Genomic DNA, 144,179 nt, shown 5'->3' with positions numbered 1-144,179 from the left:
AACCGACTTTACATCAAACTGGAGAAGTGTGAGTTTGAACGAGCCCAGATCCAGTTCTTGGGATATATCGTTTCTTCAGAAGGAGTGAGCATGGATCCTGAAAAGATCAAGGCAGTGGTGGATTGGACTGCCCCTGGAAACGTTAAGGAAATACAACGATTTATTGGATTTGCAAACTTTTATAGGAAATTCATAAGAAACACTCTCTAAGGTAATAGCACCAATTACACAGCTGACAAAGAAAGGAGTGCCCTTTGCATGGTCAACTGAGGCACAAACTGCTTTTAGTAAGCTAAAGACTCTCTTCACATCTGCACCAATATTGGTACATCCTGATCCTGAGCTACCTTTTTATTGTGGAAGTGGATGCCTCAGACTCCGCCGTGGGAGCTATCATTTCTCAGCGACGAGGAGAAAAAATGCAGCTTCATCCCTGTGCTTATTTTTATCGTTTGATGTCATCTGCTGAAAGGAATTATGACATTGGGAATAAGGAGTTGCTGGCAATTAGGGAAGCCTTTTCCGAATGGAGGCATCTGTTGGAAGGGGCTAAGCATCCTGTGACTGTCTTCACGGATCATAAAAATCTAGAATTCATCCGTTCTGCCAAGAGATTGTCTTCTAGACAAGCACGTTGGTCACTGTTCTTTTCCAGGTTCAATTTTATTATCTCATATCGACCTGGGTCAAGAAACGGAAAGGCTGATGCCTTATCACGAATGTTGTCTGGGCCTCTCCAGGAGAACACTTCTGAATGCACAATCCTGCCTCAAAAGAACTTTCTAGGGGCCACAAGTCCTAAGGCATTCTTGAATCTTCTTAAAGAGGGGTATGAGAATGACCCACTTCTCAATCATCCACCTACGGACATTAACCTGACTTATAAGAAAGGCTTTTGGATTCAAGGACATCATCTTTATGTACCTGAATCTGTTCGGGTGGAAGCTCTCAAGTTGGTTCATGATTCCAAACTTGCTGGGCATTTTGGAGTCGCTAAGACCGAAGAACTATTATCACGTTCCTTTTGGTGGCCGGGGTACAAGAAAGATGTCAAACGCTATGTGACCTCATGCTTGACCTGTGCACGCAATAAGATTCCCCGAGCCTCCCCTTTGGGGTTGCTTCAGCCACTCCCTGTTCCATCAAGACCATGGGGGTCTATTTCTATGGATTTTGTGGTGGATTTACCTCCCTCAAAAGGAATGACCACCATTTTGGTAGTGGTTGACCGTCTCACTAAAATGGCCCATTTTGTTCCAGTTAAGGGGGTGCCCACTGCTGAACAGACTGCTGAACAGATGGTTCGAGAAATCTTTAAACTGCATGGAATCCCTGATGATGTGGTGTCTGACAGAGGTGTGCAGTTTACTTCGAAATTCTGGAGAAGTTTTTGCTCAGCCTTAGGTGTTACAATTAATCTGTCCTCTGCTTTTCATCCCCAGTCTAATGGTCAGACTGAGAGAACTAATCAAACAATGGAACAGTATCTTCGATGCTTTGTCACTTATCTTCAGGATGACTGGGTGGACTGTCTTCCCACTGCAGAGTTTGCATACAACAATTCTAAACATAGTTCCACCTCTCAAAGTCCTTTTTACTTAAATGCCGGTTACCATCCAGTTTTTATTCCTGATCTCCCTATCATAACTCCAATCCCTGCTGTTACCAATAGACTAACTACATTGCAGGAGATTCAAGAGAAATTGATTGAGACTTTGAGGGAAGCTCAGGAGTATTACAAAAAGTCTGCAGACAGACACCCGAGAACACTTCCTACTTTTCATGTGGGTGAAAAAGTTTGGTTATCAACAAAGAATTTGAAGGTCCAGGTGCCATCTGCTAAGTTGGGTCAAAATTTTGTGGGTCCTTTTCAGATTTCTGCCCAAATCAACCCAGTCACCTTTCGCTTACAGCTTCCGGATAGTATGAGGATTCACCCTGTTTTTCATATATCACTACTCAAACCGTTTCAGGAAAATCCTTTCCCTGGAAGAATTTTTCCACCTCCTCCACCTGTTGAGGTACAGGGTGAAGAAGAATTTGTGGTGGAGAAAATCCTTGATTCCAGGATCTTTAGGAATAAGTTACAGTATCTGGTTCAATGGGAAGGATATGGACCAGAAGAAAATTCTTGGGAGCCTGAGGAGAATGTTCATGCTCCTAGACTAACAAGAGAATTCCACCAGAGGTTTCCACACAAGCCTAGTCCTAAGACGTCCAGAGGACGTCCTGGGGGGAGGGGAGTACTGTCAGGGCCTGGACTTGAACCTGGGACTTCTACTGTGTCAGGCAGTAACTCTACTCACTGAGCTACCTAGGGTGCTGGACAACACTTTGCCTCATCTATTGGATAATCCTGCCTTGTGCCTTGTTTGCTCTTGAACCTTGAACTCCTTGCTCCTCCCATGAACTTCCTATATAAGCCATGTCCTTGGACTTCCTCCTTGCCAGATTATTGTGCCTTTCCAGCCAATATCCTGCTACTGTTCCTGCTGCTGTCTACACCTCCGCTACTGACCTTTGGCTTGTTCCTGACCACGATTGATCTGCTACCATTTGTGACCGACCCTTGGCTTGTGACCGACTCTGCTTTCGTCTGATCCCTAACCTGTTGATCCGCTATTGGTTCCCAGTCTGCTCATTCCCTGGTGGGGTGATCCTGAGATCTGCGACCTGGTATTAACACGCAGCCCAATCCATCTCCACCATTAGGAGCTCTGGTGAATACCGGTTAATACTTAGACCCCGCACCTCAGGTGAGCCTGCGTCATTCCCAGGGGGATCCGCTGGTGTACCTATCCTGCTGGTTCCAGGTAAGCCTTTTACTGCTATAGCAACTGGTCTCTGAACCTGACCTTACACCGTGACAATCACTCACCTATCCAGAGATCCAGCACTGTCCTCATCCAAGCCAGTTCTTCCCGGTCTTTGGGTCCACATGTCTAACAAGGGAATATGGCTGGGACTCTTTGCGGCTTCACAGCCTGCCTCCCACTGCACATGCACGAGGCCTGCTGCACTTTGCGAATGGTCTCGCAACCTCTTGGGACCTGTGATGTGTCCCAAGAGGTTGCAGGCTGGGATTGGAAGGGAGACAACTTCACCTAGACAATTCCAGCAGAAGCACCAAAACTGCCAAAACTAGATACTCACTCCAACCCCACAAAAATAAACCTTCGGTATTGTTAGAGGTGGAGGGGAGGATTTTTAAAAGTAGAACTTCCTCTTTAGGGTGACATTGCACTTTAATAAATGTTACAGTTAAAACTCAAAATAAGTACATACATAAAACACGCCACACGTCCTCTTTAAGTTACGTGAAATGTAGCTATCAGAAAAAATAGATTATGTGAATATAAAGCCTGATTGTTTGTTTTTAAATCTTATACCTATTACAATAGGTGACAAATGAGTTGATGTAGTGAATGACTTGAGGCCTGTCACAAAGTAATGATTTCATAATTCAAGATCAATGTGCCCATCATGTAAGCATTTAATCAATGTATGTACACAACATGATTGACAACCTCAAATAACCAGACAGGTCTGACATGGGTTATTATTGATATGTATATCTCCAAAGATTTGTGGTCAGATGACCACGTTGAAAATATATTGGGGACATTATCGTTTAATCACATATTCAGTAGGTAGGGGGGAGAGTGTAATGGGATGATTTAAAGACAAAGTACTTTATGTATAGCTCTGGATATACCGTTTTTGTTTATGGAATATACCATTAATATCTCTGCAATATACCAATCATTTCACTACTGATCCAAGCTTTTTCTTCAAATCCAGCCATATTCAATGGATGTCCCAGCAATATTGGACAGCTACAAGAATTAGCCATTATCCTTACAAATCAAATCTGTAAACAGGGTCTCAATGACATTCATTCAGCACATCTCACTAAGGATATGAGGCCTGCTATAAATAGATAGAATGAGGCTGACTAGTTGAAGTAGGCTTGCCAACATATAAGCATTCATGTATTTAATCAATGCACAAACTTGACATGACTGACAACCTAGAATAACCATACAAGTTGGACATGGGGTATTGGTTATATGTATATCTTCAAAGATTTGTGGTCAGGTGACCACATTTAAGATATATTGGAACATTATTGTATAATCACATATTCGATAGGTAGGTGGAGAGTTTCCTAAGATTAGCGGCAATGATTTAAAGGTAGACAGTTTAGAGCATTTCATGTTCAATTCTGGATATACTGTTGTACTTAGGGAATATATTAATGTTATCTCTGCAATATTCTAATTAATTCATTGCTGATCCAAGCACTTTCCTCAAATCTAGCCATATCCAACAATTTATCTAGCGATATTGGACAACTACAACTATCAAAAATGCTTACAAATCAAATATCCATACAAAGGGCGCCAATTACATTCATTTAGTATATCCCACTAGGGATATACTATAAGTAGATCAAATGTAGCTGACTAGTTTCCTAAAAGTAGCTTTGCCAACATTTGTACAGCAAAGTAAAGGACTAAACTGTGGTTTGGTGGGTCCCTGACTTTGTGGCTTGTATCATAACTTTAGCCAAAACATATTTACCCATATTTAGTGGAGCGAGGCAGGGTTTGATGGGTCTCTACGACTCCTCAAGAACTCAGTGAGAATATCTCCTTTCAGCAAAGGCAAGGCTTGGACAGCAACCACTTGACTTTCTTAGCTAGGCCCCTCTGACATCAAAAGATGAACTATAACTTATACATTCCTATAGCGATTTTTTTTTTTTTTTTTTTTTTTTTTTAACATTTAATTAGCACTGACAACTTACACAGCACTTTACATTTTGAACATTCACTTCAGTCCCTGCCCTCCCTTACAATCTAAGATCCCTATCCTGCATGCATACATACACATATTAGGGTCAGTTTTGACAGAGGCCAATTAACCTACCAGCAAATCTTTGGAGTGTGGGAGGAGACCAGAGTACCCAGAGGAAACCCACCCAAGCACAGGGAGAACATGCAAAATTCATACAGGTGGTGTCCTGGTTGGGATTTGAACTGGGGACCCTAGTGCTGCAAGTCATAAATGCTAATCAGTCTCTAAAAGGTGGACCACCTTTCTGAATTTCCGTGCCCTGCTGCTGCTAGTGGTTTTGTGGAGATAGAGCACATTTGGTGACAAATGAGGCTTGAAAGCAGAGGTCAGGCTGATGATGGGGTTGGCAAAGTGTCTTCCCTGCCAGGATTCTAGACTGTTTCAAAGGCTTGGTGGGGAATCAAAAGATATGCAGGGAATGATTAATTCTCCGGCGGACAATTTTCTGCTTTTCATCTGTGGAACAGCACCATCCATTGGTTTCCTTGAGATACCAAGGGCTCTTTGAACTATTATATGGCGTTCTGCTGGGTCTCAGTTATTGACTTGATGGAAGATCGGACCCTTTCCCACTGCAGCTGCACTGAATGTAATTGTTCTATTACTTGGATACTGCAGTCCTAGGAAAATGCACAATATAACTGTCATTTTACTGTACTGTTTAGAGATGAGCGAATCGAACATGACTAAGTGGAATTCGTTCCGAAGATTTGGAAAAATTCTATTCGCGACGAATCCGAAGATTAGCAAACTTCGGATGCACGAATCGAATTTTCCCAAAAATGGCGGCGACATGTGTGGCCACGGAGAAAATGGACAGAGAAGATGGGGCGGGGATCTCTGGGAAGGCGTGCAGACAAGGCGCGCTGACCCATAATGCATTCATGACGTGATCGCATTAGCCAATCAGCAGCCAGCCAGCACTATAAATCGCGGCCATCTTAGAATTCTCCATTAGCCTCCGGTCATTCAAGAGAGACAGACCTGTGTGTATTAAGGGACAGAGTTAGGGCCACAGAGACTTTAGGGCCACAGAATCGTTACTCAGGGACACAGAATCGTTACTCAGGGACACAGAATCGTTACTCAGGGACACAGAATCGTTACTCAGGGACACAGAATCGTTACTTAGGGCCACAGCTATCAAAGAATCGAAAATTTAAAGTGACATACACCCTTTTTTTTTTTTTTTTTTTTTTTTTTGTGGCTGTCGTGCACAGTTGGTGCTGCAGTTTGCTGATTGTGTACAATAAACTGACTTTCTGCTTCACAACCACTATTGTACGTTCAAAGAGTTAAATCCATATACACGCCGGGTGGCGGTAATATTTTTTGGGTGATTAGTGCATTCCAGTGACATAAACGTACAGTTTCCAGCCAACGGCAAGCTGCAATTGACCGATTGTGCTAAATAAACTGACTTTCTGCTTCACAACCACTATTGTACGTTCAAAGAGTTAAATCCGGTTTTATTTTTGGGGTGCTTATTGAATTAAAGAGTATGTCAGACAACACGCAGAGGAGTGGCAGAGGAGGCAATGTTTCAGGAGCGAGCAGACGTGGCAGCAGAGGAAGGGGTCGAGGCAGCACTAGTCGCAGCCAGAGGCCAGTGCTCCCGATGTCATCCAGCGGTCGTGTCTCCACCGACAACCCTGCCGTCATCGATTGGTTGACTCGGTCGTCTTCCTCTTCCCAGGTCACCTCTGACACCTACAGCCAACGGTCGGTGGGTACGTCAGACACAACCGTTAGTTGGCATGGCCCGGGAGCAAGCCCACTGAAATCACGTGTCCTCGACCTGCCCCTGTCCTTTGGTGTTCCCTCACCAAGCGAAGTATCGCATGCTGTGGGCTCAGCCCCACTGTACAGTGAGGAAGAGCTAACAGAGGGCGGTCAGGAATGGGGGGAGACATCTGCCTCTTCAGCAGCCAGGCGAAGAAGTACTGGCGAGGAGAGTGGCTCGGTAGCCGGTCTAGAGACAGGTCTGTCTCCTGACCCACACGCAGCCGAGGGGGCTAGTAGTGACGCGGAGACCCTAATTGATGATGAGGCTGATCGCACTTGGCAGCCTCGTCGCCATCAGGCTATTGCTGCCGCATCATCAGGAGAAGAGGGTGCCAGCTTGCCAGCGAGCAAAACAGTCGGTGGGTTGCCCAGGAGGCAGCAGGGTTGCAGCAGTGTCAGTGGAGCCAAACGGCCACGGAGTAGAGCACCAGCTCCACTGCAGCCTACCACCACGGCCAGTAGTGGTGCCGGTGTGCACGGAGGAAGTAGCAGTCAGCCAGTGAGGAGTAGCGGGGGCAAAGTTTCCTACTCGGCGGTGTGGCAATTTTTCGTCAAGCCGCCCGAGGAAGTAAACGTAGCCGTATGTCGACTATGTGGCCAGAAAGTCAAGCGTGGCCAGGGGGCCAATGTTGGGACTACAGCGTTGCGTCAGCATATGCAGCGTCGCCATTCAGTGGCCTGGGAAAACCGTGATAAAGATACGGCGGTTCTGCCTGCCCCAGCCCCCGCTCCATCACCCGCTCCGTTACTTGCTCCGTCACCCGACGTCAATCGCCCTCTATCAGCCAGTCAAGGCTCCAACACCTCTGCTGAGGGGAGTTGTCGCTCGTTGGCATCTTCCGCTCGTTCAGATGCTCCTTTTCCTGCTACTCCTCTTCACGGATTCCGTCAGCAGTCTTTCTTGGAATCCGTTTCCAAGAGACAACAGTTTGCGAGCACGCACCCGACGGTGCAGAAGCTGAACGTCCTCCTGTCCAAGTTGCTGGTGCTGCAGTCCCTCCCTTTCCAAGTGGTGGACTCAGCACCTTTCCGAGAAATGATGGCTTGTGCCGAGCCGCGGTGGAGAGTGCCAAGCCGGCATTTCTTCGCCAAAAAGGCAGTGCCAGCCCTGCATTCACATGTAGAAGAGATGGTGGGCCAGTCTTTGAGCATGTCAGTCTCTGCCAAAGTGCACGGCAGCGCTGACGTGTGGAGCTGTAACTACGGTCAGGGACAGTACATGTCATTTACGGCCCACTGGGTGAACGTGGTGCCGGCACAGCCGCACCAGCAACTTGGACAGGTCACGCCGCTTTTGCCTCCACGTTTGCACGTCCTTGGTCCAGCAAAGATGTCCGCCTCTACCACCTCTTCTTCCGCCGTGTCCTCAGCCGCCACTCCCGTGCCAAGTCCCATTACCCGACCGGCATATCACATGTGCAGGGCGCAACGGTGTCACGCTGTGCTGCACCTGGTATGCCTTGGCGAAAGTAGTCACACAGGGGAGGAACTTCTGAGTGTAATGAACAGAGAAATCGACAGATGGCTGTCTCCGCGCAAACTGAAAATCGGAACCATGTTGACCGACAACGGAAAGAACATGGTGTCTGCTCTGCGTCAAGGAAGGTTGTGCCTTGCGCCATGCATGGCTCACGTGTTCAATCTGGTTGTCAAGCGGTTCCTAAAATCCACCATCCCACTGCAAGACATCCTTAAAATGTCACGTAAACTTTGCATGCATTTTAGCCATTCCTACACCGCAAAGCACACCCTCCTTGAGCTGCAGCGGCAGCACGGAATTCCACAGCATCGCCTGATCTGCGACGTTGCAACAAGGTGGAATTCAACCCTACATATGTTAGACCGCCTTTACGAACAGCGAAAGGCCATCACCGATTTCCTGATGTTACAAGCGGATAAAGGTACTCCCCTGTGTAACTTAGATGTCAGCCATTGGCAGCTCATGCGTGACACCTGCCACTTGCTCAGGCCCTTTGAGGAGGCCACGCTATTCGTGAGTTGGCAGGACTATGGGATGAACGACGTCATTCCTCTGTTGCACGTCCTGGAACAAATGCTGTTAACAATGGCTGGTCAGGGTGCGGTAGACGTGGCGCACAGATCTCAACGCCACATGACCCCTGTGGGGGCAGGACAGGAAGAAGAGGAGGAGGTAGAGGAGGACATTGGTGCTCAGGAATTATTGAGTGAAATGGGTGGTTTTTTCACTCAGCGGACAGGAGTGGAGGAGCAGGAGCATCTGGTGGAGGAGGAGGAGACAGAGGACCCAGACGCACCGTGGCAGTATGCTGTGGAGATAGAGGCAGGGAGTCCCTCGCATTCCTTGGCACAAATGGCCCATAGCATGCTCGGTTGCTTGCGTAGCGACAGCCGAATAATAACCATCAGACAGAGGGATGACTTTTGGCTGTCCACCTTGTTGGACCCTCGCTACCGTTCAAAAATGGTGGCCTTTTTCACACCTGCTGAGAGGGAGGCCAAAATAAAGTACTATAAAAACCACCTATGTAGTCAGTTGGTCTCTGCCTTTCTGCGCCAACGTCCATCCTCAGACACTGTGGGCCCTGTGCGCTCGCGGGAATTGCTTTGTATATCTGTCGCCTTAGGGGCCGCTGTCTGGCGACATAATTTTTTGTCACTGTGTAGACATCTATTTATAGGCCGATGTTTGGCCACAAAAATATATTTAGTAATAACCTAGCCGTTCAGGCCGCTCCCTGAACACCTCGGGAATTGCTTTGTATATCTGTCACCTTAGAGGCCGCTGTCTGAACAGCTCATGAATTGCTTTCTATATGTGTCGCCTTTGAGGCCGCTGGCTGGACAGCTGATGAATTGATTTGTATATATGTACTTATTGTCCGCTGTCCGGACAGCTCATGAATTACTTTTTGTATATAGCCTTCCAAACCACTCTCAGAATAAGTCATGATATTCATGCTGTGTATAGCCTTATAGGCCAATGGTCAATCAAGTCATGATTGTTATAGTGTGTGTATAGCCTTATAGGCCGCTGTCTTTACAACTTTATAATTCCATGCAGTATATAGCCCTATCGGCCACTTTCTGGCATCCAGTTGCCGTAGCCCCCATCACCACACTGTGCCACGGGCCCCTGTACCGCCTTCTCATACTGCTGCCAGATCCATCCTCTGCCATGTGCGTCTTTGTCGTCTGCTCACGCTGCTGGGTTCCAGTTTTAAACCTAGGCCTGTGTATGTCTTCCGAATACTGCTGCCTCCACCGCCACCCTGCGCCATGTGCCACTTTCGGGTCTCCTCACACTGCTGCCAGGTCCATACTGATTCATGGCCCCCTGTACCGGCTCCTCATGAACGTGGTTCAGCGGGTTTGCATCACTTAACGGCAAATCGTTGACAAATGCTGGGACGTTCAGTGTTGTGCGCATTAAGCCAGACACCAAAGGGCAGCACAGACCTGTTATTACTCGCTCAAGCATGGCTGAACAAAACCAGTCTCTACCACAAATTGGACCCAGACCTGCCCAGGGTCTCGTAACTAGATTGCACGGAGGAGTAGAGTCCGTTATCAGAATTAAATAGACAAAACGCCACACCAAAAAGAGTGGCCATTTCCAACACTTATTCCAGAAAGAGGAACAACCCGTTTCATATACGGCCCGTAGACGTTTCACGTCTGCCATTTCAGTCGATTTAAGACGCAAGCTCCACTTCCTGTGGTCTCTGACCGTCGATATACCTTTAAGTGTCAGCTTTGAAGCTATATTCCCTCCGGAGCACTGACACTGGTGCCCTTCCGTCAACATGCCTTTAAGTTTCAGTTTTCAACCATATTCCCCACAGAAGCCAAACTCTTGGGTATCCCAGAAGCTGCTCAGCGGGTCAGGGCAATAAAGCTCCCGGTTCGCAGGTTGTTCCGTCTTATGGATGGAAGTACGACGGTATATGATCTTCTTTGCACCCACGGCATCACCTCATAGAATCTCTGCATTGCATCTGCAATCACAACGCTGACTTCCCGGATCGCCACTCAGCCATTGGACTCTTGATAGTCGTCTCCCCACACTGCTGCTGGGGGGACTTTTTAACCTAGGCCTGTGTATGGCCTTCAATTGAAGCTGCTTCCGCTCCGCCACTCTGCCATTGGACTCTTGATAGTCGTCTCCCCACGCTGCTGCTGGGGGGACTTTTTAACATAGGCCTCTGTATGGCCTTTAATTGAAGCTGCTTACGCTCCGCCACTCTGCCATGGGCCTCTTGGGTATCCCAGAAGCTGCTCAGCGGGTCAGGGCAATAAAGCTCCCGGTTCGCAGGTTGTTCCGTCTTATGGATGGAAGTACGACGGTATATGATCTTCTTCGCACCCACGGCATCACCTCCATAGAATCTCTCCATTGCATCTGCAATCACAACGCTGACTTCCCGGATCGCCACTCAGCCATTGGACTCTTGATAGTCGTCTCCCCACACTGCTGCTGGGGGGACTTTTTAACCTAGGCCTGTGTATGGCCTTCAATTGAAGCTGCTTCCGCTCCGCCACTCTGCCATTGGACTCTTGATAGTCGTCTCCCCACACTGCTGCTGGGGGGACTTTTTAACATAGGCCTCTGTATGGCCTTCAATTTAAGCTGCTTACTCTTTGCCACTCTGCCATGGGCCCCTGTACCGCCTCCTCTTGCTGCTGCCAGGTCCAGAGTGTGTCATGGGTCCCTGTACGGCCTCCCATTGCTGCTGTCTCCATCGCCACACTCTGCCATGTGCCACTTTCAGGTCTCCTCACACTGTTGGTGGGTTCCATTTTGTGATAGGGTGCTGTATGGCCTTCCATTGCTGCTGCCTCCACCGCCACCCTGCGCCATGTGCCTCTGTCGTCTGCTCACGCTGCTGACGGCTTCCGCTTTTTAACCGAGGCCTGTGTTTGGCTTCCGAATACTGCTGCATCCACCGCCACCCTGCGCCATGTGTCTCTGTCGTCTGCTCATGCTGCTGACGGCTTCCGCTTTTTAACCTAGGCCTGTGTATGGCTTCAGAATAATGCTGCCTACACCGCCACCCTGCGCCATGTGCCTCTGTCGTCTGCTCACGCTGCTGCCAGGTCCATACTGATTCATGGCCCCCTGTACAGGCTCCTCATGAACGTGGTTCAGCGGGTTTGCATCACTTAATGGCAAATCGTTGACAAACGCTGGGACGTTCAGTGTTGTGCGCATTAAGCCAGAAACCAAAGGGCAGCACAGACCTGTTATTACTCGCTCAAGCATGGCTGAACAAAACCAGTCTCTACCACAAATTGGACCCAGACCTGCCCAGGGTCTCGTAAGTAGATTGCACGGAGGAGTAGAGTTCGTTATTGGAATTAACTGTGAGGGACTTTTAAACCTAGGCCTGTGTATGGCCTTCAATTGAAGCTGCTTCTGCTCCGCCACTCTGCCATTGGACTCTTGATAGTCGTCTCCCCACGCTGCTGCTGGGGGGACTTTTTAACATAGGCCTCTGTATGGCCTTCAATTTTAGCTGCTTACGCTCCGCCACTCTGCCATGGGCCCCTGTACCGCCTCCTCATGCTGCTGCCAGGCCCGTAATCTGCCATGGGCCCCCGTACCGACTCCTCATGCTGCTGCCAGGCCCGTAATCTGTCATGGGCCCCTGTACCGCCTCCTCATGCTGCTGCCAGGTCCAGAGTGTGTCATGGGTCCCTGTACGGCCTCCCATTGCTGCTGTCTCCATCGCCACACTCTGCCATGTGCCACTTTCAGGTCTCCTCACACTGCTGGTGGGTTCCATTTTGTCATAGGGTGCTGTATGGCCTCCCATTGCTGCTGCCTCCACCGGCACACTGTGGCTCCACACTCTGGTTTTGGCCCCGTGACTGCCCAAATGAGTGAAGTGTGCGGTGATTCTAAGATCGACGGCACTCATCTGCATGTCATACTGACTGACAGTATTATTTCTCTTCCCCAGCAGACTCCAAGGGCATTTAAATTAAAGGTACAGTGTTCTGCACTAATATAAAGGCTCTCTGAAGCCTAGAAACACCCTTTTTATAAGTTAAATTTGCAGCGAATATATTCGGCTCGAAGCGAATTTATTCGGCGAATTCGGCGAATCAGCCGAACCGAATTTTTGAATAATTCGCTCATCTCTAGTACTGTTAATAAAAAGGGATGGTCCTGGTTGTGCTCTCTTATGCTGCCTTCTGACACTGAGTCATACTAGTAGACTATATATGCTCACTACAAATTTGTCAAAAAATCTGGAGATACGAATTCTAGTTAGCTAGTAAAGATATGGCACTGAAACTGGCATTTGAAAATAACTTAATAAAAAGCTAAAATAAAATGGCCCATTTAACTTTTTTAATTTAAAGCCAAACTCCAAGTTCATTAGGCAAAACATCTGTAGACAGGTGCAGCTAGTTTCTCCACTGTAGGTGGAGCTTTTCCAGAGCAGCAGTGCAGCTAGAGGGGGAACACAAGAGAAAGTGAGTTTCTCTATGATTCCATTGGTTCCCTAGAGCAGCGTTCCAGTTGGCTACACTGTATCCTGGTGACCCTGGCCACCATCTTGGGTCACACAGAGTCTTCTTAAGCCCCTGCCCCCTGGTGTTGGTATGCTTTTGTGAAGTGATTGGTGTAGGGAAAGCATACCTTTAAGGGATACCAAATGCAGGTATCCAGCAAGGATGACCAGATCAGTGGGCTGTACCATAAGAAAACAGGAACCAGGCTGAATAAGGTTAAATTAAGTTTGTTAATATAAATAGAAAAGGGATGGGGAGAGAGGCGCCAAGACGCCAACAGTGTAGTAAATTTTATTAAATAGAAAAGCATATAAAATACAATAATTATGCACTCACAGACATCGCTGGTAATGAGCATTGAATCAAGCTCCGAATGGAGACATCAGTCCAGAGTCCAATCCACATCAGTGCCATTGTCAGGAGCATTGTGAAGCCAAAGCAGGGATCCAAGCAAGCCTCCAGAGAGAGCAGGTCTGTCAGACAGCTGTCCAAGGAGCTGTCAAATGTCCAGGCTGCTGTGACCAATCAGAATGCATTTCAGAAGGCCAAATCACACCTCCATCAGCCAATGGGAGGCACATGGTGGGAGCACACATGAGCAAGGCAAGGTCAGGACTTTGACAGGAAATAAGGGTAGCAGGGAGCAGGGTACTGGGAGCTGGATGCAGGGAGCAAGTCACAGGAACAAGGCACAGGATAGGGCAGGGACACTGCTCACAGGAAGAATACTGAAGCACTGAAATTCAGTTAAAGATGGGATTAAATACCTCCTAGCAGCCTACATGAGGTGCAGCCTAGTTACTCAGATAGGGTGACTGCTGGGAGACGCTCGCTGGTGGCCACCGGAACTGCACATTTCGACTCCAGGAACAACAGTGCCACCAACAAGTGACCCAGGTACTGACAAAAGTCCTGACAATACTTTGACAGGGACAGGACTAGTGGCAGGGAGAGGTTCCCAAGGAGGAAAACTTGTCTGCAACATCAGAAGGCCCCCCTTTGGATTGGACTGGCCATTCCGCTTACCAACCTGCTTGACAGGTGCTGTCTCCAGCTCGGGCCTACTCGCCGCTGACTCTCCGCTACATTGCCTGTAAGTTCCCAGTCAGGTTGCCTTCCTGCCGGGATGTTACCAGTTCCTCATTATATTGGTTATTGCATTCCAGGCCTCCATGTGTTTACTGCTGGTGTGCCACTCTGCACCTTCCTAACACACCCCCTTCCCCACCTTAAGCAACCCCAAACATCTTTATTTTTACTGTATGTTCTCCTATGCATCCTCCTCCAAGTCCAAGGCAGCTTGTTGGTGTTGGGAAGGATGTTGGGAGGACAACTAGTGCATTTTGCTTTCAGACTCTTTTTTTTAAAATGAGGGGTAAATGTTAAAATAATAAAATCCTTGAAGCTGGACTTTAAAAGAGACTAGGAGAAACCCATTATTATTTTGTAATAGACATATACACATGTACAAGTAAATGTAGTGCCCACTGGGGGGGGGGGCTAGTGTAAGGTAAATTTATTTTTGGCTTATGGCACTGAGTGAGCCTGAATTTATGTGGGTTCAGTGTGAGGTCAGGCTGGATGACTTAGCAGGTTGGGACTCTATCGCCTTCACCTGGTTTTGGAGGTCTATGGAAGCTTCCAGAAGCCAGTAGGCAGAAGGGTGGAGACCTCAAGCTGCATATTCATGGGAGTCTGACCAATCCCAGGCTAAGAGGTCCTGGTAGTCTAGACTAGCCAATAAATATGACGGAGAGAGGGGAGTCGGGTGGAAGATGGATTGAGAGAAAGCTGAAGTGATGAGTCTGGGAGGAGGCCCTATGTGTGGAGCCAGCTATAGGCTGGATGGGAGGATCTCTACTCCCTTAACATCTTGGGAGGGCAACCTGTTAGCAGGGAAGGAGCCAGCCCAGCGAAAGGCCTGAAAGCAGCCACCAACCCACCATACTAGTAGACAAGATCAGTGTGAGTACTCCTTCACCCCCTGGGCTGGATAAGGGGAGAGGATGGTCAGGTGCAATACCCAACTAGTCTTCACCTGGTACTTCTTAACTGCAAGCTCTTGGGACCCCCTTGCTCAGGGATATCCAAAGCACAGCTGGGTGAAGAGAAGGATTCATACGGAGCCTGAGGAGGTACACCAAAAAGGGACATTGCTTATTTTTACCTGTCCACATTTTTTGTACATAGTTGCTAAGAAGTTTATCCTCAAGTTCTACAGCTCCTTGTGCATCCCATATACCCCTAGACCCCATCCAAGTTGTTAACCCCTTAATAAAACCAGCTAATAACCAGCTCAAGGATGGTTTTACTGACTCTAAAAGTACAAGTGTGAAAAGTATGTTGCCTGGTCGTGCAGAGCATAGGGGGACCCAAACTAAACTCAGCGGCCCTTATGAGGGTAGTACTACATATGCATTAACAAATATTTAAAGTTTTATCAGATGATGTCATGATGCTGAATCTCTAATTTCTGTCACCGTGACAGAATAAGATTCTTATGACTTTCTAATATAACAGGGCCATTAATTTCTTTGTTTCCTGTCCTCCGCTTTATGAGGGGCCCTCTAAATCTCCCCCACAGGAAACAATAACAGTTTTATTTTGAAGCTCAATGCCAAGTATGTATTAACTAACTGGTAACTTTGGCATTTACCAGAAGGGCTCTCTGATAAGATCCGCAAGTCTCATTTTACAGTCCAGAAATAATTCCATCAGCACAGGTTCTGTAGACATTCTATGTAATTTTCTTGAAACTGTCTAATCTTGTTCCACTATACAGATTGTCTACTGTGTTTTACAGCTCCACACTCTATCTAGAGAATAACCGGGTCACTTCTGGAAGGGACTGTGTAAAATGAGAGCCTAAATCAGGAGTGACATGCATTTCAGCCATAATAAATTGCTATCCAGCACCTTAAATCTAAATACAGTATCCAGCTGCACTGCTGAAATACTGGCTGCTAACCAACAATAAAATCATCAACAAACTGGACATGGCTATATTGGAACGCAGCTGGGCCAAGAGGCTGGTTCAATTCAACTTGACAAGGGAATGATTTTATATGCTATATCACTGAACAATTTGGCATACTTCTTTTGTAAATCAATGTTTTTGTTTTATTAATTGGTTTACAGTAGTTAACAATTTCAGAATAATCCATGTAAAAAGAATTAGCATCTTTAGTACTGAGGTTGTGGAGAACTACCTGTGGTGTATGCTTGCAACTGGGTGGTTGGTGGTCACCCGTGTATTGGCCTGTCATCTGGGATGCAGCTGACCAACAAGTGATCTGCAGGTTAGTCCTCACTGACTCATCCATCTGAGGGTTCTCTCTGTTTAATTTGCCCTGCTACAGGTGTGCTTCCTGGTCTCCCCATGGGGTCTCATTGATTTTTGCCTCCTTCACTGCAGTCCTCTTGCAATCCTTAGTCCCCTCCTTTGGCCATATGTGTACCAACATTCCCTATATGTCTTCAAGTGTAGTGTCCAGTTTTAATGACATGGCTGATTGTGCCCACATAACAGGAAGCTTTGGCGAGTTTTGAATGGCTGGGATTCCTTTTTATGGGCATTGGCAATCGGCTGCAATCTTAGGATGCACCTAGATTGTTAGCTTGGAAGTACAGTTCTTTGCTGTTTCTCAGTCTGACCTTAGTTGCTAACTTAGCTTGTCTTGACCTCACTTATAATTCTTGTCCTAGGCTTGCTTCCCTTGCAAAGTGAACATCCCAGAAACCTTTAGCAAATCATCCCCTATGTGTTTGCTATCTACTCTGTTTTGAAACTCATCTTTGTTTACCCCTGGCAGTGACTTCTGGTTATATTCCTGAATAGACTCCTGTCCAGGGGCGGTCTGACCATTTGGAAACTCGGGCACTGCCCGAGGGCTAGGGGTCAGTAGGGGGCCCCATGAGATGCCCCTGGTACCTTTTTCATAGGCTCTTTTGAGTTTGGGCAAGGACACAGGGGCCCCATGATCCCCTATTGCCCGGGGGCCCCATGAGTTGTCAGTCCGCCCCTGCTCCTGTCTCATTCTTTGGCACCAGCAGCATTTAGATTGGTGTAATCCATGCTAGTATATCAACCACTCTTTGTTAGACCTTTGGCTTTGTATTGCTGTCACCTCCAGTCACTGGGCTGCTGGTCCACCTACTGGTCATAGCTTGCCTCTGTAAAACTATGGCCCACAGAATGGTCAAGCCACTTACTCTCAAAATGAGAAGGACCCTCCCAATGTTATTTAAATGGATTTGTCATTACCTTAGCTGTCATTTCCCATTAAGGTTGACTGTTTGAACAGGTAAACATAGGTCCTGCTAAACCTTTGAACTCTTCATGTTCATAACTAGTAAAGCCTTTTGCAGTCAAGTATGTGTCTGTGAATAAATCATGAAGGGAATAACTCACAGTGGCCCTGTTTCTCAAAACAGCCCGGTATTTTGTTTTCCTGCTTGCTCATGCAGCCATTTGTTTCTGTTGTCCTAAAATATATTGATCATCATCATCTTTGCATTGACTTCTGGTTTTCTCATTTCAGTATAAGCTTCTCACTTGGCAGGCCAGCCAAGACTTCTCTTTATTAGTCACAGACTGAACCTTTTCCAAGATGGAGGGCACAAGGTAGCTATAATCGCTTTGGACCTACTGCCACACTGCAAACATAAAAAAAGCAGGGAGTGTTTTGGGGGAGGGAGGAATCTTGGCCACATATTGCATCAAGCCCTGGCCCCTGAGCTGTTTCCAACCTTCAGGCTAGGTTCAGGCTGCAATTCAAAATTCTCAGAGAAGCCTGCCATTAAGTGTGCATTTGTCCCATCCACTATGCAACCCATGCTGGTAGATTTTAGCAGTGCTGCCCTCCTCAGATTAGATCTTGTGCTGCACAAACAAAAAAGAACAGAAGGATGGAAACACCTAATGCATTATCCCAAGCTCTTTATTAAAAGATAAAAATACAAAAATATATACTCACAAACCAAACATGGAATTATAGCGTATCATGATACACAGTCCAGAAGTCCACCTGCTGACCTCATGGAATCACACAAATGGGAAAACCAGCTGATGCGTTTCAGGAGACTGGTCCTTCTTCCTCAGAACAATGACAGTCAATGGGTGGACTTCTGGACTGTGTATCATGATATGATATCATTGCATGTTTGGTTTGTGAGTATATATTTTGGACCTTTTATCTTTTGATAAAGTGCTTGAGATAATGCACTAGGCGTTTGCGTACTTCTGTTCTTTGTTGTTTCTTTGAAGTGGTTCTCAAAATCGTGCTGGAATCGCACCATTAAAAACAATGTGAATTCACAATTGTCATGTCTTGTGATTCTGCGCAACTGAAGTTGCATGTAAAATCGCTCTAGTGTGAACTGAGCCTCAAAGAAACATAGACTCTAATGTAAAGTCCTTGCATTCTCGAATAAATAGAAATACAGCGTTTAATACCCCACTGGGCCATAAATGTTGTCTTAGTTCCAGCTGTGGCAAACTGAAAAAACCTTTAGCCTTTTTTCCCCTTTATTTTCCTCTGGTAATCCTGCAAGTGATACACTTCTTGTCCTATGGTGACAGTGCTCATTCACTGTACTGTATCTATGAAGAGCACTGTTGTCACTCTTGGCTGCTCACTCCTAGTTTTGAACACCTTCACCAGCGCACCCCCATGATCCAGCGGTGGACTGTTCCTGCTGTCCTCACATCCAGAGGTGGTCCATGGGCGTGATGATGTCAGGAACAGTTCACGGCACAAAACTGCTAGACCGTGGGGGGTAGGAGCCACAGAGACCTGTCTTGTGCGGGGAGGATCAGGGGATTTGGTAAGTATATCTCTTTTTTCCAATCCACACAGCCCCACTGCATGGGAAAACTTTTATTGGCTTGGAGTTGGGCTTTAAGCTACTAATCTACCACTTTGTGTGTCCTTGGTAGAGGGGAAAACTTCACAGTGAGGTTCCTAGCCACAGCAAAGATCCAAACCCTGCCTTACCCCTCATACATAAAACTCACACATTAGCTTTAAGAAAGTTCTTCTTTAAGAAAAACTTGTTGATGATGTTTAACATTCCTTTTCTCTACTGCTGTCCTTTCTTTTTTTTTTTTTTTTTTTTTTTTTGCTTCCTGTAGATTTTAGGGCTCTGCAGATGAGCCTTCTCCAAAATGAGAACATTAAATCCCCGAGACCAAACACACTACTTCTACCAAGTGCTTTCTATTCTCCTGGCTTATAAAATGCCTCTAGCCAAATAATAATAACTTCCAAAAGCCCATCCAATACCACCGGGCAATAATTAGAGTAATAGAATCATCACTGAGAGTCTCATCTCACATTCTTGATGGGAACTCACAGCAGAAATGAAGATCACAGCTCTCCAAAAGTCACAGCGAACTCTAAGGCTTTATTAAGGAAAGGCAGATGTACGTATGCTAGTCAGGGCTGCATATTAATACATTTTACTCATTTGTAAAGGGCCAACATACTCTTCTGAAACTGTACCCAATTTCCAGGGAAAGTCAAGGATTTTGATGATTTGTTTCTTAAAGAAATGTGTCAGTGGAATTGTCCTTGATTTTTCTTGCTGACCACTTGCATTATAAATTTCCTGTTTTATGCATATTAGGGTTCATTCACACCTGTGCATTTACCTGTGATGTAACACATGTTTTTTTACTGACAGAAGATGCAGAGAATGTTCAAACAATATTGACTGCAAAGTCTGTTCAGATCTCCATGCTACATTGCAGAAAGGAGGAAAAACAGTTTTCCTGCAGTATTTTTATGGCTGTAAAGATTTAAACACTACTATTTAAGAAAACATGAGGTTAAGTACAATTTAAAAAAAAAAAAATTAAATATCATAATTGGTATGATTTTGTCATGTCATTCACATGACGTAGATGTTGGATGGGAGATGGTGGAAGGGAGAGAAGAGGGGTAAAAGGAGGAAACATGGACTAGGCAGTAGAGCTTGGTAGTTTAAAATCTCTCTTGGTGAAGATTAGGCAGACCATACATACTGTTCCTGTTTTAAAGGGAATGAATAGGGATGTTGCGATAATAGAATAGGGATTTAGGATATAGACCTTCTTAAATGTTTGTTATCATCTTTCCTTTTGTGCCGTGTATGAGAGTGAATGTTTTTTTCTTTTCTCTTTCATTTTGTCTTTTTGTATATAGTTTTATAATATGTATTTGTAAACTATTTAAAATGAATAAAAATATTTAAAGTAAAATAGAGCTTTGGTTTACTTTTGAAAATTTTTAAGAAGAGAGGGTTTTTTTTTATTGCAGAAGAGACACTCTACTGGGGGGATTTACTAAAACTGGAGCACACAGAATCTGGTGCAGCTGTGCATAGTAACCAGTAGGCTTCTATGTTTTATTGTCAAAGGTTATGTAGCACTACCCACTTAGGAGTCGCTGAGTTTTGGGTCCCCCTATAGTCATACACAGCCAGGCAACATGCATTTTCTTCCACACTTGCAAACTGGAGACAGTAACCAGTCCTTGAGCTTTTTTTTGTAGTATTATTAAGGGATATTGAACTTGGATGAAGTTGAGGGATGTATGGGATGCCCAAGGAACTGGAGAAACTTGGGGACAACTCCTTAGCAACTATGTACAAGTGCACAGACAAAGATTCTCTTCTTGGAGGTTTATCACCTCAGACCCCAGATGCATTCTCCTTTTCACCTAGCTACCTGAGGGAATCCCTGAGCCCAGAAACTGAAACTTTAGCCGAGCAACTCCAGATGAGAAGCTAGTTGGGTTGGCCACCTGATTTCCCTCTCCCCTCATCTGGCCCGGGGTGTGTGGGGTTACTCACTCAGTCCTTTCCTGCAAGCTTGTGGGTTGTTAGCTGCCTTCAGGCCTTACGCTGGGCTGGCTCCTTCCCTGCTTCCCAGGCTGCCCTCTCTAATAGGGGACAGTTCAGGCTAAGAGATCCTCCCTTCCAGCTCCTGCCTGCAGGTAGGCCTCTCCCTGGGCCCCCTACCAGGCTCCACATTCCAGCATTCACTCCATCTTCCACCCGGCACTGACCACTTTGTGATCAGGCTCTCTCATACGTAACCTCCCTGGCGGTATTCCCGAGTGTAGCTCAGGGTAAAGTTTCAGCACTACAAGCGGTAACCCCGAGCTATACTTGGGAATACCCTGCAGCATTGCTCTGGGATCTCTTCTTCACTTACCTTGTCCTGCGCTCCCGCGATGTCCCTCCTGCAGTGTCCCCGACAATGTCTTCCGGCTGATGCCGGCATCCGTCTTCTGGGTTCCGTTCCCTGCGACGCCAGGACGAACGGCAGGAAATTTAAAAATGTGAAAAAGTGACATTTACTAAATACACTAAAATCACATAGTAAAACATTACTGTATCAAACCATTTCATATACATTTTGTCCCGAGTGCTTTGTCCTGTGCCCTGCCTGCATTTTTACTGTTCTTTCTGCCTGGAAACTGAGAAACGTCCATGGCGTCCAAAAAGCGTCCCTTTAGGTCAAAAGCGGTTTTAGACCGGCTAAAGAACAGCGATAGTAAATTAGAACCACTTGCAGAATTGGGTGATAATGATCCGTGGGGAAATTCGGAATCAGTAACTGAAACGATTTTGCGACTTTGCGCAGTGATGTGCAGGGGCGGACTGACAACTCATGGGGCCCCTGGGCAATAGGGGATCATGGGGCCCCTGTGTCCTTGCCCAAACTCAAAAAAGCGTATGAAAAAGGTACCAGGGGCATCTCATGGGGCCCCCTACTGACCCCGGGCCCTCGGGCAGTGCCCGAGTTTCCAGATGGTCAGTCTGCCCCTGGTGATGTGCAAACTTGGTGCTATATTTCAAATTTCAGTGTTTTTGGTTTGATTATATTCTTGAATTAAATGTATTATTATTATATTATTATTTTTTATGATTATTTATTATATTATAATTTATGATTTCGTGTTTCAAATTTTATCATACCCAAGATGTTTACCAAACTCTTGTTCAGACAGATTTCAGTGAGTTATTCCTAAAAATGACAGGCCTACAATAAAAAAAATGACATATTTCCATGCAAAAAAATGTACCGCTTTGAGCACAGAAATATGGACATAATCAGACCGCTAGGGAGGCTACAGGCTGTTCTGATCCCATGCCAAGCCTCATGCTTGGGGATTGGTCAGAGTCCCTTGAGTATGCAGATCAGCCCCTCCTCATCTCCACCCACTACCATCTAGAAACTTCTCAAGCTACTAAAGCAGGGGGAGGTATCAGGGAACTGACATGTAGAGTCCTCAGCCCTGACCTCAAGTTAGCTGGCTGATTCACACCCAGGCTGACTCATCCCAGGCTGCTATCCAGCAAAAAAAAAACCTATCTAGCTCCCCCTGCTAACTAAAGGGGTGCTACACTTAATCAAACAATGTGAAGTTAGAAGCTGATTAAGTTACAATGCATAGCTGCACCAGAATTTGTGTGCTCCAGCTTAAGTAAATCCCTCCATATTGGGTTGATTTGGTAAAGGCAAATGGACTGTATATTTTGCAACTCTATTGATTTTCCCCAGAGCTTAGTAAACGAGGGGAAGCTCTGCTGATATCCACCATCCAATCATGTACAAGTACAAATGCTGTTTTTTAAAAACATTTTCCTTGCACCTGATTGTGTTTTCTTTACAAAGTGAAGCTTCACTAATTTCTGGGGAAAATGAGCACAACAGCCATTGCAAAAAGAACAGTCTATTTTCCTTTAGTACATCCAATCCCATGACTCTTCTGCAAAAAGGGATTCCTACCTTCCTCCTTGAAAAGGTCTATATACTAAAAAACTGTACACTGGGCTATGCATGCATGAGAGTTATGTCATTATGGCCAGGCCTATCAAGATGGCCAAGACTCTCGATCCTAGAGGAAGCCAGTGAGAGGATGTTGTTGAGGAGCTAGTGGTTATTGTATTACTAGAGTAGAGGTGAGGATAGTTCTGTTTTATGGTCCATTCACATCTCTGCTTTTGCCCAAGGGATATTATATCTTTTCTGTTGTACTGCAGGTAAGCTTAAGGATAGTCAAAATTAATTTGATATCATCCAAGTTTTATTTGTACAGGCTTCCTGTAAAGCTGCACTAAGTGGATAAAAAATACCTAAATTAATGAATCTCTGAAGTCATTACAGGTATTAGCCTCTTACAGTCCCTGTAAAGCAGAGCTAGAAAGGAAGAGGAAACACAGACAGCCAATTGGCTCATGTGCTGACCAAAAGCATGCTGATAGGAGGAGAAAGCAGAGTAACAGAGAGATGAGCTCACCACTGTGCTGCTTCTCCTTTCACTGTCTAGTCACAGGCTGGGGCAGGTCCAAGGCAACCTGTGCTAGGGGGAAGCAAGTTGAATGATGCTGAGGGCATCTAGGGGAAGAAAAAAGTTCTGAAGGCAAATCTCTACATTACAGGAGAATATTGCAGCAAAAGCTGTTTTTATATAGTGATCACCCATAAGAATATGGCCATCCACTATAACCTGTCGAGATATGTTCTCTACTAGACTTCTAAAGGTATTTTATGTTATCTGGCACCAAGCTATCAGTAGAAGATCCTTTAAGTCCTGTAAGTTGTGAGGAGGGGCCTTAATGGATTGGACTTGTTTTTTTCCAGCACATCCCACAGATGCTCGATTGGGTTGGGATCTACAGAATTTGAAAATCCAAACCTTGAACTTGTTGTTGTGTTCCTCAAACCATTCCTGAAATTGTCAGACCAGGCCACTTTCTTCCAGTGCTTCATGGTCCAGTTTTGATGCTCCTGTTCCCATTGTAGGCACTTTTGGCTGTGGACACTGGTCAGCATTGGCACCCTACAGCTACTCAGCCCCATACATAGCAAACTGTAATGCACTGTCTGTTCTGACACATTTGGATCAGAACCATCATTGACTTTTTCAGCAATTTGAGCTACAATAGCTCTTCTATTGGATCTTACTACACAGGCCTGCCTTCGCTCCCCACATGTATCAATGAGTCTTGGCCACCCATGACCCTGTCGCCAGTTCACCGGGTTTCCTTCCTTGAACCACTTTTGGTCAGTCCTGATCACTGCAGACATATCCTACAAGAGTTGCAGTTTTGGAGTTGCTCTGACCCAGTCATTTAGCCATTACAATTTCTTCCTTGCCAAAGTCACTCAAATCCTTACACTTGCCCATTTTCTTCTGCTTTCAACACATCACCATCAGGGACAACATATTCACTTGCTGCCCAATATATTTCTGATGCCATTGTAACAAGATAATTAATGATATTTACTTTACCTGGCATTGGCCATAATGTTATGGCTGATTGATGCATTTTGTCAATTAATGGGCTACTTATATTCTGGCTGCAATACTCACCTCCTTTTTGGCATTGTCTCCCCACGGTCATATTTTTCCACCACTCAAGCTGGAAGACTAAGGACATACTCAGGGGCGGACTGACAACTCATGGGGCTCCCGGGCAATAGGGGATTATGGGGCCCCTGTGTCCTTGTCCAAACTCAAAAAAGCTTATGAAAAAGGTACCAGGGGCATCTCATGGGGCCCCCTACTGACCCCGGGCCCTCGGGCAGTGCCCGAGTTTCCAAATGGTCAGTCCGTCCCTGGACATACTGTAAGTGCACAGCACAATGGGTTGTCCTACCTGCGACAAATGCAGGGAAAGAAATTCTGCCCCTTTTGTAAAATCGTGCCGCACTGAACCACATGGTGCTGGGGCAACATGCGATTCGGCACACGTGAGAACACATGCATTTACTGACGTGTGGGATTGCCATTAGCGATTGATGGCAAACCCCCCCCACACACACACACACACACAAACACATGACTGCTAAAGAGCAAATGTTTCAATTTGTGTCGGGAAAGCATGTGATTTTGCTCTCGAAGATGTGAACCAAGCCTTAAGAGAGGAGGTTGGTGGTTGGTAAAAACGGCTCAATCACCTGTTTTTACCACCCCACCCACCAGCTGTAAGTTTTAACGAGCCATTATATTAAGGGAACTGGCACATAACAAATCCTCTCTTATATATCTGGCGGATTTTCACATTAATTTGCTGGGACCACATATTTCACACATGCTGGATCTGTCGTCAACCCACGGCGGCGGCAAACCTGAACCTCATCCTTAGTTTTCATTTAATATAACCGAGCTTAGTAGAGTTTTGCTGTAAAAAAATGAAATCAACTTTTTCTGACATGGTGAGAGTCTTGTATTTTGCAAACAATAAAATAGCAGCTTGTTTGGTAATCTGCAATCTCCTGCAGCCTGTAGAAGGCTTCAGAATTCAGTATTCATAGAGAGGAAGTCTTGTCAGTTGCACCTGTGACAGGCAATTGCCAGGAGAGCCCTCTTCTCTCCCTGAAACTATGAAACTGTGAACGGATCACACTGCATTTTACAAGTGACATGACGAGCTGCTGAACTGAGCTTTCCAGCCACATTACTTCCTTTACCCAATCTGCACCCGCTCTGTGTCTGAATTCAACAAATTCTACTTTTTATTTATTTTATGTGTGCCTGTCACCCATGCAGCCGGCTGAGAGTTTGTGATTTTAAGGGCAACTCCAGACAAATGGCTACGAAGACAGGTGAAAGACTTACATGGGAATTGTATTACCTTTTAAAATGGTTTGTAAAGGAATTAGAAAATTGTGTCTTCTGTAAAACTATTCTGATAGTAAGAATATAATTTGCCTATGACTATACTGTTATTATTAGAAGTATGCATCGCATAATGTACAGCACAGTGTACAGAGCGGGGTGGCAATATGGACTATATAATGTACAGTACAATGTACAGACTGCGGGCAGTGTAAAATGTGTGCCATATAATGTATTGTGGAGTATCATGTATAGTACAGTGTACAGAGTGCTGCTGTTTACAGTATATAATGTACAGCACAGTGTACAGAGCGAGACAGTATGGAGCATATCATGTACAAAACTGTACAGCTGTACAATGTACAGACTGCAGGCAGTGTAAAATATATACCATATAATGTACTGTGGAGTATATCATGTATAGTATAGTGTACAGAGTGCTGCTGTTTACAGTATATAATGTACAGCACAGTGTACAGAGCGGGGCAGTATGGTGTATATAATGTACAGTACAATGTACAGACTGCGGGCAGTGTAAAATATATACCATATAATGTATTGTGGAGTATATCATGTATAGTACAGTGTACAGAGTGCTGCTGTTTACAGTATATAATGTACAGCACAGTGTACAGAGCAGGGCAGTATGGAGCATATAATGTACAGTACAATGTACAAACTGCGGGAAGTGTAAAATATATACCATATAATGTATTGTGGAGTATATAATGTATAGTACAGTGTACAGAGTGCTGTTGTTCACAGTATATAATGTACAGCACAGTGTACAGAGCGGGGCAGTATGGTGCATATAATGTACAGTACAATGTACACACTGCGGGCAGTGTAAAATATATACCATATAATGTATTGTGCAGTATATCATGTATAGTACAGTGTACAGGGTGCTGCTAGTCACAGTATATAATGTTCAGCACGGTGTACAGAGTGGGGCAGTATGGATTATATAATGTACGGCACAGTGTACAGACTGAGGTCATTGTAAAACATATAACATACTGTATAAGGTACAGAGGGGAGCATTGTGGAGTATATCATGTAAAGTACAGTGTAAGAGTGCTGCTGTTTACAGTATATAACATACTGGAAAGTGTACAGAGTGGGGCAGTGTAAAGCATATAATGTACACTATAATGTACAGTAAAATGTAAAGAGGGACGCATTGTGAAGTACACCATGTAAAATACAGAGTTTTGCTCTTTACAGTATATAATGTACAGCACAGTGTACAGAGTGGGGCAGTATAGAGTATATAATGTACAGTACAATGTACAGTGTGAGGTCAGTGTAAAACATATATTATGCCATATAATGTAAAGAAGGGAGCATTGTTGAGTATATCATGTATAGTACAGTGTACAGAGTGCTGCTGTTTACAGTATATATATAACACACAGCACAGTGTAGAGTCGGACAGTGTAAAGCATATAATGTGCACTATGATGTACAGACTGGGGGGCAAAGTAAAGCATATAATATACAATTAAATGTAAAGAGGGATGCATTGTGGAGTACACCATGCATAGTACAGAGTTCTGCTATTTACAGTATATAGTGTACAGAGTGGGGCAGTGTGGAGTATATAATGTACAGACCAGGAGCAGTGTAAAACAACTAGGTTGCAGTATAATGTAAAGAGGGGAGGATTGTGGAGTATTGTGTATAGTACAATGTACACAGTGGTGCTGTTTACAGTACATATTGTACAGTATAATGTGCAACCTGGGGGAAGTGTAAAGCATATAATATACTGTACAGTACAAAGTAAAGAGGGACACATTGTGGAGTACATAATTTATAGTATAGAGTTCTGCTATTTACAGTATATAATGTACAGCACAGTGTAGACAGTGGGCCAATGTGGAGTACAGTATATATGGTACAGTACAATGTACAGACTGGGAGCAGTGTAAAACATATAGGTTGCAGAATGATGTAAAGAGGGGAGCATTGTGGAGCATATCATGTATAGTACAGTGTACATAGTGCTGCTGTTTACAGTATATAATGTACAGCACAGTGCACAGAGTGGGACAGTGTGAAGTATATAATATGCAGTACAGTGTACAGATTGGGGGCAGAGTAAATAATATAATATACAGTATATTAGAAATAGTGGAGCATTGTGGAGAGTTTAGAATATACAGTGAGGTGTATAGGGTAGGGCAGTATAGAGTATGTAACATACAAAATTGAGCAGTTCAGTGTATATAATGTACAGCACAGTGTACAGGCTGGAGCATTTCAGTGTATATAATGTACAGCAAAGTGCGCAGAATGAAGCAGGGTATAATTTATAGGTATATGCACAGCACAATTTACAGAATGGAGCAATGTTGAGTATATAACATACAACATATTATACAGAGTGGGGCAGTGTAGAGCATATTATGTACAGTGCTGAGCAGCATGGAGCATTGTGGAATATATCATTTACAGCACAGAGTACATAATAAACAACACAGTGTATGGAACAGAGAAGTGTAGTGTATATAATGTACAGCACAGTCTGCAGAAATGTATAACTCAATTTACAAAGTGAAGCAATGTTGCTTTTATAACATACACCTTAGCACACAGAGTAGAACAGTGTATAGTGGGCCAGTGTTGAGTATGTAATGTCAAGCACAGTGCACAAAGTGGCTCAGTGTTGAATATATCATGTAAAACACAGTGTATAAATGTGGGTAATATGAGGGCTGTACTTTCATTGCAGGTTAAAAGAGAGGTAGGGCCATAGCATTTGTTTGCCCTGCTCCTCTTGGGAATCATAGGAGGGCACTTTGTTCTGCACTCCTGTGACCCATTTTCAGCCGATAGTGGGCTAAAGCCTGTCACTCAGCTGTTTCAGAGTCTGAAGAGATCACAACATTCAAAGTCAGGATCCACCCAGATGCCTGGACCAGCAGCTGGCTCAGCCTCAGCATGCCACTGAGAACCTGAGCCAGCCGCTCCTGCCGCCTCCACAGCCTGGCACTCCAGTGAGCATTAGTCATTCACCGACTCACTGCAGATTGAAGACTGAGAACTGAATGATCAACGGTATTTGCTCAGTTCTCATTCTTAGAAGCAGTGGGGGTCAGATGTAGCATTGGACTGATGCTGCATCCACCTAGGTGAGTATAAATGTTTTTTCTTTTTAAAATCCCAAACGTCTCTTTTAATATGGGATTCCAAGCCGAAGCAATGTGCTGCCATTGAGCCCTTATGATGGAGAGGTGCAGGCTGTCCACCGTCCACAGAAGGCTACAGAATGTTAATGGAGATGACACCAATGATAAAAGCATTGTCTTGTCATAGATGACTCCTATATATGGTGTCATCTCCATAAACATTTTGCAGCCTTCTGTGGATGTTGGACAGTCTGCACCTCTCCTTCATCAAGAACTCAATAACAGCATGTTGCTTCTGCTTGGTATCCATTACTTACCTGTAGAAATGTGAATGACAATTTCTGTTTTCTTTTCGTATTCATTCATTAAAGTGTTATTAAACCCCGGACCCTGCATTCACTATATCTGATCTCCCACAGTACACACAACATGGAAATGCAGTTATTTTAGTAAATACAAACTGCTAAATATCTTTTCTTATCAGCAGTTAGTCTTGTGACTTCTATCAGTGTTCAGCAGAGCACTGGATAAAGCTTATAGGAGTTTTCATTTTGCTGTAGGAGGATGCAGAACTCCTGACCTCTGTCTGAACAGTGCTGATTGGCCCTGTGCTGGTCACATGCACTCTCCCAAGGAAAAAAAACCTTTCTAGCAATACACACCAAACTCAGCATGTGCAGAGTGACTCCACCTGATATGTCTTCTCAGGAGATAAGAGGGGAACACTGGAAGAGGGGGAGGATCAGAGAAGTCAGGATCAAACAGCCTTTTTACACAATACAGAGGATTAACTCCTTAGATTCCACAGTGAGTATAACAAGCATGCTTTACTGCATATACAGACTGATTTTACTGTTCTGCGTTTTTAGTAACACTTTAAGTCAATCATTTTGTTTTGTCATAGTCATTATGTTGGAATGACTCTTTTTTTCGGAATTTGCCTCATATATTCGTTGTTCTGAATCAATTCATATTCTCAGAAGTTATTTTGAAAGATTTGGATTAATTTGTTATATTTCCAGTATGACTTTTCATTATGACTTGGTTGTTACTTTGTTGCGACTTGGATGCCTTGCAACTTGCTTGTGATTTTGATTAGACTTGCTTGCAACTTTGATGTTTTGGCCAATCAGAACAATACAAAGTGTGACACATTATTGATTATTGAACTTACAAAACTCTCCAAAGTTGCAAACAAATGAAACTATTGAATAGGAATGAATTTGTTGTTTGCATTATAATTTATTTTGGATTCATTGAAATTCGTTACTAAAATTAAAATTTAGTCAGAATTTCGATTCATAACGAAATGAATTGCACATGTCTACTTACCTGTAATGAAAGAGAAGAAGAAGAGCTTCTATAGAGGAAGAGTTACTCTACCAATGTGAAATCTGAACAACCTATGTGAAGCCAGCCATACACAGGTCGAATTCCGAAATAATTTTCTTTTGAATATCTTTTCTAAGAATTTTAGTTTGAATTTTGCACCATTAGTGGGTCACAGAAATGGCCGATTTTCGTGTGACCATTGAATTTGAGTGATAGGGCATGTTGGAAATTTTTCGAAAAACTAAGGAATTTCAAATCAATGATGGGAGAATCGTGCAAGAAATATAAAGCTAAGAACTGGAAAGAAAAGAAAATTCTTGGCCACGAAAATTATTTTCTGTAGCAAAATGAGGAGAAATTGAAGGCTTGGTTGGTTGAATTTCAAAATCAATGGTGGCACCATTGCGTTACAAAACGCACAAAATTTCAGATTTTCTAAAGAAAATTTGTTTGGAATTTGACCCATGTATGGCCTGCATAAGTCAATAAAAAAAACGTATGCCCACTTTTGCATTATTTTTGGTACAGTCCTCCTATATAGTATAGAACATATAGTCCAGGGTACAGACTGGGGCACTGTAGGGGAGATAACATTTAGTAAGTACAGCACTTAAAGCAGGGTGTCCAAACTATGGCCCTCCAGCTGTTGAAGTACTTCAAGTCCCATCATGCCTCTGCTTCTGAGTGTCTTGCCTGTAGATGCCAGAGTCTTGCAAAGCCTCATGGGACTTGCAGTTCCTCAACACCTCGAGGGCCATAGTGTGGACAGCCCTGGCTTAGAGTGATGAAGTCTAGAATAGAAAATTGGACTTATCCTCTAAGTGAGGTTAGCAATATTTGATGTTATTTTCTTCCTACCGGGTTTCATGAAAATTGTTGATATCATTATGACATTATGCCATTTGGTAGCACACCATGTTCACAACAATTGCTCAGCAAACAAGATGGCGGCCTGTTTGTAAGAGGTACACCGCAGCAATTCTTTTTCCCTTCAGCCTTGTCGCCTCTATGTCTGCATAAACTAAATGGATTTGCCCGGTATCAGTACTCAGTATTGATTCCTTGGTAGGTTCTCTTCCAGAAAGGAATCATGACATGTATTTTGCAAATGTGGGAATGTGGGAGGTTATTAGGTATAATGATCTGTAATTGCTTGTGCAAATGGAGTGAAACAGCAGCTCGAGAGATTGTTTTGCTATAGATTGTATCTTCTGCTCTGCAGACAACAATCTGAAACAACAAGAACAGAGCATCCCAACACTCCTGGGCCCTCTAATCAGCATCTCCTAATTAGAAAAGACAAAAGCACACACCGTTAAAAAGCAAAATTGTCCCTGGTGACGTACATTCGGTTGCTGGGAGAAGGCACTGGATATATAAAGAATTGCAGCTTACAATGCACCCCTGCCTTATACTTAATACTCCATTGTTACCATCAATGTATCTCTGATACAATTTTCATTGACCGGCTGTCATCGCAAAGGCTTCATCAAACATTTTCTCTGTCTCTTATGTCATTGATTCTTTAGAATCTCAGATGTAAAATGATACTTGGCTCAGATCTGAACAATAGCATTAGATCAAGGGGACTGTTTGCGCTGATATCTGGGATATGCACACACATACAGTACCTATGCACACACAAAAAAACCCACTCTGACATTGCTGAACCATCTTTTAGAGATGGAAGTTGTCTGACTTCAATATTTTTGAATCACAGATCTGGAACAAGCATGCTGTGAATGAATTATCTCTATGTTTGTTCTGTCAGAAAATTTTCAAAGCCCAGGCATCAGCAATGGCAGCCCAATACATTTATTATCACAGAGCTACTTTATACAAAAAAATAACTCCAATCCCATTTTAGAAATAAAAAAGCACACATCGCTTTCTGAGAAAAAACACTTCCAAATTTTCTGGGTTCCCATGACTCTGATATGCATAAAGCTTAGGCAGCCTAGAACATATTTCTGGCTAAAAGGTAAACCATGGCAATGCTCGATGTGTATGAAGGAGCATCTGGTTCAAAAGTTCATCTTACGTGAAGGACTATGATGATTAAGAGCATCAAATACAGCCAATGTGTTTCAGGGAAAAAACTTCCATCTTCTTCAGGGCTTAAGCAATCAATGTTAATAAAATCGTGGTAAAATGCACTAAGGGGACCATATTAAGGCTTGGATATAACCAACATCTATTGATGGCACTGATGGCAAATTAGCTGAAATTTTGTACCAGGTGTTCCTCTATACATATCCAAGAATTTACCATCTGTTCCCATTGTTGCTGTTAGAGAGATAGTAAACTAAGACCAGAACAGGAACCACCCATACTAAATTTCAATCATGGATCTGCTTCTTTGAAGAAAAGATCACTTTATCATAAATCAGTTGGAACCAGTTTTCACTTCTATTCATCTAGCGCTGTCACACACATATTGCACCCTCCTAGTTGGCTAGGGGGAGCTAGCTAATTATTTATTTAGTTAGAAGGCTGAGTAGCAGTTTGGGTGATAGTCAAATTTGGTTCAGGGCTTAGAGGCTCTGCAGATCAGCTTACTGATACCTCCCCCTGATCTAGATACTTGGAGAAGTCTCTAGAACTCAGTAGGTAAAAGTGAGATGCAGCTGGTCTGCACACTTGAGGAATCCTGGTGAATCTTCAGGCAGGAGGCTTGGGATGGGGTCAGGACAGTCCTTAAGAGTGACTGATCCTGCTCAGAGGCAGGAGAGTTTGGATGGAAGATGTAAAGCAGGCTGAGATGCAGGAGCCTGGGAGGGGGCCCAGTGGGAAGGGGACTACCTCCAGGGAGAGTTGCACACAGGAGAAGAAGAGTGAGTAATCCTACAACCCCTGGGCCAGTTAAGGTGAAAGGGCATTCTGGTGGGAAACCTGACTAGCTCCTTACCCGGGACTGCTTAATTTAAAGAGGCAGGCACTGCACTCCCTTGTCCACGGATTTCGTCCAGATAGCTGGATGAGGGTCTGGATTGGTACACTAGGAGATGCTGAAAAGGTCTCCAAGAAATAACTTTTTGCTGTAAAAAGACTTGTATATAATTGCCAGGAAGTTGTCCTCAGTTTACTGTTCCTTGGGCATCCCAGACACTCCTTACCCCATCCAAGTTCATATACCCCTAATAAAACGAAAAACACAAGCTCAAGGACTGTTTACTGTCTCCTGTATGCAAGCTGTATTCAAGTCTGAAGAAAATGTGTGTTGCCTGGCTCTGCAGGACTATAGAGGGATCCAAATCTTCAGGAACTCCTAAAGGGGGTAGTTCCAGGGGCATATTTACCACAAGGTAAACAAGGCATTTGCCTAGGGTGGCATTTTTTAGGGGGGCAGCACCTCCCCCCTGGAAGAAGGGATGGAAGAAGGGAAATGCGATGCGCACCATGGGAACCAAGTGGAATCTGAGAGAGGCTGTGGGCTGCTTGATGGTGAATGCAGAGCCTGCCTCTCGTTCCTGGGGTTGTCTGGAGCTGTGCTGTGAAGATCAGTGTCTTTCTCTCTATCACCGAGGGGGGTGGGGGTGGGTGGTGGGGGTAGTAGAAGGCTCTCTCAGGTGGGGGGCAGGGGTGTTGTTGGTCAATGTGAGGCTCTGTTTGTGGGAGGGGAAAGGGGTGGTGGTGTTGGCCCGTGTCCGTGGGGGCAGACAATTTGCCTATGGCAACACAAATCCTAAATACACCACTGGGTAGTGCTACACACATATCAAGCAAAGTGGCATTAGGCTACCTATGACCCCATTTACACAAGCATACTAATTTATACACCCATGCAAAGAGCCATCTTCTCCCACATGGGAAGCACTGGTGTTCCAAGCATCTCCGTACAGGTAGCCCAAATCAATGACAGGAGGATGAATGCAGGAACTTGCACAGATCATCAAGTGCATCATGGAGTCTACATCCATACAAGTTTGATGCATGTATAAAAACAAACCCCAACGCACAGGATCACACCTTAAGAAACAATAATAAACCAAGGTTATGAATTGCTGCTGCACACAGGTCAAACAAACCAAAACAGAAAAAAACAATAATCAGCGCAGATCACCACCTCAATAAAATTATACATACAAATAAAATATTAAATCAATATGTGAATATTCCAAAACAATTAAATAATTAATGTGTTGCCCATAATAAAGTGCTCAAAAATATGTAAAGTCCAAATGAAAAAATATAAAATCTTTTCTCCCCAGTGCCAGAAATGGTGTAAGTTTGATGCATGGATCAGAACGCAGACAGGCTGTCTGCTTCATGGAACACCGGTGCATCCTGAGAAGGTGAAGATGGCCCTTCACACAGGTGTAAGGATCTGTACTTTGGGTGTATGAAGCCTAACTGAGAGACCTGATAGGAAGCCCAGTGGTCAATGGAAGAAGTACATATGGTGGGTTGACAACACAGCTGCTAATTGCATGGCAGTGGCTTAGCGCTGTCAGCTTGTAACAAAAAGTGCTGTTACTGACAGGATCTCCAAATAAGAACCATTAGGGTTAGAAACATTGGGATTAGGTTTTATATACTGACATTTTTGACATGTGTATGTGTGAAATGCTGCAAGGAGCATGTAGTGGGTGTGTCTTGGAGTGACTCTTCTACATCACAAGCAGATCAACAGATTTCCAACAAAAGAATATGGTAGGCTAATGCAATACAGTGAGGTTTACACACAATCCTGAGCAGGTAGGCTGTGCTCCATGCATTAATATCAAGGTTTTATGTGCAACTATCCTGCCTTAAGCAGGAGTGTCTTTAAATTTAGTTCTGCAGGGCTGAAGTCAGCCAATGCCAATTATAGTCTGTGTCTTGTTCAGCCCACCCTAAGTCCAGCCTGGCTGTCAGTTCTCCCTTCTGTCATGAGTGGCACTGTCACCTCTGACATTAGTAAGAGATCACACAGCAGTCCTGAAATATGAATATTCATATCTTTTCCCAGCCAATCACTAGATGTTTCCTGTGCCAATGGTACTATATGGGAAAGGGTATAAATATTTGGGGCTGGCTAATGCAAGCTCTCTTCCCCCCAGACACTGGCCTGGGGAGGGTGAATGTACTGGAGCTACTTTTTTCAGCCTGTCTGTTTGAAGGGGCCTGGATGTGCTTAGGCCTGGAGCTGAAGCCTGTCACTGATCCTTCCGGATACAGGAATGAGTCCCAGAAGAGGATTCTACTGGAGGTCTCTGCAGAGCTTTTATGTTGGAACCTCATGGGTTGAAGCTGGTTGAGTTTCTAGACTGTGGAGAGGAAGGGTGCAGTTGCTACTGGTGATGTCTGCTAAAGAGTTCTAGCAGAGAAGTGCTGTTCTCGACTTAAAGGGTCTTTTCCTGTGCTGTGACCAGTGTAAGAGACAAAGTTGTGCTTAAATCCTGAGTATCTGTAACCCTAACCCTCTCTCCCATGGACTGCAGGAAATAAAATCACTTTTTCTGTTTCACCTAAAAGTGAATGGTGCCCATCTGCCTACATGCCCCACTGTGACAGACCGCCTGGCACCTCACCTGGGTGCCTCCACCAGAGAGCTTCTTCCTCACCACTAGAACATAGTAACAATGTATTATAGCTGGGAATTGCACCCAAGCACTAGACGACACTAGGTTAGGTGCAAACTGAAAATCTTTTTATTTAAATTTCGCTCAGAATTTATACCACACACAATGAGATAAGAGTATGATCACATTATCCTAAACAATGCAAACGTTAAACATCAATATCATCAGTACACCTAACAGTACATCTAATTAACAGCTAGCAACTTACAGTAACCCAAATACAGAGATCTAATTAACAGTAAGCAAATCAACAGCCAGGCACTCAGACCAGCTTTGATTAATCAGGGGGCAAGTGGAGGATCTTCTCCAACCCAGTGTGCAGGAGGGCCACCAAATTTCCTCTGACCAATAGTCTGTATGATATTAATATTACACCTTTCCATCTACTCCAAAAGGGAAGCTTTATTGTCTTTATTCAGATAATTATTCCAAGCCTTGCTCTCAGCGTTCATCGTGTTGTTGTTCATCATTAGAGAATCATCTGCTCTCTCTATGGGATCAGAGGCTGAACTGAGCTCTTTTCCATGCTCTGACCAGGAGAAGCAGACAAAATCCCTGGTCTTTTCCATGGGCCACAATCAGTGGGTAGAAGGCTAGCCCCTAGTCCCACTTGGGTCTGTCACATCCACTATGCCTAAATGATATCTCCCTGGGGTAAATGTCAGCCCACCCTGTATCTGGGGGTACCACAATGCTTCCCGGGGTCTGGGGGTGCTACATATGCTTTTAACTTGACTGGACTGTAGCATTAATAGACCTGAGTTTCAAAATTCACGACGTCCAAGTCAGTACATAAAAAGAAAATCACGTAAATTTTCTGCCATATTTTTTATTCATCCCCATTTGTAACCACTGGTTGCAGCATTGTGGAGATTGAATAATATAAAACATCCTCTCAGGATAAATCCATACTTCAGGCCTCTATCTTTTGTTCAATACAGTGGAATGCATTTTTCATGAAGTTTCCTCTTGCACGCATAATGTTCAGCATCCCAGCTACAGAGAGCTTAAAAAGATAAAGGGAGACGTAATCGCACAGGACTGAACAAAAGCAAATTCATATAACTGTAGGTGAGGGCTACTTCCCGCCATGATTGTGCCTGACTGTCCTAAGGCCATTGTAAAAAGACACCAATTATGCCTAGCTCTTCACTCCCTGATGCTTAAAGGCTCAGGATAAAGCTGCAAAGTACTCGTAATACGCAGTACCTCCTAGAAATTTCAAAAACACAATACGGCCCCTTACAAGTTAATTAGAAATCATTTGCAAAACTCACAGGAGTCAGTGTTGAAAATATAATAATGGTCCTTATTACTCATTGAAAGAAGCTGCAAACCTAAGTGCATTAACCACAGATAACAGTCCATTCTTTGGATAGGGTACTAGGTGTTACTGCCTTTTCTGCATTCAGCATTATGGTTTATTTTCATGGTTTCCAGGAAGTTTGGCACAGACTCATAAAATAACTATTGGCTGGATGTTTAGATGCAATCAAAGTCCATAGAGCTCTTCAGCTGGTTATACAGTAAGCATGCACTAAGAAAAATGGAGAACAACAAAAAGAAGAAATCAAAAATAGAAGCGAAAATCTAATCAAAGTTTATGCTGAGCCCAAACTCTTTTTTAACTTTTGGATATAATGTGGAATGGTTAGAACACCTTTCAGGTTTTTATTCTGCCTTTGTCACTGCTACGGAGATCTACCTTCTCTGTTGGTTCTGGTGACCATTGTCACAGAAAGTGAACATGAGAGTAGTGGAGATCTTTAAGTGGTGAAACCTGGTCTAGTGACGTCTGTCTTACCTGTTGCTTTGTGATCTCCCTTTAATTTTTGCTGTGTCTCTGGGTCAGTAATGAAGAATAATCGGTAAGACATGGTCAGCAAAGGAATAGTAATTCTATCTAAAACTAAGTATAACATTTTGGCTTTATATAAACTTTAAAGATTACAGTCTAATGGGATAAGTTCCACCTGTAGCAGCCTCTTAGTTAGATTGCTAAGGAAATTGAAGTTTTTGGCTTGTTGGTAGTCAACCCAGTTTGATTTGTGTAGTCACACATTTGGTTTCTCCCAAAGCTCAGCAGGTTTGTGGTCTCACTGTTACCAATAGGGGTTGGTAATCCACTGGCCATAGTATGAGGTCTCCTGCTTGTCTGAGTTATGAATATTCACCCTTCTTTTGGTCATCCCAGTAGAAGGTTCAAGCCACTGCAGCATGATTTATTTATTTATTATTTATTTATTTCCTAACTCACATTCATACATACACATACTAGGGACAATTTAGACAGGATCCAATTAACCTACCAGCATGTCTTTGGAGTGTGGGAGGAAACCGGAGTACCCGTAGGAAACCGTAGGAAACCCACGCAGGCACAGAGAGAACATGCAAAGTCCAGGCAGGTGGTGCCATGGCTGGGATTTGAACCAATGACCCTAGTACTGCCAGGCAGAAGTGCTAACCATTTAGCCACTGTGCTGCCCAATGGAGATGCATGATGGAGAAGAGTATAAATATTTGGGAAACCATATATTAGCTCTCTTGTCTCAGGCTGATGCCTGAAAAGTTGCTGTTGGACTGTTATGCTGCTAGGCCCAGGAGCCTCATTGAGGTCTTGCATATCTTTTGGAGCCCAATCCTACACGCCTAGCTTAGATTCACCAGCTAGGAAAGCTGCCATCTCTGAAGGCCATGCTGCTGGTTCAACTGCTATTTACTGGAATCCTGGCTGTGGCAGAGCCTAGGAGCCATATCTGCAACTACAGAAATACCTTTGAGACTTCATCTTTGAGGATCCAGTCTGCTACCACCTCACCAGAAGGAATCTAGGAGCTAAGTCTGGGTGGATATTTCTAGGCCTTGTGAGTAAAATACTGTTTGCTGATCCAGGGGACGTTTGATGATGCAAGGAGATAAGAGCCATTGTAGCTTGATGGGGGTATAGATTACGCAACGACCCCTAATCTGGCCTTTCCCTTCTAGTCATAGTTGTCAAGGAGTGCTATTTTCAAGACAGTGAAGTTAGTGTCCTCTTCTTTAAAACCTGTACTTATCAGGGTATCTCATGCCCTACACCCCTCCTCTGTTACAGGTTTAGAGTGGTAGTAAAGTCTCTGGAAAAAAAAATAGATTTCTCTCTGCAAGGTAATATAATAATATGCAAGTATGCATCGCATACTAGCACAATATGAAAGACTTACCTTAAAACGAAGCCCTCAAGCAGTGCGCTGCAACTGCTGACAGGGCTACCGTCTTCACGTGGTCTTCCTTCTGGTTTGCTGGCTGAGCCGCGATGACGTCACTCCCACGCATGTGCACAGGAGCTCCGGGCATGGCACAGAGCTCTGAAGGAACAGTACGGATATGCCATTCTGTCAGAGCGCATGCGCTGGTGGTGTCTCCATCTGCTGCTCGCTGGAATATCTCCTAAATGGTGCATGTTTAGTAGATATTCATTTTATGTACAGGAACGCTTTATCATAAGCTTACCTGTAAGTAAAAGTCGATAAACGGACTTTATTTCCACTTTGAAACTTGAAAAGACATCCCCCAGGCAGGTCACTGGGTCAGTGCGCATGGAGTTGTTGAAGTGTGTGTGCTGGCAGCTTCTGCGCAATCAATATCATTTGTGTGACTGTGCTTTAATTACCTTTCATCATCATCATCAGTCAGTGGCCGTCACGTGAGTCCCGCTACACACTCTTTTACCGGGATAGTTTATTATTTTTACCTATATAGCCATTTGGAAATTTTAGACCTAGGAAATGTCTGGGACTTTCAGTTATTGCATGTTGGAAGGTACAACCTCTTCTTTTCTGCATGTTAACATGTTTTCCATCAACTTTAAGTGTGAGATGGTCCAATGTTCATGGGCTAAAAGTTCTCGAGAGTGAGTAGTATAGCTGGATTCAACGGCTTGAGAACCCTGATGCTTATTCAGAAAAGTAGAAAGGGGAAAGCCCCGGTGGTGCTCTTGTCAATTGATGCAGAAAAGGCATTTGATAGAGTGGACTGGGGCTTTATGATGGACAACTTAAAAGTGCTGGGGATAGGTGATAGAATGCGAGAGTGGATAAGTAAATTATATAGGGAGCCTACTGCAATCATCACGGTAAATGGGGAGAGATCAGAACCCATCGGAATGTCTAATGGTACAAGACAGGGCTGTCCACTGTCCCCTCTGCTATATGTATTGTCACTCGAACCTCTGTTGTCAATAATAAGAAATAGTGGATCGGTAAAGGGAATTCAGATAGAATCCATAGAACATAGAGTAGCGGCCTTTGCGGACGACTTATTGTTCTATGTGGGGAATCCCCGAATAACTCTCCCAAATATAATGAAGATTCTGAAGGAGTATGGTGAACTATCAAATTTAAAAATTAATCCAACGAAAACAGAGATCCTGAATATTAATATACCAAAGAATGAAAAAGAAAAACTACAAAAAGAATTCCCCTTTATATGGAGAGAAAAAGAGATAAAATACCTAGGAATAAAACTCACTGCCTCATCTAAGCATTTGTATAGATTAAATTATATCTCTTTAATAAATGAGATCAGGAAGATTTAAAAAGACTAGAAGGAGGAAATCCATCCTGGATAGGACGTATAAACCTAGTCAAAATGGTAAGGGGAGGGAAAAGAGTTTTTAGTAAGGGAAAGGTAGAAATGTTATATAATTGTCTATTTGTATGAGAATTATTTCCCTTTTTGGGTTTTTGTATTAATATGAAAAATTTAATAAATATTTAAATTTAAAAAAAAAAAAAAAAAAAGTATAGCTGGATTCAATATTTCCCAGAAGATCAGTATTGTTTTGCCTTCAGATAGGCTGGTTTTGGGAATGTGCGCTCAGCACTCCCCTCCCATTCCATATTCACAAACATGCACATTTACCCAGTGTTAAAGTGCGTGATTGCACCACAATCAATTGTTAGATGGATTGTGCAGGATTTGTCAGTTGGATTGAGAATTTCTGTAAGTACCGAACACTGTTTTAAAACAATAATTCATTATATTGCAGTTTACCAATTCTTAAATGTGGTAGCTGCATTAGTTTTCTATCTAGGCTCGTTTTGCTTATATTTTCATATGGTGAGCCAGCCAACAAGTATGATACAGGTGAAACTCGAAAAATTAGAATATCGTGCAAAAGTTAATTTATTTCAGTAATGCAACTTAAAAGGTGAAACTAATATATGAGATAGACTCATTACATGCAAAGCAAGATAGTTCAAGCTGTGATTTGTCATAATTGTGATGATTATGGCTTACAGTTCATGAAAACCCCAAATCCACAATCTCAGAAAATGAGAATATTGTGAAAAGGTGCAATATTCTAGGCTCAAAGTGTCCCACTCTAATCAGCTAATTAAGCCATAACACCTGCAAAGGGTTCCTGAGCCTTTAAATGGTCTCTCAGTCTGGTTCAGTAGGAATCACAATCATGGGAAAGACTGCTGACCTGACAGTTGTGCAGAAAACCATTATTGGCACCCTTCATAAGGAGGGAAAGCCTCAAAAGGTAATTGCAAAGAAGTTGGATGTTCCCAAAGTACTGTATCAAAGCACATTAATAGAAAGTTATGTGGAAGGGAAAAGTGTTTAAGAAAAAGGTGCACAAGCAGCAGGGATGACCGCAGCCTGGAGAGGATTGTCAGGAAAAGGCCATTCAAAAGTGTTGGGAACTTTCACAAGGAGTGGACTGAGGCTGGAGTCAGTGCTTCAAGAGTCACCACACACAGACGGATCCTGTATATGGGCTTCAAATGTCGTATTCCTCTTGTCAAACCGCTCCTGAACAACAAACAACGTCAGAAGCATCTTACCTGGGCTAAAGAAAAACAGACCTGGTCTGTTGCTCAGTGGTCCAAAGTCCTCTTTGCTGATGAGAGCCACTTTTGCATCTCAGTTGGAAACCAAGGACCCAGAGTATGGAGGAAGAATGGAGAGGCACACACTGCAAGATGCTTGAAGTCCAGTGTGAAGTTTCCACAGTCTGTGTTGATTTGGGGAGCCATGTCATCTGCTGGTGTTGGTCCACTGTGCTTCATTAAGTCCAGGGTCAATGCAGCCATCTACCAGGAGATTTTGGAGCACTTCATGCTTCCTTCCGCAGACGAGCTTTATGGGGATGCTGACTTCATTTTCCAGCAGGACTTGGCACCTGCCCACAATGCAAAAAGCACCAAAACCTGGTTCAATGACCATGGGATTACTGTGCTTGATTGGCCAGCAAACTCGCCTGACCTGAACCTCATAGAGAATCTATGGGGCATTGCCAAGAGAAAGATGAGAGACACGAGACCGAACAGAAGATGCAGAAGAGCTGAAGGCCGCTATTGAAGCATCCTGGTCTTCCATAACTCCTCAGCAGTGCCACAGGCTGATAGCTTCCATGCCACATTGAGGCAGTAATTGCTGCCAAAGGGGCCCAAACCAAGTACTGAGTACATATGCATGCTTATACTTTTCAGAGGTCCGATATTGTTCTATGTACAATCCTTGTTTTATTGATTGCATGTAATATTCTCATTTTCTGAGATTGTGGATTTGGGGTTTTCATGAGCTGCAAGCCATAATCATTACAATTATGACAAATCACGGCTTGAACTATCTTGCTTTGCATGTAATGAGTCTATCTCATATATTAGTTTCACCTTTTAAGTTGCATTACTAAAATAAATGAACTTTTGCACGATATTCTAATTTTTCGAGTTTCACCTGTATTTTCAACTTCCTTCAAAACACCAAGCTGTTCAGCAAAAGTAGCAGTTTAGAGGGTTGAGACAAACTATTAACACTGACAGGCATGGTTGCAGATAAGGGGCTACCACCAGTCCCCCTGTACAGGCCAAGACCCATCAGTTTTACAGGGGATCCCAGGCAGCTGACAACTTGGAAAGGAAGAATGAAGGGGGGAGGGGGGCTGGAACTGATCCCCTGTAGTCTCCTCCCCTTCTCCTCTCCATCCTGCCAGCTTTCAGCTGCTGCAGGGGGGAACTACAGGGGACCTGTATGATCAATCACTGTGTTCTTTCATAATGGGAGCTTACTAAACTGTATTTCCTGTGCTTCAGTTTGTGAATGAACAGGAAGACTATGCTGAGCTTTTCCTGTTCATTTATTCTGTGCAGCTGAGGGTGCAGAGATAGAAATTGAGGACTGTATCCTCAATCACTTTCTCTGTCTCAAAAGTGAGACATCAGGGGTCTCTTTAGATCCATGATATTTCCCCAAAGCCCCCCAACAGGGCTCTTAAAAAAAAAAAAGTAAAATAAATAAATAAAATACATAAAATTGTAAAAATAATTAAAAAATACAATTGGAAAAATTTATAAAAATAAAAAACACATCATTAAGGGCTCATTCACATGCCCATTCACAGGTACTCTGGCCCATATCGTAAGAATGAGTGTTTTGTTTGTGTGGCTGGAGCTGCCTGTTACTTTATGGGACACAGTGGCTGTATGAACACAGCCACAGGTTCTAATTATGACAGGTGCATGTACCTCTCAAATTAGGACCTGCAGCTGTGTTTGCACAGCTGCTGCATCCCCATTGTGTAACATAGACTGCTGTGTTACTGGCTGAAGATAAAGAAAAAAAAGCCTACAAAAGAAAACAAATCCAGCCGGCAGATTTGAGGATTGGTAAACTGCAATATAATCTTTTTTGTTTTTATTTTTAATGTCAATTTAAGGTTGGCAACAGACATCTGGAAACAGTCAAATGCCTATGTACAAAGTTCTAGGATGCTTTGGTTGCACAGAGTTTAGGTAGTGGATCTAAGTTAGATGGGGAATGTGTGACTTTATTAGGACCAGCAGTCATTGAACTGGCTTATCTTTGAGCAAACAGGTCAAACAGTCTAGCCTACAGTCTATATACTCATATAAAAGGGATAACAGGCGCATGGTGTGGCAGTTCATGTATGTTTGTTGAGTTCCAAATGGGCAGGGGTGAAGGTAGTCCAGTAGGCACTAAGGGCAAGCTGCGTAGGAGAGAAGCATAACTCTGCAGAAGGGAAACAAAGAAACACAGCGCCTCTAAGTGTGTACTGTGAAGGTATTTAATAGAAAGGTAAGTAGCAACTCACATCTTTAGAATTTAAAAACAGGCTCATGGGTAAGAGGGTGAGACATCTGTAGCCAGATGTTGTTGTGTGTCTGATCCAGAGAGGAGATCGATTGAGTCCGCCAGCAGGTGGTGCTGTGCAAGTGCAACATGGATGGTAAGCCTGGTGGAATCTCAAAGGTGTCTGCCAGCAGATGGTGCTGTGCACATGCAGCATAGATGGTGAAGCCTGGCAGAGTCTACAGATATACAATATGTTGGCAAAATTATTGGGACACCCAGGGCTGGTGCTAGACTATTTTGCGCCCTTGGCAAGACCAGCTACTTGCGCCCCCCCAAAAAAAAAAACATTTTAAACAGTAGAAAATATTAAATCAACAAAACATGAAACTGCTAAATTTCTTTACATTTGCAAAAATAAATGCCATAAGATGCCACCAGAAAAATATTAAGCAATTATAAATTAACTGTATTAACTAATCAGACAGAGAAACAAAAAAAAAAGAGACAAGAGTTACAAAACTCCACAGTGATCAGCAGCCACCAGCCAGCTTGCAGTAAGGGACTGAGTCTGAGAGGAACACTGGAAGGATCGGCATCTCAGCTGCTACACTGGCCCCAGACACCCGGCATCTTCCTCTGTCCTTTCTTCCTCCCCCTCTGCCACCCCTTCCCTCAGCTGAAGGATCATTCACGACGAGGCAGCATCCGACATGATCAATCAGCATCCAGTCCCCTCACCCCGACCATTGTCCTCCCCCCTCCTCCTCCCACCACCTCTATGATCCGCCATCCTCCTAGGCTCAGCTCACCTCTGATGGCTCCTGCTGGAGTGTGGGGTACAAGCTGCGGCTCTCAGTAAAGACAGGCGGCTTCCCAGCACTACACGGCTTCACTCTCTCACACATCAGGTCCCAAACATCCCACTCACATAGGGTTAACCCTGCAACCAGAGCACACCCCCACCTATTGATTGGCTCTAGCTGTGTAGAAGAAGGTGAAACCAGTGCTGCCCCATTTGGCCATGAGCTGGCTTCCTGTTACAGCTGGAGGATTGTGTGTGCCAATGTGTGTACCAAAGATGTACGGACTGAGCCTCTGATCAGAGACTGCCGACCGCCCAGGGTCCTGGGTTAATGTAATCACTTCCCATCCTACAGGGATCTGACACTTCACTGCTATATGTAAAGATACCATCATTCCCTCATCATTCCCTGTGTATGAGGAGGGGGGGACTCTGCAGAGAAATAAAGAATTCATACAAGAGGTCCATAGGCCACACAGAATGAGTGTTGGCCTGTGCTGCGACCAGGCACCCTTGGGTGGCAGTGCGCCCTAGGCAGCTGCCTCTTTTATCTCTTTTGCCCAGTGGAAGCACTGTCCTTGGGAACACCCCTCCAAATCATTGGATTCGGGTGTTCCAATCACCTCCATGGCCACAGGTATATGAAACCAAGCACCTAGGCATGCAGACTGCTTCTACAAACATTTGTGAAAGAATGGGTCGCTCTCAGGAGCTCAGTGAATTCAAGCGTGGTACCGTTATAGTTTGCCACCTGTGCAAGAAGTCCATCTGTGAAATTCCCTTGCTACTAAATATTCCAACTGTTAGTGGTATTTTAACAAAGTGGAAGCAACTGGGAACAACTGCAACTCAGCCACGAAGGGGTAAGAGCTGGGTCGGTGCATGCTGAAACACACAGTGCGCAGAAGCTGCCAACTGTCTGCAGAGTCAATAGCTAAAGATCTTCAAACTTTGTCTGGCCTTCAGATTAGTACAACAAAAATGCATAGAGAGCTTCATGGAATGGGTTTCCATGACCGAGCAGCTGCATCCAAGCCATACATCACCAAGTGCAATGCAAAGCCTCAGATGCAGTGGTGTAAAGCATGCCGCCACTGGACTCTAGAGCAGTAGACACAAATTCTCTGAAGTGAGAAATCATGCTTCTCTGTCTGGCAATCCAATGGACGTGTCTTGGTTTGGCAGTTGCCAGGAGAACGGCACTTGCCTGACTGCATTGTACCAAGTGTAAAGTTTGGTGGAGGGGGGGTTATAGTGTGGGGTAGTTCTTCAGGGGTTGGGCTTGGCCCCTTAGTTCCAATGAAGGGAACTCTTAAGGCGTCAGCATACCAAGACATTTTGGACAATTTCATGCTCCCAACTTTGTGGGAACAGTTTGGGGATGGCCCCTTCCTGTTCCAATATGACTGCACACCAGTGCACAAAGCAAGTTACATAAAGACATGGAAGAGCGAGTTTGGGGTGGAGTCCTGAGTCCTAACCTCAGCCCGAACACCTTTGGGATGATTTAGAATGGAGACTGTGAGCCAGGCCTAATCGTTCAACATCAATGCCTGACCTCACAAATGTGCTTCTGGAAGAATGGTCAAACCTTCCCATAGACACACTACTAAACCTTGTGGACAGCCTTCCCAGAAGAGTTGAAGCTGTTATACCTCCAAAGGGTGGGCCAACTCAATATTGAACCCTACGGAGTAAGATTAAGATGCCATTAAAGTTCATGTGCATTTAAAGGCAGGCGTCCCAATACTTTTGGTAATATAGTATATATATATATATATATATATATATATATATATATATATATATATTATCCATATATGTTGTTTCTTGCTACCTCCCCTTCAGATTACATTATCCTCTGACTTCTGCACTTCTGACCTGCATCCAGCTGCATCATTACCTCGACCAGCAAGTACCAGTACTCATAGATGCCAGATGTTTCACTCATACAAAGGCTCCCTCTTAATTTTAGCCCTAACCTCTGGGTATCTGTCAGCCAATCACCATCAAGCACACAATCCTGTAATCGCAGCTATCATGTTTGTCTCAGTTGGCTATCAAAGCAGTGGCCAGGGATGCTATACCTATTCCCTTTGCAAAATTGTTGTAGATACAGATCTGCCAGATGCAGCAGCGGCCAAAAAACCAGTCAGTTTAGCTAAGACTTTTTTTCTTAAGATAAACAATGACTCTTGAGGTCAGCATGGATGCAGAGCGCTACATGCAAAGATCTTACTTCTGTATTCCCAGTGTACAATCTCCCTGCTCTTCTGTTGTTTCACCTCCTCTGGGTGCCTTCCAGTGAGTGTGTGCTGTGAAATTAAGTTCACTACTATTATTAACTACTGTCTGGTCTTGCAGTCTGTTGGACTCCTGCTGCTGTTTGTTCTGGCTTGCCAGAGTCCTCGTTAATTTGTAGCTGATGCCTCATGAAAGCTTCCTGATGAGATTCTTACTGTCACTTGCCACTTTATCACTGCTTCCAAGAATCCTTTATTGAAAAAGAAATGCTTGGCTCTCGTGCTATGATCCAGCCCTCAGTAAAGGCTTATTTCGAAGAAAAGACTTCATTTGCTGTTAGAAAGGCACGGTTAAGCTAGCTTTTGAGTGGGATAGACTTTGTCTCAGCGATCAGCCATTCTGCGATTCGCTGAAGGTATGATTTTCAGAATATATTTATCTTATGTCGTCCCTTATCAACTAACTTGGAAAGAGGGACACTAGTTTATTAAAAACGTTTTTTTGACCAAAAATATTCCTTTGCTACAACCCCAATTTTTCTTTCCATATTAAAAAAAAAACCTCCATGTCATGAACACATTTTCATGCTTTTTGCAGATTCCTACAAGAAGAAACTGCTTATCACAAATGTCTTAAAGAGAAGATGTTGATTGCATGTTCAGGGCAAAGTGCCAGGACCGCCTGATAGCCCAACCCTCCCCTGAGGAAAATAAGCTCACCCATTGGCACTTTTTTTTTAATTTGTTGTCGCAAATAAGTCTAGCCTCTTCAAAATCCCATGGCTAATTTTAGTGATTGAGAGGACCCATTAGCGTTCCTTTCCAACCTCCATATTCCATTGAAGCCCTCAATCCATTGCTATAAGGATCCTTTCACATGGACTTTCTGATCAGGTCCTCCTGCCCATGCTTCAGGTGGACTTGACCGGAAGTGTGGGTCTATGGACAGGCTAATTTAAACCGACTTGTGTCTAGTTACACCCGCCTACCTCTGAGTCGGTCCAGGTACAAAAAAAAAATGGAAAAGGACTTCATCCTTTTTTGTTTTCCTGGACCTAAAAATGATGGATCAGAGGTAGCCGGGTCTTTTTACAAGTCTGTTTACACCTGCCTATTCATGATGCCATTACGGGTTTGCTCAGGTAAATGCATACACAAACTGAAATGAGAAAGGATGTCAAAGAACTAGCAAACGTCCAGTTCAGCTCCAGCTCAGCAGGGGATGCTCATGGAGTAGAGAAGCACTGTGTGAAAGGGCCCTAGCTGAGTGGATCTTCCCATGTGACAATACTCATACCTGTGAGGAGGTGCAGCGTGGTGTGGCTAGTAAATACACAGAGTCCGGCTGCAGCAAAACTTGAAACTTGTATTAAACAGAATACCAATGTTACAGACACCATGGTGGGAGAACACCACTAGGGAAATAACTCACAGTTCAATGTAGTCAGAAGTGTAGGAGGAGATGTGTTGAAAGAATCTGTTTTAGAGGGGGAAGCTCCTTGCCAGGGTAGTGAGTCCCTAACATTTCCCTCTGCGCCAGGAACCTTTCCCTACCGCTGTATCATGTACCTGGTGATGGAGGCCAATGGAGAGAGGGCTTCCCTTGCAGCTAAGTTCTGGACTCCCCTGAGAGTGGGACAGCGGGAGTCAGGCCCAAAGTTGCACAGGTCGCCTGTAGGAGTGCTGGTTGGTGGTCCACTCAGAAGCACAGCTGGTGCACGGAAATAGGTCTGCAGACAGGAGGTGTCTGTGCGTGGTATGCAAGCCCTTCCAGGATTTGGATGTTTACTGGTATGTCGGTTCAAGCCAAGGTCAGGTACCAGGTGGGAATCAGAGCGGATGTAGTCATATGGGAAAGCCGAGGTCATTCACAGAGGAGTGAGAGAGAGAGAGAGAGAGAGAGAGAGAGAGAGGGTATCTGTAAGCCAAGCCGAGGTCAGGTCAGGGGTAAATCAGAGTAGGCAGGTCCAGGAGCAAGCCGAGTCAGTAACAGGAGATCACAAGTCAGAACACAGGAAACAGGAACAGGGCACGGGGAGCTAGAGATCATCCAGCAACCAGAGGAAGCAATGAGCCTCTTTATAAAGGCTGTCTGGCACCAGACTGAGGCTGATGTGTTCCTCTGCGGCCATGTAGAGTATTGGCAGAAGTGCCAGATATTCCAGAACTCCTGCCGTGGACAGGACCCTGACACGCTGGCTGCTTTCCCTAAAAAGCAACCACTTGCCAGAAGCCTGCCAAAACCTGGGAACAGGGACTTAAATACACTCTGCTGACCCATGATGGCTGCTGAGGGTCATATGGGTGCAGCATAGTCAACCAGAATGCTGCTCCATTGACCCAGGAAACTATAGAGAAATGTTGTTTCTCTTTGACTTCCTCCCCAGGTTGAGATGCCACTCAGTAGCAGCTCCACCTGTAGTGGAGAAAACAAACCATGCCTACCTACATACCTATCACCTAATCCACTGACACCATCTGACACCGGAACTTACCAAGGGTAGACCCCTGTAGGAGGTATCTATGAGTATTCCTTACTAGTTGGGTGAACTGTTAGGCGACATTGAGGTTAATTTACTAAAGGGAAATAGGTTGTTTCATTTGCAAGAGAAGTTGCACTTTGCATGGGATTTTTCCTTACAGCCTAGTATATGGGGTGCAATTTCACTTTCCAAAGAATACCCAATCACATGCAAGGGAAAAAAATAGCATAAAAACAGCATTATTACCTGCACATGATTGGATGATGAAAGTCAGCAGAGCTTTACCACATTCACTAAGTTCTGGGGTAAATTCTCTTGCAAAGTTTAACTTCCTGTTCTACGTGAACAGTCTATTTGCCTTAAAATGAAGTAAAGTGACCCTGGTGCCTCCTGAAATTATGGTTCCTCCCTAAATGGATATTCTCATTTTACATGGAACCTGGTGGAAGCGCTATCTCAAGTTCCTTTTGTTTCCTATAGCTCTTGAGGGCTCTGCTAGCGAGATGTCCCGGCTATAGTTGCTGGCTGTATTTCCACACACCATGAATTGATGGTTTGTTCCACTTGGCTTTTGAGGTTCCATATTCTCCTTTTGCATTCTCCTCATTATGAATTGAAAAGCAAGAGAGGGACTGCATACTAATGGCTGCAGCAAGTGGGCAGTCCTGGGATGAAAAGCCAGAACTCTAGCCACCAGTGTTCCCAAAAGATAAAAGAAATGGTGATTTAACTTTTGTATCTCTTAAAACCCAATTGAACTTTCACTTTTAATTAGCTAAATACATTCCAGGTGCATCAAACAATGTTAACATTTTTGTATCTTAGAAAGAAGCCACAGCCTGAGAAAAAAAGCCTGTCTTCTGCCAGCATACAGTAGAGAAGCATCCTCTGTGTGGAAGTAATGGTCTCTATGTGAAGGTCCGACACCCCTGTTAGGTCAAAGCTATAGCTCTAAGTCAGCAGGGAGCATAAGCTTTGCTCATTACAGACCTACTGGTCTGTTGGTGCTGTAGAGAACCCTTGCTCTCTGCATGGAAGTCCAACAAGCTCTCTGCTGAGTCAAACCAATAGCTCTGCTCCACACGGAGAATTAAATTTGCCTTCTGTGAATTTGAGAGCTCTAGCCCTGATTTAGTGTGTGTACTGTATATCCATATATATATATACAGTATATATATATATATATATATATATATACAGTGTATATACAGTATACTGTGTGTATATATATATATATATATATAGCATTTAAAACCTTTGAGATTGACATAACCTGGTCTTCCCAGACAATGATTGAGAACAATCCATGACACTGGCAAGTCTCAGCTTTGCAAAGGGGGCAATGCATGCTATAAATTTTGCAGGGTGCCCAAACTTTTGCAGATGCCATTTTTTTGTTTTCTGTTATTTTGTGTAAGTGTAAATGATGGAAATAAAATCTAACTTCTGTTGACATATTATAAGAATGTCTAATCTGTAATTTGATGCCTTTTGGAGATTTTTCCATTTTTCCTTGGCTTCTTTATGCACATTAATACAAATTTTTAGCTGGGGTGCCCAAACTTTCGATCCCCACTGTACGTGGGGGGGGGGGTCAGACTTCTGCAGAGAGCAAGGGTTCTTCTCTGCAGCATGCTTGCAGGCTTTTCTACTCTATTCTATTCTTTTTAAAGAAAGGGGGCTGGAAAACTTTGCACACTTTTTGTTTATTGCACCTGGAATATATCTAGCTGATTTAAACAAAAAGTTTGGTTGGGCTTTGGGAGACATTGCAATTTAAGTGTTGTTTATTACATCTTTGGAATTCTGGTAATGAGATTTCTGGCCTCCCGTCCCAGGACTGGACACTTGCTGCAGCCATTACTGGGAAGTCTCTCCCTCCCTAATAAATATGGAGATGCAAAGTGGGAACACCCAAAGCCAGATGGGAAGTACTGTTGACTCACTAGCATTAAATCACCATTCCTCACATCTATTGGGAACTGTAGTAGTGAGAACTCAGGTGGTGAGATTTCTGGCCTCCCATCCCAAGATCCCATCCCATCCCGTGAAGTCCCTCCCTTCCTATTGAATGTGGAGAATGCAAAATGTGAACTTGGAACACCTAAAACCAGATGGGAAGAACCACTGATTCACAAGTATTAAATCACCATTTCTTACATCTCTTGGGATCTATGGTGGTGAGAACTCTAGTGAAATTTCTGCCCTTTAGTCCGAGGACAGCCCACTTGTTCCAGCCATTACTGGGAAGTCCCTGCTTTCCTAATGAATGTGGAGAGACAGGGGCAGGGGACTCGAGAAGCGGAGGATCCAGGCTGCTCTGTGCAAAACTACTATACAGAGCAGGCAAGTATAACATGTTTTTTATGAAAAAAAAATGAGCCTTTAGTATTGCTTTATGTTATTTCTTTTCCACACCAATCAAAAGTTAAAACCAACTAGTATATCCTATTTCTGATGTCAAACCGCTTCCCAGATGGTAGCTTCAGTAGCAGCTTTCAGGGGAATCAAGTTAAAGAAGGACTTTGGGAAAAAACGTTATTGATGAGTGAAATGAAAAGTCTGTCTGCTTTTATTTGTTTGCATTTGCACTGCTTGTGGGGTAAAGTGTTTCATATAGTTTTTGAGCTAGCAGTAACAGAGCTGGATGTAGCCGATCAGCCGATCTGATCAGGGGGTACACTTAAATAAATCAGGGGGCATAATGTCAATATTGTGACAGATATGCAGGGAACCAGTGTTCCCTGTTCACAGCATGCCTTGTATCACAAATAACAACCAGGGCATAACATCTGACAGGTAGTGCAGAGGTGGTGAAGGAGTGAACAGAGAATGCTAAAATGTATTAGGCTGTCATTAGATTAGGATGATTAAACAGAACCTGTGCCCCCTTATATCAAGTGCCCCTATTAATGTCCCTCTTTATATCAGGAGTCATCATCAGAGTTCCCCCTTACATCAGGGTTCCTATAAGAGTGCCCACGTACATCAGGTGCCCCCATCAGAGTGCCCCTTTACATCAACTGTCCTCAGAGTACCCCTTTACATCAACTGCCTTATCAGAGTGCCCTCTTACATCAACTGTCCCCATCAAATTGCCCCCTTACATCAACTGTCAACATCAGAGTGCCCCCTACATCAAATGTCCCCATCAGAATGTCCCATCACATCAAATGCCCCCATCAGTGTGCCTCCTTACATCAAATATCCCCATCAGAGCCCCCCGTTATATCAGGTGTCTTCATCAGAGTGTCCCTTTACATCAATTTCCCCCCTCGGTGCCCCTTATATCAATTGCTTCATCAGAATGCCCCTTACATCAACTGTTTCTCATCAGAGTGCCCCCTTACAACGAATGTCCTCATCAGAGTCCCCCCTTACATCAGGAATTCCCATCAGAGTGCCCTTTTACATCAACTGTCCTCAGAGTGCCCACTTACATCAATTGCCCCCCTCAGAGCCCCCTTACATCTATTTTCCCCCCATCAAGTCTTATGGATTAGTGGATGCACTCTTAGAGACCCCAGACCACACAACTAAAATCTGGGGGGTTATTTTTTTGTTCGTTATACATTGAAAATATATACAAAACCCCATATGCCCCCCCCAGTTCTCTACATTTATCTCTATATGGGTTGTAGTTGTTACCTAAGAGGGGTGAGGAACTGATACAGAATTTTTTATTTAAAAGTCTTCTTCTGTACTGTAAAGACTCTGCTTCTGTTCAGCCTAGATAATACCTGACATACAATGCCGCTAAATGAATACAAAGAGCAAATGTGTGGTTTATTGAAGGAAAATACTTTCAAAATGATTCACAATCCCATTCACATCTAAGAAAATTGATGGCCGCCAGAACAGGAACAGAAAATATTCTTTCCAACAAAGATGTACACAACAATAATGTTTTTAACAGACAATTTGGCACTCTCAAGTGGAAATCGACTACAAAAACTATGTAACAAAAAACAAATGTGTAAAACTATACAAATAATATATAAAAGTATTTTTTTTACCTAAAATCCCTTGATCCATGCATGACCACTAGAGGCAGCGTTTACAAATCTCTATACAAAGTTCAATAATCAAAATACGGAACAGCAAGCAAGTTAGCAATTAAAATCAAATAAAAATGAATTCTGGGCAAATGGTAATGCAATAACTGAAAGGGACTGCTTGATGAAAATGCAATTTAATTTTTCTTTAAATGCAGCTATTTACAAATAGCACAAATCCATATAAATCTGTCTTTGGTGGCATGTGCAAATAAGAATTAGGATTCCAAACTATATGGAAATATGTCCTGTAATGCGAGCAGAAAGGTTTGGAAATTGAGCGATTTCCAGGTAAACTGCACGCATCTCATTTTATTTATTTTTTGTAAAGGAACATTGTAACAACATGAGACACTACTGAGAAAATCTTTCATCCCACTTGCAGGAGAGAGCCTCTTCATAATGCTAATTGCGGCAAAGTAATTGTGTATTGTGCTCAGTGCCTCAATCTTATCGCTCTTGTACTTGTAAATGGAATAGCAGCCTGGCACTTCATCTCCTTAGTTCATGTTTCCTTCGCTATGACTTATTAAAACCTTTTCAGCCTGTAATGTTTTATAAGTATGTGAGAATGATACTTGCAATAACGTTACATATATTGTCTCCCTGGCCTTCAAATCCACTAATCTTTTAATTGAGCTTGAGAAATAAGTAGGGTGGCTCGACTCGTGTTGGTTAAGACAATCAACCAAATAAATAATGGTTTTGTACAATGGAGCTCAGTCATGAAGACTTAGTACAGAGAATAGAGGATGAGATGTCCATGACCTTAGATTAAGATAAATAAAAGTGTATCTAAAGCTGAATTTTTTCATTTTTAAGTTTTGGATTCAATGTGGAAAGGGTAACACACCTGTCAGGTTTTTGTTGTTGTCCATGTCCTCACTGAGGAGATTCAGGAAGACTGAAAAGGAGCATAAATCCAACATTCTGAGTTGTCACCACAACAAGAATAAAGGTGAAGTCTTTTAATTGGCACACTAGTTTATGTAACAAATGTCTAAAGCCAACCACACATGGATGGGCTGCCTGGTTGTGAAGGAAGTTGATCTACTGATCGATTTATGTACAACCAGCCTGTTGGGTTTTTCCTGTCAATCAGTGCAACCGGCTATAGCCTGGAGCATCATTGAATCCTGAAAGTGGGGAAGGTTCCCCATGATCGGAACACAATAACACAGTAGGGAGGATTCCGTCTTCCACATCAAATGTGTGGATGGGGGGAATCGGATAATTTTTTTTCATTCAGCCCGCTGGTTGAAGAAATTGAAAAACAAACATGAATGTATGGGCTGCCTAAGGCAGCCTTTCTCAAGCAGGACTCCTCCTGAGGTTGCTAGGGGTTCAATGAGCAATTTCTGATGCTCATCCCATAAGTAACCACTGGCACCAATGATCACCAATGTATGAAGGCAGTTTTCCAATGACCATTAATGTAAGGAACCTTTCGCACAGATAAGATTCTGCTCCAATCAGCAGGGAATCTGTGAGATGGTCCCCGGATGATTGGAGCAGAGCTGACAGGTGACACATGCCTGTTCATATCTGCAGAGCGGACATGGGCAAAGCCTGCTGTGCTCTATGGGCGGCCAGGAGCAAATGGACTCTACTGTCTGTTTACCCCTGGCTACCTCTGATCTGCTCCATCTAAACAAAAGAGGAGAGTCTTTTTAGTGACCTGATCAGACCCAGAGGTAGTTTACACCTGTGTGTCCATAGGGATGAAAGGTCCAAATCAGGACCACCTGAAAAAATGACAGACGGACCTGATTTCAACACCTGCTTGAGTGGGACCTAAGGGAGCATTTCTCCATTGACCACCAATGTGAGGGAGCACTATACTTTTTACTGTCTGCATTTTCTTATTTGTTTCATTTTTATTACTGCAAATAGTTTTGTTGTATAGAGTTGCCTTGGCTGTCAAATACGCTAAGTATACCACATTCCATATTCTTTTATTTATGCCACATGTAGATACTAGCCAGGGTTTCCTGAGACCTAAAAGTTTTGTTCAAGGATTCCTCCTTATTAAAAAGGCTGGCCTAAGGACCTGTGTAGAATAGCTTTTTCACAGTACAGTAGATGGGTTTTACATTCTCCAAGAAGGTCGACTGCAGGTTTAATGCACCTGTCAATGAGTTTTGAATGACCTCAGAAACAAATCAAATTGATGTCAAACAGATGCCATCGACATCAGCCTTGAAGGAACTTGCCTCACTTTTGGGGGATTTTCTATCCTGTCTACAGAACAGGAAGTGAAAGAAAGTCTCCCAAATGTGACACAAATGGTAAAAAAACTGCAAGTGGTTTTAACAATTATCTGCTCTCTGGAAAACTGAAAAAATTGCTTTTAGATATATTTTAAGAGGCTAAGGGGCACAAGGGGCACAAGTTTATTTTAACTCTTCCCTTGCATTCTTATTAGAAATATTCTGCTCACCTCCTGCCCTGGTGACCACAAAGGACACCAGACAAATCTCTTCCAAGTACAGCAGTAAAAACCTGATAGAGTTTCTAACTTCTGTCTCTTATCCAGTCTATCCATAACTGAAAGTGTAACCATATCTTTACACTTGCAGTGAGTCCCACTCCCCACTGCAAGCAGTGTCTGCTCATTTTGATTAGGGAACAATAAAGAGGTGCTATACTTTAATCTCAGGTGTGTTTGGATCCCAGTCCAAACCCACCTGAGCTAGCCCACCATGCAGCTCTCACCTGTACTGGGTAAACCATCTGGGGTTGGGGCATTCCCTGCTCTACAGTTGCAAATATACAAGAGGTGCGCATACCTGTAGATGTGGCATGAGGAATGCCTCACCCCTTATGAATGGTCCAGTACAGTGATAGCTTCTTGGAGGGTTCCCTCAGGTTGGTTCAGACTGGGATTGGTACATGTGTGGGATCCTCCCTACTCATGATAAATAAGGTGATTTACCTTATTCCTTGCTCCTGCACTCTTCCTCTTCTCATACAACCTGTCCTGCTGTCCCCAAGATGCATCTCTCTGGCATCATTCCATACAAAGCAGGACCAGATGTACAGGAGGATGCAGAAGCCCCGCCAACCTTCTGAAGCTTCAAACAGGTGAGGAGAGCCATCAACTGCTAGGAGAAGGAGGAATAAAGTAGGTAAAACACCTGAATTGTCATCTCCTAGACAAGAGAAGCAGATCATCCTTACAATGGGGATAAGGAGCCACAGCAAGGGTAGTGGTTTTTCTTCCCTGAAGTTTAGCTAAAAATTATGGTTTGTATCCTACTTTGAATTATAGTAGCTGGATTGCGGAATTCTGATAAATTCCCAAGCTCCATTTGGTAATGATTTTATGTATGACTTTATAATAGGAAACATTTTAACCTTGTTATGAATCCATGAAAAGACACATTGGCCCACATTGTCATAAACTCAGATGCTGAGCTATTCAGGTTACCAGCAACTACAGGCAGTGGGATAGCAGGGCAGTCAGGTGCTGAAGATGAATGCTGGAATGAAAACTAGAGACACCTAACAGTAGGCTGTCACCTTGAGTAAATTAAATGGAAAATGCTTATGTATGACTGGATCATAACCTTCCACATATCCACATCTGAAACTGGCTTCCCGCTTCCACCACTAGTGCCATGCTCTTGGGAGCCAATACTCCGTTCAGCTTTCATCTGCTCACACCCTGGAATGTCAGCACATAAGAACAAATCAAGAAAACCTCACAAAGCTCGGCTGCAATGTTCATGCCAAGCAGACATAATAAATACCAGTTCCATCTGTCATGTGTCGTGCAGAGGTACAGTACGTTGCACAGCACTGGGAACCCTGAGAGTATTCTGGCTTCGACCTCACGATAATTACATTTACCAGGCAATGTTTTTTTTTTTTTTTGGAATGAAATTGGAAATTCTTGCCTCGTGCGCAAGTAACAATTCCATTCCCTTTTTTTTCTAAGGAGAGATTCCATGTGTTTTGGAACATTTAATGATACATTGTGATCTGATATTTCACTGATTGCTTCTGATTCAATTTGCCTTTGCTTTAACCTCTTCGGTGATGGAGTGACTTGGGAACTGGGTTCGGGTCTGGAATACATTTCAGGAAACGTCCGTTGACATCATTGCCAGCTCCAGTAATATTGCTTTCATCCCCCCCCCCTTGTTTCCACAAGGGGCTATGAACTGTGTTATCTTTCTGAGTTGCAAATACATTAAAGTATCACGGTTCCCTGTGGCGGTAGTTGAAAACCTCATTGCTTCTTTGAAGCGGGGAGACCTGTTAAGAACAAATCAGCCTAGCAAACCAAAGTGCATTATGCACTGATATATGACCTGTAAGGCTAGTTGTATGGGAACCAGGTTGTAGCTTATTGTAGACTTGTCTAATATGTATTCATTTTGCAATAACATTTTTTCTCTCAGATACAATTTGAATAAATAAATATATATATATATATATATATATATATATATATATATAAACTCCTGGGATATTGATCTGGTTAGTTAAGTAGCAGAGGGGGGGTTGTTAATCAGTTTCAGCTGCTTTGAAATTAACAACAGGTGCACTAGATGGGCAACAATGAGATGAGTCCCAAAACAGGAATGGTTTTACAGGTGGAGGCCACTGACATTTTCCCCCTACTCATCTTTTCTGACTGTTTTTCACTAGTTTTGCATTTGTCTAGGGTCAGTGTCACTACTAGTAGCATGAGGTGATACCTGGACCCTACAGAGGTTGCACAGGCAGTCCAATTCCTCCAGGATGGCACATCAGTACGTGCCAGTGCCAGAAAGTTTGCTGTGTCTCCCAGCACAGTCTCAAGAGCATGGAGGAGATTCCAGGAAACAGGCAGTTACTCTAGGAGAGCTGGACAGGGCTTTAGAAGGTCCCTAACTTATCAGCAGGACTGGTATCTGCTCCTTTGTGCAAGGAGGAACAGGGTGAACACTGCAAGAGCCCTACAAAATGATCTCTAGCAGGCCACTGGTGTGTATGTCTCTGACCAAATCATCAGAAACAAACTTCATGAGGGTGGCCTGAGGGCTTGACGTCCTCTAGTGTGCCCTGTGCGCACTGCCTGCTGCACCATAGAACTCGATTAGCATTTGTCGTTGAACACCAAAATTCGCAGGTCCACCACTGGTGCCCTGTGCTTTTCACCTCTACAGGCTAGACAATGGCACTCTGACTGCCATTAGGTATCGGGATGAAATCCTTGGACCCATTGTCAGACCCTACACTGGTACAGTAGGTCCTGGGTTCCTCCTTGTGTACGACAATGCCCGGCCTCATGCAGCGAGAGTGTGCAGGCAGTTCCTGGAGGATGAACAAATTGATACCACTGAATGGCTCCCATGCTCGCCTGACCTAAATCCAATAGAACACCTCTGGGATATCATGTTTCGGGCCATCCGATGATGCCAGGTTGCACCTCAGACTGTCCAGGAGCTCAGTGATGCCCTGGTCCAGATCTGGAAGGAAATACACTAGGACATCATCCATCGTCTTATTATGAGCATGCCCCAACGTTGTCAGGTATGCATACAAGCACGTGGGGGCCATACAAACTACCGAGGTCCATTTTGAGTTGCTGCAGTGAAATTTCAGCAAAATGAACTAGCCTGCTGCATCATTTTTTCCACTTTGATTTTCAGGGTGTCTTTGAATTCAGTCCTCTTTAGGTTGTTCAGTATAGATATCCAGCATGATATTTGAGATCTGATGTTTTTTCAAAGTGTCCCTCTAATTTTTTTGAGCAGTATATATATATATATATATATATATATAAATATATATTTCAGGGCTCAAAATTTCAAGTCCTGACCTATTAGCCAGACTTTCAGAGTTGCTCGCCGCCAGATGCCCAGCCCCTACCCTGCCCCACCCCTTAAACAGGCCCTCGTAAATTATCTCATGAAATGCCACTTTTGAATGTTTAATAATAAATATTAACAATAACAACTTTAACAATAGTGACATGAAGCAATGTAAACATAAAAGGAAAACAAGTGTCCCCATCAGAGTCCCTTTTTACATCAGGTGTCCCCCTTTACATCAGGTGTCCCCATCAGAGTCTCCCTTTATATCAGGAGTCCCACTTTACATCAGGGGTTCCCGTCAGAGTCCTCCTTTGCACAAGGCATCCCATCAGAGTCCCTCTTTACCCAAGGTGTCCCCATTAGAGCCCTCCTTTAAATCAGGTGTCCCTATCATAGTCACCTTTTTATTAGGTGTCCCACTTTACATCAGGTGTTCTAGTCAGAGTCCCTCTTTACATCAGGTATCTCATCAGAGTCCCCCTTTACATTAGGTGTCCTCATCAGATTCCCCTTTTATATCAGGTATCCCACTTTACATCAAGTGTCCCCATCAGAGCCTCCCTTTACATCAGGTGTCCCCATCAAAGTCCCCTTTACATCAAGTGTCCCATCAGAGTCTCCCTTTACATTAGATGTCCCCATCAGAGTCCCTCTTTACATCAGATGTCCCCCTTTGCATCACAGTGCCCCCTTACATCAGTTGTAAACACCCTTCTTCCATTCCCCCTTGTGCTCTCAGATTCTTTAAATCTAAAACATTTTTAGTTTTTGGAGGTGTGGAATATCAGCAATCCCCTTACAGACCCCTTTTAGATCAGAGTTCCCTTATATAAGCTAACCCCCTTAGAGACCAACCATTTTTCTCAAGGGGTGAGTGGTCGCTGATATGATACTTTGATCTAATGGGGGTCTGTAAGGCGGGTGCTGATATAAGGTGACTCTGATATAATGGGGGTCAATAATCAGTGGTGCTGACAGCTGATCTAATGGTTGGTCAGCAACCATTATATCAGCAGTCACCTTATATCAGCACACGCCTTACAGACACCCATTAGCTCACAGTCCCCTTATATCAGTGCCTTGTCCCTCCACTGCTTTAGAGACTTACAATAGAGAGAGACCCCCCTTTTATCAATGCCCCCCACCCTCTATGACTTCTATTGGATGCCTCTGAATAATGCCTTATCGACAGAAGGGACAGGGATTCTGGTGGAACCACTGCAGGCAAGAGAGGACTTAGTCTTGTGTGGGAGCCGGAGTTAGGGGGTGGAGCTGGTAGGCAGAGAGGCTCTAGGGCAGACAACAATCCCCTTTGTGCTAAAGCGTCATTGGTTGCTAGGACACTGGGCAGAGAGGACACAGGACAGGCAGGCCCAGCCGACAGGAATCGCTTTGGCGCTATGATACCCCCACTGAGTAAAATATCTTTAAAATAAGCCACCACTGACCTCTCTAGCTGCTTTTAATGTGAAATTTTCCTTTCTAACAGCTTAGAAACACCTGCTTCTTTCTCATAGAAAAAGTATTGACCAGAAGCATTTAGACAAAACCTAACAAATTTTTGTAGATAAGACTGGAATTTCAAAACAATCAATTTATCATATGATCAGGTTGAAACATGTTTCTTTTTATGCTTGACTTCATTATTGGGATAAGAAAGTGATAGTGATCGTATATCAAAGATATTTTTCAAGTTCTGAGGACTTCAAATATGTGTCCTCGCCTTAGGGCTTGTATACAAGAACTAAAAACCTGAAGCCTTCTAAGTGTCCCTCTCCAATTTGTTTCTCCTATGCAAAAATGTATTGACTCAAATAGATCAATGCTTACCAGTGAAACATCAGCTTTGCTCCATTGCACTGAAGAAAAATGAATTAATTTTGTGTAGTTGATTCATACATATCTTTCACTGCTAAGGCAAAGGACTCGGGACCAAAAGAGGAGTTGATGCCCAAAGCAACATAATTGTTTTCTTCTACTCTGAGAGTGAAAGATGGAACTTAGTTCACAGCAACAAAAGTCTTTGTTTCCACCTTTCCAGAGAATGAGAGAATGAACCTTATTAGCCCATCAAACAAAGAAGAATGAGAGATGGTACCTGATAATCCTGAAGCAACCAGAATATTTGAGTCCTTCTTCCCAGTGAATGAAAATTGGAACCTGACTAGTCCACAAAACAAGAATAATTGTGTTTTTTTTCTTTCCAGGAACTGAGATGTGGAATTAGGCCATAGCAACCAGTACAATTGTTTCTTTCTTTCCAGAGAATGGGCTAGAACTTAATTAGCCCACAACAACTAGTGTCAGGAATGGACTTGCCAATAATGGTGGACTCACCTGCCTTGTGGGCTGCAGTACCAGGGCTGGCCAGCGGGTGCTCTCAGCAATCAGAGACTCACCCCTGCAATCAGCCAAACACCTGAAGCTGATTGCAGGGGTTGTATTTAAGGAATGGCCAGACTCACAGTCAGGGCCTTGGTGTGTATTTTTCCATGTGCCCCTGTACCTTGTATCCTGTATTCCTGTTCCTGTCTGACTTGTTGCCGACCCTGCCTGATCCTGACCTCTGCTGACTTCTCCTGCTTGATCCCTGGCTTGTGACCCTGACCATTCTCTGCCTGACCCTCTGTACCGCGCTGCCCTTGAGTTACTAAACCCAGCTTGTGACCCCGACCACTCTCCCGCCTGTTCCTGGTACTCCGTTTGCCTGTTTGCTACTGACCCGGCCTGCCTGACTACTCTTTGTATTGTATGTATTGTTATCGGTGGGTGGTTTGGTTTGGTTTGTTTACACTGTGTTTATGTTTAGTTTTGCACTGCGTTTTGTATTGTTAGTCTTAATAAATTATATTGTTTATACCATATCTGAAGCCTGCATTTCCCTGTGTCAGTCCACACACCTCTGGTCATACCTGGAGCTCTGACAACTACAGTTGTTCTCTTCTTTCCAGAGAATGAGAGATGGAATCAGATTAGTCCATAGCAACTCAAGTCTTCCCAGAGAAGAGGGTGTCACAATCATGCACACAGGGAGAGGTGCAGTTCTCCATTTTGCTCCAAATTTCTGCATTGTGGTATTTCGCCTAAACTCCTATTTAAACACCTGAAGGTGTAGTATCGTACATATAAGAGCCAGGCACAGGCTCTCCCTGTATTAAGAAGGTTTCATGTATCTCCTCATTCCCCTCCCTCAGGAATGCAAGCAGCGTATGATGCTGAGCTCTGCCTAACAATTCTTTTGCCAAATAAGGTATTGGCTTGGCCGTGATAGGAAGATTCCAGTTGAGTTTGTCTTAGAAAAGAAGAGGTTTTTTTCTTTTGTGTTCAGTCAGACAAGTGAGGACGTTGGCTCTGTACCATCTAGCTGACCAAGAATCTTGTTGAACCATCGCAACTAAGTGCAAGACCAAAAATCCCTTTGTTTAGCTCATCAGACTTGAAACTGCTTAACCCCAGACATTTATTTGGCAAGTACTTATTTACCTAAACTTCTTTCTGTTATCTGTTTGCTGTACTGTTGTGCTCTGTATGTTTATATATATATATATATATATATATATATATATTGGTTACATCTTCTTTCTGTAAATATTTTTACTGCACCCTTTTAACTTTTTGGTATTAAATCTTACTTTCTGAAAGTGTTGAATTGTTTCTATAGCTCCTAATTGCAATTTACGAATCCCTGCCTCTAAAAAGAGCGCTACTATGAGTGTTTAACCCTCTGTATAATCGGTCTGTAGAGGTAGCGGTATACTGTCGATTAACCAATCATCCTAGTGTATTGTTGAGTTTCCTCTTTCTCTGTATAAAAAGGAGGTGGTGGCAGTGTGAAGGGTTAATTGCGTAATTAACCTGACCCAGTAACAATCGCTCAGGCTGCCGGTACATCGATCTGTGGTCCATTAGCTGGAAAAACGTTGTGCAGGGTGCAGCTGGGTGTGGCATTGTTACCCACGTGACAGCGCGGTTTTAGATTAGCTAGTCCTTCGGTCACAAGTTTGGTGAGAAGGTCTGGGGTCTGACGCCGCGCCCGTCACAGAGAGGTTGCAAACTGATTGGCCCATAGCCACCCAAATCATGGTTTCTTTCTTCCTAAAGGATGAGAGATGGAATCTGATTATACCATAGCAACCACCCTCTACTCCTTCCTAGCGATTTAGAGATGGAAGATGGAGATGGATTAGCCCAAAATAGCTAGAATAACTGTTTTCTTCTTCCTCGAGAATGAGATTTGGAACCTGATTAACTCATAGCAAGCAGAACAATCCTTCTTCCTAAGAAAAAAAGAGATGGAAGCTGATTAACCTATAGCAACCAGGATCATTGTTTTCCCAGAGAATGAGAGATGGAACTAGATTTTTCCATAGGAGTCTTTGTTTCCTCCTTCCCAGAGAATGATAGATGGAAGCAGATTAGCTCATAACAACCAAAAAAAAGAGATGGTACATGATGTGTTGTGGGCAGGAGCTCTACTTTGCTCTAGTTTCCTAAATTGACCACAAATAGTAGAAATATAGTTATGGCTAGAAGGAGTCTGACAAAAAACTGAGACAACCACACTTCCTGTTTATTATAGCCATGCAATTTACCTGTATAGGTGTTCATTAACTTACCAGGATTTAGGAAAATCTTCATCGACACATTTAGTGGCACAAAGTACACCAAATGTGCTTCTAGAGCTGGTTCTACAAAGGGGTTTTGGTGCAAGCCAGATATCCCAAGAAAACTATTAATGTGAAGTAGGGGGCAATCACCAGCCTTTTTCTAAATATGCTAGTTTCTAGGCGGTGCCAAGCTTCAATACTTCAGTGTCACTGACCCAAAGCAAGTCTGAAAAAAGTAAATTTTTATACTTGTTCTGGGCCTTCGAATCCAATGTATTAGAATGACAGCCAGATTATTTTCTAATAATGAGGTCAGTAGTGGCAGCCAACATTATTCTCTTGACAGCTTACTTTTAAAAGTTTCTTTAAATACAAATAAAAATCAATGCTGATAGGTATAAGGTGCAGATACTTAGAGGCGCCTGAAAATGCTTGCAGCAGCGTTCTGCAAAGCCTCTCTGCCCAAATGTTACTCTACTCTGATAGGGCAAATGTTCCACACTTCTGGGTCAGTGCTCCCTTAGTCCCATCCAACCCTCATGCCTTAATATAGGCCTGTAGGGTGTGTCCTACACCAAATGTATAGCAGCTCATTAAAGTCAGGCTCCCCCTAGTGATTGGGTATGTCAGAATTTCACCCATCATTTCTATCAGGTAATCTAAGCCTCACAATCCTGCAGGGGCCTTCCAGGAATTTTGATTTGGAGGGGTCAGTAACCCAGACCCATGTCTATGGTTTACTATTGTGCAGTCCAACATCGAAAGAGGAACTCCCTCGAAGATCTCAAACAATGCTTATTTGTGATATTCAGGCTGAAGATATACCTGAACAGGCCATAGCTAGGGTGCTTTTCCAGGCCCATAAACTAATCCTAAGGCACTGGAAATCGACGGATCCCGCTACATTAAAAGAATAATTATCCCAGATGGGTGACACCTTACAACTTAAAAAAAAATAATATATATATATATATATATATATATATATACATATATATAATAGCTGTGTTGAAGTGACACTTAGTATGTTTTCCTGCCTCTGTCTATGAGCAACAAGAAATGGTTGTACATTATGTCTATATATCTACTTCTACGATTTCTGTGGTTTTCCTTTGTATGCTCTGTGAAGATATCATAAACCAAGTATGATGCATATGACTCTTTATGCTTCTATGGGATGTTAGTGCTCCAGATTTTGTATTGTTTATTTAGACTGCTCAATAAAATTTTTCCTTGAGATAAAAAAGGGGAACTCCACGATTCAAGAGGCCCGTCTGTTCCTAGTAGCTCTAAGCACTGTACATCTGGCTAATGCTCCACCAGGCCAGCAGGAATTCTAAGTTGCCAGTCTGCTTCGACTAATGGAAGACCCAAGAGCTTTACCCTATCACAGTGCACCCCCATCCCCTTATACAAACCAACAACTCCTTCTCTGCAGAGCCTCTTACAGTCTTACTCACATCCTAGCATATTACAGGCACAGAATGTCCAGTTGAATTCACATTATATTTTAATGGTTTTAATTTAATATAACTGGTCAGTAAACAATCGTATTATCATAAGAAGGCATTTTCAAAATAGTGGTCTAAAAAGAACTTTATTCTTAGTTTTGGATTGGGGGAGATGGATTAGAGCATCTGGCAGGTTTTTATTGCTTTCTCTCTTCCCATTAGCGAGATTTACCCTCTCTATTTGTCTTCGTGTTCATTGTCTCCTCACAGTTGGAACTGCTCTCCTGTCTGTTCCCAGAAGGCTCTAAACACTAAAGGTAATGCCCTTCCCAGTATGAGTACTCACAGCAATTTACAGTCTATTCTGGTGCACTCAGGGGTCCTCTTGCATGAGGCCTGTGCCTCACATGATGGCAGCCTGGTCTCACTCTAATTCCATGAAGTGTTTGCTACACTTTCAAGCAGCCAAGCTCCATAGAAGGGGCAGCCATGTGGAACAGGCTCTCTGCTCACATGATGGTGACTTCCCTCTCCATATTCCATGCAGTATTTCTTGTAAGACACAATACATGGTACTTTATATACTTTGTATGTGCCAAAATGGCCCAAATCTCTTGGGAATCCTGTGTCTTACAGGCTTCCCCAAGATGGCAAATCAGTCCACCACAGGGTTCCCTCTAGTGCACATAGTACAGCACAAAATTTGTACCCTCATCACTTAGTGATGCACCTTGAGGAGGTGGGCTATGGTGGAAAGCCCATCCCCTGTAACACCCTGCTACACTAAGATGGGCTGTCTTAATCAGTAGGAATGGGTGTCAGGTGTGAGTAGGTGGGCAAGTGTTGACACTACCAAAAAGTTCCAATATTTTACCTGATCGGATTGCATCAGAGACAGGCTGACTTGTTGAGAAATATGCCCAGCAAAGAACTTAACCAATAAAATACTCTATTCTCAGCCCCCTCCTCTCAATATTTTTTATATTTGATCACAAATCCTCTAAATTTAACACTGTGCCCCTAATGGGACCCACATACATCAATAAAAAGGTGGCAAAGAATCTGATTCTAACACTACATCTACCTGAAAAACAAAGCTTTGGCCAGAGCTCCACTTTAAGTAGCTATCATGTCAGGCTATTTATTATTGAATGATATGTTTTGCATCATTTTCAATTATGCATGACAAGTCCTCTGTAACTTCAAAAATGATTTTCTTTGTGTGTTGTGGTGCAATAAAATCCAGCAACATTTGTTATGCCTTTCTCTCCCGCTGACTCTTTTTTTTCTGTAAGTCTCTTCCAGCATTTCTGTAACTTCTAAGGGAATTAATCTGACGCGGACACAATTGTGTTGGCAGTTGGTGGGCAAACATACAACAGATGCCCTGCTGCGGTTCCTGGCTTTCAGCTCCATCAGTACAAGCACAGAAATCTCCGGCCACTTGGTAGGAGCATATCTTGGTCTGTAACTACACCCAGAACAGCGGGAGTAATCTAGTTCAGTTTCTGAATAGGATTCCGCGAAGGGAATTGCTCAGATACCATGTTCTCAGTATTGCACAGTTGGGAATTGGCGACAAGGAATTATTTTGTGTGATTACTGAGAATCCCCGGGGAAATGGACAAGGGAGGAAAAGTGCAAGATTACAGATGAAAGGTTGAGCTTACAAAAAAAAGTTCAGAGTTCTATCAAAAAGAATTTCTAACATGTCCTTTTGAGGAACAAGCTCGCTTTCTGAGTATGGGTTTTAGAAATGTACATGAGATCTAAAGATGATAAAAGACCAAAAGGTCGTTATTTCTGTTCATTTAGCTTGTTTTGTGCTTAAAAGAGAATGCCACTCACAGACAATAATTAACCATAAACCTGGAAAAGAGGAGATCATGTCAGTTGGCTGTTTCTTTGTTTTAAACAAAACAGGTTATAACAAAAGGAGTGGAAACCAACATGACCATACAAATGAAGCTTTTTTGCATTTTGGCCTCCAAGGTTGATATACAAAAACACTATGCTGCAGAGTAAATTCAACCATTCCTTTAACACACCATTCTGTTTATATATGTTTATTGCTATTCCTGAAGAAGGAGACGTAGATCTCTGAAATTTGTTGAATTCCTGTATATGTTCAATAAATGTATTTAGTCATTTTCAAAGACCAGTGCTACCATAGTTATCAACGGTTAAGTTGATGAGCAAAGCCAAATCCAACCCTACTGCCAATAGTTGATAAACAAAGCCAAACCTAACCCTACTGCCAATACTGACCCCAACGCTAAAGCTGGCCATAGATGGTTCAAATCTGGACCAGTTCAGCAGAGACTGGCCAAGATTTGAACCATGTGCGGGCCGGCTGAATGTGGCCAAGTTGATTGATTGATCAACTTGGGTACAACTAGCCATTATTTCTAGCAGTTCTTATAGCCCTTGTCAGTAATCACTGTGTTCTCCCAGTGGGGAGAACACAATGACTCTGTGGGAGGGTTTCTCCCATCAACACTGATTGTGTTGATGGGGGAATCGATCAATTTTCTTTCCTGCGACCCATGGTTTGCTTTACCCTAACCCTTTGCTTTTCAACAAATCTATGTCATGACATGGGTGTCAGTGGCTTTGTTTATCAGTAAATAAAGCCATGTCAAGGACAGCTACCACTGTATTTCTTCATAGGAGCACTTGATGGGTTGAGAGCTTCAAAACTGTTAGCGGTACTCTATATCTCAATCACAACATGCTGATCTGAAAAACACAAGTGTTGCTCCCAAAAGAGCATCACCTCACTCCACAGGACTCTACCAAGGTAAAGCAGAGCTGAACTTTGCTAACATCACCTGGTAAACTCTGACATGTTTCACCTTGATTGTAGAGGTCCACTATAAATAAGTCCAATTGAGGTGAAATGCATTAGAGTGACATGGCTAATAGAGATGTGCATGATGAAAAAATGTGTTTTGTTTTGGATTCATTTGTTAAGGTAATCATTTCGTTTAGTCATATTCGTTATGTTAGAATTATTAATTTTCAGAATTCATTTTGTATATTTGGATTCTTCTCATATATTTTTTGTTCCAAATTGATTCATATTTTTGGAACTTATTATTTCGGTGACTTGCTTTCGACTTTGATGTGACTGACTTCCACCTTTGATGAGACTTGCTTGCGACTTTGATGCAACGTTCTTGCGAATTTTGCTTTGGGCAATCATAACAATACAAAGTGTGACATATTATTAAACTTACAAAACCCTCTGAAGTCGCAAACAAATGAAACGAATGAATTTATTTTTTTGTTATAATTTATTTCAGATTCTTTGAAATTCATTACTATTGCAATTTGGAGATTCAGATGTATCTGAATCATTAGTTTCATATGTAACGAAAATTTATTCCCAATTTCCATTTGAAACTAAACAATGTCTAGTGGTTAATGGGTGAGGTAGCAAGTGCCTAATTTGAATAACACTTCACCAGGTGATGTTGTAAAAAGACATTTTTTTTTAAAGTTGCTGTTAGAAAATATTAGTCATTTAAAAAATATTTTAACAATTGTAAAAAAAAAAAAAAAATTACAGAAAAAAAATGAAAGGAGCTGGCTCCTTCTGGCTGACAGATCAGAGAATCATAAACTGCATAACAGCAAAAAAATGCAACTTTGTTTGATTTGTTTTTTTGCATTTGAATTGTAAACGCAAAATCACATTTTCTCTTTCCTGCTCCCCTAACGCTGCTTATGCAAGAAAACTTTTACAACAGTTTTTATTTTATTTTATTTTTTGTTAAATTTGAGCAGAAAAAAACTTTTCTCCTTTAAGCAATGGATGAGCAAGGGGACATTTTGCATGCAATAGCTCTAAATGCTTGCTGTATATTTCCCTACAGATTGCTTGTACAACTAACTGAGAACTTCGAACAGGATTTATCACGCTGCTGATTGGAGGCGAAGGATTCTTCTTACTGAACTATCTGTGGATATTAAAAATTGCCGACTTCCAGAGAGCAAAGAAGTTTAAATGCTAAAGTGCCATATCCGCTGGGGTTAATAAAAAGTAGAGCGGAAGATGGATGCGAAGCCTACACAGGCATGAATAGCACGCTGCAAATGTGATCGAAAAAACAATTTCTCACTGTCCACTCCATACTGGAAAGTTGCTATTGCTGAATCTGTGCATTAAAGTAGAACTCCTGTTTTCAGGAAAAAAAATGGATTGTCATTCAAACTCTTATGTAAAAGAAAGTGTATGAATAGCCAAAAAATTTTTTTGTAGCATTGGATAGGGTGAGGAAAGATTTCAAACAAGTTACAGGTTAAAAAGGAATTCTAGCTGGTACAATGTAACTATGTATATACCAGGGGCAGACTGACTATTGGACTGGGCCCCATGAGCAGGCTTGTCTTTTCGCAGCCTTGGCAGGGCCGGACACACGGGGGGGGGGGGGGGGCCCAGATAGCAAGGGAAATTGGTGCAACGTAGGGGGCAATTACAAAAGGATGCCTTGTACAGCCAGTTTCTCCCCCTATACCACCTGATTTTAGCTGCTACAGGGAGGGACTTAGACACAGGGCATTGTTCTGTAATTGCTCCCCTGCACCAATCCTCCTCCCTGACCTGCCCACATCTGATTCCTCCTGTGTGCCCCCATGCGCCTGGATTCCCTTGCCACAGAGCTCTCCCACTGGCTGCTGTGGATACACAGGGGGATGTGTCGGGATGGAGAGCAGTGGAAGGGACCAGTATATATGTCAGTTACTGGTCCATTCCTTTTCTGAATGGACACAGTGAGTGGTCTGTACTGATTGCTCCTGAATCCATTTATAACTGACTATGTTTACTATGCTTCAGTTTATGAATCAACAGGAGCCTCTGTCTCCTTTTGATTCATCTTAAGTACAGCTCTGGCTAAAGAGAAAAGAATTGAAGAATTTGTGTTCTAAGTCCTCAGTGAGATGTCAGGGGTCCCAAAGAGCGTTGTGTAAAAAATTATTGTATTAAAATTAATTAGAAATGTAAATAAAAAAAAATTATTAAATTGTAAAAAATTTGAAAAAAATCAGACTAAAAAGCCACATCCAATAAGTGGCATAGTTTCGTCACACCCACTGTGTGCCGCATCACCCTATGCATGCTGCAGGTCACCATCTCCCTAGTAGGAGCCCTAGTGCATTACTTTGCCCAGGGGCCCATGATGCTGTTAAGGTGGCATTGACCATGAGAGGCTCCTAGTACCTTTATTAGGTTGCCAGCTTTGGGTCTCCCGCCACTCTGCATGCTGCCAAGCTTGGTGCCCCTTCGTGTGGGCTTGCCGCATTAATGTTACATCATAAGGATGGCTGTCACACAGCAACCATCTTTAACTGCATGCCGCCCAGCCACTGTACATATACGGTGGCAGGGCGGCACTCACAGGCAAAACGATGTTTTAAAACGCATGTTTTGTAAACAAATAGGGGGCACGCGCGAGGCGCGCTGCCGCCCTATTTGTCCTGTGGATCACCGCCACAGATGTCAGTTGCCGGGTCACAGCCGCTCATTAGCGGCTATGTCCCGGCGATCGGCGGTGACAGAGAGCACAGCTGCAGTAGCTGTGCTGTCTGTCACCTCTCTGTCAGCTCGAGGATGAGCTGATCGAGAAAGAATAGTTTCACTTTCTCGATCAGCCTTGTCCCGCCCAGCACACACCCCCGCCCCCTAGTAAAACACTCCCCTCACTCCTATAAGCCTTCCCTGCTAAATAAAGTTAACCCCTTCCTCCCCATTGCCATTAGTACAGTGTCAGGTTTTTTTTTTTGCACTGATCACTGTATTAGTGTTTTTGGGGATGTCAGTGACCCCAAGTCAGTACCCCCCAATGTCAGAATGTCCGCCGCAGTCCCGCCATAAGTCGCTGGTCCCTGCCATAAGTCCCTGATCGCCGCCATAATTCGCTGATCGCCGCCATTATTAGTATAAAAAAACCCCTAAAAATCCCAGTATCTTTCCCGCCATTTGTAAACGCTATAACTTTCACGTAAACCAATTAATTTACACGTATTGGGTTTTTTTTTAGCAAAGACATGTCGCAGAATGCATTTTGGCAGAAATTTATGACTAAATTTGATTTTTGCATTTTTTTTTTACTGGACATGTTTTATAGTAAAAAGTCCAAAATATTGTTTTTTTTCCCTCAAAACTGTCAGCCTTTTTTTTTTACAGCGCAAAAAAAAAAACCGGTCAGGCGATCAAATACCACCGAAAGAAAGCTCAATTTGTGGGGAAAAAAAGGATGTAAATTTCATTTATGTACCATATTGCATGACCGTGCAATTGTCCGTTAAACTACCGCAGCGCTGTATAGCACAAAAATGGCGTAAATTGCAGTATTTATACCATAGTTTGTAGACGCTATAACTTCCACAAAAAGCAATCAATATACACTTATTGGGATTTTTTTTACCAAAAACATGTAGCAGAATACATTTTGGCCTAAATTTATAACCAACTTTGAGTTTACTGTATATTTTTTATAGCTGAAAATAAAAAATATTGTTTTTCTTCAAAATTTTTGGCGTTTTTTTGTTTATAGCGTGAAAAATAAAAAGCGCACAGGTGATCAAATTACACCGAAAGAAAGCTCTATTTGTGTGAAAAAAAGGACGTAAATTTCGTTTGGGTGCAGCATTGCATGACCGCTCAATTATCAGTTGAATTAGTGCAGCGCCAAGTAGCAAAAAGAGGCCTGGTCATTAAGGGGGGGTAAATCCTCAGGAGCTCAAGTGGTTAAACCCCATTATCTATTGCCCAGGGGTCCTATGAGTTTTCAGTCTGCCCCTGACATATCATCCCTGGGAGCTGGAAATAACTGAAGTAGGCACCGCTACTCCAGTGATCTCCACTAGCTTCCTGTGCCAAGCGGCTCCCCTGCTGCGTTTGCTGCTTGACATGGGCAACATTCAAAGAATGCTTTGCATTTTCTGAATGAATGAAAGAGGGAGTCTCCCGCAACTCTGCATATCGCTGAGCTTGGTGCCCCTCCGCGCGGGCCAGCTGCATTAATGTTGCATCATAAATATGGTTGCCACGCAGCTTTCATCTTTAAACCTGGGGGCCCCATGATCTCCTATTGCCTGGCGGCCCCATTTTCAGTCTGCCCCTGGCATATCATCCCTAGGAGCTGGAAATAACTGAAGTAGACACCGCTACCCCAGTGGTCTCCACTAGCTTCCCATGTCAAGCGGGTGCCCTGCTGCGTCATAAATACAGAAGGTCAGTCGCTCAGCATTGGCGACATTCAAAGAATGCATTTTCTGAATGAATGCAAAGGGGAAGATTTACTAAAACTGGTGCAAACAGAATCTGGTGCAGCTATGAATAGTAACCAATCAGTTTCTAACTTCAGAATGTTCAATTAAGCTTTGACAATGCAATGAAAACTGGAAGCTGATTTGTTACTATGCACAGTTGCACCAGATGCTGTGTGCACCAGTTTTAGTAAATCTCGCCCAAAGTGTTCTCTGATTGGATGAAGTAGAGAGCATGATGAACCACCATGCTTCTCCACCTTGACCAGTCAGAGCAGCTGACCTCCTGTATTCTGAATTCAGCAAGGCAGCCACTCAGTGTGGGACCCAGAAGCAAGTGGAGATCACTGGAGAAGCAATATCTACTCCAGTGGTTTCCAGCTTTCAGGGGGATTGGCCAGGTATGGTATATACATAGTTACACTGGCTGAAGCTCAATCATTGAAATGATGTATAAAATATCCATACCTGGACTTCTTATTTAAAGTAGTCATGAACATACAATGTTATAGACGCTTTCTAACACAGTTATAACTATGCAGTCACCATGACTGTTTTTGCTGAATTTCAGTAATGATCTTTCTTGTCTTTTTTACAAGGTTGAAAAGCTTTGTCATGTGACCATGTATCTCTTCTTCCAGGACACTGTGCAGACACACCATATGCCTTTATTCCATAGCCTGTTCAGCCTAAGGCAAGATACAAGCTGGGCTTAAGCGGGGAACATGTGCAAAAGGAATGCAGTGACTGGAGAGTGTGTGTGCCAGAGGTAGGCTGTGATTGGTCGAGGGGTGTGCTGATTGAGCAAACTACCCAATACAGGCATACTGTGTGTCTACACAATGCCCTGAAGCATATGAATAGCCAGCCAAAGGACAAAAACTGACCAAACTAACACAGATCTGCTTCTGTGCTTTGTGTAGTTATTTTAGAACAAGAAAGAAAAGTGACTATCTGGTTCAACCAAATACTGCAGATTGAAGAAATATATGAAAATGATAGAGAATGTGATGTAAAAAAGTACATATACAGTATGTGAACTGTTGGAATACAGTGTTCCTGTATTTTGCAAAAACTACTTCAGTGTTCAGTAGAGATATATTCTTCATCCAGTAGATGGCAGTGTTTATAAGTTTGTAGCTGCATCTATGAGTAAACTCTATGTCTTCTTCCTGCATAAAACGTTCCTGGTTCCTTTTTGCAGAGAAGCAGCAGATAAACACATACTGCTTCTGCCATACATATCCAGAATCTCTTACAGGTTATGGGCCCAGGCATAGCCGAGACACCTAGTCATAGCCTGCTCCAGCAAAAGAAGTGTAAGATACAGCATCAGAAAGAAGACTGCAAAAACAAAATAAAATAAAAGAAGATGGCTAGTAAGACAGCTGCAACAGAGCTTTCATTTGAAAATCTGACAAACCAGAACTACTAGTCTTGGGAATTCAAGAGAAAAACGTTTCTAATAAGAGATGGCACATGGAAATGTATAATTGAAGTCAGGACAGAACAACGTTCAGATGAGTGGATAGAGAAACACCAAAAAGCCCAGAGCACAATCTCTCTTAGTGTAGAAGATGATCAAACTATACATACATACATACCAGGGGCGGACTGACCATTTGGAAACTCGGGCACTGCCCGAGGGCCCGGGGTCAGTAGGGGGCCCCATGAGATGCCCCTGGTACCTTTTTCATAGGCTTTTTTGAGTTTGGGCAAGGACACAGGGGCCCCATGATCCCCTATGGTCGGGGGCCCCATGAGTTGTCAGTCCTCCCCTGATACATACTGTATATAAGTGTGAAATGTTGAAAGGATTACAAAAGGTGCATGAAGGAGCTAATCTCAGCAATAAACTGTATTTGATTAGAAAGCTATACCAAACCAAGCTGATGAAAGGCCAAGATATACAGGATTACATAAGGCACACCTTGGAAATGATTGAATACCTGAGAGGTGTAGGGGAAGAAATAAAAGATTTTCATGTCGCATTTAAACTGCATTCATACATGGCACAGACAACCTGGCCTCAGAAGTCCTGACATAATAAAGAAATTAACTGAGAATGACTATGCAAGTGGAATAAAATTAGTCATTGTGATCAAACAATGGCATGCACCAGCTGCATAAAAGGAAAAATGACAAGAAAAGCCTTTCCAAAGCAGAGTAACAGCAGAGCTAACAAACCTCTGGACTTATTTCATTCGGATCTCTGCGGTCCAATGGAAAAATTTACTTTTATAGATGATTACTCCATGTATACTACACTATATCTGTTACACAAGTGAAGTACCAAACAAACTTAAACTATATTTGGCTCACGTGAGCAACTACAGGTGAAACTCGAAAAATTAGAATATTGTGCAAAACTTAATTTATTTCAGTAACTTAAAAGGTGAAACTAATATATGAGATAGACTCATTACATGCAAAGCAAGATAGTTCAAGCCATGATTTGTCATAATTGTGATGATTATGGCTTACAGCTCATGAAAGCCCCAAATTCACAATCTCAGAAAATTAGAATATTACATGCAATCAATAAAACTAAGGATTGTACATAAATCAATATGGGACCTCTGAAAAGTATAAGCATGCATATGTACTCAGTACTTGGTTTGGGCCCCTTTGGCAGCAATTACTGCCTCAATGCGGCGTGGCATGGAAGCTATCAGCCTGTGGCACAGCTGAGGTGTTATGGAAGACCAGGATGCTTCAATAGCGGCCTTCAGCACTTCTGCATTGTTCAGTCTCATGTCTCTCATCTTTCTCTTGGCAATGCCCCATAGATTCTCTATGGGGTTCAGGTCAGGCGAGTTTACTGGCAAATCAAGCACAGTAATCCCCCAGTCATTGAACCAGGTTTTGGTGCTTTTGGCAGTGTGGGCAAGTGCCAAGTCCTGCTGGAAAATAAAGTCAGCATCACCATAAAGGTCGTCTGCGGAAGGAAGCATGAAGTGCTCCAAAATCTCCTGGTAGACGGTTACGTTGACCCTGGACTTAATGAAGATGCAAAAGTTGCTCTCATCAGAAAAGAGGATTTTGGACCACTGAGCAACAGACCAGGTCTGTTTTTCTTTAGCCCAGGTAAGACGCTTCTGACGTTGTTTGTTGTTCAGGAGTGGCTTGACAAGAGGAATTCGACGTTTGAAGCCCATGTCCAGGATCCGTCTGTGTGTGGTGGCTCTTGATGCACTGACTCCAGCCTCAGTCCACTCCTTGTGAAAGTCCCCAACACTTTTGAATGGCCTTTTCCTGACAATCCTCTCCAGGCTGGGGTCATCCCTGCTGCTTGTGCACCTTTTTCTTAAACACTTTTTCCTTCCACATAACTTTCTATTAATGTGCTTTGATACAGCACTTTGGGAATATCCAACTTCTTTTGCAATTACCTTATGGGGCTTTCCCTCCTTATGGAGGGTGTCAATGATGGTTTTCTGCACAACTGTCAGGTCAGCAGTCTTTCCCATGATTGTGATTCCTACTGAACCAGACTGAGAGACCATATAAAGGCTCAGGAACCCTTTGCAGGTGTTATGGCTTAATTATCTGATTAGAGTGGGACACTTTGAGCCGAGAATATTGCACCTTTTCACAATATTCTAATTTTCTGAGATTGTGGATTTGGGGATTTCATGAGCTGTAAGCCATAATCATCACAATTATGACAAATCACGGCTTGAACTATCTTGCTTTGCATGTAATGAGTCTATCTCATATATTAGTTTCACCTTTTAAGTTGCATTACTGAAATAAATGAACTTTTGCACGATATTCAAATTTTTTTAGTTTCACCTGTATTTTGGCAAAATGCAGAGTGTTCAGAAAGAATGATCCGTACTCTATGTGACAGTGGAAGAACCATGCTGTTTGATGCAGATATGACAACCACATACTGGGGGGAGGCAATTATGACCGCATGCTATCTCCAAAATTTAAACCAAGAAAATTAACTGAGAAAACTTCATATGAACTGTGGAATGGAAAAGCCCTGAATTTTAACTATCTAAACATTTTTGGAAGTAAAGCTTATGTGCACATCTCAAAAGAAAAACATACAAACTGGGATGCTTGCACAAAGGAAAGTATACTTGTGGGGTACAGTGAGTCTCAAAAGGATGACAGAATTCTACACCAAGACACCAGCAAAGTAACAATCAGCAGAAGTGTAATTGTTGATGAAACATCAGTGGGGGTTATTTACTAATGACAGGGAGTGCAAAATCTGGTGCAGCTCTGCATAGAAACCAATCAGCTTCCTTGTTTTATTGCCAAACTGTAATTGAATAAGCTAATGTTAGAAGCTGATTGGCTGCCATGCACAACTGCACCAAATTCTGAGTGTACAAGTTTTAGTAAATCTCTCCAAGTGTGTTAAAACTTTCATGAACTAACACAAATGCTTCAAATTGAGGGAAATTCCAGATCAGTGTCATATGGAGATCAGTAACACAGAAATAGAAATTTATGACAATCCAAATATTGTACAAGAAGAAACCAGGCCACAAGACAATTCAATCAGGAAATCCACCGAAAGCAATAAAGACAATCCAGCCAAACGTATGTCCTATGTTGTTTGCGTAGCATTAAAACCAGAGCCAGATTCATGGGATGAGATGCAAAGACTTCTAACCAAAGAAACAAAAGTGGATCAGAGCTGCTGATGAAGGGATGACTTCTCTTAGTGAACTGCAGACATGGACACTTCCAGAGCTACCTTACAAGAAACAGATTCATAGAACTAAGATCTGAAATGGGACTAATATAAGGAGCAGTTGTTGAGTGGGGGTGTTGAGATACAGTGTTCTTGTATTTTGCAACAACCACTTCAGTGTTCATTAGAGAAATATTCTTCAGCCAGTAGATGACAATGCCTATAAATTTGTAGTTGCATCTATGATTATGCTCTATGTCTTCTTCTTGAATAAAACGTTCCTGTTTTCAGAGAAGCAGCAGATAAACACATGTAGACTGCACTGTCTGTTCTTTAGGGCTATATACAGAATCTCTAACATGAACATATTCATAGAAAAAAAATATTAAGGCTAACATATACTTTAACATTGTGTCTTTGCTAGGTAGGTGCATCCTCTCTATTTATTTCTAGGACCAATGTCACCAGGACAGAAAAAGATGGGGAATCTTCCAAAAGGATCACCTGTTCTGATGATGAGAAGTCCTCCAATGGGGAAACCTGTTCTGATGATGGAATGTCCTCTAATGGGGACACCTGTTCTGATGATGGGAAATCCTCCAATGGGGACACCTTTTCTGATACTGGGAAATTCTTCAATGAAGATACCTGTTCTGATGACAGCTGGGGGATTTCCTCTCCCTTTGTAGAGATTTCCTCTCACTAGGTGTTATACCTTTGGGATATGAAGTAGAACCAAACCCATCTGCGCTATAGCACAAGGTGTAGAGATGTCAATGCTCTGCGTCAGAGGCGTCCCTAGGTTTGGTGTCACCCGGTGCAGTAACACTTGGTGACAGCCCCTCCGACGATCCCCGCAGAATTGATCTCCGATCCATTATGCAAAATCCGCAGATCCGATCCATCCTGCGGGGATCGTCGGCTTTCTTTACAACTTACCTTTTATTGGAGCGGGTCTGGTGTAATGGCAAGATGTGTCTCCCATGTAGATATGTCCCCCCTGAAACAACTGCGCATCTCTTGGTATCAGGCACGATCAATCGATGATAGAACTACTGTATCCGACCATGTACCTTTGGTGAAGTAACCCCTTCCATGCCAATTTGCTTCAGGGGGACATATCTACATGGGAGACACATCTTGCCGCTACAACGGTCCCTCCATGTAACTGTCCTCTCTCCGATCCATTATGCTCCCAAATAATCAGCGCTGCAGCCTAAAAGGGGTTAACTGTGGCAGCTCTGTACTACAGTTGGTGATCGGCGATCGGCTTCTTATGTCTGAAACCGGGACATGCGTAGTTGCTTCAGGGGGGACATATCTACATGGGAAACACATCTTGCCGCTACATCAGTGTCACCCCGTATAGGTTGCATGCCGACGATCCCTGCATGCAACCTATACGGGGTGATACCGGACCCGCTCCAAGAAAAGGTAAACTGTAAAGAAAGCCAACGATCCCCGCAGGATGGATGTGATCCATCCTGCAGGGATCGTCGGCTTGCTTTACAACTTACTTCTTGAGCATATCGATAAGGCTGTGATGATATCCTAGAAGGATCTCCTTGGTGGAGCAGATTATGTGCAATTATCCTGTCCAGGAGGTTTAAGGCTTATCATTTTTCATTTTTTGGTAAGGGTATTCACTCCTTACACTTTAGAAGTGGGCACAGTTGCTTCACGTGTTGTTTTGGATTGATATTTTTTCACTTTGATTGATTCACTGTCACGCTTTTGACACATTCACTTTATCACCATTAGTGATCACGCATGGTTTTTGCGGTTTTTATCACATTCGTTTATTTAGTCCATATTATTTAAAGGGTTATCAAAGATAATGCACTATATGATTTTTCTTTTCTTTTTGAGGTTTTCTTTTTGGCCATAGGAGCCATTTGGAAGGCTTGATATGAAGATTGTGGTTTGGAATTGTTCACTGAGTGACTATATATATTTTTTGGAAGGACATTATTATATCTTTGGACATTTTTCTTGTCGTTTGATTTATTATATGAATTTTTGTGATATAATTGGGGATTTATATATTTAGTAGAATTAGCATATTTATATTTATAGTCCTCTGTGTATGTTTGATACTCTTCTGCCTTTCAAAGTCGTTGTTAAGTCCTTGTCTACTTTATGAAGCCAACGTCTACAAGTCATCCCTGGGACACAAGGGGATGCCGATTATACTCGCCCAGGTCAGCAGTGTGTGCTCTCAGCCACTCATCTTCCTGAATACTCTCTCAATATCTATACACAGCTGTATATTTTTTTCACAAATATGACATCTGCTTGCACTCTGGAAATGATGGGTAATAGAGTTATGATCTTTTGCTGACATTTAAATGTATGTTACATCTGGCTCTCATGCAGGTCTGGGAATCCAATTTTGTTAATCATTCGTGAATTTTTTCTTTTTTTTTCCGCGTGATTTAGACACGCTCAATACAGATGATTTTAATTCATGCAAATGTCTCTTTGTGAAGACAAAAAAAATGTGTTCAATATCCAGACTAGGACAATTGCTGGTGATTTGTGAAAGATGCTTCGCTTTCTGGGAAATGCTAATTTCTGCCTGCTGACTGATTCTGTTGGATTGACAATTATCTCCTACCCTATATTGACTTAAGGAATGCCTACTTACCAAATCTATCCCTCAGGCTATCTTTCATATTTTGAGCTAAACATTATCACATCTCTATTACATCATACTTTGGGGCAAGTCAGTATTTTTATCAAATTTTGGGTTAACGTATTATAGAGGAAAACAAAAATGCATCCCTGCATCGAGATTTCATCCATATCTGCTCCCCTCCTAGAGTAACTGCTCATTTTCTGCTGAATATGGGGCATATTGCCTTAAAGTGATACTAAACACACACTGTTCAACTTACATTATCCCTTCTCTTTCTGTATGTGGATGATGGCACTGTAATTATTTTAATAAAAAAAAAAAAATCTAAGTACCTTTTCCTTATCGATATACAACTGTCACATGGCCCAGCTCTTTCCCAGCTTGTTTGTAGAGAAACAGTGGCAGGAGGAGTTTCTAGTTCTCTACTACTGGTCACATGTTTAAAATAAAAAATACAAAATTGGGATTTTCTCCCTATCAGGGTCACAGGCAACAAAAAAATTCTGATAGATGTTCTAATGCATGTCACATGGTATAGCTCTTTCCCAGCTTGTTTGTAGAGAAACAGTGGCAGGAGTAGTTTCTAGTTCTCTGCTACTTGTTACATGTTTAACCACTGCCACCGTCCGGCCGTTGTATATAAACGGTGGCAGTGCAGGGTCGGATGGCCGTTTCTAAATGGCCTCCCCGCCCCCTGCTTGTGCACGCTCCTGATCGTCATACGGGACCTCTGTGCAAGGTCCCAATCATGTGATCTCTGATTGGCCAATCAGTGATCACATGCAGAGTAGTAAGCAAGATGTCCCTTCTGACATCATTGCTTACTACGTATGAAATCTGTGAATGATCACAGAGGTCACATGCTACAAGGCTATTCACAACAGCAAAATTTTTGGACTTTTTCATTTAAATAGCAAAAAAAAAATAAAAATCCCAGTGGTGAATAAATACCACCAAGCTTTATCTGTCTCATAAAAAATTCATATGGGTACAGTGTTGCATGACCGTGCAATTGTCATTCAAAGTATGATAGCGCTGAAAGCTGAAAATTGGTCTGGACAGGAAGGGGATGAAAGTGTCCGGACTTGAAGTGGTTAAAATAAAAAATTGGAATTGGGGCACAGGCAACAATAAAAAACTGACAGGTGTTCTGATCTTTCTCCGCTCTGTCCAATACTAAAAAAAAGTTTTGCTTTTCAAGATACTTTAAGTTAGATTCATTATGTATAATATATCCAATTCATTTTGACAGTTTATAATAAATAAATTAATAAATAATTTAAAAAAATCTGAGCCTGAATGTATGTATTGAAGAAAGTCCTATATTTCTTTAGAATGTATTGGGTAAGAAATGTAGTTGTAGATTTAAAGTTTAACCATGGTCGGTGAAATTTTTCCATTCCAATCAGCGGGTTGAATGATAAAAAAAAGTAAAGCTTAGCACACAAACAAGGTGGGTGATTGATTCCTCCAGCAGGGACATTGTATTGTGGCAGCAGCGCCTGCAGTGGTCAGAATACACTAATCAGCGACTGCAGCCGCTGATCGACAGATGTTTTCCAGCATATTCCTTTGACAGAAGTCTGTATAATGATCCCTGCTGAACTGGCAAGATTTCTATCGGTGTATGGCAGCTTAGCTGATGCATTATAAAATTGTTAAACTTGGTCTTGGCATCTAAGATTCAATGATCTCTGGTGTTCTGAACCCATATACACCTATAAACCTAAGACAGTTCAGGTATAGGTTGCATTTGCAGGCTGAAGACGGTGAGCTGCATCACACACTGGTCTCTTATACACTCACCAGACACTTTATTAGGTACCCCTGTTCAATTACTTCGTAACACAAATTGCTAATCACATGGCAGCAACTCAATGAATTTAGGCATCTAGACGTGGTGAAGACAACTTGTTGAAGTTCAAACCGAGCATCAGAATGGTGAAGAAAGGGGATTTAGGTGACTTTGAATGTGGCGTGGTTGTTTGTGCCTGATGGACTGATCTGAGTATTTCAAAAACTGCTGATCTACTGGAATTTTCATGCACAAACATCTCTAGGGTTTACGAAGACTGATCCAAAAAAGAGAAAATATCCAGCAAGTGGCAGTTGTATGGACGAAAATAATTTGTTGATGTCAGAGGTCAGAGGAGAATGGGCAGACTGGTTCGAGATGATAGAAAGGCAACAATAACCACTTGTTACATCCAAGGCATGCAGAATACCATCTCTGAATGTACAACATGTCAAATCTTGAAGCAGATAGGCTACAGCAGCAGAAGACAACACCGGGTGCCACTCTCGTCAGCTAAGAACAGGAAATGGAGGCTACTATTTACACAGACTCACCAAAATTGGACAATAGGAGATTGGAAAAATGTTGCCTGGTCTTATGAGTCTGGATTTCAGCTGCGACATTCAGATGGTAGGGTCAGAATTTGGTGTAAACAACATGAAAGCATGGATCCATCCTACCTTGTATCAACTGTTCAGGCTGGTGGTTTATTGGTGTGGGGGATATTTTCTTGGCACACTTTGGGCCCCTTAGTACCAATTGAGCATTGTTTAAACATGACAGCCTAAGTATTGTTGCTGACCATGTCCATCCCTTTATGACTTCAGTGTTCCCATCTTCTGATGGCTCCTTCCAGCAGGATAATACACCATGTCACAAAGCTAAAATCATCTCAAACTGGTTTCTTGAACAGGACAATGAGGTCACTGTACTCCAATGGCCTCCACAGTCATGGATCTCGATCCAATAGAGCACCTTTGGGATGTGGTGGAAGGGGAGATTTGCATCATAGACAAATCTGCAGCAACTGCGTGATGCTATCATGTCAATATGGACCAACATTTGTGAGGAATGTTTCCAGCACCTTGTTGAGTCTATGCCACAAAGAATTAAGGCAGTTCTGAAGGCAAAGGGGGTCCAACCCAGTACTATTAAGGTGTACCTAATAAAATTGGGAATGTATGTCTCAGGTATTTTAGCAGTGAGATTTACATGCTGGAGCTCCCGGATTTGCCTCTCCTGCCCTTGGGGTCTTATCTCTTCCTGCAGAAGGAGGTACTCTTCTTTCTGCTTTGCACTCTTTATATTGTAAAATAAAAGTGGCAATTGAGGAGGGAAATTAAAAAGCCTTCTAATGAGCAAAGGGCAAGTTTGCTAGTATACAGCACTCACTTTGTGTTCCCTCTGTGATTCTCCCATGGTTTAATAATCAAAAAAAGCAGTGCAAAGTTTCCTAATACAGTTGTCCAACGTATCAATAAACACCCCTTCCTTTCGGGATCTGTGATTGACAGTAGGCTCTTGCTGAGTTTCAGCTGATTTCAGTTTCAAATTAATCGGTCAGCCACACACAGTTTAGAAAAGGAAATTCACAGTCAGCAAGTCAGTAGCAAAAGAAACAGATATTTTATCTGCTATCTGATCCAAAGTCATTATAAGACTCTTGGTGGTGGGGGTTTCCTCAGCAGTGATGGACCATGTGCAAGGAGTAGCTGCACATCCATGGAGAGATTAAACTTTTCCTTTTATAGATAAGGGCCCCATAGATAGTAAATGTTTAGGCCTGAAGGAGTTATCATTGAATAAAAAGATAAACAGAGATTACCTTGAGTAAAAGCTGGTTGTTAAAGTGATCAGCAGATCCACAGATGTAGGCTGTATGCATCTGAAATGGCAAACAGGTACAAGACTCTTCCCTTTGGCTATATTCCTTCCCATTTTCCATTTTTTCTATTGGTCAGTAAGGCCACCCATGGCATTAAATGATTAATAGGTCTTGAGGTGGGAGGAAGGGGGGCATGGTTTGATTGGCGAGTGTGTACTGGGAGGAAATCTGTGCTGTGGAAGGGAGAGATCTATACTGGGGGGAGCTGTACTGGGGGGGAATCTGTGCTAGGGGTTGCTGTACTAAGGAGAGGAGATCTACACTGAGAGCAACTGTACTAGTGGAGATCTGAGGGGGGAAGTTGTATTAAAAGATTGCTCTGTACAGGGTGGATCTTGGGGGGAGCTGAGTTGGGTGGTTGTGTACTCCTGGCCCTGGCGCTCTTTGCTTAATGCACCCTTGACCCCAGTGCTCTTTCAATCCTGCACTCCCAGCCCTGTACTCTGTGCATTACACACTCCTGACCCCTGTGCTCTATGCAGTCTTGACCCCTGCACTCCATGCATTCTGTATTCCTGACCACTGCACTGCATGCATTCTGTATTCCTGACCCCTGCACTCCATGCATTCTGCATTCCTGAACTCTGTGCTCAATGCATTCTGCATTCCTGACCCCTGTGCTCTGTGCATTCTGCACTCCTGACCCCTGCACTTCATGCATTCTGCATCCCTGACCCCTGCAATGCATGCGTTCTGTATTTCTGACCCCTGTGCTATGTGTTTTACATACTCCTGACCCCTGTGCTCTACTTGCTATGTATTCCTGACCTCTGTGCTCAGTGCGTTCTGTACTCCTAACCCCTGCACTCCGTGCATTCTGTATTCCTGACCCTTGCGCTCCATGCATTCTGCATTCCTAACCCCATGTGCTCTGTGTATTCTGCACTCTTGACTCCTGCACTCTGTGCATTCTGCATTCCTAGACCCTGTTTTCTGAATTCCTGAACCCTGCACTCCGTGTATCTGCATTCCTGACCTTTATGCTCTGTTTGTAATGTAGTCCTGACCTCTGTGCATTCTGCACTCCTGAATTCTGCATTCCTGACCCCTCTGCTCTGTGCATTCTGCATTCCTCACCCCTCTGCTCTGTGCATTTTGCACTCCTGACCCCACGTTCCATGCATTCTGCATTCTTTACTCCTGCATTCTTTGCATTCTGACCTCTATGCTTTGTGCTTTCTTCATTCCTGACTCCTGTACTATGTGCATTCTGCACTCCTGATCCCTGCACTCCATGCATTTTGTACTCCTGATCCCCATACTGTGTGCTTTCTGCACTCCTGACCCCGTACTCTGTGCATTCTATACTCCTGGCCCCTGCACTACCTGCATTCTGCACTCCTGGCCCCTGCACTCCGTGCATTCTGTACTCCTGACCCCTGTACTTTCTGCACTCCTGACCCCTGTACTCTGCTTTCTGCACTCCTGACCCCTGTACTCTGTGCTTTCTGCACTCCTGACCCCTGTACTCTGTGCTTTTTGCACTCCTGACCCCTGTACTCTGTGCTTTTTGCACTCCTGACCCCTGTACTCTGTGCTTTCTGCACTCCTGACCCCTGTACTCTGTGCTTTCTGCACTCCTGACCCCTGTACTCTGCGCTTTCTGCACTCTAGACCCCTGCAATTCGTGCATTCTGCATTTCTGACCCCTGCACTCCGTGCATTCTTCTTCCATGGTTGCATTTTCAGGCTTTCCTATTCAAGTCTACAGGGGCCAAAAACTCATGTTGATTTTTGGAGCGTTAGGCTTTGACATACAGGTGCCTGAGCGCTCATATGTTTACAGCCACCATGGGATTTCCTATGTTGAGTGTTTAGGAGCTTCAGGCTACAAAAGCTCAGTTGTGAAAAGGGCCTAAAACACGACGTCTTTTGCAGTGCAGACTTCTAAAACACTCCAGGTAGAGATGGATGCCACCGTTCACCCCAACTGTGCAAGAGAACCAAACATGGCCAGTCATGGCTGCTACACACAAATTAGTAAGAAGAGCTTTCCAGGAAAAAGAAAGGAAAATAACAGTCTATTGTTCTATCTGAATACGATAAACTCATTTTTTCCCACTGATTTCCCACGATCCCTTTAATGTTTTTTTTTTGTATTTTGAAGAAGATCTGATGCTTTACCTTGCATCTATTAATGCTACAAGATGTTTTATTATATTAGGTTAATGCCCAGCTTGGATTTACTGGTACATTAATGAACTGCAATTCGCAGCGTGAAAGTGAGCCTTAATCATTTATTTAACAGCAAAACGCTAAACATTATGAAAAGACTTTTCCCTGGATGATAGTAATTTATTTCTGCAGAAAATGGCACTCTCCCCATAGACTTCCCTTCAGTTTACACACTGTCCAGACACGCTTCTTATTGTAGGAATTTTCCATAAACCCCGAATGAGAACCATGTCACCAAAATTCCGCTCCTGGCAGCTCCTCAGACAAATGTATTTTTTAATTTAAGCAATACTTTGCACGTAGACACGCTGGGCCTCGTGTGTTAGGCCTCATGCACACTGCTGCTCCTAGATGTGAACTTAGGAGGTTTGGGCATTTTTTTTGCCAAAGCCCCTGGACTCAACTCAATACAAGCCTAGGTGTCCATGTACACATAGGCATTTATCAGAGTTTAGCAGCAGTCATCCACTTGTCATCTGCCTTATAGTAGAAGTACTGCTACAGGGCAGCATGGCTGCACAAAATCATGTATATATATATATATGTGATTTGCATTTCCGGGTAGGGGCACGCAAACGCACACCACCCTACCTGTGCCACTGTTGGCAGCTGGGAATGTCAATCACTGCGATTCAGTGATTGGCGGCAAAAGCTGACAGGAGAGAGACCAGTGTGTAAACAACACAGGTCTCTCTCCTGTCAGCATGGACATGCTGCTTTGTATCTCTCTGCACAGCAGAGAAATACAAAGCAGCATGTCTTCCTAGTAAAACAGCACACAGCACACAATGTAAAACACACACAGGGCACAGTTAACCCTTTGATCACCCCAAATGTTAACCCCTTCCTGACTAGTGCCATTAGCACAGTGTCAGTGCTTTTTATTAGCACTGATCACTGTATTGGTGTCACTGGGGATGTCAGTGGCAGTTAGTCAGTTCCCCCCAGTGTCAGAATGCCCACTAAAAGTCGCTGATCACCGCCATTACTAGTAAAAAAAAAAAAAAATCCCAGTATCTATACCGCCATTTGCAGATGCTATAATTTTCACGTAAACCAATTAATTTTCACATATTGGGATTTGTTTTAGCAAAGACATGTAGCAGAATACATTTTGGCCTAAATTTATGAAATTTGATTTTTAATTTTTTTTACTGGATATGTTTAATAGCAAAAAGTTATATTGTTTTTTTTTCAAAATTGTTTTTTTTTTTTTTTTATAGCCAGGGGTGTATTTCCCACAAGGCAAACAAGGCATTTGTCTAGAGCGGCATTTTTCAGGGGGACAGCGGCATTCTTCAGGGGGGTAGCGCTGTCCCAGAATGAAGGAAAGGAAGAAGGGACACATACAGCATGGGGACCAGGTGGGATCTGAGAGAGGCTGTGGGCTGCTTGATGGTGTATATAAAGCCTGACTCTTGTTCCCGGGGATGTCCGGAGCTGTGAAGGTGAGTGTCTTATCACTTGTCGGGGTGGGGGGGTTGCCAGTGTATGGGGGGCGGTGATAGTGGAAGGCTCTCTTGGGTGGGGGTGGGAGGTGCTGGAGTGTTGTTGGTCAATGGGGGGAGTCAATTCTTGTGCTGCCTAGGGCAGCACGAATCCTAAATACACCACTGTTTATAGCACAAAAAACAAAAACACACAGAGGCGATCAAATACCACCAAAAGAAAGCTCTAATTGTAGAAAAAAAAGGACATAAATTTAATTTGGGTGCAGTGTTGCATGACAGCGCAATTGTCAGTTAAAGTAACACAGTGCCGTATCACAAAAACTGGCCTGGTCAGGAAGGGGGGTAAATCCTCTGGAGGGTAAGTGGTTAAAAAATAGAATAAAATACAAAAGGCGTTTGTGGTGCGCTAAATGCGCGGAGTATTAGGGGGAGAATTTTTTAGACGCATCTATTAATGTGCATTAATGTTATATGTGCGTTTGCCAAGATTCAGCTTTTTGAGTCAAGTGTGAACAAGCCCAGAGCCTGGGTTCACATATATGAAGTGCGGTATATCGCATGTGATTCGCACAGAAACCGCACCACATTACTGTGCACATCACATGCGATTTGTGTGTGGTGCAATTGGAGCCATACATTTTGTATGGCTCTATTCGCACCGCAGCCGCATAAAAAACGTGCAGGACCCTTTTTTGGGTCCCCACTAGAATCGGATCAGATCACAGCTATGCGATCCGATTCTGCACATCGCACTGCGTTTTACGGAATTGTTAACATACACACTCGCAGTGGTTCACATGAATGGGGTGCGAATTCCGCACCGCATCAGTGTGAACCAGGGCTTAAAGTAAACCTGTCTTATCAGAAATTTAGGGGGGCTGCCAGACATTTCCTCCTTCTGAAAATGCTAGCCTGACTGACCCACCATCTTCAATACTTTCTGAGTCACTGACCAGGATCGAGTATGCAGATCAGAAAAGTCAGAGAACAGACCTTGTCTGTATTCCTGGGTTAGTGATTCAAGCTCTTAAAGCCGGAAAGTCAGCATGACAGCCAGGCAATCTGCATTTTCAAAAGGAGGTAAGCAAATGGCAGCCTCCATGTATGTCAGGTCTCTTTTTATTTTGATTGGTTAATATGTGGCAACAAAAACAGTCCTTTGTTCAATAATTGGACAGCTGTAGTGCTATATGTTCTACTTCCACAACAAAAAAAAAAATCATGGGAGAAAATTCTCGGAATATCGTTTTACCTTCAGTAAGGGGCGTGCAGGATATTGCAGGAGTGCAGAATGTCCCATGTGCCTTTGACGGCAAGATGCAGGAAATGAGGTGGGATGAAATTACCAGAAGAGGCTTTGATGGTTCAGCACGCAGTATTGTGAGCACCGTATACAATCATTTTTATAAACTGTACAAGGGGAAAACACTCCAATATATTAAAGCCAACAGAAAATGAATACACATGTATGGATTACTTAAACATATGTAGGCTTTTTTTTTATTTTTATTTTTTTTTAAATAAATACATTTAAATGTAATCTGCAGATAAATACTGTGTGTTAAAGGGTCAGTCCACCCAAAGTGATGTCCTTTAGGTTGGGCTTCTTGTATGTCTCCGACAGCAAGACCTCCCTGGTAAAATTCCTGTCTACCTGGGAGTTTTGGGTGTTACCATTCATCTTTTTGTGGCCTGACTTCTCCAATATTCTCCATAATATAAACGAAATTAACAAAAGTTGTGGGGAGCGCTCCTAATGAGCACAGCTCATGTAACGTGTTGAGAAATAGGTGCAGATATCTCACTAATATGATCCCAGAGAGATATAAGATATTGATGGGTAAGATAACTCCACATCATCTTCCAAAAACTAAGGGCTTGCTCAAGCTAAGGGGTGTATTTATAAAAAAAAATTGCATAGTTGTCTGTCCATCGCAAACTGCAAGTAAATGTGTGCTTTGTGAATGGGGAAAAATCGAATGTTCTGAAGCTATATTCTCTCCAGATTGAGAATGTGTGAATGGGGACAATACCGCATTGTGGTCACTAGATGGCACTGGCAATATTTGAAAACAAGGGTACTCCTCGGCTCCATCTAGTGGCTATAATGTGGTACTTTGCACATTCGCAGATTTGATGTGGAGGCTGGGTTCACACTGATGCGGTGCAGAATTTTCAGCGATTTCTGTGCAAATTCCACACCGCATCAGATTTGCACCCAGTTCATGCGAATCAATGCAGGAGTGTATGTTACATTAACAACAACCCGAAATCGGTCCACAAACCGTGGTGCGGTGTGCAGAATCGGATTGCATAGGTGTGAATACCCATGCTATACGATTCTAGTGCTGACCCAAAAAAGGGTGGTGCGGTGCGATTTGAGCCATACAAAATGTATGGCTTCAATTGCACTGCACACAAATCGCATGTGATTTGCACATGAATGCAGTGCGGTTGCTGTGCGAATCACATGCGATATACAGCACCGCATTAGTGTGAATGTAGCCGGAGAGTATATAACCTGGGAACTTTTGATTTTACCCTTTCACATGGAACATACATACATGCAGTTTTGACAGATGAGCAGCTATACACCTCTATGTACAGAGACTTTTACTTTGCTGCACTAGAAAAAGCATCTCTCTGCAAGGGCACACAGAAAACCATTGTTTTCTAGGTGCCTTGTCACACCATAAAGTGCTCTGTCCACACCATAAAGTGCTCTGTCCACACCATAAAGTGCCCTGTCCACACCATAAAGTGCCCTGTCCACACCATAAAGTGCTCTGTCCACACCATAAAGTGCTCTGTCCACACCATAAAGTGCCCTGTCCACACCATAAAGTGCCCTGTCCACACCATAAATGCTCTGTCCACACCATAAAGTGCCCTGTCCACACCATAAAGTGCCCTGTCCACACCATAAAGTGCCCTGTCCACACCATAAATGCTCTGTCCACACCATAAATGCTCTGTCCACACCATAAAGTGCCCTGTCCACACCATAAATGCTCTGTCCACACCATAAAGTGCTCTGTCCACACCATAAAGTGCCCTGTCCACACCATAAATGCTCTGTCCACACCATAAAGTGCTCTGTCCACACCCTAAAGTGCTTTGTCCACGCCATAAATGCTCTGTCCACACCATAAAGTGCTTTGTCCACACCATAAATGCTCTGTCCACACCATTAAGTGCTCTGTCCACACCATAAAGTGCCCTGTCCACACTATAAAGTGTCTTCTCCCCCTGTCCGCTGCCACATTTAGCACCTTTTGGGGGGAGCAGGTACCTGGTTTTGATAGGTACCCACTCCCACTTCTAGTTGAGTTTGCCACAGAAAACAAAGCCAGAAGTACCCCCCCCCCCCACAGTCCCCCACAGTCCTCTGGGACACTTCCAAGGTCCTAGAGGACTGCAGCCCATTCACACAGTGCAGTACACTATAGGAGCCCGGTGGCCAGTTTCATTTAGTTAAGATGGGGGTGCCAGAACCAGCCAACTGAAGAATGGGCTTGGGGTGAGGACAGATCCCTGGACAGGGCCCTATTATTAAAAGTCAGCAGGCACAGTATTTGTAGCTGCTGACTTTTATGTTTTATTTTTTGGGGAGATGGCGGTGGCTGGAACTCTGCCTAACCTCTTCAGTATGACACACAAGTTGAATCCCACTCTATTTTACTTCAGCTAAATGCCATACAGAGGATGTATTTTTGTGTCCTTTGAAGTGTAAGAAGACAATGACTTTCCTATGCCCTGTCTCTGCGAAGTACTAACATGGTGACACTGTACTACTTGTGGGGGGTGATGAAGATTTTTTTTTGTACACTGATTGCTTTTACACCCATAAAGGCTGTAAAAACAATAATTTCTCCTTCTCTCTAGCTGCATTCTTGCAGCCATTGAGAAATACTGTGTGAGCTGTGATTGGTCACAGCTTGTCACATGGTACAAGGCTGTTGTGAATAGCCTTGTACCATGTGACCGATTTCACACGTAGCAAGCAACGATGTCAGAAGTGACCTCTTGCTTACTACTCTGCATGTGATCACTGATTAGCCAATTAGTAATCACATGATTGGGATCTCGCAGAGAGGTCCCGTCCGACGATTGGTATTTCACTGTGTCCGGAGGACACAGCAGGCACCGGATCGCGGTGCTGCGAGCTCTCAGGGAGCACGCACAAGCAGGGTGCGGGGAGACCGTTTATAAACGGCCTCCTGGCCCCGCACTGCCACTGTCCGGCCGTTTATATACATTGGCAGAACGGGAGGTGGTTATTGGGAAGTGGGGGACCATTCCTTAAAGTGGAACTTCCCTTTTTGGATGGAGCTCTGATTTAAATTGGTTTTCGAATGTTTGTTCAATTTTGTTTTCAAATTCGAATTTTGTTTTCAAATCGAATTTTGTCCGAATATCGTTTCGGTATTTCAGCTTCATTTGTATTAATTATTTTTTTAATTCAGGATTCTGATCCGAATAACATCAAAATTCGTCTGAAATTTGATTTGGAACCAAACAAACCACACACACCTACAGAACAATAGTAATCTAATACGATTCAATACAACATAGGAAAAATACATAAGTGAGAAAGAACACCCTGCATGACCAAATCACAGGTTCCCTTTAAGGGCTTAGACAGACACTTTTTTTTTTCCAGGGGTTTAGTTGCTTTTGTTAATCTGTTCACAAGCAGAGGCAAATGACTTTTGCATTTGTATGCTAGCTCTTTTGCATTACTCTCAGTAAATCCTTGCCAGTTTCCCTACTCCACTGAGAAACAGATTGTTGTCTATTGGATATAACACAAAGGAAACAGAAAAGGTTTGTTCATTGTATGAGAAAAGTCTTGTTATTACACTGTGCATGTGTTTGTGTATTGATCTGTTTATCCCTGCATTACCCTGATGGATTTCAGCATTAACCATTTAAGAACATTTTAGGGTTTAATGATTTCCTTATGGAAATGTGAGTGGCTCGCAGTAGAATGAATTATGCCATCAGCTCAAAGGCTAAATATAGATAAGTTATTTTAATGAGAAGTATTAAGATGGCTCTGTGCTCAACCTTTGAACGCAGAGAAGCCGTGGTTAGGCGGGCCCGAATCCAGGCTGCATTTATTTCAGCTTTTGGGTAGATGCTGACAGCTCAGATCGTTCTCTGTCTTTGTATAGACCTCTGATACGATGGTGGTGAGATCTCCGTCCTAGTGTACGTTGCATTAAAGTGGTTGTAAACCTCAGACATGAAATATGAACAAAGCACATCCCCCTATAGTGTGTACGTGACACAATCCAGAGCACTAAGGCCCCATGTACACGGGAAACTTCTAAACGATGGAAACTGACTGCTGGAAAACATAGGTTAAAAAATGTCTTTTTAGCATAACATGTTTGCGTTTGGAAGCGTTTTTTAAAGATAAGCACAGGAGAACCTCCCAAATGCCCAGAATGCACTGAAAAGTGGTAAATTATTAACTATTTCAGACTGTTTCAGAGAAATACAGAGAGTAGAAGCAGAGACAGCAGTATGTGTTGACATTAACTAGGTGTGAGTTGCTCATTAACATTTCTTTTGTTTCCAAGGGTGGGAAAGGTGTCTGGTGGAGGGAGACATTAAAGCCACCTGGCAGGGGGGTCTTCATGAGGAATTTGAGGTGTGAATGGTCATTAAAATACAGGGGCGGACTGACCAATTGGAAACTCGGGCGCTGCCCGAAGGCCCGGGGTCAGTAGGGGGTCCCATGAGATGCCCCTGGTACCTTTTTCATAGGTTTTTTTGATTTTGGGCAAGGACACAGGGGCCCCATGATCCCCTATTGCCTGGGGGCCCCATGAGTTGTCAGTCCACCCGTTAACATATCTTTTGTTTCCAAGGGTGGGAGAGGTCTGAGGTGTAAATTGGTGATTACAATGTGTGACAAGCTTGGTAGAAACATCCTTTGTTCAGTGTTTTATCCATTTGAGTACCTTGAACATGTTTTGCATGCATTTTTCATGATGAAAAAAGGCTCTCAACAGCATTGAAAACTGGAAGAGTTAAAAAAAAATTTCAGATGCAAACGCTTATAAACGCGATTTGCCGCGTTTAGCGGCGTTTACAAGTGTTTTGTGTGTGAAACGCTGATAAAATCAGCTACTGAACGCAAGTTTTCTGCGTTCAAAAAAACAATTGTAAACTCAAATGCCTGTAAACGACTGATATGTACATGGACACATAGGAAAACATTACGGTGAGTTCAGGGGCTGCTCAAAAAAACGATGAACGTGAGTTTATCAGCTGCAGTGTACATGAGCCCTAAGTGTCATTTCTGTCTGCTGCTTCGTTCCTCATGAATCACTTCTGACAAGTTTTCCTGTCACCAATAGAAAATGGTGACAGGGGAGGGACTTCCAGCAGATTAACAGCCTCAGCTGTGTTCCTGTGTGCTCTGTGAAGGGGGGTAAATATACACTTAGCATATGGCGCAAACCAAAAGTAAAGAACAATGTGGAATACAGCAAATCAACAATAAAGCAATGATAAGTCCATATAAACAGTCCATAAGGTTACTAAAAGTCCATAAGAAACACCTGTAGGCATCTCCGCCAAGAGACTGGAGTGTATCTCTGCAGAAATAAAAAAGAGCATAAGGGGCTGCCCCTAAGTGCAGTATTAAAAGTAGTTACCTCTTCAAGCCTGCGCCTCCCGGCCCTTTAAGGGGTTTCAGACGCAAGGAGGCGAGGCGGGGACGACGCTGCTATGGCGGTCACATGATCGAAAAAGGTCCCGATAGCAAGGGGAGACCTTTCCTTGACACCGACATATGTGCTGGGAGTGTGCAGGGCGCGTGCTCTCAGCACATATGTGTTTTCAAATGGTGCGCAACTATGCGGCCGCTGGGCGTCAAGGCCCAGCCGCTGAGAGGCCGCATATTTGCACAAGGTCGGCGTCAAGGGGTTAATAATCCATAAATATAGCCCTCACATGTATGAAGAAGTAAAAAAGTCATAGAAATAATGGGGACCTCATCCACTTAAAGGGTAGTTTGTATGCATTGGCGTCCAGGGCGAGCGCTAAGGCCAGCACCCACAATGACATACAGGAAAGCCCCCTTTTGTTGCTTTTCTTAACAAAACCTTTTCATCATGTCCTGTTCCCTGGCAGGGCAAGTTTTGGTTCCTGAACCACCTGATGACTTCAGGAAGCATCCAACCACAGCCCTGTGTGTGGTTTCCTATATGTCATATATATTTGGATACTGGCCCGGGATGCAGATACAATTCAGTCTTTTTTTTCTCTTATTAACCAGTTCCGGATTGTGCTATAGCCAAAAGATGGCTACAGTGCGATCAGCTAGTTATGGGACCAGAACCGCAGCCCCTGCGCGCCCCCTGGGGCACGCACTGCATGCAATCTGTGATCGCTGTGTCCTTTGGACACAGCTGATCACACGACTAAGGAACGGGCCAATCACAGCTGCTTTTACCATGTGACCAGCTGTGTCCAATCACAGTTGATCACTGGGTAAATAGGAAATGCCAGTTATCGGCAGTCTTCTCTTCACGTTTACAGCGCGTGAGGAGAGGAGATCCAGTAAGTGGCATTTCGCAGGGGGACATCTACACTGATCATCAGGGCACTGTGATCAGTGTAGCCCCATCAGTGCGGCCAATAGTGCCCATCTGTGCTGGCAATCAGTGCTGGCAATCAGTGCCCCTCAGTTGAATCAGTGCCACCTATCAGTGCTGCCCATCAGTGCTGCCCATCAGTGCCACCTAACATTGCCCATCAGTGCTGCCTAACAGTGCCCATCAGTGCCACCTAACAGTGCCCATCAGTGTCACCCATCAGTGCAGCCTAACAGTGCCCGTCACTGCTGCCTATCAGTGCCCATCAGTGCCACCTAACAGTGCCCATCAGTGCCGCCCATCAGTGCCACCTAACAGTGCCCATCAGTGCCACCTAACAGTGCCGCCCATCAGTGCAGCCTAACAGCGCCCGTCAGTGCCACCTATCAGTGCCGCCTCATCAGTGCCCATCAGTGGAGCCTCATCAGTCCCCATCAGTGCCCAGCAGTGACTCCTCACCAGAGCCCATCAGTGAAGGAGAAAAATTACTTATTTACAAAACTTTATAACAGAAACTAAGAAAAAATTTTTTTTTCTAAAGTTTTGGTATTTTTTAGTTTGTTTAGCAAAAAATAAACACCCCAGTGGTGATTGAATACCACATGAAGAAAGCTCTACTTGTCTCAAAAAAAAGATAAAAATTTAGTTTGGGTACAAGATTACATGACTGTGCAATTGTCATTCAAAGTGTGATAGCGCTGAAAGCTGAAAATTGGTCTGGGCAGGAAGGGGGTAAAAGTAGGCAAGTGGTTAAGAAAAAAAAAACAAATGGTGATCAAATATCACCAAAAGAAATCTCTATTAGTATGAAAAAAATTAGAGAAATTTAATTTGGATACAGTATTGCATGACCATACAATTGCCAGTTAAAGTATCACAGTGCCAAATAGCAAAAAATGGCCTGGTCATGAAGGGGGTAAATTCTTCCGGAGCTTAAGTGGTGAATAATATTTAGCATTCATGGCATTTGACCCATCATATGGAGCCTCGCATGGCTCTCTGTTTCTTTGATGAAAATGCCTTTTGTTTACAGAATACAATAGCTTAACCACTTCTAACACCTATTCCCCCCCATAGACCAGAGCAATCTTTACATTCCTGCTATGGGCCTGTTTATTCAGCAATAACTTCATCATTACTAAAGATAACAAGGCAATGCTGTACATATATTGTTTTTTACAGACAAACAAGGCTTTCTTTTCATGATATTGTCTTCCAACAATGATTTTTCCCCCAGTCCTTAGACAATAGAACGAAACAAAACTCCACAAAATGCACTTTTTTTTTAGCAGTGTTAAATTTAAATGAAATAGTGTTATTGCACATTTTATTCTGCAATTTGTTGTTTAAAATCACACCAAAATTATGATTCTGTTACAAAGAATTGCAAAGTTATTTACAAATTAAATGAAGGGTTTTTTTTTCAGTTTTGTGCTTTTATTAAATGGGAAATGTGGAAATATATGTCTAATGTGTCACAATCATTAAAATGGTTCTAAAGGCTCAAGTTTTTTTTAACCTCCATTCATCCTATGTATGAAGGTAAAAAAACCTCTGTGCAGCCCCCCCTAATACCCACCTAAGCCCCCTCTTAATCCAACGATGTGCACTGGAGTCTCAGCTATCCCGGGACTCCCTCTTCTCTTTGGCTGACACAGAAGCAGGATCCTTTGGCTCCCACTGCTGTCAATCACAGCCAGTGAGCCAATGAGAAGAGAGAGGGGGCAGGCTGAGCTGCAGCTCTGTGTGTGAATGGACACACAGAGCAGCAGGTGCCCCCACAGCAAGCTCCCAACAGGAGAAAGGGGCCAGGAACACCAGCAAGGGACCCAAGAAGAGGAGGATCCGGGCTTCTCTGTGCAAAACCGCTGCACACAGCAGGTAAGTATAGATATGTTTGTTATTTTTTCTTTAACCACTTGCCCTCCAGAGGATTTACCCCCCTTCCTGACCAGGACATTTCTTGCGTAACGGCACTGCGTTACTTTAACTGACAATTGTGCGGTCATGCAATGCTGCATCCAAATGAAATTTATGTCCTTTTTTCCCATAAATGGAACATTCTTTCGGTGGTATTTGATCGTCCGTGAGTTTTTTGTTTTCTGTGCAAAAAAAAGAGCAACAATTTTGAAAAAAAAAAAAAATTTTGGACTTTTTGCTGTAAAACATATCCAGTAAAAAATTAAAAAAAAATCAAATTTCATCATAAATTTAGGCCAAAGTGTATTCTGCCCCATGTCTTTGCTAAAAAAAATCCCAATACGTGTAAATTAATTGGTTTATGTGAAAGTTATAGTGTATATAAATGGCGGTATATATACTTACATTTTTTTTATACTAGTAATGGTGGCGATAAACGACTTATAGTGGGACTGCAGGACTGCGGCGGGCATTCTGACACTGGTGGTAACTGACTAATAGCCACTGACATCCCCGGTGACACTAATACAATGATCAGTGCTAATAAAAAGCACTGACACTGCACTAATGACACTGGGCAGGAAGGAGTTAACATCAGGGGCAATCAAAGGGTTAACTGTGTGCTGTTGTACTATGTGGCCTGTGTGTTTTACTATGTAAACATGCTGCTTTGTATTGCTCTGCTATGCAGAGCAATACAAAGCAGCATGCTGATGCTGACAGGGGAGTGATCTGTATTATTTTCATACAGACCTCTCCCCTGTAAGTGTATCTCAGCGATCACCAGGTGCCGGCGGGGAATCTCTGTCCGCAACCCGATGATCGACAGCTGTAGTCGACAATGGAAGCGCGGATAGGGTGGCAGGCGCGTGCCCCCTACCCGGAAATGCAAAATCACACATACAGTATATATATATATATATATATATATATATATATATATATATATATATATATATATACATATACATATATATATATATGTATGTATATATATACGTGATTTTGCGCAGCCCTGCTGCCCTGTAGAAGAGATTCTGCTATAGGGAGGTCGGGAAGCGGTTAACATAAAATAATCCTTTAGAATCACTTTAACAAACAAACAAAATAGTTTAAAGTGGTAGTTAAATGTTGTAAAGTAAAGTCCACTGACAGGCAAGGTTTTTAAAACAGAAGAGACCCTAGCAGTCAGCGAGTAATGTGATCTGAGCCACACATGCGCAGCTCAGACCACATTTACAGCCCACTCTGCTGGCTGCGGAAATGTGATTCCTGTGCAAATGTGCAGGAATGATGTCACCTGCGGCCTGGTCATTCAAGTGGCTGAAAATCAGGAACCCGGAAGGAAGACCAGGCGAAAATGGAAGTCGCTCTGGAGGGAGCTGGAGAGCTCTGTCTTCAGGTAACTCTGTGATAATGTACTAATTTGTAGTGCATACTAGTACATTATGACCTAAGCCTGCACGGGACACCATTTTTTAAACTAAAGAATATTACTTTACTATTACTTTAAATAATAATAGTTAATGAAATAGAAACAAAAAAAAATAGCTGGGAAATAATAAGTTGAAGAGAGATGGAGGCTAAGTTCATTAGAGCTCATTAGAGTTAATTAAGGGTTAAAAAGATGTTAAATAGAGAAATATTTTATTAAAAAAAAACAACTTTTTTTTACTTGTCAGGATGTTTTAACTGACATCATCTGCAGATCTAAGTTCACCATCTGCAGATGAATGGACAGAAAGATACAAATGTAACAATGTGTTACATGTTTGTATAGTCTATATATAGCTTTTAAAAACAAATTCAGATTGCTTTTTTAAAGTGTTAGTAAACACACAACAGTAAAATCAGTCTGTGTATGCAGTAAAGCATGCTTGTTATACTCACTGTGGAACCTAAGAGGTTAATCGTCTGCATTGTGTAAAAATGCTGTTTGATCCTGTCTTCTTTGATCCTTCCCTTCTTCCAGTGTCCCCCTCTTATCCCCTGATAAGACATATCATGTGGATTCTCTCTGCACATGCTCAGTTTGGTGTGTATTGCTAGAGAGGTTTTTTTTTTTTACTTGGGAGAGTGCATGTGATCAGAACAGGGTCAATCAGCACTGTCCAGACAGAGGGTCAGGGGTCCTGTAGCCTCATAGGACAGCCAGGGAAGAATGAAAACTCCTCTTACAAGCTTTAACCAGTGCTCTGCTCAACACTGATAGACGTCACAAGACTGCTGCAACTACTGATGAAAAAAGATATTTAGCAGTTTATATTTACTAAAATAATTGCATTTCCATGTTGTGTGTACTGTGGGGGGACCAGATATAGTGAATGCAGGGTCCGGGGAGACCAGATATAGTGAATGCAGGTTCCGGGGAGACCAGATATAGTGAATGCAGGGTCCTGGGAGATCAGATATAGTGAATGCAGGGTCCTGGGAGACCAGATATAGTGAATGCAGGGTCCTGCGAGACCAGATATAGTGAATGCAGGGTCCTGGGAGACCAGATATAGTGAATGCAGGGTCCGGGGAGACCAGATATAGTGAATGCAGGTTCCGGGGAGACCAGATATAGTGAATGCAGGGTCCGGGGAGACCAGATATAGTGAATGCAGGGTCCGAGGAGCCCAGATATAGTGAATGCAGGGTCCGGGGAGACCAGATATAGTGAATGCAGGATCCGGGGAGACCAGATATAGTGAATGCAGAGTCCGGGGAGACCAGATATAGTGAATGCAGGGTCCGGGGAGACCAGATATAGTGAATGCAGGGTCCTGGCTTTAGGAAAACTTTAAAGCTTCTGACTTCTTCTCTGAGTATACTGTAATGCCAGCTTTGAATGATCACAGCTTACAATGACACAGCACTGGGAGGGGGGGGAGGGGTCCCAGAAGCAGGACAGAGAGACTGGATGTGCTACACACATCTTGTGTACAATGATGACTTTTTTGGGGCATGTGTAGCACTCACAAAAATCTGCAACTAGTTAATCTAAGATTTACACACACAGCTGGAGCTTTTATCAGCTGTGACTCCTTTCTTTTTAGAGGGCTCAGTCCAAAGTTTCCAGTCAAACAAGTCTCAGCATTGGTGGCTTCTACTGTGCTGTGTTTTGCTTACCCATAATGCTCTGGAAATCCTTTGCCATTTGTGAGATTTTTCATATATGTCCTTTGCCATTAATGTAAAGAGACAATGGGATTGATCTACTAAAGGAAAATAGGCTGTTCACTTTGCAAGGAAAATTTCCTTAGACTTTAGGGAATGCAGTGAAAGTTTAATTTACAAAGAATATCCAATTATATTCAAGCAAAATAAAAGAACAACATTTTTGCTTACACATGGTTGGATGGTGAAAATCAGCAGAGCTTCATCTTTTCCACTAAGCTCTGGGGAAAATTCCCTTACAAAGTGCAAATTCCCTGGCCAAGTGAGAATTCTATTTGCCCTTGGGAAATCAACCCTAATGTCACTGCTCCCAATGCTGCAGACACATAACATACTATAGAAACAGCGATAAAGTACTTACTTACAATAGTATGTGTTTGTGCTTGCTGAAAACCTTGGAGTTAAAAGCCTGACTGCTGCCAAAATAAGAACCTACATCAGGATTTTTGGACCATATCAATACAAATCCCTACCATACATGTTCCTCTTGTGCTTTATAGCAGGAGTCATCACACTTTCTAAACAAAGGGGCAGTTTACTGTCCTTCAGACTGTAGGGGGACCAGACTGTGAGTAGAACAGGTCCCACCGTCAGTGGGAACAAAACAATGCCCCATCATTGGCTTCAGCAATTGTGCCCAATTGTTGGTGTCAGTTGGAGGAATTGCGCCTCATCGTTGATGTAATTGGGAGGAATTGTGCCCCATTGTTGGTGTCGGTAAGGGGAATCGTGCACCTTCATTGGTGTCAGTGGAAAGAATTGTGCCCCATCATTGGTGTTATTAGACTCCATTGTTGGTGTCCATGGGAGAAATTATGCCCCATTGATGGTGTCAGTGGGGGTATTTATGCCCCATTGTTGGTATCAGTGGATAATGGTATCAGGTAAAAGCAAGCAAAAGGCTACATCTGACCCCCAGGCCACAATTTGGAGGCCGCTGCCTTATAGGAAAAAAGTAGGGTGCACTACTTACCATTTAGACTCAATCACAGGAAATGCCCAGCGCACCAAATAGCAAGTTTGGAGTTTTACTGAGACATCATGCACAGGTCCAGTTTATCAAGGAAACTAATGCAGTCAGCACATGAAGGCCCCGGTAAACTGTAACATATTACATTTTTTGGGTTTAGAGTTCAGATACACTTTACCTAGACAGTCAGTCAAGTTTTAATGCTGTGTATTTCTATCCTAGAGACCCCATTCCCTTAATTTTTTGTTCTGGGGTCACAAGGATAAAGAAGCAACAAGATATATGCCCTCAATGGTTTCACAAACAGCAAAGAAAACCTGACAATTCCTAACTTTCCCCACTGTATTCATAGTAAAAAAATGTATTTCCGTTAGAGATTTCTATTATATAATGTAATAATGGTGAGCTAGTGTTAAAATCAGTGTATGTAGACGCCCAGCAGGGGGCGCCTGTTAATTTCCAAATTGATAAGGGACACATTGGTCATTTGTTGTGTTTGTTGTGTAACTCAGTTCCTGTATATAACTCAAACGGCGGTGGAGATTTCCACCTCCTCAGTAGCAACCGGACAGATGTGTCATCACATCTAATCCTCTTAATCCCTAAAGCTCTTCTATAATGGATATTTTAAAAGACCAGATTGGAAAACATGCTGTCTTTTTATTGAGCCTTTCCGAATGCTCCAGCTTCCTTTGCTATTATTTCCCCGTGCCAAGCTCACCCTTCTGGACACGGAATGGATTTGTTCCTTGCAAACCAGATGAAAACGCCTAATGAGTTAAACTGTTTATGGCTCTTTTAACTACATAATTCTGGCAGACGTAGCAGACTTTCAACACTTTTCATCTGTCTAGGAACGCTTTTATGGAGGGAATGACGGGGAAATCTTTCACAGTGCGCAGGTGGTTCCTCTCCCGTATGTAGATTGCCTCTTCTCATTGACTAAGCATTTGGGTTTTAGTCCCATTTCCACTTTAAGAGCCATCAGAAACAAGCTGCCTCACTCCAAATTGCAGGCCTATGTTCGCGGAAAGAGTATTCAGGTTCAGACCTAGGGCAGCAAAGGCCCAGGGGGCGGTAGTAAGCTCCCATCTCATTAGCTTGCTATTCGTCTTTCTTTTGCATGTTTGCAAGAATGAAAGTGAGATTGATACTCATAAATGGATTCCGTAAAAAGTGCATTCTTCCCCGGTAGGCATCCTTAGCAAGCGGTATTGGAGGAACTATTATTTGTGGTAGAGCAGCCTTTCTCAACCTTTTCTTTTATCATTTATATTTGTAGTGTTGGTCACATAATCATAATACTCTAATCCAGCCTTTATCACCCTCTTTACCCCAAAGGAACCCTTGAAATAATTTTCAATCCTCAGTAAACGTCTACCAAAACTAATTTTTTGGTGGCCAAAGGGAAAATGCTGCTTACATTGATGGTCAATGAGAGGAATGCCCCACTTAAAATGATGACTAGAATGCCATGCTTACCGTTTTATAGATCATTGTTGTCATGCCGCTGCCAAGGACTGTTGGTCCTGGAACTGTGCAGGCACCATCAATAGGGAGGTTTATCACCTACAACTCAAGGAACTCCTAGAAGCCTCAGAAGGATCTCAAGGGTTCTCTGGAGCCCTGGTTGAGAATGGCAACTCCAGTCTGATGATGAGCCTTTTGATACAGCTGCCAACTTTAATGATCCAGAGAAACATAGAGGAACCCGTGAAATAACTTTCAGGTCTCAGGAAACCCTTGCTTCCAATTACTATATCTTCACTTCACTGCACATTAGCTTGAACAGTAATGTGTTAATATGAGAATAAATAAAAGAATAAGGATTGCTGCATATTTGGCATATTTGACACTCAGGGCTGCCGTATCTGACAAAATGACCAAAATAAAATGGTCAGAAAAGAAAAAGACCGCAAAAACTATAGTGCTCTCACATTGGTGGTCAGTCTAAAACTGTCCCCTTATATTGGCATAATTCCCACTGATATAAACTATAGAACACTATTACTCTCACAAACACTAAAGATAAGGCACTTTTCCTCCCACTGATACCATCAATAGAGCACTATTCCTGCCACTGACACCAATGTTGGGGCACCAATCTTTCCACTGACATCACTATTGGGGCAAATTTCCTTTCACTAATACCAGTGTTGGGGAATAATTCCTTCCACAGACACCAATGTTGGGGCACTATTCCTCCCACCAATATCAACAATAGGGCACCATTCATTGCACTGATACCAATGATGGGGAACTATTTCTTCTGCATTTGACACTCCCACTGGTCACAGTCTAGTCCCCCTAAAGTCTGAAGACCAGTAAACTGGTCCTTTGTTTCAAAAATGTGGAGACCCCTGCTCTAGAGGAATCTTAGTTGAAGAAATATGTGGTAAAGTTTTTCACAATGTTCTAGAAAGTTCTAGTATTTTTGCATAAAGAAATAACTTTTTAGGCTAACCAATGTGACACCATAATTTCTGCAGCAACTTAACTAAAAATGTAATTTAAAGGGTAAACGGGTAAGAGTTTAAAGTGTTAGATCACCTTTATCAAAAACTACCCTATGCAAGTCCCTAAATTCTATTTTATAACCCCAATCTAATCAGCTTTAAAAGCACAGGCAAGATTATTAATTTTGTTTTCATATGAGTTTTAACCCTTCTCCATTCTACTAGCAATTTGTTTTAGTCTGTGCCCCTGTGGAGAGGTTTCTACTTAACTCTTCCTCGCTCTATCCAAAACAAAATGAAAAAGTATTCATTGGAGTTTGGCTTTAAAGTGGAACTTGAACAAAAGCCTTCATTTCCCTTAGGTTTTTTTTGGATGAGGTTGAAGGGCTAGGACCTTTGTCAAGGTTTTGCTGCTGCATGTGCCCTGTTTGTAAAATTTTTATTTTCTGTCCTGGTGACCACATTAGGCTAGCCTAGGTTTTTTTGTCATGTAACCACACTGGAGAAAACTTGGAACAGCATTTTTTCCAAGAATGATAACTATTTTAGTCTGCTCTCATGCTTTTTCCATTGAACCTGTTAACATATCTATACATTAGATGCTAACCCAATTTCTAAAATCTCAGTTAGGATTAAACACGTTAAATTCATTCAAAAAGCCATTATCAAAATGTATAAATCTGCAATATTTCATTAAAATAATATCTGGTGATCTTGCCTTGAAGGTCTATGTTTTAGGTACTGTCCATTATAGGGTTAAAACCTGTCCCTAGCTCCCAAATGTGCTCCGGTGTTGTCCCCCTGCCACACAGGCATCCAATGGAAAATATACAGCCATAACATTATGATTACCTACCTAATTATGAGTAGATCCCCATATTCGCAAAATAGCCCCTTTTGCCACCAGAGCAGCCCTGACCTGTGGAGGCATGGATGTCAGTCGACCTCTGAAGGAACGCTGTGGTTTCTGGCACCAAGCCATCGGTAGCAGATCCTTTAACTCCTGTAAGTTGCGAGGTGGGACCTCCATGGATCTGACTTGTTTTTCCAGAATATCCCACAGACGCTTGATTGGATTGAGATTTCGAAAATGTGAAGTCAGCACTTCAGGCTTGTTGTTGTGTTCCTCAAACCATTCTTGAACCATTTTGCAGTGTGGCAGGGCACATTATCCTGCTGAAAGAAGCTTCTACGATTAGGCAATACCATTTCCATAGAGGCATACTTGGTCAGCAACAATGTTTAGGTAGATGGTATGCATCAAATAACATCCACATGAATGGCAGAACTCAAGGTTTCCCAGAAGAAATTTGCCCAAAGTATCACACAGCCTCTGCCAGCTTGTCTTCTTCCCATACTGCATCCTTGTGCCATCTTCCTCAGGTATGTGATGAACACACACCCAGCCATCCATCCCCACGATGTAAAAGAAAATGTAATTCACCAGAACAGACCATCTTCTTCCAATGTTCTGTGATCCAGTTCTGATGCTCACATGTCCATTGTAGGCTCTTTTGGCTGTGGACATGAGTTAGCATGGGCACCCTGACGGTTGTAAGCTACACAGCCTCATACACAACAAACTGCAATGTCCATTTTTTCTACTTTCAATATATTAACTTCAGGGACAACATATTTATTTCCTGCCTAATATATCCTACCGACTTTTAGATTCCTTTGTAACACGAAAATCAATGTTCAACATGTATAAATACATCAGTGGTTCATATAGTGAACTCGGTGTAGAGCTATTCACCCTGAGTCATCACAGAGAACATCACAGAGGACAAGGGGGCACTCTTTACATCTGGAGGAAAAGAAATTTAATCTCCAAACATGGAAGGGTTTCTTCACAGTGAGAGCTGTGAAAATGTGGAATAGACTCCCTCAAGAGTTGGTTCTGGCCACTCAGTTGATTGCTTTAAAAAAGTCCTGGGTTCTTTCCTAGATACACAGAATATAACTGGATACTAACATTCATAGGTAAAAATGATCCAGGGAATATCCAATTGCCTCTCGGGGGAACAGGATTTTTCCCTGCAGGAGCAAATTGGATCATGCTTTCCTGGGTTTTTTTTGCCTTCCTCTGGGTCAACTGTGGGTGTAGGATTATAACTTTTTTTTTTTTAATGGTTGAACTGGATGGACTTTTGTCTTTTTTCTGCCAGACTAACTATGTAACTATGTAATGGCATTCACCTAACCTGAAAGTGGTCATAAAGTTATGGCTGATCTGTGTAAGTGGCATTTTAAGCTCACACTATGCAGGCATAGTGCACTGTTGCCACCATGACAAACTCACCATTCAGGGGGAAGGTGGCTGCAGGAGATCCATGGTAATGAGGTACAGCAAAGGGTGAAAAAAGGGTAAAACATATATTTATATTTTTACAAATGGCATTTATTTATGATTACAGTGCTTTAGCAAACTAGATGGCATTCAATTTGAGTTTACATAGAGTATAGGTCTGCTTCTCAGGGGGCACCTTCCTAGTATCAAGTCTACCTAAAAGATGGGCCTACAGTTCATTCAAGGTGGCTGCTTCCCTTATGCTATGTGCATATGACAGGTTCTCTTTCATTGTGGCAGCTCCGTTGAAAAGAGGACAAAGGCCATATCGGATACAAGACATTTTTCTTTCTTACAGAGAAACAATAAAGAAACAATAACAAAGTCTGTGAGAGACTGACATTTCTGATGGCCTCTGAGCTCTTGTAGAGGCACAGCGCACATTGCCAGCGATAACCTCTACTCATGACTGGATAGCTGTAATATAGCCACTATAAGCTCCCGTCCCTGGTGTAATTAAACAGTAAGCTTGGTTAAATCTGAGTAAATATGCTAAATGAATGAGTTACAGAGACATGAAACTAGGGCACCGTGGAGCTTGTCTGACATAGAAAAATTAATGCTGACAGGAATTTTAAAGAGGACCCGGCAGAGAAAGAGCTGACAGTGCACCAGTATAATACTAATGTAATGTAAACTGTTTTGGAGGAGAACATAGTAAGCTTGGGTAGGCCAGTAAGGTAAGTGCTGGTTTGTCTGTGAAGGTTCTCCCAAGTCAAACTATAGCTAGTAGTAGGTAGCAGGGGCGGACTGACCATTTGGAAACTCGGGCGCTGCCCGAGGGGCCGGGGTCAGTAGGGGGCCCCATAAGATGCCCCTGGTACCTTTCATAGGCTTTTTTGGGTGTGGTTTGAGTGTGGGCAAAGACACAGGGGCCTCATAATCCCCTATTGCCTGGGGCACCATGAGTTGTCAGTCCGCCCCTGGTAGGTAGTCACATTCAACTGGATTTCTTCTGTAATGTTGAAGGACTTTCACTGCTTATCCAAGCCACTTGAGTATAGGAAGATACCCAAAAATTGTGTACAACCAGCCGTGTTGGGTTCTCCCCAAATGATCAGTGCCTCCGGCTATACACGGCAACATTAATCATTAATTATTATGATAAATATAGAAAAAAACTTCAGCGCAATAAAATGCCTCTTAACAGATGTGCAGCTAGCATGTGATGTGTTCTCACATATAACAAAATAAATAAATAGTGAAAAATGCAGCACAACAGTTAAATAAATGCAATAGTGCTACTGTGTCAACTGCAACCTACTAAATACGTATTGATCAATAGTGACAGTAAGTAATACTCCTCCGTGCTTGAAAATACTTAATAATCAATATATGCTATTGGTCATATATTCATGTAGACCCACACAAAATCTGTAACATCCACAGTGATTTGTGATATAATTACAACATAAATCGTGCAACTTAATGTAATATTGATAGTTGTGAACAGTCCATTTAAATCCGTAATAACTTTGTGTAGACCAGTGTAATCATACTGCTGTATAGAAGCGTACGGTGCTCCTCTATTACCTCTTAGTGCTCTTCCACCTACAACACACTTATGCACTCACCTCAAAGTCTGACCCATACAGGCAGGTCAAACTGAACTTGTCCCTTTTAACCCAGGTTGGTATAATGGCACACAAGTCTTCCCACTCTTTGCCAGCACTTTTATGTAGATCCAATCCAATTAAAATGTGTCCTCCTGGGGCACCACAGGATTAAAAACTCACTATACAGTGCTCCAGGTTGAATACATGCTGTAATCCCTCTTTCAAAATGGCAGCACGTAGACTTCCAGTTTATGGCTTGACGTCATCTGCGTACCCTACACGTTACGTCACAACACGTGACTTCATCAGGAGACCTCTTAGATTGGATTGAATCTACATAAAAGTGCTGGAAAAGAGGGGGAAGACTTGTGTACCATTATACCTACTCTGGTTAAAAGGGAAAAGTTCAGTTTGGCCTGTCATTATGGGTCAAACTTTGAGGTGAGTGCATAAGTGTGTTGGAGGTGGAAGAGCACTAAGAGGTGATACATGAGCACCGTACACTTGTATACAGTAGTGTGATTACACTGGTCTACACAAAGTTATTGCGGATTTAAAGGGACTCTTCACAACTGTCGATATTATATTAAGTTGCACGATTTATGTTGTAATTATATCACAAAGCACTGTGGATGTTGCAGCTTTTGTGTGGGTCTACATGAATATATGACGGGTAGCATATATTGATTATTAAGCATTTTCAAGCACGGAGGAGTATTACTGTCACTATTGATCAATATGTATCTAGTAGTTTGATTGACACAGTAGCACCATTGCATCTATTTAATTGTTGCGCTGCATTTTTCACTATTTATTCATTCTATGATAAAGCTCCCTGATGTCAGAATACAATACCACAGCAGGAAGGATTCCCCATCCACCTGGAATATATGGATAGGAGCATCAGCCCAATTTTTTATTTTTTTGTTCAACCATTTGTTCAGCTCTTTGAACGAAAAAAAAAAAAAGACTCATGTATAGCCAGCTTTAGTTCCTCATTTTATCCAGGTCATGGTATAGCTAGTAATAGATAACCACATTCAACTGAATACTCCTTAAGGTTCAGTTCTAAAGGGATAGAGCCACTACAACTTTTCTCATCAGAACACTGATGTGAGTGTGCCAGAACCCGGACACAGTGTGCCAGCTGATTGAAATAAATGAGTCACTCCCATTCAGAATGAGTATCCAAAGGATTATGGGAAACAACTTTTACAGCAGAAACAGGTTGGACTCAACAAAGTTGGTTAACCAGTTTGTGCTGACTATACATAAATATCCATCCTCTTGGTGGCTGGGCCTTGATGCTAAGAGGCCACGTATTTGCGTACCTAAAAAAACCACACATGTCAAGAGTGCGTGCCCTATGTGCTCCCGAGTCCCGTCATATTTGTCGGCACCTCACAAAAAGGTTCCGATTGCTACTTCCTACTTTTCGAGTATGTGACCGCTCTGACAGCCAATCATGGTGGTCACGTGACCCTAAAACCCACCCCCGCCTCCCGGTGTTACAAACCCTTTAAGGGGCCGGGAGGCACAGTCACCAAGGGGTTAAATCCCCTGCAATGTACATTGATCATCCAGAGGGAATTTTTTTTTTCGAGTTACTCTTTATGATTGATAGAAAGCAAAAGTAACCTAATTTTAAGCTGAAATCCAGGCTACACTAATATTGTTTAAATGCAAGACATTTTTAAATTTGTACTTGAAATTCGGTCTCCTTGGTGTATTTCCCTTCAGATCTGTGCAATAATCCAGCATGAAACAATTCTAGGACTTTTCATCAGAAATACAAAAAATGTAAGCCACACTCCAAAATATAGCTCTTCTTTCTTGTCAAAAACAGGACAGCACAGATTGATGTCTCCACCTGAAACCAACCTTCCTTGACATGTTTCAACACTGCTGACTTGCTTACAAGGACAGGGGAACTCTAGGACTTTGAGCTCAGGTTATGTACAGCATTGATGATGTTGCCACTATTTTTACAAGGTAATATTTGGATTTGGTGCACACTAAGGGGATATATACTTCTATGGATCAATATAGCAATGAATCAACAAATATAGCTAAATACATGTTTTGGAGTTCAGATTCTGCATTCGAAATCTTAATGGAAGCAAAGTGTCAGATCTGCATGTTTGTGATTATATATACCACTATCAAGGGGTCCCTGCAAACATATTCTGACTCTATACAGTGCATATACTAATATCGGCACATGAGCAGCACAGTGGCTAAATGGTTAGCACTTCTGCCTGGCAATACTAGGGTGATTGGTTCGAATCCCAACCATGGCACCACCTGCCTGGAGTTTGCATGTTCTCCCTGTGCCTGTGTGGGTTTCCGCTAGGTATTCTGGTTTCCTCCCACACTCCAAAGACATGCTGGTAGGTTAATTGGATCCTGTCTAAACTGGCCTTAGTATGTGTATGTATGAATGTAAGTTAGGGGCTTTAGATTGTACACCCCTTGAGGGTTAGGGACTGCTGTGAATGTATAATATATGTATGTAAAGCTCTGTGTAAATTGATGGTGCTATATAAGTACCTGAAATAAATAAAATATAGAGAAATCACTGTATTTTCTCACTAGGTGAATCTCACTCCACTTGTTACATAAGATAAAAGTGTTCACAAGCCAAGAAGGGCTGGGACCTCTGAACTGATTCCATAAACCTGCAATTTCTCCAGGACATACAGTTTTATTCAAGTGTCTGCTTCGCCTTTCAGATCTCTCCTGTTGAGCGCCTGTAAGTCATCTGTAAAAAATTCTCATCGTGACCTAGAAACAGTTCCTGACCAGACTGACTTTCCAGCTCGATACCCCATTGTAAAATTGACAAGTTCATGTTATGGATGGTGAGAAAATACTGAATGCCTTAGTCTGCACTCCAACTGATAAAATGTCTTAGTGCACTGCAACAGAGATGAGCGAATGTCATCGGACATTCAAGGATCTTTACAAGTCAGTATGAGGCCTCCTGCACACTGTAATGATGTATGAGCATCAGACATTCCACAAAAACGCAAGGATGGGCTGTATATCACATGTGCATAATTTGTATTTGAAAGTATGTACACACAAGCAGGGAGCATGGCATGTGAATATATTTGTGTGTATTCATACGTATTTGTGAGCTTTTGCGTGCATTTGCTAGTATTTATGTGCATAACCACAAAAATACTGACCGGCAACTCAGATTTTCTATATTTTTTTTTGTACTCATGAATACGCAAAGTTTATTTACTCACTTGTTTAAACAGGCACATTGTAGACAATGGGTTGCATTTTATATCAGTAAAAAACCCCAAAAACCACTGTACTGAGCATTTTCAAGTTGCAGTGTGCAAGAGGCCTCAGTAAATTCCTAAAATGTGACAAAATGCAGCAATAATACTGTATACATACAGTATATATATAAATATATATATATATATAGTATCTATACCTTTATATCATACCTAGACAATCCCATTCATGTCAGTTGGGACATAGTGGCCCCATGGACACAGCTGCTGCTCCCAATTTGACATCTGTGTGGGTAGATGATCCCGAATGCAGACAATGTGCACCTGCATGGATCTCAAATTGGGAAAAGTGGCTGTGTCCCAATTGACATGAGTGGTACTGCCTGTACAGAGTTGCATGAAACATGGGTAAATATGGCCCTCGCATGGGCGAATGCACTGATATGCCCGTTTGAACGAGACTTAAGTGTGAGACATTTGTCAACAGAGCCAAGAACTGCAGAGGCACTATGATTCACATGACTGTGTCATTTCTATACCAGAAAATCAGTCCAGGAAGTAGATGGTGACCCTCGATGGTGAATCAGCAAAGATGGCACCTTCTGGAGAGATAAGCACATAAAGGTATAGTAAGAGGAAGTACTGTGATCTGTGAGAGGCAAGAAATACCCGTATAACAATAATAATAATACAAGTCTCGGACTGATTCTAATTGACTAACCAAGAGTTAATACCCTGAGGGTATAGATCCTGCTTCAAATATGGTGGCAAACCAGCTTCCTGAAAACGATTAATCAAGTTGAAATGTGTTGGAGCGTGGGTGATAACATGACCAGGGGCGGACTGACCATTTGGAAACTCGGGCAGTGCCCGAGGGCCTGGGGTCAGTAGGGGGCCCCATGAGATGCCCCTGGTACCTATGTAAACCGTGTCCTGAGGTGGGCTCCCCAGGATACAGTGAAGTTACGAACGAGGAAGGCAACCCCAACACCAGGTTTTGGCACAACAGAATTTTACTTAGATGTGGCAAATAAACACAACCACAAATGCTGGAAACATACAATAAATTTATATACACCCAGCCCAAAGGCTGAGACCCTTGTGCTGCACAACGCGGCGCCTTCTGATGGATGAAGGTAGAAAGTGAAGTAATTTACCTACTGGGGGGCACAACTAAGCTGCCACACCTTACCTGTTAGTACCCTAAAAGAGCAGGAATCAGTGTATGGGTGTACGGTATGGGCTAGCCTGCGGTGCAGCACAACAGCTTACAATCTTACACAAATCTACAGTATTCCCCCTCCCATAACTGGTCCTGTAGCACGTGCCTGAGTATTCCTTCTGAGCAAAACGCCAGTCTGGCTTGAGTTTGTGGGATTTTATCAGCTTTCCAATGTGAAATGTCACATTGTGTCACAATGTCGCAATGTGTTGTGGAGTCCTTCCAATGATCAGTAACAACACTTGTAGCCTGACACAAACAGAGACCCTAACTAACTAACTAACCTGGTTACTTCTCTGGCTGCCATCTGCCACAACCCCTGCCTAGACCTGGTTACTACTCTGACTGCCATCTGCCATGACCCCATCCTAGACCTAGTTACTTCTCTGGCTGCCATCTGCACCAATCCCTGCCTATACCTGGTTACTCCTCTGGCTGCCATCTGCCATGACCCCATCCTAGACCTGGTTACATCTCTGGCTGCCATCTGCCAAAACCCCTGCCTAGACCTGGTTACTCCTCTGGCTGCCATCTGCCATGACCCCATCTTAGACCCGGTTACATCTCTGGCTGCCATCTGCCACAACCCCTGCCTAGACCTGACTACTTCTCTGGCTGCCATCTGCCATGACCCCTGCCTAGACCTAGACCTGGCTACTCCTCTGGCTGCCATCTTCCATGACCCCATCCTAGACCTGGTTACTTTTTTGGCTGCCACCTGCCATGACCAGGCAGGATAGGCAAAAAATAATGTTTAGGTGGGCAGCTGCTAACACCTAACACAAACCCTAATCGATGATTAAGCGTGTGATCAATAAAAAAATAGTGTAGCGCTGCCAAGCAAGAAAAAAAGCTAAAAGAAAAAATATAATATAAATGTATGTGCTACAGCACACCTCCCCCACTAAGTGTAAGCTTTAGTGTTATGGATAATGTGTATCAAATATGACCTACCCACAATAGGTAACACTTGATAAATAAAATTGTGCCGTGTGTCAGACTTGTCCACTTATAACCAAAATGTACAGTACACTATGGTGCTACAATACACCTCCCTCACTATTAATCAAAACCTATCCATTCATAATAAAATTATAATGTAACAAAAACACTATGTGATAATTGTAAGAAAGTCCAAAGGAACTCAATGTACTGGATGATCAATTGGGAATATAAAGTTGCATGCAGTTTTTGGTGATATTAGTGCTTTAGTGAACATGCACTCCTCTGTGAGTCTATCAGACCAGTGACTCCACTCATGCTCCCCCTCCACAACCTCACTCACCACAATTATTTGACCTCTAGAAGCATTCACGTTAAAATCCTCAATCCGTAGGTCTCAGTATTATGCTGGTGTGTTATCCTCCGATCCAATGATCCCCTCACAATACAGGTTGGAATCCTTCTCTCCTCCTCCATATGGACCACACAATGCAACATCAAAAGAGGGAAGCTCCCATAGTGTCATACTAGTTATTAAATTATATAAAAACAAAGTATTGCACTTACAAGAATTAAAAAGTGATAGCGCTTTAAGAGACATGTAATGCCGGAACGCTATCTTCATTCCACCACTAGAATTCGTCAAACCAGAAGTGATGCAATTAGCTCCGTCCAACATGTTTTGTCTTCACGACATCATCAGGAGCAGCTGTGTTGTAGCACATTAATTTATATTATACTTTTTATTTTTATTTTTTTCTTAATTGGCATTGCTACACAATTTATTTATTTACTCCTCTGGCTGCCACCTGCCATGACCCTTGCCCAGACCTCTTTACTATTTTGGCTGCCATCTGCCATGACTCTTGCCTAGACCTGGTTACTCTTTTGGCTGCCATCTGCCATGACCTTTGCCTGGACCTGACTACTCTTTTGCCTGCCGCAACCTCCGCCTGGACCCAACTCTCTTATGTACCACTTGATGAATAGTCTCTGCACTGAAGACCCTCCTGAGGACCATGACCTGGTGCCAGTTTGCAGCAAAGACAACCAGGAACCACTTGGAATTACAGCCTATCTCCACTATCCAAATCTCTGGTGAAGACCAACTGGTACCAAGACTGCTTAGACTGTACACCTTCGGTGAGTCATTACTACCTAGCAGGTGGCATCATAATACACATTACTGAGCATACATGCACCTAATATTTAAAATACATCTGTATTAAGCTGGCCACACAGTGTCGATGGTGGAATTTCTCCTGAGCAGCCATTGCGTTCTTCCAGTAGGTAGGGGGAGCCATCCCTTCTTGGAGAACATGGTGATCACTGCTAGCGGCTTTACTAGATAGTACTTGAGTACATTCAGCCTGCCCATAGATGGTTTGAATCTCAGCCGGTACCTGCTGAACTGGCCGAGACTTGAACAGTCTATGGCCGGCTTTAGTCTTAGAGACCTGTGGCAAAGAGAACAATGAGGAAGTGAAGATAAGGTGAATATATAAAAAGGGCAATTACTGGACAAGGAGGGTGGAGTTGGAGCATTTTTTATGTCTCGTTCCTCGAACCTTATAAGCTGCTGGTTCAGCTAGATATTACGTGAACCTGATACATAAATTATGAATTGAAGCCAAATAAATAAAGAAATGTATACATAAACAAATAAAAACATCATAAGAATAAAAAAAACTGTAACCACCTAGTTAATAATGTGCCTTTTTGTTGCATGTCAGAAAGGGTGGTTTATGAAGGGTGCCCCATTGGCAGCAAGTTCATATACATCATGAACGATGACTGTTCTCCAAGAAAGAAACATGACTTAGAACAATAGCAAATGAATGGATCCGCAAAGTTAATTACAGGTTTGGTAATAATTTTCCATGCAGTCTTCAGGAAAACCGTGCCAGCTGTTTACAGTGTTCTGAGATGGCGGTGTGAACAATTTCTGCTTTTGTCATGTTGTTTGCTTACTAAATCTACTGATTTCATTGTATTGGCCGTCTGAAATTTAGATAACTGTCCTTCGAGAAAACAAAATACCAATATGCCTTAAAAAAAAGACATATTTTTGATTTTCGTTTAATATGCAAATGTGATCTCTGATTCTTCCAGGTTTACAAAGTCTGTAATGGATATTTCTGTTACAGTGGATGATGTTTAAACTTAAAAGCTTCAAAATAAGGTCTTCCTGTACAAAAAAAAAAAAGTAAAGTGTATTTAAACCGAAAACCAAAAATGTTATATATTGCAGCAGAGAAATCCTTAAACGTGGTTGCTGCATCTGTTTTCTTTTGTCTATCTATCCATCTATCTATCTATCTATCTACTACTTGTTTCTTGTTTCACCAGTCTTCCATACACTCCAGTGGAATGCTAGCAGCACTGAGTTGGATATTTTCTATCCTGCAAGATTGTTAGTGCCCAGCCTCCTTGTCTTTATATATATATATATATATATATATATATATATATATATATATGTGTGTGTGTGTGTATTGTGGGAACTCGCTTCAAGTGGTAGAGCTTCTTCAAAGCACACGGCAACTCGCTTATTTTTTAAGGGCCTGTTTGCCCACTTTTATTTAAATGACAGTTCAATAACATAAAGGTTTCCCACGCAGGGGTATCCACCATCACACGAATTCAAATGAACAGTATTCAGCCTCCTGGCTTGTACGCAGTTTTAAGTCTGCCTCCTGCAGACTCTTCCCAAAGTATGGCACTAGCACACAGCTAGTCTGGCTTCCACCTCTCCTAGGTGTAGCCCACCTGACTCCACGGCAGAGACCTACTGCCTGCCGGGGTGGAATCCTCCTGCTGGGGTGGAGCCCTCCCGACTCCGTTTGCCGGGGTGGAGCCCAGAATCATGGCCTGGCTTCCCCTAAAAGGCCTGCACACACCTGTGCAATCAGCACGCTGGCTGCTCCCAAAATATGGGTCCAGGATTGGAGATTTCATCCCTCCCAAATCTCTAAGAAATCTCCAGGCTACAGGTCCCAAAACAGGCTTTACCAACCAAAGAGGAAACTGATAAACCAGTTTCCTCTGCATTAGGAGATCTGCCTGGAGCCCCTCAACCTGTATGGTTGAGAATCCTGGGTCTCCATCGTGCTTTCCACCGTGGCAGGATACCGCACTGCCACAGTATATAATGAAAAGCTAAACAAAAAAGCTTCCTAGTGCCAAATCCTACTGGAAACAAAGGGAAAAAAGCCGGACACTAAGTACGGCAGAAATATTGGATTCTTTGGACACAGTAAGAGACCACACAATAAAATACATACAGCCATTTATTGAAAATAAATGGCTGTATGTTTTACTGTGTGGTCTCTTACTGTGCCCAAAGAATCCAATATTTCTGCCATACTTAGTGTCCAGCTTTTTTTTTCTCTTTTGAGATATATATATATATATATATATATATATATATATATACAGTATATATATATATATATATATATATATATTTTTTTTTTAATTTATACATTACGAAAGAAAGAAAGAAAGAAGGAAAGAGAAATACTAAAACCTTTCTTTTAATGGCTGTTGCTGTATCTATAAATATCAGTTTACATGGATAGTGAATGACTTTAATGAACAGGGAACTCAGCAGAAGTATATATGCTCACCATAAATGATTGCCATAAAGTGAAAAATCCTTTTAGAATTCCTAAATACATTACAAAATAAAAAAAAATAGTTTTTCCTTTTAAAATATTGTTTTCTCTACAATCACAGGTGCCCTTTAAATCAATCTAGCAGGGAGCCCAGTTCACTAGTCTTCTATTACATGAAAATTTCTGCATTTAAACTCTAAAGAATGACGAATTCTCTTGTTTAAAGCACTTCCTTTGGCCCAGGCTTGCCTTAAACTATGAGTTCACAGATTCAATTAACTTCTAAGAAAGACCTATTCACCTAAGTTAATGTTTAATTTCACTGTCAGTGCTAAGCCTGATTTAAATGTTCCCAGAATCATTGCATTTGTGATATTAACGACTTATTGAATAATGTTAACTGCTATCTTACTTTTTTATCCCTTAAAAAAAATAGTAAGAATTATTAATTGCAGAATTTGTTTAAAAATTAAAACTAATGGTGCGACCAATTTATTTAAAGCGATACACCAGAGAAATACAGCAATTATTATGGATGTGCAGCGCCACTCAAACTGCTTCCTTTGAATATCATGGCTCCACCCCCTGCCCTGAGCTCACAGGTGAATGCTGCACAGATTTAGGATCTTTCCAATGTCAGGAGAAGAAGAGGGTGAAGAGAACCTGTGATGTTACCAGACCAAAGACAGCTGAAAAAAAAATATGTACGAGGTGGTATCAAAAAGTTTCGGAATAGTTTTGCAACATGCCAACAGATGGCAGCACAAGGCTGCTCACACAGTCACAGGGAGCAGCGACCTTTACAAGTCAGGGTGCCAAAAGTGTGCAGTGAGAGTTGTGCAGCTGGTGCTATTCTGACCACATGCATTACCATGTCTGCTATTTCATCATGGACAGCAAGACACAGAGCAAACGTGAAATTCTGTGTAAAACTGGGCAAATCGCTGGATCTCCACACTTTGTTCTAACTTGTTACCCATGATGAAATAGCAGATGTGGTAACACATGTGGTCAGAATAGCACCAGTTGCACAGCTCCCGATGTACACAGGACGATGTGTTTTGGCACACTGATTTATGAAGGTCGGTGCTCTCTGTGCCATATGTCGGCGTGTTACAAAACTTGTCTTGAAACTTTTTGATACCACCTTGTATATAGATTTTTTAAAGGGTGTTCTAAGAGGGGTGGGGAGTTGGAAGGGGCTCCAAGTCGGGCCTAAAAGTGAACCTGTTTAATTGGATGGGTAAAGCACAGATTCAATTCAAAGGCTAAGTCCACAGTATTCAAAATACCTAACTAAATAAATAAATAAATGAAAACACTTTTGTTTTTTTCCAAATGAGCCTGCAAAACATTGCAACCATGGTCAGTGGATAGCTGGTGCAATGCCAGGCTCCTGCAGACTCTACAGCTGTATGTCTGTACTGGGGAATGGGCTTTCATTTACTGTGCTGGAGGAGGTGTCACTGCATTAGCATGGTGGTTTATTGGTTAGGAATTCTGCCTGGGAGCTAAAGGCATTGGTTCAAATACCAACCACAACACAACCTTGTGAGTTCTCCCAACAGCAGACCAGGAAGAGTTCTTCTGGGTTGAGGGGAGGGAGATCAGTGAATGTCCATTTGCTGATCTCCCCTTCTTGCTAATGATTCAGAAGTGATGTGAAAACATCCCTTCCTAGCCTTGGTTTCACTTTCCCCAGAGAGTACAGCCAGGGAAAAAGCCAATGGAGTGCAATCATTAGAGAGCAGGTGTGATGTCAGGGGTCTCTCATTAAAGAGAACATGTCACCAAGTAAACCTTGACATAGGGGACTTTTTGCCCCCTAAGTAATGAAAAAAAAAGTTCAGAGATTTTTTTTTTTTAAGTGAAAAAAATAGTTACACCCAAGCACTTAGTTTTATGAGCCTTCCGCCCACTCACGCACGTACAGTAAATATATGCATCATGGGAGCCTACGCGTGAAAACGTTGACTGTGCTACATATATCACATTGTAATAATTCTAGGCCTATTACTCATGGCTACTCTAAATTGATGACCTGTACGGTATTTTAAAGTGATTATAAAGGACATTTGTTTTCAAAAGTATAACAAACAGGTTATACTTACCTGGTCTGTACAATGGTTTTGCACAGAGCAGCCCTGATCCTCCTCTTCCTTTTAGCCTCTTGCTCTGGGGGAACTTGAGCAGGCTTGCTCCTGAGCCACGTTCTGGGTGTTCACATACAGAGCGCTACTCAGTCCCACCCCTGCGCTTTTTTCAATGGCTCAATGGCTGTTATTATTAGCAGTAGGAGCCAATGGCTCCCACTGCTGTGTGAGCCAATGAGGAAAAAGAGACCTGGGAGAGCTGCTGCTCTCATGCACATCGCTGGATTGAGATGGGGCTCAGGTAAGTATATGGAAAGGGAGAGGAAGCTGCACCCAAAAGGATTTTTACCTTAATTCACAGAATGTATTAAAGTAAAAAACCTTAAGCCTTTGGAACCACTTTAACCACTTCGAGTCCGGACACTTTCACCCCTTTCCAGTCCAGACCAATTTTCAGCTTTCAGCGCTGTCACACTTTGAATGACAATTGCTCAGTCATGCAATACTGTATCAAAATGAAATTTTTAGCATTCTTTTGAGACAGATAAAACTTTCTTCTGGTGATATTTATTCACCACTGGGATTTTTATTTGTTTTACTATATAAATGAAAAAAGACCAAACATTTAGAAAAAAGGGTTTTTCTTGTAAAATTTTGCAAATAAATAATCTTTCTTCATAAATCTTGCCTAAAATGTATTCAGCTATCTTTCTGGTAAAAAAAATTACCCAAATAAGTTTATAAAAAAATTATAATTTTTATTTTATTTTTTAAAATTATTTTTTTTTTTTTACATATTGTCATCCTAGCAGTACAATGTCACCATAGTGAACTACCACAATTTTATTCTGTAAGGCAGGGGTATCAAACTCAATTTCATGGCGGGCTACATCAGCATTATGGTTGCCCTCAAAGGGCCGGCTGTATCTGTAAAACTAGAAGAGCACCCCACCCCTTATTTATTTATTTCAGATACTTATATAGCGCTGTCAATTTATGCAGCACTTTACATATATATTGTACATTCACATCAGTCCCTAACCCTCAAGGAGCGTACAATCTAAGGTCCCTAACTCACATTCATACATACACATACTAGGGACAATTTAGTGAGGAGCCAATTAACCTACCAGCATGTCTTTGGAGGGTGGGAGGAAACCGGAGTACCGGTTTCACACAGTCACAGGGAGAACATGCAAACTCCAGGCAGGTGGTGCCAGAATTGGGATTCGAACCAACAACCCTAGTACTGCCAGGTGGAAGTGCTAACCATTTAGCCACTGTGCTGCCCATACCCCTTACATCACAATGCACCTCCTTTAGCTTGTGCTGCTGCCAGGAAAAAGCTGGAGGAGGATCTAGGAAGCAGAAAGTGCAGGGTCTGGAGGAGGACCAAAGGAGGACTGGAGGCAGTTGCTGAAGTCTGCAGGGGAGGCAGAGACAAGGGGTTGCTGCGGCTGCACAGAGACGTGCAGGATCTGTAGAAGGAGTTCTGTCCTCCTTTCTGCTGCCAATTGCTGAGACCAAGGGTGGGGGGTTGAAGAAATGAGCCTCTCCGTGGCTGCATGGAGAAGAGCAGGATCTGGTGGAGAAGATGTGTCCTCCTCTCTTCTGTCGACTGTTGAGACAAGGTGGAGACGAAGGAGTGCCACAGCTGGAGTCTGAGGGCCACATAAAATGGCCTGGTGGGCTGGATTTGGCCTTGTGTTTGACACCTGTGCTCTAAGGTGTCTGTTTTCAGAAAATATACATTTGGGGGTTTTAAGTAACCTTCAGGCCTAAAATTATTTTTTTAAACTTGTGTGCAAAAAAAAAAATGCAAAAATGGCTTTGGTACTGAAAGGGTTAAAACATTCTCATTTGTTCAGCACCCTCTCAAACAATGTCATATGGTACAATTCTAGACACCAGCTTGGTGTTCTTTTTTAACCCTGTAAAACTTTACCAACAATACCACTTACTCTTTTGAACTTTTCCACCACGTGGGCTTGAGCTGTGATTGGTATTTGAAGTACGTGACCCAGAAACAATAGCGTTGATTCTTCTGACTCATAGCGGCATTTTCAGATGAGACTGTTTTATAGAAACCATGGGCAGTTAAATCCTGCAATAACATCTATTTTAAAGATACAAACAAACAAGAAACAGATGTAGATTACCGATGAACTTTCCGCTCGGCTTCTCGCTTTATTGAAATTTATGTTACACGCACTCTGGACTCAGGATGGAGAGGAAGTTTATTAAAGATGTGATAGATGCCGCGCTGTTGATCTGAACTCTTCATATGCGTCAGGTTAAAGGACGAATGGCGAGCACTAGAAAGCAGCGTTATTGATTCCGTCTGTGCTGCTCTATATGAAGAATGAACCTTAGCTAATTTCACTGCTGATTTCATATAAAGTGGACCCAGCATCAGATATTATTTTGGGTTAAATGCAGGCATGATAACTATTGCTGCTTGTTCTTGGGGTATTTTCCCTTCAGTTTTGTCTTCAGCAAGTGAAATGCATGCTCAATCGGATTCAGGTCAGGTGATTGACTTGGCCATTGCATAACATTCCACTTCTTTCCCTTAAAAAACTCTTTGGTTGCTTTTGCAGTATGCTTTGGGTCATTGTCCATCTGCACTGTGAAGCGGCGTCCAATGAGTTGTAAAGCATTTGGCTGAATATGAGCAGATAATATTGCCCGAAACACTTCAGAATTCATCCTGCTGCCGTCAGCAGTCACATCATCAATAAATACAAGAGAACCAGTTCCATTGGCAGCCATACATGCACACGCCATGACACTACCACCACCATGCTTCACTGATGAGGTGGTATGCTTAGGATCATGAACAGTACCTTTCCTTCTCCATACTCTTCTCTTCCCATCACTCTGGTACAAGTTGATCTTGGTCTCATCTGTCCATAGGATGTTGTTCCAGAACTGTGAAGGCTTTTTTAGATGTCGTTTGGCAAACTCTAATCTGGCCTTCCTGTTTTTGAGGCTCACCAATGATTTACATCTTGTGGTGAACCCTCTGTATTCACTCTGGTGAAGTCTTCTCTTGATTGTTGACTTTGACACACATACACCTACGTCCTGGAGAGTGTTCTTGATCTGGCCAACTGTTGTGAAGGGTGTTTTCTTCACCAGGGAAAGAATTCTTCGGTCATCCACCACAGTTGTTTTCCGTGGTCTTCCAGGTCTTTTGGTGTTGCTGAGCTCACCGCTGCGTTCCTTCTTTTTAAGAATGTTCCAAACAGTTGTTTTGGCCACGCCTAATGTTTTTGCCATCTCTCTGATGGGTTTGTTTTGTTTTTTCAGCCTAAAGATGGCTTGTTTCACTTATAGTGACAGCTCTTCGGATCTCATCTTGAGAGTTGACAGCAACAGATTCCAAATGCAAATAGCACACTTGAAATTAACTCTGGACCTTTTATCTGCTCATTGTAATTGGGATAATGAGGGAATAACACACACCTGGCCATGGAACAGCTGAGAAGCCAATTGTCCCATTACTTTTGGTCCCTTAACAAGTGGGAGGCACATATGCAAACTGTTGTAATTCCTACACCGTTCACCTGATTTGGATGTAAATACCCTCAAATTAAAGCTGACAGTCTGCAGTTAAAGCACATCTTGTTTGTTTCATTTCAAATCCATTGTGGTGGTGTATAGAGCCAAAAATGTTAGAATTGTGTCGATGTCCCAATACTTATGGACCTGACTGTATGTAAAATATTTCAAGTTTTTTATTACCTCTGACAAAGGTTACAGTAATTCCTCTGGCAATGCACAATACAACATTCCCGGCTATAGACCTTTATATCCTGAAGAAGGAATGTCCACTCAATAGTTAGCTTCACTGCACTTTACTGATGTTGTTTTGGAAATGGCAAGTCACATTACTGGGACATACAGTACATTCCGTAGTCACTTGATATACACAATCTCATAAAGTGGACAGTACACAGTGGTTAAAAGTGAAAGCATGTGCAGCACCTCACAGCCATCTGCCTACAGTCTTTTCTCTGCCCAGGGTCTGTGCACAGTACTGTGTTCTCTGCAGACACCTCCTAGCAGAGTATATCTCTCCCGGGAATCAGTGGCGTAACTAGAACCTTCAGGGCCCCGGTGCACGAAACCATGAAGGGCCCTCCTGACCCCAGGTCTGAGCCGGTGACAGAGCACCAAGGCCCAGTTGCGACCTTTGTGACCCTGGTAGTTCTGCCACTGGTCTCAGCAGTTTTTTATTTTTTTATTTTATTTTTTACCATTTTTAAACTTTGTTTTTACAATATTATTTTTTACAGGTCTAAATAGACCTCTGATGTTCCACCTTTGGGACACAGAAAGGAGATTGAGGATGCAGCTCTCAATCTCCTTCTCTGCAGCCCCAGCCACACAGAATGAATGGACAGGAATAACTCTGTACAGAGCTCCATGTCCATTTATAAACTGAAGCATAGTAAACACAGTAAACATGTAAAGGAATATAGAGATTCTTCGATATGCATCCACTCCTCCTATCAAGAAGTATGGGGGGGGGGTGCATGGGCCCCCTGTGGCATGGGGCAGGGTCGCAATTGTAACCCCTGCAACCCCTGCAGGTATGCCCCTTTCAGGAATCCTCCATGTTAACAGCCTCACATAGACTCGTAGGCTTTTTCACAACATTCCTGGCCATAGACCTTTATATACATTACATAAGTCATACACTATATATACAACAAATTAACACATTTATGTGCCACAACCAAAATCCATAATGATCCTCTCATCAAGGCCACAAACATGATTATAGCAATCGGTTTTAGTACGTATATGTGATATCGTGTCGTATGTATACTGTATATACATTCAGTTATGCTTAGATATGTACAAACTAACTTCAAGATCTCTTTTTTCTGCATTATTTTAGTTTATCGATTTTAGATGTTCACATCATGATTTAACCCTGATGAAGGCTGCAATCTGCAGTCCCTGCAATGCATTGGCTATAGCACCTATTAAACGTTGGAATAAAACCTCATTTTGGACTATAAAACTTTGGTGTGATGCTTTGATTTTCAGACTCAAATATTAAAGAGTAACTCCACTTTTGTTGAGAAAAAAACATCCCCCTCCTGAAGATATATGTTCATTGCAAGGATAGGATAGGATAGGACTTTGTTGCAGAGTCCTATCTTTCATTTTTCTAAAAAAATAGCTGCAGAGTGAATCTTTATGGGAGTGATTTTATAATTATCAATCAGCTGCTGCACCTGCATGAGGAAAGTGGCAGGGTCTGCATCCCTTTAGCCATGATTTCCCTTTGGGAGTATCTCACCAGAAATTTCATTTTCATTGTAGGGGATGCCCAAATTCTGACTTGAATTTTAGTGCAGACTCCTGGGAAAATCAGTAAGCCAATCACACACTCAGGAAATGGGGGATGTTCCTTACATCATCTGAGTACAGAATGCCTCCAGGTTGCCATATTGGATTACATTTTACAGAAAATTACAGCTCTGCAGATTGAAACGGAAAGGTAATTTGTAATAACATTTAATTACAAAATTACTTGTATAGCAATCGTATATGCTATATTATTATCACTACTTTTTGCAATTTTTCCCCACAAAAGTAGAGTTACCCTTTAAGCTTCAGTGATAACCGGTGGTGTCTTTTTATGCTGTTTATGTACATTATGACAAATAAGAAATGTGTTTCTATAGCCATGTAAAGTCCTTTAGTACAAGCCATTATTTTAGTTTAGCTTTGAATAGAGTAGAGGCAAGTTTTTATTGTTGTGTCCCCATTGGGGAGATTTCTTGCACTTCCTGCCCTGAGTACCTGTGGTCACCAACACTGAATGGAACAGCAACCCTCTCCAATGGGAGTGCATACAGAATGGGAACACTTGCTTAATAGAATGTGAAAGGGAAAAACACTTTTTTAGTTTTTATTACATTATATTTTTTTATTACTGAGTTTCCATTTGAACGATTTCTCACGTTTCCTGTACCAGGGGTCACCAGCATGAAACGTGAGAGGAAATGTCTCCAGTGATGAGGCGGGGGTCACCTACTGAAACGAAAACACTTTTGATTCTAGTTGAATGAGGAAGGGTGAGAACCAATAAAAGATTTTTTTGTTGTTGCTGTCTGTGTTCTGAATGTTTTTTGTACAACCTGTCCCAGTAACAGTGGACACCAGTGCAGGATGTAAAGGAAAAATCTCTGCAAAGGGGCCATATGTAGTAAGAAAAAGCATTTTTTAAGGCTACGTTCACACTAGCCTTGTGTGCAGGCGGCAGAGAGGCGTTTGGGAAGCGTTTTTACCGCTTCCCAAACGGCTCTGCCAATTCTGCACATTACAGCACATGGTGCTGTTCTAACAGGAGCGTTTGCGTCGCGTCGCGTTGCGTTGCGGCAAAACGGACGCCTCTGGTCGAGTCAGGAGGCTTTGAAGCCTCCTATTCTCGTCTATGGTGCCGCTCCGCAAACGCCCGGCCGGCGTTTGCGGTGCGGTTGCGACGCGGTTGCGGGGTGTTTGCGGAGCGGTAACACCACTCAAATGCATTATAGGCGTTTGTGGGGCGTTATTAACGCTCGGCAAACGCCTAGCAACCGCCGCTAAACCGCGCATGCGGCGTTTGCGGAGCGTTTGCCGAGCGTTAAAAACGCTCCGCAAACACCGGACCAACGCTTGCCAAACGCTATAGGGGCGTTTGGCAAGCGTTGGCAAAACAGCCTAGTGTGAACGAGCCCTAAGAGAGTGAAAATGCATAAGCAGGGCTGGTGCTAGACTATTCCGCCCTAGGCAAGGTCAGATACCTGTGCCCCCCACCCCCCAGCCAAAAACAATAAATAAATACATATTTTTAAAAACAGTAGAACATATTACATCAACAAAACATAAAACTGCTACATTTCTTTTAATTTGAAAAAGTAAGCACCATATGATGCCACCAGCCCCAATATTAAAGACAAAATCAGTGTCACGGACGGACTGTATCTGTGGTGGCAGTGGCAGGGTGAGAGCTGCAGTGAGTGGAGGATGATGGATCCACACTTTGACAGATCCCAGGCTGGAATTCCCCAGGCAATGGGGGGAGATAAAATGCTGTGACAGCAGGCAGCCCAGCCCCCCCATACACAGAGAACACCTGAACTGAGCGATCCCACACAGTGACAGATCTGACACAACACACCACCACCAACACTGACACAGATCAGCAGGCCCAGCAGGCACTAGAAAAGCAGGCTGTGGGATCGAGATGATGTCATCACTCACTGACACATGTGATGGATGGCTTGCTCAAGAGACATCAGACATTACCTTCCTCCGCAGGCGCAGCTCCACCTCTGCTGATGAATGGGAAGAGAAGGTCTGGAACTCCACAGTGATCGTCCGGCACCTGGCTTGCAGTAAGGGACTGAGTCCGAGAGGAACACTGGAAGGAGCGACAGCTCAGCTAATACACTGGCTCCAGACACTTCCTCTCTCCTTTCTTCCTCCCCTCTGCCACCCCTCCCCTCAGCTGAAGGACCATTCATGACCTTGCAGCATCGCACACAGAGAGAGTATTGGCCTGTGCTGCGCCCAGGAGCCTCTAGGCGGCTGTGTGCCCTAGGCGGCCGCCTAATTTGCCTAGTGGAAGCACCGTCCCTGTGCATAAGAAACACTGTCATTTTTTTTTTTTTTGCTGCTTGTGTTCCTGTTAGCAAGATTTTCTCCGATGGAGTCACAGACAGTAATAGAAACTAGGAAAATGTCAGTAAGCCCAAACTCTATCCGTACTTCTATCCAAAGTTTCATTGATTTTTAGCATCTTTTTTTTTAAGGATTTTTTCTAAGATTGACCATTAGTTGTCTCTTAATGCGTGACATGAAAATGTATCTTTTACTTACCATCTCTGCTTTCTGTGTGAAATGATGGATATATGGCAGACACAGCTGAGAGCACTGTCTGACATACAGATTAAGCTCTACACGTAAGAAACAGAGAACACTGTGAAAGTCATATTATTTTCAGGTTAAAAAAATTATTAATAATATACTCTGCTCAGCCATAACTTTATAGCCACCCAACTAGTATTGAGTAGGCCCCCCTTTTTCCAGAAAAACAGACCTGACCCATCTAGGCATGGACTCCACTAGACCTCTGAAGGTATGCTGAGGTATCTGGCTCCAAGCCGTCAGTATCAGATCCTTTAAATCCTGTAAATTGTGAGTTGAGGCCTCCATGGATCGGACTTGTTTTTCCAGCACATCCCACAGATGCTACTGAGTTTGAGATTGGATTGAGATCTGCAGAATTTGGAGCACAAGTCAACACTTCAAACTCATGGTTGTGTTACTCAAACCATACAAATGTAACAATACCCCCCTAAGGAGTCATTGAGTTTTGGGTCCCTCTATAGTCTTGCACAGCCAGGCAACACACATTTTCTTCACACTTGCACACTGGAGTCAGTAAACAATACTTGAGCTTGTTTTTTTTTTTATTAAGGGGTATTGAATTTGGGTGGGGTTGAGGGGTGCATGGGATGCCCAAGGAAACTATAAACATGAGAACAAACTCCTTAACAACCATATACAACTTCATAGACAAAAAGCCTCTTCTTGAAGAGCTCTCCGTGCCTCCTGGAGTACCACCTTAAACCCCAGATGAATCCTCCTCTTCACCCAACTGCCTGAGGGAATCCCTGGGCAAGGGAACCAAGAAGCTTCCACTTTAATAAATCAGCCCAGATGAGGAGCTAGTTGGATTTGCAACCCTACTCACTCAGTCCTCTCCTGTAAGCTTGTGGGTTGGTGGCTGCCTTCAGGCCTTACACTTAGCTGGCTCCTTCCCTGCTCCACAGATTGTCCTCTCTCAGGGGATGGTGAGGCTGACAGATCCTTCTTTCCAGCTCCTGCCTGCAGGTAGGCGCCTCTCCTTGGCCCCCTCCCAAGCTCCACAATCCAGCCTTCTCACTTCATTTTCCACCCGACATTGACCAACTCCTCCCAGGCTCTGCAGTACTTAAGAGGTTGCCTTGGTCACCATGCCCAGCCTCCTGCCTTGGGGATTGGCCAAGATCACTCAAGTATGTAGATCTGAGCTTCTTCCACTCTGATGTCCCTCCTCCAGAAAGCTCTCAGGTTTCTGGAGAGGTGGGAGGGCTCTGGAAGCTCTGACCCTCAGAACCTCCCTAGCCTGTACTGAGGAAACCTCACTACCTCACTACCAGGCTGACTGATTCCAAGGCACTACTATCCAGCCTCTAACTAACAACATAGATAGCTCCCTCTGTCTAACTAGAGGGGTGCTACACAAACAATATATCAAGGCACTACACCTTATTGGGCAGTGGTGACTAAAATATTCACAGTAGTCCTGCTGCTGTAGAAATTCAGTTGAGGGTAGAAAAAGTCAAAAGATAACACGCAAAACACAGTGAAACACAAGAACTTTCAGAGTCTCATTTTGACTCAATAAAGTGTCCATTCGATTTTAAATGAGATTGCCATCTGAACACATTAATTCAACACCACCATAAGAGTGTCTATTGCTTGGGAATGTAGTTGAGCATCATGTATGGCATTGGAATTAGCCCACAATTGACACTCAAAGCCAAGTAATTTAAAAATGACATCAACACCATCATCTGGGTTGGTTATTAAGATATCATATATACTCTCAAGGTCCTTGCGCTGTGTTTTGTGTGTTCCTCAAACCATGCTTGAACCATTTTTGCAGTGTGACAAGGTGCATTATCCTGCTGAAAGAGTCCACTGCCAACAGGGAATATTGTTTCAAAGAAGGGGTGTACTTGGTCACCAACAATGTTTAGGTAGATGGTACGAGTGAAGTTACATCTGCATTAATGGCAGGCCCAAGGTTTCCCAGCAGAACAGTGCCCAAAGCATCACACTGGCTCTGCTAGCTTGCCTTCTTCCAATGCTGTATCCTAGTGCCATCTCTTCCCCAGGTAAGTGATGCACAAACATCTGGACATCCACATGATGCAAAAGAAAATGTGATTAATCAGACCAAGCCACCTTCTTCCATTGCCCTGTGGTCCAGTTCTGATGCCCACATGGCCATTGTATATACTTTCGGCTGTGGTTACTGGTCAGCATGGGCACCCTGACCGGTTTGCAGCTACACGGCCCTAAACACAATAAACAGCAATGCCCAATTTTTCTGCTTTCAACTCATCAACTTTATGGACAACATTCTTACCTGCTGCCTAATATATCCTGCTGACTTTCAGATGCCATCGTAACAAGATAATCAATGCTATTCACCAATCATGCTATTCATTAACCTATCAATGGTCATAAAGTTATGGCTGATCGATATATATGCTGTATGCACAGGTGTCATTATGTGCATCATTAAGGATCTACCATTGATAAAGCCCAAGTGTTAAACCAGCGAAAACGGCTTCAGCCCAGCTCCATCCAGGCCATGCCCCCAACACGTTTCACCCTGCCCACAGGGCTTAGTCATGGAGCAGGGTGAAATGTGTTGGGGGCATGGCCTGGATGGAGCCAGGCTGAAGTTGTTTTTGCTGGTCTTACACTTGGCTGCAGGATTGGGGACATGTTACATGTTCCACCCTAAACATGGGTGGAACATGTAACATGTTCCCAAAGGTGCACTAATCCTTTAATTAGCTGTGGGCAACACTACTGTTTTTTTTTAGCCACTTTCATCCTGCGTGCTATGTTATAGTGAAGCTGGGTGCCTTACTGGGGTTTTTTCACAGGGCCTTTTTATAATGATCCCCAGTCTTAAAGGATAAGTTCACCTTTGGGAACATGTTACATGTTCCACCCATTTTTAGGATGGAACATGTAACATGTTCCTGCTCCTGCAGCTCTCAGCCTCCTCCCCCCTACCTGTGACAGCGAGTCAAAGATATTGTCCCTACACCCGCAGTCACAATTTAAAAAGTTCTGTGAGAACCACAACTACCATTATCCTTTGTGGCTGACGTCTTGTAGTTCTCAAAGAACTACCAGGGTGCTGGTGAGCGCTTTAATTAATTGATTCCTCTTGTCAGTGTGTAGCTGCCATCCTGGACGAGGTATGAGCAAACAGATACACTGACAGTCTGCAGGAGCCTGGCATTGAACCCGCCATCTGCTGATCAGCTCCTAATTAAAAAAAAAATAATAATAATAAATGCTCTTTTTTACTTGCAAAAAGATGTGCATTTTTTTTTAAATGTGAACTTATCCTTTAAATAATTAGTTGAAATTTCCAACGCTGACTGGTGTTAAAGGCTTTCAAACTATTGGCCCACCACCTTGTGTTCAACTACCCCATGCCCATAAATTTAGCTTTACCTACACTTTAAAACCCAACTCTAGGTACAACACTTTATATTTTTTGCATTTTAACATTTCACATCAAAACTTTCATTTTTTATTACTTCCAGAGTTCTCTAAGCTCTGCTCAGAGCTCCTGATGTGTACAGCAGGGAACACAACACAAACGTCATGACTGTGCTGTGCCTTGTGAATGGCATAGAAGAGTGATGGGGGCTGAAACACAACACAGGAACTAGTATTGTTCATAGGCTCCGTTCTGACGCAGCAGGGAGCCGGAAGTATGGCTCCCCGCTGTACATATCTGGAACTCTCAGAGTTCAGAAAGCTGATGTAATAAACAAAAAAAGAGCATTAGCGTGACAATTAAAGATAAAAAAATAAATAAAACAGCTGCGTCTTGAGTTGGACTTTAAAGTGTAATTAAAACCAAAAATGTATGTTGTATTATATTGCAACTTACCAGGGACTAAACCCATTAAGGGCTTCATTATTTTTCTTTTTTTTTTTAGACTTTTTCCCGTATTTCACTTGGAAATGGTGTGAATAACACTTCCTGTGCTTTCATATCTGCATTCTCCATTGTATCTATAGAGGGAGCCATGATTGTTACACAGGCTGAATGTCAAACATGTCCACTTTTATTCATTTCCATTACATGGTGAAATATGATATTAGTGGTTTTAAATAAAAAAAAGGATAATTTTTTTTGCTGTTTTTTAAGCTCACATTATGTGACAAGGACAAGGCATTTCTAGCAAGACCAACAAGTATTTTCTATAATTGCTGCAAATCTTCTTAGCCTGAAAAAATAAAAAGCTATGCAGGCAACACATCTACGGACTTGTAAGCTGCAATAAATTACATTTTTGTTTTTGAGTCTTTCATATTTAACACTCATTGATAACATTAAACACATCAAGCGGATCTCTTTGATACAGGGGCGGACTGACCATTTGGAAACTCGGGCACTGCCCGAGGGCCCGGAGTCAGTCGGGGGTCCCATGAGATGCCCCTGGTACCTTTTTCATAGGCTTTTTTGAGTTTGGGCAAGGACACAGGGGCCCCATGATCCCCTATTGCCCGGGGGCCCCATTAGTTGTCAGTCCGCCCTTGCTTTGATACATATATCTAAAAGAACAGATTGTAAGAAAGACAATATTGCTTTGCCTTTAAAACCTGAGAGTGGTTCTAACCTTTCCACACTGTTCCATTTTCAATATTTCGCCTGTAAGATGGAAACAACACAACAGGAAAGCTATAAACAAAAATGACAGCAAGGCAGACAACAGGCTTTTATTAACTTCCTAAGACAGTTCTAAAGTTCTTGGACAGAAGTTGTTCCGCATTGTGCCTAATAGAATTCCCAAGGACAAAGCGAGGTGGAAGAAAATGGAGCTGGCACAAAAGGTCTGATGGCCAAGTGGTGTTCATTGTTGGCGTAACAGGTAAAGGGGCATTGTCCTCAGTTAGCGGTGAAAAAAATTAACCATAAGTATACGCGTATTTTCTAAAGGCTGTGAAAGTTGGTACTTTACATTCAGTACAAGATGTATTTTAATGCTGTTAGCTGGAGAGAAAAAAAAGAAAGACCACAACATATTTTCTTTGGCTCTGAAAAAGCAAAATTCATTCCTATATTCCGTTAGTGTGATAGCTGACCCTGACTTAGTCATTGTCAGACACAGCCATTATAGCGACTGTGAGATCCAGCAATTTCTGCTGTCTATTCCTGTAACAATGCTGCGTGCCCTCACAACACTGTGCTGAACAGTAGCTATTCACTGCTTTTACTTTCTCACCTAAATCATAAACTTATATGCACTCCTTGTACTCATCCAGAGTCAGAAAAAGAAAAATACGGAGAAAAGGATAAGGGGCGGCAGCTTGGAGTGGCGGTTCAGAATGATTAGAAGATCATTTTAGAACACAATAAACCCATCGGTGAACTAATAGTGACACTTTTTGTAGTAGCAAAAGGGATTCTTTTCTGAGTTTTTGATTTCTCTGTCTTACAGTTAAGTCTTCACTTAAAAAGGAGGCAAGCTGTCCATTTACAAAGCAACAGTTGGAAGTCCTCTCTTCTTCTCAGGACTATAACTGGCTCCTATTGCCCCATAGGAATATAGCCTCCGACTGCTCCTTTAGGGGTCCAAGGCAATACCTGACACCGCCATATGCTGAGTGACCCATTCGTCAACATGCTTCCATGGGATACTTCTGGGGTGTCTGTTTCCTGCTCGGCTGCCTTCATGGGTGCAGAGGCTACATCACTGGGAATGTGGTTTTACATTTTCTTTTTGGCTGATAAGTACTATTTGTCATTCATTCTAACTTACCTCCAGCCCCTAATGAAAAAAGTGCTTCGGAACTCGGACTATTCACATATAAAAGTTTAGAAAGTTTTTGCTGTAACAACAGTGATTATAATCCTGTGGATATGGTAATATTGAGAAATAGAAAGAGGTGTTGATATGACAGAAATATGTCAGTAATTTATCTGTAAAGATTTTCTCATTTTAAATTTCAACATGTGAACTATAAAATTGATACTGATTTTTTTTTTAACAAAGATAGTTTATCTGAATTGGCATGCCTAAAAAGCATTTTTTTGTACTTTTTGACATTTTGTATGCATTCTAAGGGATGCTGGCATTGCACACATTTATCACTTTATATATAATCAAAGGAGGACTAAACACTGGCTCAATTGCTCGGAAATTGTGGCCTGTCCAAACAGGCTTTCTAACAGTGGTACAAACCTGTATGCTATCTACATCATCAGTGTCCTGATGTTAAGTGCTGCTTAATTGCTCAGAAATTACAGTCTGTCCAAACAGTTTTTTTAGCTGTGGTACAAACCTGTATGCTATCTACACTGTCATTGTCCAAAAAAAGAGATTGATTTTTTGCTCATGATATAAACTACCTGTTTAATAGCTCCGAAATTGTGGCCTGTCCAAACAGGCTTTCTAGCTGTTGTGAAAAGCTGTATGCTATCTACATTGTAGGTGCCCAAAAAAGAGACACATTTTTTTATTCCAGATACCAAGGCTAGGTTCACATTTGCGCATTGCAAGAACATGTGCAATATTGCATGCTATCTACTATAATATTGCTCCTTTATGCTCTACTCTAATATTGCACCTTTATGCTATCTACATTGTCAGCATCCAAAAAAGACAGTTTTTTATTCCAGATACAAAAAGGCTAGATTCACATTTGCGCATTGCAGGAATGTGTGCAATATTGCATGCCTTCCCAGAACACACAAAACTCACATTACCTTTTTAATAGCACCCAACGCACATTGCTAATGTGCATGTTTTTTGTGAGCACAGACTGCCATGCATTTTGGTGCATTTTGGTACATCGTGATTTAAAAAGGGGCATACATTTTTGTGTAATTTTGTTTGTAGGGCAGCCCACTGAAATTAATTGACTGCCCTAAAAACAATGCGTGCAAATGAGCACCGTTATATCTGCATAGGTGTGAATGGAGCCTAATTGCCTTCTCAATCTCTCAGAAATTGCAATTCAAACAGGCTTGCAAGCCGTGGTGCAAACCTGTATACTTTTTGCTATCTTCAGTGTCTAAAAAATAAACTTTTTGTAAATTATTATAGATACATTATTCCACTTGAATCTCTCAGAAATTGTGGCCTGGCAAACAAGTTTTACTAGCTGTTCTGCAAAGGTGTATGATTTTTCCATCTTCATTGTCCAAAAAAAGACAACAATTTTTTGGTTTTAAGGTACAATTTGCACGCTCAATCCCTCAGAAATTGCAGCTTGTCCATATGGGTCTAATAGCTGTTCTGCAAAACTGTCACATTTTTTACTTTAGTCTTCAAAAGAAGAAACAAAATTTATATTTCAAAGTGCAGTTTGATTTCTTTCTGTCCTTAAAGTAGTTGTAAAGGCAGGACATTTTTTACCTTAATGCATTCCCTGCATTAAGGTAAACAATGTCCCAGCAGTTGTATTGCCCCTCCCCACCCCCCTAATAGTTACTTGATTCATAATTGATCCAGCGTTGTGCACTTCTTCAGAGACAATCTCCTCTCTGTCCTCACAGGACAAGGAGGCAGCAGTGGGACCCATTGGCTCCTGCTGCTGTCAATCAAATCCTGTGATGAGGGAGCAGGGGTGGCAGCCTGGTTTGGGAGCGAACCCACAGATGTACCACCATAGAAAGGGGCTTCTTATGGGAGCACACAGAGAAAAAGAGGAGCCAAGAGTGCTGGGGGGAGGGGGACCCATAAGAGGAGTTTCAGGGCAGCTCTGTGCACTACCTATGCACACAGAAGGTAAGTATACCATGTTTATTATTATTTAAGAGAAAAAAAAAAAAAAATTATATATATATATATATATATATACACACACACAGTATTTTCTGGCGTATAAGACTACTTTTTATACTTAAAAATATACCCCAAAAATTGGGGGTCGTCTTATACGCGGGGTATAAAATGTGAACCTTTTATACATCCAGCGGTCTGATTACAGTAGGGACGTACCGGTACGTTTTGAAACAGCTTGGCTCAGTATACTGTATATACCACACATCCAACGGGCTGACAGATTAAACTGTCATAGGGACATTTGTTTGGAGCCAGCTTGGCTCAGCGCGGTATACTGTATGTACATTACTGCACATCCAGCGGGCTGTATATATACTGTATACCGTATGTAGGCGAAGCTACCGTATTACCGCACATCCAGCGGTAACCATCTGATTTGGAATTTGATCCATATGATGACTGTCTTACAAATGTATCACAAGATGTCATTCATGTACTTATGATGTCAGAGGATGAACATGAGGATTTTGAAGGATTTTAAGTACCGGTAAGTTCATAACCATTTCAAGTAAAAAATCTGATGTTTTTAAATGGTGTTGCCTCAGAAGGGGGGTAGTCTTATACGGCGAGTATAGCCCAAAACCTATGTTTTAACTGGAAAATTAGGGAGTCGTCTTATACACCCAGTCACCATACGCCGGAAAATACGGTATATATATATATATATTATTGTTTATAATGCTTTAAGAAAATTGTGACCTAGTGTATGTAATCATGGTTGAAAAAGGTGCCCTTCAAAACTCTTCCATTTTTCAGTCTCCAACATTTGTCTGGCTATATGACTCTTTAAAAAGGCCAAAAATGGCCCTGCCATCCATTTCAGTAGCTTTACCGACACATACGGCAGATTCAGGTAGGTCTTAATAGCGCTATTTTTACAAAGTGGTGCTATTAATGCACCAAATTAAAAAATAAAAACCCCACAGTTCATAGGTAATGAAGCTTGAAGTAGTTAAGACCAACTTCGACTTGAACATCAAGCCCATCACTGTTTTTCACATGAAGCTTAAAATTTTTTAACTAACTAAAAAAAAAAAAGGTAGCACCTACCAAGTCTTCTTTGTGGCGTGTTGTTTCCATGATAATGACAAATGCACCTGAAATAAAATATGTCCTATTTTCTCTTCCTGCTTATAAATCCAGAAGCATATTACATAGGCTTTAGGATTGCTGAGATTAAAGCCATGAATTATTCTTGTGTTTTCAACACTTGTCCAGTAACAAAGATAATATTCCAAGTTGCTTTAACTGTGTGATTAAAACATGCCTAAAAGTCCTGTCTGTGTATAATATACCGATGCCCCAGGACCAGCCTTTAATATTCAAAGATGACAAGGAGAATTATGTACAGCATCATAAATTATCATTAAAAGCTTGACAGGATAGACTCCAATACAAGAAAAACTCAGAGTGACTAAATTGTGTCTCCGGGGGAAAGAAAAACAACATCATTATCAGTTTACTAATAATATTTCCTAGATATCTCCTTAACTAGTTTTTTATTGAAAGGTCTAATGTGTCATCTAGTTATGATCTAACCTTCTGCCTCAGTAGCCAGGCTTCCCATGGTGACCCAATGCTTAGGGACTGCGGGAAGGATAGTTAATGCAGAGCTAAGATAAATTCATTTAGGTTAAAAGGATATGAGTGCTAAGAATCACCCGTAAAGCTGAGTTCCAGGAAAAATGAAAAAACCTCCCTTGCTGTGTGGCCGCGCCCGCACCACAAGGGCTAACTGCTTGTTTATGTCTAGCTCCTCCACGCTGCTTAACCGGTCCCTGCAGTCCCTTCTCTATTCTGGTGGGCCGTTGTCCTGTGATATCACCAAGACCAATGCTGGGACCATAGTTTTGCATTGGTTGTGAGAGTGCAGAGGAACAGTCCACTTCCAGAGCATGGGTGGGCACCAGGTGCAAATACAGAAAAAAAGCCTTAAAGTGTAAATCTCAAACATGAAATATGAACAAAGCATATCCCTCTATAATGTGTACTTGTCTATCCAGAGTACTAAGGGGTTTATTTACTAAAGTTGTTTCACTCAGAATCTCGTGTATTTATCCATGGAAACCAATTAGCTTCCAGGTTTTATTGCTAAAGCTTAACTGAACAAGCTGAAGCTAGAAGTGGATTGGCTACCATGCACAGGTACTTGAGATTCTGAATGAACCAGCTTTAGTAAATCCCCCCTAAGTGTTATTTCTGTCTGCTGCCTCATTCCTCTGCTCACTTCTGACAAATTTACCCGACACCAAGAGAAAATAAGTGATGGGGAGGCAACTCCAGCACACAGACTGAGATTCACAGCCTCAGCTTGGTTCCTGTGTGTTGTTTGAAGGGGCTATGTCCCTTTCCTTCCAATCAGCTTTCAGAGCTCTCCTCACTGAGCTCTGCAGTGTGTAATTTCAGCTCTCTGCCCACTTTTGTCTGAACTCTCAGACAAGCTGTATAAATTCTGGATGTTGAACAGATGTAGAGAAGAGAAGATTGTAGATAAACAATACAACCTATGTAGGAGGATTAGTTTCATCTCTGTGTATCACCTGAGGCCAGTCACTTCACTGGGTGTATGTAAGGGTTTACAACTACTTTAAAAAAAGGAAAGCTAATGCAGCCACCATATCTAAGGACTAATATATAATATATACTAATATACTATTACCAGTATATATATACACTAATACACACTATATTGCCAAAAGTATTGGGCCTGCCCTACAAATCAATGGATTCAGGTGTTCCAATCACCTCCATGGCCACAGGTGTATAAAATCAAGCACCTAAGCATGCAGACTGCTTCTACAAACATTTGTGAAAGAATGGGTCACTCTCAGGAGCTCAGTGAATCCAAGTGTGGCACCCTGATAGGTTTCCACCTGTGCAATAAGACATGACATTTCCTTGCTACTAAATATTCCACAGTCAACTGTTAGTGGTATTATAACAAAGTGGAAGTAACTGGCAACAACAGCAACTCAGCTACCAAGTGGTAGGCCAAGTAAATAACAGAGCGGGGTCAGCGCATGCTGAAGCGCACAGTGCGCAGAAGTCGCCAATTGTCTGCAGAGTCAATAGCTAAAGACTTCCAAATTTCATGTGGTCTTCAGATTAGCACAACAACAGTGTGCAGAGAGCTTCATGGAATGGGTTTCCATGGCCGAGCAGCTGCATCCAAGCCTTACATCACCAAGTGCAATGCAAAACGTCTAATGCCGTGGTGTAAAGCATGCCGCCACTGGACTCTAGAGCAATGGAGACATGTTCTCTGGAGTGATGAATCACGCTTTTCTCTCTGGCAATCCGATGGACATGTCTGAATTTGGTGCTTGCCAGGAGAACGGTACTTGCCTGATTGCATGGTGCCAATTGTGAAGTTTGGTGGAGGGGGGATTATGGTGGGGGGGTTGTTTTTCAGGGGATAGGCTTGGCCCCTTAGTTCCAGTGAAGGGAACTCCTAAGGCGTCGGCATACTAAGACATTCTGGACAATTTCACGCTCCCAACTTTGTGGGAACAGTTTGGGGATGGCCCCTTCCTGTTCCAACATGACTGTGCACCAGTGCACAAAGCAAGGTCCATAAAGACATGGATGAGTGAGTTTGGGGTGGAGGAACTTGTCTGGCCTGCACAGAGTCCTGACCTCAACCCCATAGAACACCTTTGGGATGAATTAGACCAGAGACTGTGAGCCAGGCCCCCTCCCCCGACATCAGTGCCTGACCTCACAAATGCGCTCCTGGAAGAATGATAAAACCTTCCCATAGACACCCTCCTAAACCATATGGACGGCCTTCCCAGAAGAGTTGAAACTTTTATAGCTGCAAAGGGCAGACTGACAACTCATGGGGCCCCCGGGCAATAGGGGATCATGGGGCCCCTGTGTCCTTGCCCAAACTCAAAAAAGCCTATGAAAAAGGTAGCAGGGGCATCTCATGGGGCCCCCTACTGACCCCGGGCCCTCGGACAGTGCCCGAGTTTCCAAATGGTCAGTCCGCCCCTGCTACGGACTAAGACTGGGATGCCATTAAAGCTCATGTGCTTGTAAAGGCAGGAGTCCCAATACTTTTGGCAATATAGTGTGTGTATATATATATATATATATATATATATATATATATATATATATATATATATAAAATCTATACCCATACATACATCCCTTCCCTTGTTAAGTAGCACGACATTGTATACTGTACATACTTTACATTGTATATAAACCTTTTGCCCCAGTCTATCCTACTGAGTTAAAATTGCTACTGATTTACAATATTACCACTAACATAAGATGCCACCGCTTTGTAGGCTGCAATCTCCCAGAGCGTTTACAACCAGAGAGCAATTCACTATGTCTTCAGGAAAACACAAACGGCACATAAAAAAAAAGCTTATTTCCCATTGTTACTGAAAATGGTGTTAATAATTTGTGTGACGACTGCAAATTTTAAGAGAAGTGGGGCGTAATAATTGCAGGGGCTCGATAAACATACATAAATGTATATCACACTCTCTTTTAATTCCCTTTTCCTGAGGAGCGCAATATAAAAATATCTAAATGAGATGTTAAAGTCAGAGATTTAATGATAATTTTACCCCTTTGGAAAATAAGACTTCTTTGGAAATACTCAGGGATAATGGTAGCTTAGTGCGAATGAACTTACAGACAAATAATGCCTCAGCAGGTGAGGGGTACAGAGAAAGTAATTAGTTCATTTGTAACATCTGTATGAGGTTAATGAGAATGCATATTCCTGCCTATTGTGTGTGCAATCATTAAGATTAATTCTGAACTTTGCAAAAGATTCATTTTCTTTCTTTCTTTCTCTTAGATACTCTTTTTTTTTTTCTTCTCCGCCGTGATTGTTCCAATGGAGTCGATTTGGCTGGGGAAGAATTGTATGCTCATTCAGCTGTTGTTTTTCACCAAAACCGAGATATAATGACTTGCATCGATTTTAGAACTTATCAGCGGTTGCGCGTCATGAGTGATGGAGACGAACGCGCGGCGGAGGAGAATGCTGTTGTACACAATGCACGCTGGGAATGCAGATCTAATTAGAAAATCAATAACTGGAAATCCCATCCTGAAAAAGAACTGTTACATTAAAGGCAAACAATATATATATATATATATACACTATATATATATATATATATATATATATATATATATATACACGCACTGTATATGTATTTAGCTATATGTCACTCTTTAATGTTTGATATTATTAATATTTAATAAAGAAGAGGAAAACCCTATATGAATGACACTTAATTTGGTAAGCACTCTGTATCATAAATAAATGCAATTTTTTTATCCTGATCCCTTAAAATATATGTAAACTCTCATCTCGTAAAACAATCCATACATAAAATAGAAATGAAAGGTAAAACATTTGTGTATAGATATAAAAAACATTATATACACCCACCCCCTTCCTTTTGATCACATGCCCTTTGTTCTCAGCTGTATAGAAAGGTGAGGGAGGAGAAAAAGCAGGACACTGATCTTCCCAGTGAATGGCTGTGTGTGTGTCTGGGAGGGAGGGGGGGCATGTCAGCACAGGTCTGATCATTGGAGGAGAGCAGGTGGAATTCCAGCACAGCTAGGGAAGTGACCACCAGGGATTTCTAACAAAGGAAGCAATAGAGAACAGGATATATTTTCATACAAGTACATGGTACAGCAGGCACATATCAGGAATATGAAATGTTGGGTTTACACAGGGCTTTTTTTCAGTGAGAACGCTGGGGACCGCAGTTCCGGCACCTCCAGCACAAAGTGTATGGAAGGCTGAGGTGTGTCCTCCATTTTCCAAGCTGACGTTGTTAGTTGTGGTCCCAGGTTTCAAGGTAGAGCAGAAGTGCCTGGGAACCCTGAGGGTGGGGTTAAAGAATATGTAATCCCAGGGATTTTTCTCTCAAAGATTAGGTGGAGGCACTCTCTCAACCCTGACTCATCTCTGAGCACCCCTTTAATATTCTGTGCTGAGTGTGAACCTAGAAGTGCTCATTCTATGCACCAGCCCCCCCCCCCGACCCCCTAATACTCACCAAAGCCCCCTCTCGATCCAGCGATGTGCACTGGAGTCTCGGCTATCCCGGGACTCCCTCTCCTCATTGGCTGAGACAGCGATTGGAGCCATTGGCCCCCGTTGCTGTCAATCACAGCCAGTAAACCAATGAGAAGAGAGCTGAGCCACGGCTCTGTGTGTGAATGGATACACAGAGCAGCAGGTGCCCCATTAGCAAGCTGTTTGCTGTGGGGGCACCCAACAGGAGGGAGGGGCCAGGAGCACCGATGAGGGACCCTAGAAGAGGAGGATCTGCGCTGCTCTGTGCAAAACCATTACACACAGCAGGTAAGTATATGTTTGTTATTTTTGTATAAAAAAATCACTTTAAGTAATTTTCGAGCCAAAAATGCAGATTTTAAAATGTGTGAGAAAAAAATTTAAAAATTGTTTTAGAGGCAAAGTGGTTAAATCGCCTTATAAAGCCTCCATTTTAGAACCTTTGTGACAGGGTGACGATGCAGGAGAGCAATTGGGACAGAGCATTGTCACCCTATAACAGGAAGTGCCTGAAGAAGGCCCTTCATAGCAGGATCCTAATAAAGATGCAGATTTAAAAATGTTAAAATGGTAGTAAACTTGTTTTTGTGATTTTTACCTACAGGTAAGCTTATAATAGATCTTACCTGTGGGCAGGGGTGGACTGATGACTCATGGGGCCCCCGGGCAATAGGGGATCATGGGGCCCCTGTGTCCTTGCCCAAACTCAAAAAAGCCTATGAAAAAGCTACCAGGGGCATCTCATGGGGCCCCCTACTGACCCTGGGCCCTCAGGCAGTGCCCGAGTTTCCAAATGGTCAGTCCACCCCTGCCTGTGGGTAAAATGAATATCTCCTAAATGTGTACCGCTTTAGGAGATATTACACTGAGCAGGAGCCAGTGATAACGCCGTGCATGGAGCTCCCACGTGCATGCACGGGAGTGACGTCATTGAGGCTTGGCCAGTAAAATGACCGGAGCCTGCAAACGGGGAAGGAAGAGCTGGTGAAGATGGAAGCCCTGTGAGTGATACATACTAGCACTTTATGATATTGCCTTGCAGGGGGAAAACCTTTTTTTTTAAGCTTTACTACTGCTTTCACAACTGATTTTTAAAATGACATGGCACTGCATGATCTGTAGGGGAGGTGGAGGTGGGGACATGCCAGATGACCACCATATTCCAACTCATAGGGGCTTCTGCAAACCCAGGGCCAGATATAGACCTTGGGGGGCCTGGGGCACTTCAGGTTGGGAATGGGGGCTCATACACAAAGCTGGTTTACATTCTCACTAACAGGCTCACAGTTTTAACCACTTGCCGTCCGCCCTATAGCAGATTTACTGCTACAGGTTGGACGTATATAAATGGGGCGCCTGCTGCCAGAGTGCCACTTCTGCTGTGACTGGACACAGCAGAAGCCGATCAACAGGTGCCGGCCAATCACTGAGGAGACAGACAGAACACAGCTCGTCCTATGTAAACAAGGCAAAGCTATGTTATGTCAACAGCGATCTGCTCAGTTTTATTCAGGGAATAAAATCTAGCAGATTGCCTAGTAAAATAGCACACTGTATACACAAAAACACTGTCTAGGCACACAATTAACCCTTTGATCAACCAGATGTTTAACCCCTTCCCAGCCAGTGTCATGAAATATATTAACAGTGTGTATTTTTAGCACTGATCACTGTATTAGTGTCACTGGTTCCAACAAAGTGTCAGACTCTCCGCTGCAATATCATAGTCCCACTATAAGTCGCTGATCGCCGCCATTACTAGTGTAAAAAAAATCCAGTATATATACCTCCATTTGTAAACGCTATAACTTTTTGAGCAAATCAATCAATATACGCTTATAGCAGAATACATTTTGGCCTAAATTTATGAAGAAACTTGATTTTAAAAATTTTTGTATTAGAAATGTTTTATAGCAGAAATTAAAAAATATACATTTTTTAAAATGTCTGTGTTTTTTTATTTATAGCACAAAAAATAAAAAACCAGGAGGTGATCAAATACCACTAAAAGAAAGCTTTATTTGTGGGAAAAAATGACATTAAATTTTATTTATGTATAGTGCTGCATGACCACACAATTGTCAGTTAAAATAACGCAGGGCTGTATAAAAATGGCCTGGTGATGACGGGTGGTAAATCTTCTGGAGGTCATGCAGTTAAAAAGCATGACACAACATCATTCTGAGGTCACGCATGCGCGCGCACACACACACACACATACACACACACGTGCAGCCACCTACCTTAATGTGTGGTTTGCTTGAGCTGCCAAAATTTGTTTTTAAAAATGATACAATATACCAGTTCAGAGTAAAATCTTTTACAGATGATGGCAGACAAAATATTACTTCCCAAGATACATTTAATAAAATAAAGTATTTTTTTTTGCTATATGTTTTATAATTTTTTATTGTTTTTTATTATTTCATATAATTTTTTAAATAGTATTTTCTATTATTTTTGTATAAAGGGGGGCCCAGGGCAGTTGCCCCTTTTCCCCCTTATAAATCCAGCACTGTGCAAACCTGCATAGTTAATGAACAAATATAGCTGACCTTATGTATATAAATAATTTTTATATAAAACAAAGCTCTTAAACATCAACATATTGATAAGATTATCTGAATCATGCTGATTTATTTTACATGTTTAGCTAAAAGCAAAACAAATTGAATAACTTGCAATTCCCCTTAAATTATTGTCTAAACCACTGAATAAATACAAATTGCTTTGGTTTCTATTTAAAATAGACTTTGTAGCAAACATTTGTATGGAGCCTGGAGATCTGAAAACTGCTCTGTGCATGATTCTGCAGATAATTATTCAAAATTACAGAATTCTTGAAGTGCCGCACCCTTCCTTTTGGGACAGACTCATTTGATGTACTAGAACAGGGTCTCCAAACCTTTTAAACAAAGGGCCAGATTACCGTCCTTCAGGCTTTAGGGGGGCCGGACTGTGACCAGTGTGAGTATTATTATTATTATACAGGATTTATATAGCACCAACAGTTTGCTCAGCGCTTTACAATATACAGGGAGACATTACAGCAACAATACAGTTCAATACAAGAGGGTTAGGAGGCCCCTGCTCCTTGGAGCTTACAATCTAAGAGGAGAATATGTCCTGGCATTAGTGGGAGTAAACATTGCAACATTATTGGTATTAACAGGAATAGTGTCCCAATGTTGGTATCAATGGAGGGAATAGTGCCCCATCGATGGTGTTAATGGAAGAAATGGTGCCCCATCATTGGTTTTAGCAGGAGGAATAGTGCCCCATTGAAGGTGTTAGTGGGAGGAAGAGTACACTATTAATGGTGTCAGTGGGAAGAATGGTGCTTCATCATTGGTGTCAGGAATAATGTCCCAAGAGCCAGATAGAGGCAAGCAAAGGACCACGTGGGTTTCCCCTGGTTACTCCGGTTTCCTCCCACACTCCAAACACATGCTGGTAGGTTAATTGGCTCCTGTATAAATTGGGCTTACTATGTGTATGTATGAATGTAAGTTAGGGACCTTAGATTGTACACCCCTTGAGGTTTAGGGACTGATGTGAATGTACAATATATATGTAAAGTGCTGGGCAAATTGACGGCGCTATAGAAGTACCTGTCATAAATAAATAAATAACAATATTTTAGATTCACATCAGTCCCTAACCCTCAAGGGGTGTACAATCTAAGATCCCAAACTCACATTCATACATACACATACTAGGGACAATTTAGACAGAGTCAATTAACCTAACAGCATGTCCTTGGAGTGTGAGAGGAAACCAGAGTACCTGGAGGAAACCCATGGGGAGAACATGCCAAGATGCAAACAACTCAAAGAGCTGCCCTCTGCAGTAATATATATCCAATATGCATCCAATATCTATGCAGAACCCAATCAACCTAAAGTTCAAATAATTGTGCATTTTATAGAGGAGTTGTACAATCTTCTTCCAAAACAATAAATGAGAAAACTACCGTGCAGTAATCCCCTCCTTTGTTCCCACACTCACTGACAGTTGTGGACTCTTCTGTATAAACAGTGCATGTGTTACAAATTCCTTGTGATCTCTGGGACTTGTATTCCCCTCAGTCAATCTCTCC

This window comes from Staurois parvus, unplaced genomic scaffold (genome assembly GCF_062004578.1).
Source record: "Staurois parvus isolate SC_StPar_1 unplaced genomic scaffold, SC_StPar_1.0 ptg000347l, whole genome shotgun sequence".
Taxonomy (NCBI): domain Eukaryota; kingdom Metazoa; phylum Chordata; class Amphibia; order Anura; family Ranidae; genus Staurois; species Staurois parvus.
The sequence above is the reverse complement of the archived record's forward strand: the minus strand, read 5'-3'. Positions refer to the sequence as shown.